Genomic DNA, 121,906 nt, shown 5'->3' on the forward strand with positions numbered 1-121,906 from the left:
CCATTCCCTCTCGACCGTGGTCTCACATCGCCTTAGATTTTGTCACCGGACTGCCTTCGTCAGCGGGGAAGACTGTTATTCTTACGGTTGTCGATAGGTTCTCTAAGGCGGCTCATTTCATTCCCCTTGCTAAGCTTCCTTCTGCTAAAGAGACGGCACAAATCATCATCGAGAATGTTTTCAGAATTCATGGCCTTCCGTCAGACGTCGTTTCGGACAGAGGTCCGCAATTCACGTCTCAATTTTGGAGGGAGTTTTGACGTTTGATTGGGGCTTCCGTCAGTCTCTCTTCCGGCTTTCACCCCCAGTCTAACGGTCAAGCAGAACGGGCCAATCAGACTATTGGTCGCATCTTACGCAGTCTTTCTTTTCGCAACCCTGCGTCTTGGTCAGAACAGCTCCCCTGGGCAGAATACGCCCACAACTCGCTTCCTTCGTCTGCGACCGGGCTATCTCCTTTTCAGAGTAGCCTCGGGTACCAGCCTCCGCTGTTCTCATCTCAGTTCGCCGAGTCCAGCGTCCCCTCCGCTCAGGCTTTTGTCCAACGTTGCGAGCGCACCTGGAAGAGGGTCAGGTCTGCACTTTGCCGTTATAGGACGCAGACTGTGAGGGCTGCTAATAAGCGTAGAACTAAGAGTCCTAGATATTGTCGCGGTCAGAGAGTTTGGCTCTCCACTCAGAACCTTCCCCTTAAGACGGCTTCTCGCAAGTTGACCCCGCGGTTCATTGGTCCGTTCCGTATTTCTCGGGTCATTAATCCTGTCGCAGTTCGACTTCTTCTTCCGCGATACCTTCGTCGCGTCCACCCGGTCTTCCATGTCTCCTGTATCAAGCCCGTTCTTCGCGCCCCCGCTCGTCTTCCCCCCCCCCCCCCCATCCTTGTCGAGGGCGCACCCATCTACAGGGTCCGCAGGATTTTGGACATGCGTCCTCGGGGCCGTGGTCACCAGTACCTCGTAGATTGGGAGGGGTACGGTCCTGAGGAGAGGAGTTGGGTTCCCTCTCGGGACGTGCTGGACCGTGCGCTGATCGAGGATTTCCTCCGTTGCCGCCAGGTTTCCTCCTCGAGTGCGCCAGGAGGCGCTCGGTGAGTGGGGGGGTACTGTCATGTATTGTCATGTTGTGTGTTTCTGTCCTTTCCCTTCACCCTGTCTCCCTCTGCTGGTCGTTGTTAGGTTACCTTTTCTCCCCCTCTTTCCCCCAGCTGTGCCTTGTCTCCTCCTAACTACCCATTCACCCCGTTTCCCACCTGTTCCCTTTTTCCCTCTGATTAGTCCCCTATATCTCTCTCTGTTTTTGTTCCTGTCCTTGTCGGATTCTTGTTTGTTGTGTTTCATGCCTGAACCAGACTATCGTCATGTTTGCTGTAACCTTGTCCTGTCCTGTCGGAATCTGCCTGTCTATCTGAGCCTACCTATGTTTGGTTATTAAAGAAGCTCTGTTTAAGTTAATTCGCTTTTGGGTCCTCATTCACTCACCGTAACAGTAGAGCCTCTAGCCCTGCTCAATATGCCTTAACCTACCATTTAGTTCCACCTCCCACATATACAGTGACATCACCTGGTTTAAACGTCTCTAGAGAATATATCTCTCTCATCATTACTCAATACCTAGGTTTACCTCCAACGTACTCACATCCTACCATAACTTTGTCTGTACATTATGCCTTGAATCTATTCTCTTACGCCCAGAAACCTGCTCCTTTTACTCTCTGCTCTGAATGCACTAAATGACCAGTCCTGATAGCCTTTAGCCATACCCTCATCCTACTCCTCCTCTGTTCCTCTGGTGATGTAGAGGTTAATCCAGGCTCTGCCGTGCCTAGCTCCATTCCTACTCCCCAGGTGCTCTCATTTCTTGACTTCTGTAACCGTCAAAGCCTTGGTTTCATGCATGTTAACATTAGAAGCCTCCTCCCTAAGTTTGTTTTATTCACTGCTTTAGCACACTCTGCCAACCCAGATGTCCTAGTCGTGTCTGAATCCTGGCTTAGGAAGTCCACCAGTAACCCTGAAATTTCCATCCCTAACTATAACATTTTCCGACAAGATAGAACTGCCAAAGGGGGCGAAGTTGCAATCTACTGCAGAGGAAGCCTGCAGAGTTCTGTCTTACTATCCAGGTCTGTACCTGGACTTCTACTATTAAAAATCCATCTTTCCAGAAACGAGTCTCTCACTGTTGCAGCTTGCTATAGACCACCCTCTGCCTCCAGCTGTGCCCTGGACACGATATGTGAATTGATTGCCCCCCATCTTTCCTCCGAGCTTGTGCTGCTAGGTGACCTAAACTGTGACATGCTTAACACCCCAGCCATCCTACAATCTAAGCTTGATGCCCACAATCTCACACAAATTATCAATGAACCCACCAGGTACAACCCCAAATCCGTAAACACGGGCACCCTCAACGATATCATCCTAACCAACTTGTCATCCAAATACACCTCTACTGTTTTCAACCAAGATCTCAGCGATCACTGCCTCATTGCCTGCATCCGTAATGGGTCTGAGTCAAACAACCACCCCTCATCACTGTCAAATGCTCCATAAAACACTTCAGCGAGTAGGCCTTTCAATTCGACCTGGCCCGGGCATCCTGGATGGATATTCACCTCTGGTTATTCTTCAAAAGTTTCTAAAATGATCTGCCGAAATTGTAGCAACCCCTATTACTAGCCTGTTCAACCTCTCTTTCGTATCATCTGAGATTGCAATAGATTGAAAAGCTGCCACTGTCATCCCCCTCTTCAAAGTGGGAGACACTCAAGACCCAAACTGCTATCTGTTCTACCCTGCCTTTCTAAGGTCTTCGGAAGCCAAGTTAACAAACAGATTACCGACCATTTCGAATCCCACCATACCTTCTCCACTATGCAATCTGGTTTCAGAGCCGTAATCATCGACCTGGCCAAGGCTTTTGATTCGGTCAATCACAACATTCTTATTAGCAGACTCAACAGCCTTGGTTTCTCAGATGACTGCCTCGCCTGGTTCTCCAACTACTTCTCTGATAGAGTTCAGTGTGTGAAATCGGAGGGCCTGTTGTCCGAACCTCTGGCAGTCTCTATGGGGGTGCCACAGGGTTCAATTCTCAGGCCGACTCGCTTCTCTATATATACAGTGGGGCAAAAAAGTATTTAGTCAGCCACCAATTGTGCAAGTTCTCCCACTTAAAAAGATGAGAGAGGCCTCTAATTTTCATCATAGGTACACTTCAACTATGACAGACAAAATTAGAAGAAAAAAAATCCAGAAAATCACATTCTAGGATTTTTAATGAACTTATTTTCAAATTATTTGTTTTGTCTTTATTGTACACATCTGGTATTCCCTATTTAACCCTCTGGTTCCCATATGGTTTTGTGTGTGTTTGTTCGTTGTTAAGTGGTTGCTCTTTTGTGTCAAGCTGGAATATTTTCCCTGTATGGAATTAGTGTTTGTGATTTATTCGAGTAAAGTACGTTTTTACTCAGTTCTGTGTCCTGGGCCTGACTCTGTCCTAGACACCTGACACTAATTGAAAATGTCAGGGGGTCTGTAACTCTATTTGGCATATTCTTTAACAAATATGAATCTTTATTTGTAAGATTTAGCTAGCTTGTAAAGAAGCTAACTAAAAGTAGTCTACCTTTTCCTGTTTACAAAAACGTGCTAAAATCCTGAAACAACCTTATCTAGCTAGCCTACAGTTTATTATATGATTATGGCTTCGTAAACGTATTTTAATGACATTTTTAAAATGTATGAACCTTGCTCTTTGCCACTCTAACCTCGGCAACAATCAGCAAAAATACTAATACTATCTACCCCTTGCCATTGAGAGTAAACTGTGTCGGACAAGATAGCTAGCCATTTTTCTGACCATTCAGCAGCATCATTAATATTTATGTAAATGTCAATGCAAAACAGCTAAAACAAATGAAAAGGCAGCTAGTTAGCTGTCATTTCAGAGTTTGCTGTGAATGTGTTAGGTTTTCTCAGCAGTTGTTTGCTAAAATCCACATTACCTTCTGGGATAGGGATAGAAACCTCAAGGTTTTTTGCCTTTACTGGGTTTATATATAGAACCTTCTTTAGTGAACAGTTATTTAATATTGTCAAATCAAATAAAAGTTTATTGGTCGCATACAGAGATTTGCAGATGTTATCACAGGTGCAGCGAAATGCTTGTTCCTAGCTCCAACAGTGCAGTAATATCTTCCAATACAAATACAAAACAATACACAAATAATCAAAAAAGTAAAAAGAAAGAAATATCGCCCAAAGAACCAAGTTTGCCAATCCATAAAACAATCCATAAAACAATGCATAAAACAATGCATAAAACAATCCATAAAACAATCCATAAAACAATCCATAAAACAATCCATAAAACAATCCATAAAACAATCCATAAAACAATCCATAAAACAATGCATAAAACAATCCATAAAACAATGCATAAAACAATCCATAAAACAATGCATAAAACAATCCATAAAACAATCCATAAAACAATCCATAAAACAATGCATAAAACAATGCATAAAACAATCCATAAAACAATCCATAAAACAATCCATAAAACAATCCATAAAACAATCCATAAAACAATCCATAAAACAATCCATAAAACAATGCATAAAACAATCCATAAAACAATCCATAAAACAATCCATAAAACAATCCATAAAACAATCCATAAAACAATCCATAAAACAATCCATAAAACAATCCATAAAACAATGCATAAAACAATCCATAAAACAATCCATAAAACAATCCATAAAACAATCCATAAAACAATGCATAAAACAATCCATAAAACAATCCATAAAACAATCCATAAAACAATCCATAAAACAATCCATAAAACAATCCATAAAACAATCCATAAAACAATCCATAAAACAATCCATAAAACAATCCATAAAACAATCCATAAAACAATCCATAAAACAATGCATAAAACAATGCATAAAACAATCCATAAAACAATCCATAAAACAATCCATAAAACAATCCATAAAACAATCCATAGAACAATCCATTGAACAATCCATAAAACAATGCATAAAACAATCCATAAAACAATCCATAAAACAATCCATAAAACAATCCATAAAACAATGCATAAAACAATCCATAAAACAATCCATAAAACAATCCATAAAACAATCCATAAAACAATCCATAAAACAATCCATAAAACAATCCATAAAACAATCCATAAAACAATCCATAAAACAATGCATAAAACAATCCATAAAACAATCCATAAAACAATCCATAAAACAATCCATAAAACAATGCATAAAACAATCCATAAAACAATCCATAAAACAATCCATAAAACAATCCATAAAACAATCCATAAAACAATGCATAAAACAATCCATAAAACAATCCATAAAACAATCCATAAAACAATCCATAAAACAATCCATAAAACAATCCATAAAACAATCCATAAAACAATGCATAAAACAATCCATAAAACAATCCATAAAACAATCCATAAAACAATCCATAAAACAATGCATAAAACAATCCATAAAACAATCCATAAAACAATCCATAAAACAATCCATAAAACAATGCATAAAACAATCCATAAAACAATCCATAAAACAATCCATAAAACAATGCATAAAACAATCCATAAAACAATCCATAAAACAATGCATAAAACAATCCATAAAACAATCCATAAAACAATCCATAAAACAATCCATAAAACAATCCATAAAACAATCCATAAAACAATCCATAAAACAATGCATAAAACAATCCATAAAACAATCCATAAAACAATCCATAAAACAATCCATAAAACAATCCATAAAACAATGCATAAAACAATCCATAAAACAATCCATAAAACAATCCATAAAACAATCCATAAAACAATCCATAAAACAATGCATAAAACAATCCATAAAACAATCCATAAAACAATCCATAAAACAATCCATAAAACAATCCATAAAACAATCCATAAAACAATCCATAAAACAATCCATAAAACAATCCATAAAACAATCCATAAAACAATGCATAAAACAATCCATAAAACAATCCATAAAACAATCCATAAAACAATCCATAAAACAATCCATAAAACAATCCATAAAACAATGCGTAAAACCCCAAATATCCCATTTTTCTAAGATTGCAAAGTGCATGTATATTGTATAAATTGATAGTTCCGCATTTGATGGATGTTTGTGTGTTATTAATTTAGCTACTTTTCGGGATTTTCTGGAGCAAGATGTCTGATAACTTATATGAGGATCTTGACATCGTCAAGGAAATGAAGAACTATGACAAGTTTACCCCAACAGAGAACGCACCTGGATCTGCTGGAGAAAGTGACCCTTAACATTGCTGTGACAGGGTAGAGCAGGGAGGGAAAGTCCACCTTTGTTAATGCCTTACTTGGACGGGGATGAAGGGGCAGCAGAAACTGGAGTGACCGAGACCACAATGAAGCCCATTAGAAACAGCCATCACACAATGACTAACGTGAACATCTGGGACCTGTTATCGGCAGCCCAAACTTAAAGCAAAAAAGGTACCTGAAAGAGGTCAAGTTTAAAACATACGACTTCTTCATCATCATCAGCACAGTGAGGTTCAAAGAGAATGACATCATGCTGGCCAAAGAGTTCCAGAAGATGAAAACCTTTCAGAGCACAAGAGGTCTGCCTAATCCAGTCTCTGCCGGTTTGCTCAATAGTCATGATTGAGAAGAAGAGGAAATATCTTTTCAAACCGCCTTTGCTGCAGCTGCTGGTGCCTCCACCACAGCAGCCGTACCCATCCCTGGCTTCTCAGTGGGCTGAGAGATTGGTGTTATGCAGGCCTTTTTCCACAAGGCCTTCATAACCTTTGGACTGGTTGAGAAATCTCTCCAGAGACTCTCAGAACGTGTCAACAAGCCAGTGGGTGAACTGAGCTCAGCAATGAAGTCTCGCTTCGCTGGGAGAGTTGATGAGAAGGTGGTGGCTAGAATGATGCATACAGCAGTCATGGTGGCAGCCAAGGCTATTGAAGCTGTGTTGACCACTGTTGTTTTTAGTTTTGCCGCAATATGGACTGCTTTTGCCACTACATTACACCTTCTGCACGGGGGAATAAAAGAGATGGTGGAGGATGCTAAAACAGTGCTAATGGCGGCAGGCCTGGAATTACAAAAAATGGTCAGACTGAAAACACCCTGTTCTTCAAGGTGGATGTGGTTACAATGGATGTACTTTAGATACAGATTTTCACAAGTCAAATGTCCGATTCATGTCTGATCACTTTTGTTACCATGACAATATGAATAGAGCCAGGAAGGTGTGAGTTTGTTTACGTAGTTCTAGTGTTGTATGTAGAGTTAGCATCATTATTCGAATTAGCATTGTTGTTAGCTATACCATCATTATAAGCATTAGCATCGTAATTAGCTATAGCATTGCTATTAGCTATAGTGTTGTTATTAACATTAGTGTTATTAGCTATAGCATCATTATTAGCATTTGCATCATTATCAGCATTAGCAGCGTGTAGTGCAAAACAATGGAGGCCATACATCTGTTAGCATATGTTTGTTAGCATGGTTACTTTTCTATTTAATTTGTCTTTGCCATCTAATTTCCTGCTCTGTACTCTATACCATTGTCACTATTTGATTGTGCTTGAAACTAGTAGGTGGGTGCTTAGGAAATGCCAAAGAGTGTTTGATGTGACTTTAAATATTGTAGTAATCTACCCTGTTATGTAAGTTATTGATTGTATTGTGTATTTTTTTTCAATTGGCACAAAGAATTGTAATAAAAAGACAAACATACAGTAGTGAAGTCAAAGATGCCATTTTATTGATTAGATGTTTCTTTGTATTCCTGCATGTAACAGAATCAGCCTTCCCTCTCTCTCTCTTGCTCTCTATCCCTCTCCTTCTCCCTCTCCCTCTCTCTCTCTCTCTCTCTCTCTCTCTCTCTCTCTCTCTCTTTACTCTGGTGTGGAGGGTACAGGCTAGTAGTTGGTGATGATCTCGTGGATCCAGGGCAGCAGGGCACAGACCTTGGTGTAGACACCAGGATAGTTGGGCTGGGCACAGCCAACACCCCAGGACACGATGCCATGCAGCTCTCCGTTACATACCAGGGGACCGCCGGAGTCACCCTGAGAGAGAAACAGAGGGGGGAGAGAGATAATGAATTAATATATAAATGAATAAACAAACAAATGAAATGTTCTGTTTGTGAGGTTGCAGGGGTATTCTCCATACCTGACAGGCGTCCTTGCCTCCCTCCAGGTATCCGGCACACACCATGGTATCAGTAATCTGGCCAGGGTAGGATTCGTCACAGGCCTTCTTAGACAGGATGGGGATGTCCACACACTGCAGGTTAAATGGGTTGAACACTGACAGAGGGAGAGACCGATGAGAGACAGAGAAAGAGAGAGAGACAGAGTTGGAGAGAGAGAGAGAGAGAAGTAGGAGCTACACTCTCAAGTAAATTGACTTGCTGATTTCACATCAACATGTAGACCTACAATGAGCTACAGTTGAAAGAACATGTATTTTAGTTGATTACATTCAGCATCCCAATCTCATCCTCATTCCACCCCATCCCATACTGCACCACATCTACATAAATACCAGAGTCAGTGTAGATGTTTCCCCATCCAGACACCACACACATGTCCCCGGCCTTGGGGCAGGCTGTGGGCAGGGCGATGGGCTTGACAAACTTGTTGAGAGTGACAGGGTGGGCCAGCTTCAACAGCATAATGTCGTGGTCCAGGGTCTGATAGTCATAGCTCTGGTGCCAGTAGATGGCGTCCACAGACATGTACTGCTCCGTTCCCTCGTGCTCCCAGATGTGGTGGTCACCCAGGATGGCAAGCTGACTCCAAGGACTAGAGAGAGAGAGAGAGAGAGAGAGAGAAATAGAGAGAGAGAGGGGGGGGGGGGTAGTGAGAGAGAGGGAAGGAGAGAGAGGTAGCGAGAGAGAGGACATGATTTATGAGAGGAAGGAGAGCAGAAAGAGATTAAGGTAAAGAAGTGGAGAGAGGAAGGCAGAGAAGACAAGAAGGAGATATAAAATATAAATATAAATATAAATATAAAATATTTGATCTCTTGCTGTGACAGGGTAGAGCAGGGAGGGAAAGTCCACCTTTGTTAATGCCTTACTTGGACGGGGATGAAGGGGCAGCAGAAACTGGAGTGACCGAGACCACAATGAAGCCCATTAGAAACAGCCATCACACAATGACTAACGTGAACATCTGGGACCTGTTATCGGCAGCCCAAACTTAAAGCAAAAAAGGTACCTGAAAGAGGTCAAGTTTAAAACATACGACTTCTTCATCATCATCAGCACAGTGAGGTTCAAAGAGAATGACATCATGCTGGCCAAAGAGTTCCAGAAGATGAAAACCTTTCAGAGCACAAGAGGTCTGCCTAATCCAGTCTCTGCCGGTTTGCTCAATAGTCATGATTGAGAAGAAGAGGAAATATCTTTTCCAAACCGCCTTTGCTGCAGCTGCTGGTGCCTCCACCACAGCAGCCGTACCCATCCCTGGCTTCTCAGTGGGCTGAGAGATTGGTGTTATGCAGGCCTTTTTCCACAAGGCCTTCATAACCTTTGGACTGGTTGAGAAATCTCTCCAGAGACTCTCAGAACGTGTCAACAAGCCAGTGGGTGAACTGAGCTCAGCAATGAAGTCTCGCTTCGCTGGGAGAGTTGATGAGAAGGTGGTGGCTAGAATGATGCATACAGCAGTCATGGTGGCAGCCAAGGCTATTGAAGCTGTGTTGACCACTGTTGTTTTTAGTTTTGCCGCAATATGGACTGCTTTTGCCACTACATTACACCTTCTGCACGGGGGAATAAAAGAGATGGTGGAGGATGCTAAAACAGTGCTAATGGCGGCAGGCCTGGAATTACAAAAAATGGTCAGACTGAAAACACCCTGTTCTTCAAGGTGGATGTGGTTACAATGGATGTACTTTAGATACAGATTTTCACAAGTCAAATGTCCGATTCATGTCTGATCACTTTTGTTACCATGACAATATGAATAGAGCCAGGAAGGTGTGAGTTTGTTTACGTAGTTCTAGTGTTGTATGTAGAGTTAGCATCATTATTCGAATTAGCATTGTTGTTAGCTATACCATCATTATAAGCATTAGCATCGTAATTAGCTATAGCATTGCTATTAGCTATAGTGTTGTTATTAACATTAGTGTTATTAGCTATAGCATCATTATTAGCATTTGCATCATTATCAGCATTAGCAGCGTGTAGTGCAAAACAATGGAGGCCATACATCTGTTAGCATATGTTTGTTAGCATGGTTACTTTTCTATTTAATTTGTCTTTGCCATCTAATTTCCTGCTCTGTACTCTATACCATTGTCACTATTTGATTGTGCTTGAAACTAGTAGGTGGGTGCTTAGGAAATGCCAAAGAGTGTTTGATGTGACTTTAAATATTGTAGTAATCTACCCTGTTATGTAAGTTATTGATTGTATTGTGTATTTTTTTTCAATTGGCACAAAGAATTGTAATAAAAAGACAAACATACAGTAGTGAAGTCAAAGATGCCATTTTATTGATTAGATGTTTCTTTGTATTCCTGCATGTAACAGAATCAGCCTTCCCTCTCTCTCTCTTGCTCTCTATCCCTCTCCTTCTCCCTCTCCCTCTCTCTCTCTCTCTCTCTCTCTCTCTCTCTCTCTCTCTCTCTCTCTCTCTCTCTCTCTCTCTCTTTACTCTGGTGTGGAGGGTACAGGCTAGTAGTTGGTGATGATCTCGTGGATCCAGGGCAGCAGGGCACAGACCTTGGTGTAGACACCAGGATAGTTGGGCTGGGCACAGCCAACACCCCAGGACACGATGCCATGCAGCTCTCCGTTACATACCAGGGGACCGCCGGAGTCACCCTGAGAGAGAAACAGAGGGGGGAGAGAGATAATGAATTAATATATAAATGAATAAACAAACAAATGAAATGTTCTGTTTGTGAGGTTGCAGGGGTATTCTCCATACCTGACAGGCGTCCTTGCCTCCCTCCAGGTATCCGGCACACACCATGGTATCAGTAATCTGGCCAGGGTAGGATTCGTCACAGGCCTTCTTAGACAGGATGGGGATGTCCACACACTGCAGGTTAAATGGGTTGAACACTGACAGAGGGAGAGACCGATGAGAGACAGAGAAAGAGAGAGAGACAGAGTTGGAGAGAGAGAGAGAGAGAAGTAGGAGCTACACTCTCAAGTAAATTGACTTGCTGATTTCACATCAACATGTAGACCTACAATGAGCTACAGTTGAAAGAACATGTATTTTAGTTGATTACATTCAGCATCCCAATCTCATCCTCATTCCACCCCATCCCATACTGCACCACATCTACATAAATACCAGAGTCAGTGTAGATGTTTCCCCATCCAGACACCACACACATGTCCCCGGCCTTGGGGCAGGCTGTGGGCAGGGCGATGGGCTTGACAAACTTGTTGAGAGTGACAGGGTGGGCCAGCTTCAACAGCATAATGTCGTGGTCCAGGGTCTGATAGTCATAGCTCTGGTGCCAGTAGATGGCGTCCACAGACATGTACTGCTCCGTTCCCTCGTGCTCCCAGATGTGGTGGTCACCCAGGATGGCAAGCTGACTCCAAGGACTAGAGAGAGAGAGAGAGAGAGAGAGAGAAATAGAGAGAGAGAGGGGGGGGGGTAGTGAGAGAGAGGGAAGGAGAGAGAGGTAGCGAGAGAGAGGACATGATTTATGAGAGGAAGGAGAGCAGAAAGAGATTAAGGTAAAGAAGTGGAGAGAGGAAGGCAGAGAAGACAAGAAGGAGAGAGGGGTTGACAGAATGTGAAGACAGATGGAAAATTGGAGAAGGGAGAGGAGAAAAAAATAGAAACCTTTAGGGAGGCACAGTAAAGGGAAAAGATGGTTGACAATGACCCTGCAGTACTCACTTCATCCAGCAGTGGGCGGCAGAGATGATCCACTGGTCGTTAATGAGGGCGCCACCACAGAAGTGGTAGCCAATGTTAAGAGAGGCTTGCCAGGGCTGGGAGTGAGCCTCACACTCATAACCCCCCACGATCCTGTCATCCATAGGAGCTGCCGCTGAGGGAGGGAAGGAGTGGAAGGGAGAGGGAGGGTCAGAGGAGAAAGAGAGGAGGATGGAGAGAGGGAGTAGTGTTCAGAAAGCATGACAGGAGGAAGGTGACAGAAGACAGAGAGATGCAGAGGTTAGAGATAATGTTATATTATACAAGATGGGCAAAAGGAGAGCATTAAGCTGATGTCCACATTGTCTGTAAAAGATGTGTTCCTCTCTATCCGTGCCTCTATGTATGTTTGTTACCTGCAACCCCCAGGAGTGTGAGTACAATCAGGCCAATCATCGTGCTGCTGAGACAAGTCTTCATTCACCAGACTGGACATGTGCACTCTGCGATTCTCTACATTTATACCTTTATCTCAACTGATATCCCTCCAACCTGCCCTGCCCCCTTTCCAAGTCTCACGTGCCTGATGCCCCACCCCACCTCAAACTCTCCTGCCCCATCATCTTATCACAAACTCCCCTTCCATTGTACCAGGTACTCAGACCATTTATGTTGAAACAGTGTTGAACAGCTGTTGGCCAGATTGTCAGAGTGGTAGGACCATTGAGACCTCTTGCAACACCTCAAAGAAGCGGGGGGGAAAAGTTGTTGTACTTTTCAGGCACTAGTTCTAACATCACAGGTGGCCATTTCTCTCACAGCTCCTGGCCTATATTCAAGGGCATACTAAGTGTACTAAAGAATAGTTGCAGAGATAAGGAAGGCTCTATGAGTAAAATTGGAATAGAACCAGACAGAATGAGGATTTGCACATTTAAAATGTTATGCAATCAGTACATTCAACAGAATAATTGGTTGTTCTGTAAGATGCAACATTGGAAAGTGAATAGACCTTGTGGGATGAGCACGGGCTGTTAAGTAGCCGTGGTCCTTTTGATGCTGCATATGGCCAGCCATGGGTACATGTCCTTGTGTGCCATATGCCACTTCAAAAGGCTAGATGTCTGTCATATTCAGTTTGCCAGCTACTGGTTAATCATCAGGTGTACAGTCCCCTACGTATTTATTTGGGCAGTGAAGATAAAACCTTTAATTTGGCTCTAGACTCGAACATTTTGGATTTGAGAACAAATGTTTTATGCACTACAAAAGTATGTGGACACCCCTTCAAATTAGTGGATTTGGCAATTTCAGCCACACACGTTGCTGACAGGTGTATAAAATCTAGCACACCGCCATGCAATCTCCATAGACAAACATTGGCAGTAGAATTGCCCGCAATGAAGAACTCAGTGACTTTCAACGTGGCACCGTCACAGGATGCCACCTTTCCAACAAGTCAGTTCATTACATTTCTGCCCTGCTAGAGCTGCCCTTGTCAACGGTAAGTGCTGTTATTGTGAAGTGGAAACGTCTTTGAGCAAAAATGGCTCAGCTGCAAAATGGCAGGACACAAAAGCCGGTGTCCACATACTTTTGGTCATGTAGTGTATGAGGCAACAGTACAGACTTTCACTTTTTATTTTAGCGTGCTTTCATACATATCCGTTTTACCATTTAGAAATGAATGCACTTTTTGTATCTAGTCACCCCATCACTTATAGTGTATTTCATTTAGTCAAAAGTTTCGTATTTGGTCCCATATTCCTAGCACACAATGACTACATCAAGCTTGTGACTGCATTTCCAGTTTGTTTTGGTTGTGTTTCGGATGATGATGTGCAAATGGTAAATATTGTATTGTGTCATTTTGGAGTCACTTCTATTGTAAGTAAGAATATAAGATGTTCCCAAAACACTTCTACATTAACGTGGATGCTACCTTGATTACGGATAATCATGAATGAATAATGATGAGTGGGAAAGTTACAAAGGTGTGGACAAAGGTCATGCCCCCAAAACATGCTAACCTCTCACCATCAAAAATAACAGGGGAGGTTAGGATTTAGGTATGACATTCATGCATCTGTAACTTTATCACTCATCATTATTCAAGATTCATTCATGATTATCATGGGAACATCCACATGAATGTAAAAGTGTTCAGAAACATATTCTATTCTTATTAACAATAAAAGTGAGTCCAAAATGACATTACATTATTTACCATTCATTTCTATTGGGCACAACATAATCTGTAAGACAACCAAAACAAACTGCAAATACATCCAACAAGTTAGTAGAGTCACAAGCTTGATTTAGCAGTGGTGTAAAAAGTGTTCAATTGTCATTCTTGAGTAAAAGTACAAAGTAAAAGTCAACGCTATACATCAAATTCCTTATATTAAGCAAATCAGACGGCACACTACAACACTCTCAATGCTTATGACACCTTCAAATGGGAGGACTAGACACATAAAAAGTACTTTCATATCTAAATGATGAAACAGACATGTATGAAAGCACATTCAAATGTAAGGTGACATTCTGCACTGTTGGCTTATATAAAATATTTGATCTCAAATCCAAAATGCTGAAGTATAGAGCCAAATGAATCGTTTTAGCTTCACTATCCAAATAAATACGTAGGGGAGTGTATATTGAGAAGTGTATGCAGGTGCGTTAAATCAAATATTGTGGCCCTTGTATGCTTAGGGAAAGGGCAGAGGGAGGTGATTGGGGTGGTCAGCAGGGTAGAGTGAACGTTGTGAGCATATGGGAGGGCAGTGCAGGTAGGGTTTGAGGGGTGGGGGAGGGCAGATAGGGTATGCTGGGTAGGGGAGGTAAGGTAGGGTTTGATGGGGGGGGGGGGCTGATAGGGTGTGTATAAATAAAGTCCATGCGCGTGTCCAGGTGTCTTTGATCAACCAGTGTTCACCGGACAGACAGACACCATGAGACTGCTCGCTCTGATACTGCTGGTTGGAGCTGCTGGTAATTAAACACTCACACACATACAGTACTTTAATATACTCTACCAATTATATATCAAAAACTATTCGTAGGGAATATTTATCTAACATATAACAACATCACTTATAACAGCGTTCAACCTTTTTACCCAACAGGCTGTTTCTATGTGATGTAGAACAATTCTGATGAATACTATTCAGAGTGCAACAATGTCCTCATCTCTCCCCTCTTGTGACCACTCTCTCTGTGTGTTTCAGCGGCAGTGCCCCGTGAGGATGGTAAGATCATCGGTGGCCAGGAGTGTGAACCTCACTCCCGACCCTGGATGGCCTCCCTCAACTACGGGTACCACTTCTGCGGAGCCGTGCTCATCAACGAGCAGTGGGTGCTCTCTGTCGCTCACTGCTGGTACAAGTGAGTAAGGGTGGAGGGCAGGGGAGGGAAAGAGGGATACCTAGTAAGTTGTACAATTGAATGCATTCAACTGAAATGTATCTTCCGCATTTAACCCAACCCCTCTGAATCAGAGAGTTGCGGGGGGCTGCCTTAATCGACATCCACGTCTTCGGCATCCCTGGGGAACAGTGGGTTGCCTTACTCAGGGGCAGAACGACAGATTTTGGGCCAAAATGGACCAAAAGGAGGGCTATTCTTTGTCTTCTGCAGTGAGACACTTTGAATCTTATCAAACTGACATGAGGTTTCTCTGTAATCACATTGTCTTTCCTTTTGTCCTCTCCCTCCTCTCCTTCCTCTGCCTTTCCTCTCCTTCGTCTGCCTCTCCTCTCCTTCCTCTGCCTTTCCTCTCCTTCGTCCTCCTCTCTCAGCCCCTACGCAATGCAGATCATGCTTGGAGAGCACAACCTGCGTGTGTTTGAGGGAACTGAACAGCTCATGAAGACTCAAAACATAATCTGGCATCCCAGGCAAGCTACCACCTGCACTTACCCTTTACATATCCCTTTAGGAACGTCATTTTATAACAACTGAACCCAGGCTGAATGGGGTTTTATCACATGCAATACAAATCCCTTGGCCTATCTCTGTTCTTCTCTCTGTAGCTATGACTACCAGACGCTGGACTATGACATGATGCTGATCAAGCTGTTCCACCCTGTGGAGATCACTGATTATGTGAAGCCCATCCCGTTGCCCACAGGCTGCCCATACGCAGGCGTCCCCTGCTCCGTCTCTGGCTGGGGCAACATCGCCACCGGAGAGGAGGGTGAGACGGACCAAATACCCCTGCATTTTACCTTTACAAAACTGTAACCACAGAAATTACAACCAAACACACTATACGAAACCAACTTTACCAACATTAATTATACCCTCAGAGCCTTTATCCACACACACTCTAACAACACACACCTCACCCGGAGAAGAGGTATGACTATGGAAAAATGATTAAATTATTAAATCTCCCTGTATTTTGCTTCCTTCTCAGTAAACATGCCCGCCCGTCTGCAGTGTCTGGATGTGCCCATACTGGAGGATGAGAAGTGTGAGATGGCCTACCCTGGCATGCTCACCCGCAGGATGGTGTGTGCTGGATACATGGACGGAGGCAGAGATGTATGCAACGTACGTACAGTATATGACACATTTTTGATGAGCCCTTTTGCTATCTTTGTTGTGCAGTCATTTAGGAAACACAGTGGTACATATTAGGATCAACCTGAGTTGATTTCTTACCTCTATCTCTCTCTCAGGGGGACTCTGGCAGTGGTCTAGTGTGTTTGGGTGAGGTTCATGGCCTGGTGTCCTGGGGTCAGGGCTGTGCCGTGCCCGGATACCCCGGAGTCTATGTCAAAGTGTGTGAGTTCCTCCCCTGGATCGATGAGACCATGAAGGCCAACATGTAACACCACTAGCTGCTTTCCTCCCTGTCTCTCAGACCTCCACTCCTCCAAACTCTTCCTCCCTGTCTCTCAGACCTCCACTCCTCCAAACCCTTCCTCTCTCTCAGACCTCCACTCCTCCTCACTCTCTCTCTCTCTCTCTCTCTCTCTCTCTCTCTCTCTCTCCTCCTAGTTCAATACTAAAGTGGACTCAGCACAGAGTGTAAGCATGTCAAACACAATAAAGCCTGAAGTTACACTATCTTCCGTCTGTCTGTCTTAGGAACTACACTTTCATTACTATGTGGATTTGTATTGATATGATCAGTGGACAAACTTCTGAGTACATTTTAACAACTTGAGGGACGTGCAAAATATTTATTTGGGTTTCATGTTTGATCATATTACATACATACAACTTCAGTATGTAGGCTATATATCGTACTAGCCATACATCCTGGACAAAGTTCTGAAGGACTCTGCCCCACACTGTAATTTGCAGTCATGAATTAAAGCCTAGGTTTGCAATATGTTTTAAGTATGGGGTAAATTATGAGGTAGCATATTTTCAATGCCCTACATACACACATCAAGCAATGGAAGGATTTGACCTGTTATTGGAACTGTGCAGCAGCTTACTCTGTGTGCTGTGCAGCAGCTTACCCTGTTTGCTGTGCAGCAGCTTACCCTGTTTGCTGTGCAGCAGCTTACCCTGTTTGCTGTGCTGCCGCTTACTCTGTTTGCTGTGCAGCAGAGGGCATCAGTGAGTTGCTCCATCAGTCTGTCCTTCTCCATTCACTTTGATGTCATTATTAGTAGATCAACATGGCATTCTCCCTCCATATTAAGGCATACATAAGATACATATTCATAAGGTACATAAGATTAACAATGGCTGTTTATCAGGAACAGTGGAAATCGACCTTTCTTATTCCAATTATCCATCCATTCTTGAGTCAGTCAGAGATGTTGTGCTTATCTTTTCTCCCAGCGTCAGGAGGACATGGTTCTCTCCCGCTCTCTCTGGCTGTACCCGAGCTCTGACATCCTTTCACTCCTTTATTTGTATCTCTTCTTCTGTTTCACTGAATCTGAGGCCCCTAACCAGGCTGCTCCACCTTCAAGATAAATGTTAGATAGGAATCTATACAGTTGAAGTCGGAAGTTTACATACACTAAGGTTGGAGTTATTAAAACTCGTAGTTCAATCACTCCACAAACTTCTTGTTAACAAACTATTGTTTTGGCAAGTCAGTTAGTCTACTTTGTGCATGACACAAGTAATTTTTCCAACAATTGTTTACATACAGAAAATTGAAATTACAATTCATGGTATCTAAATTCCAGTGGGTCAGAAGTTAACATACACTAAGTTGACTCTGCCTTTAAACAGCTTGGACAATTCCAGAAAAGTATGTCATGGCTTTAGAAGCTTCTGATAGGCTTATTGACATAATTTGAGTCAATAGGAGGTGTATCTGTGGATGTATTTCAAGGCCTACCTTCAAACTCAGAGCCTCTTTGCTTGTCATTGTGGGAAAATCAAAAGAAATCAGCCAAGACCTCAGCAAAAAAATTGTTGAACTCCACAGGTCTGGTTCATCCTTGGGAGCAATTTCCAAACGCCTGAAGGTACCACGTTCATCTGTACAAACAATAGTACGCAAGTATAAACACCATGGGACCACGCAGCCGTCATACCGCTCAGGAAGGAGAAGTGTTCTGTCTCCTAGAGATGAATGTACTTTGGTTTGTACCAAAATACAAAGGTTTGTACTTTTTGGAGAAATATCCTCTGGTCTGATGAAACAAAAATAGAACTGTTTGACCATAATGACCATCCTTGTGTTCGGAGGAAAAAGGGGGAGGCTTGCAAGCCAAAGAACACCATCCCAACCGTGAAGCACGAGAGTGGCAGCATCATGTTGTGGGGTTGCTTTGCTGCAGGAGGGACTGGTGCGCTTCACAAAATAGATGGCATCATGAGGACGGAAAATGATGTGGATATATTGAACCAACATCTCAAGACATCCGTCAGGAAGTTAAAGCTTGGTCGCAAACGGGTCTTCCAAATGGACAACGCATACTTCCAAAGTTGTGGCAAAATGGCTTAAGGACAACAAAGTCAAGTTATTGGAGTGGCCATCACAAGGCCCTGACATCAATCCTATAGACAATTTGTGGGCAGCACTAAAAAAGCGTGTGCAAGCAAGGAGGCCTACAAACCTGACTCAGTTACACCGGTTCTGTCAGGAGGAATGGGCCACCATTCAACCAACATATTGTGGAAAGCTTGTGGAAGGCTACCTGAAATGTTTGACCCAAGTTAAACCATTTGAAGGCAATGCTACCAAATACTAATTGAGTGTATGTAAACTTCTGACCCAATGGAAATGTGATGAAAGAAATAAAAGCTGAAATAAATCATTCTCTTTACTATTATTTTGACATTTCACATTCTTAAAATAAAGTGGAGATCCTAACTGACCCAAGACAGGGAATCTTTACTAGGATTAAATGTCAGGAATTGTGAAAAACTTATTTGTAATAAACTTATTTGTATTTGGCTAAGGTGTATATAAACTTCCGACTTCAACTGTATGAGAGAGAGAGCGAGGGAGGGAGGGAGAGAGAGAGAGAGAGAGAGAGAGAGAGAGAGAGAGAGAGAGAGAGAGAGAGAGAGAGAGAGAGAGAGAGAGAGAGAGAGGGAGAGAGAGAGAGAGAGAGGGAGAGAGAGAGAGAGAGAGAGAGAGAGAGAGAGAGAGAGAGAGAGAGAGAGAGAGAGAGAGAGAGAGAGAGGCAGAGAGAGAGAGAGAGAGAGAGAGAGAGAGAGAGAGAGAGAGAGAGAGGGAGAGAGGGAGAGAGAGAGAGAGAGAGAGAGAGAGAGAGAGAGAGGGAGAGGGAGAAAGAGAGAGATTCGTGAGGGGTCAACCTTGTGTGTGTTACAGTAAGTGGAGAAGCCCCTGTAAAATAGTTGATTATGGTAAAGAACAGACCTCCATTCCCTCCCTCCCCCCTCCTCTCTGATACTCACCCTCTCCACAGGACTGGGAGGAGACGGAACAGGAGGGGAGGTTTGGCTCTGAGACAGAATCCTCACTGTTACACAGAGAACACAACAACAACATTCACCACCGTCATGTTTTAACACTTTGGAAAGCTAATACTGAATGCAAGGTGCTATACAAATAATGTTTACAATTAAAACATGGTATTGTATCATTTACTATTTTATGTACAGCAAGCATATTATTGTGTTACACTAATAATAAACGTCCCATTGGGGACAGGCATGGCTGACCTGTGAGAGATTGGGAGAGTGGGCGGATGTCTGAACCCCCCAGAATTCTCCTCCTCACTACTAGCTAGCTCCTCCCACTGGCATCTTAAGGGTAGGAGACAGAACACAAGAGCTCTCAATCAAATTCAATGAGGAAGTACTGTAACCAAATTAATTATATTCAGTTGTGTAACATTAGGTCACACACAAAGTGGTGAGGTTTCAGGTTATTGCCAAAACCATACAAACCAAAAGTGTTTCTAAAAAATGTATTCAGAAAACTGTATGGCTATGGCCAGTAAACATCAGACCAAGGGAGGAACAAACAGTGAGCTAACATTGCTTACATTGCCCTATTTTATCTCCTGAGCTTCTTTAGGATGTAGGCTACAGTACACAATTCTTCTCTTTTAGAACTCACCTTTTCGTGCTGGCAGTGTGGTGTGTGTGCGCTCTGTCTGAGGGGGTGTCATTGTGAGCCTGTGGTGGAATAAGGACACACCTTTACCTGTCTACCGAAGCCCCAGTTATCAGTGAATATGGGTTAGACTTCTTCTTTCCATTGTGGTACTGTTACTATGAATTCTGTAGAGTGTGTGTATGGGGGAACTTACAGAACGCGAGTTAGAGTGGGAGTATTTGGCCAGTATATCGGAGGGCCGTAAGGGGGCTTGTGGGGAAGGGCAGTGGGAGAAGGTGCTGTGTTTGGGAGGGAGGGGTGGAGCCAGGCGAGAGCTGGGGAACTGGTACTCTTCAGACGACATCTGCATCAGAGAGAGAGAGAGAGAGAGAGAGAGAGAGAGAGAGAGAGAGAGAGAGAGAGGGGGGGGGGGGGGGGGGGAGAAGGATGCAAGAGAAAATAACACTATGAGATGGATACAGTGAAAGAGAACCCCACACCACCCTGCTCACACCACCCTGCCCACACCACCCTGCTCACACCACCCTGCCCACACCACCCTGCTCACACCACCCTGCCCACACCACCCTGCTCACACCACCCTGCTCACACCACCCTGCTCACACCACTCTGCCCACACCACCCTGCTCACACCACCCTGCCCACACCACCCTGCCCACACCACCCTGCTCACACCACCCTGCCCACACCACCCTGCTCACACCACCCTGCTCACACCACCCTGCCCACACCACCCTGCCCGCACCACCCTGCCCACACCACCCTGCTCACACCACCCTGCTTACACCACCCTGCCCACACCACCCTGCCCACACCACCCTGCTCACATCCACACACAAGCAAACACACCCTCTTCATATAGGCCAGTTTTTTCATGACTAGCTCTACATCCTCCAGGTCATCTTCATCTTCCTCTTCCTCGCTGACAGACAGGTAAGGCTCCACCAGGATGGACTCTGTCCCTCTGATGTCACAGCGACAGTATGGGCAGGTGTGTCCATCCGACTTCTGCAACACATGGAATGATCACACTTGGTTAAGCAGAATTAACATTGTCTACACATCTGTACTGTGTGTTAATGTGTAGAAACTCTTGTGTCTGTGTACGTGTGTGTATTGTTCAAATCAAATCACATATTTTATTTGTAGCATACTTCATAAACAACAGGTATAGACTAACAGTGAAATAGTTCCGGGCCCTTCCCAACAACGCAACATTGCTGTATGTCAAAAAGATCCCTGGGATGATGCAGTAATTTGGTTCCGTCAGGAGCATTCCTGAGCCGATGCATTTCCCATGCTGAAAGTACAATACCCATAATAATGTCCGTTCTGTGTGTTATTTGCATGAAGCTACACTTACAGTAAAGCAACTGGTTTAGCATATCAAATTAAGATTGAGCATTCTACTGTAGTTCACTTTGGTAAAAAACTGTAGTATTCTGTTCAAATCTATTCTTGGCCCCTGAAGTGTGACTGTGACAGTGTGTGACAGTGTGTAAGAGTGTGTGACCAGGCGAGGAATGGAAACTCTAAGGGTGAGTCTCCTCAGTGTGAGTGTAGCATGAGGAGGATGTAAGCCTCGGCTCACACAGGAAGTCCTAACCCACATGTTAGGACACGATGGCCCACAATACTGCTCTATGTGCTAATACGCCGGTTTACCTACTGATGTGTAGTGGGCTGGCTCACTACAGACATTAACTGTCTGACCAAAAACCAATTCCATACAGTTAACCCAAATTGGTATGTTGATTACATATATTAATAAAAGAGGATGTGACTGGGTGATGTCAGAGACATTGTGTGAGCGAACAATGTGTGGTTTGGCTTTGAAGGTTTTGTTGGTGACGTCGTCAATCACAGAGCAGGCATACCTGCCATCCTGTGAGGCAGGGTTGGCACAGCAGGTGTCCGCAGGGCTGGATGCGTGTGTCCTTGTCTCTCTCTGTACAGATCTTACACAGCTGGAAGGTACTACCCATCTCACAGTACATCTCATACTCGTCCTCTGTGACTTTGACCCTGCTTCTCTGTGCTGGTTCACACAGACTGGTGAGGTCTGGGTTCACATCACGTCCGTCAGGGTAAAGATAGCTGCAGACAAACACAACACAGAATTACGCACACATTATGTAAAACGATTACAGGCCTATGCAAATGTTGTGTGTTAGTGTTGGTCAGCAGTTTGTTCACCTGCACCCGCCCACAATGTTTAATAACCCATCAGCACTCCTGTTCCCAAGTCAAAATGTAGCTTACATTTGGTGTATCTTTTTACTACAAGAAAAGCTTAGCTCTGCAGGAGTCAATATTAAGGCTATGTGAGAGGCTATATACCTACTGTTAGTGTCCAGATTTTGGTTTCCATTTAACCCATCTGAACAGTAGGCTACAGTTCCTTCGACTTGCCACGGGGCTATTTGAAGTCTCCATCTTGTGACTGGCGGATTTGTATATCACCTCACAGTCATCACACATAAATAACATAACCGATACTGTTTCATCCTCTTTTACCACTTCACCAAATCTTTCCCAAACTTTAAACCCTTCTCTTTATTTTCAACTCTCCATTTCCCGGCTTTTCTCTTATTGAATTAAACTCTGATATTGTCCTTTTTACCTCAGTGTATCGAAGTGAACTTTTTCTGCCAATCCCAAAAGCATTTGGCAATTGGCGTGCACACTATTTAGCGCTCGTACAGTTAGGCCCAGAAGCTTAGGCTTATGCTCTAAAGCCATTGGCCTAATATAATTAAAGGCCTAATATAATTAATTTAAAACCTCAATGTTTGTTTTCTCTTTGTTCAACCCACCCGCCACCCAGCAATCCTTCATCCACACAATATTTAATAACCCTAAACCCACCCCACGGATATAACCGCGGGTACCTTTTTTTATGTGTCAACCCGGACATCACTAGTGTGTGTGTGTCAGTGGAGGCTGCTGACGGGAGAACGGCTCATAAATATGACCAGAATGGCGTAAATGGAATGGCATCAAACACCTGGAAGTCATGTGTTTGGTGTATTTGATACCATTCCACTGATTACACTCCAGTCATGACCACAAGCCTGTCCTCCCCAATTAAGGCTCCACCAATCTCCTGCGGTGTGTCCATGTGTGTGTTTACTTACCAGCCCTCCCTGAAGCCCTGGATGAGGGCCTGGTAGAGAGGTGTATTCTGGGGGATCGTCTGTACGATGCCTCCATCACCAGTCACATGACCAATGGCCCACTGGCCCATTCGAGTGCAGCTCAGACGGAAGATGTAGCTGGACAGAGATACAGAGTTCACATGGAAACGTCTTTACTGAAGTACATACAGATTTGACCATGAAATACAGGTAACCGCCAAAATAAAGGAAACACCAACATAAAGTGTCTTAATAGGGCGTTGGGCCACAAAGAACCAGAACAGCTTCAATGCATCCTTGGAATAGATTTGACAAGTGTCTGGTAATCTATTGGATGGATGCAACACCATTCTTCCACGAGAAATTCAATAATTTGGTGATTTGTTGATGGTGTTTGAAAACGGTGCTCCAGAATCTCCCATAAGCGTTCAATTAGGTTGAGATCTGGTGACTGAGATGGCCATAGCACATGATTTACATTGTTTCCATGCTCATCAAACCATTCAGTGACCTCTCATGCCCTGTGGGCATAGCCATAGTAGCCAAAATAATGGGCAAAATAATGGCCTGCCCAGAATTTTTGTACATGACCCTAAGCATAATGGAATGTTAATTTCTTAATTAACTCAGGAACCACACCTGTGTGGAAGCACCTTCTTTCACTATACTTTGTACCCCTCATTTCGTCAAGTTTTTCCATTATTTTGGCAGTTACCTCTACGTATCTAGGTATTATTCTTTACTATCACTATAATTATTATGTCAGCATTAAAAGTAATCATTGCAGATATTGTTGTATGGTATGGTACATCTCCTCTCTTTTCTCCTGGGCCCTCCTATCCCCCTGTTCCTTCCCTTCATCTACTCTCTCTCGCCACAGTCCCAACCCAGTCACCCGCAAACAATCTCTCCTGTCCTCACCTCCCGGGCCGGTGCAGGTAGTTTTGGAGGCGGGCTTTGACCTGGTCATAGGTGAGGAAGGCCATGTAGCCGGGGTGGGTCACTGCCAACTGGTTCCAGTTCCTCAGAAGAGACCTCCAGGGCTGACAGGAGAGGGGAGGACATATTTACTATCTGTTGAAATATGTGTTATTTCTTTCCACTTTGGAATGTTTTGGCTTTCTTTAGACAGTGGGAGAGAAAGAATGGGATAGATGTCTTGGAAAGTGACAGAATGCATGTTCACTGAACATTATGTGAGGTGTCTAATTAACCATGATGTAGGGCTACTTAGATTAGGGCTAAGATATATGGATCACATGTACCTGGAATAGCCTGGTGAAGATGTCAAACTCGAACACTGAGATGTGGTCATTACAGGTGAGATCTACAGTTGACTTTAGAGCCATGGACTCCATCCCCTCTTCAAAGCCATGGACCCTACGGAGATGCTGCTTAAAACTGCTCCACTGCACAATACACCTAGGAGAGAGAACGAGAGGAGGGGAGGAGAGGGAGAGAGAACGAGAGGAGGGGAGGAGAGGAGGGGAGGAGAGGGAGAGAGAACGAGAGGAGGGGAGGAGAGGGAGAGGAGGGGAGGAGAGGAGGTGAGGAGAGGAGAGGAGGGGAGGGAGAGAGAACGAGAGGAGGGGAGGAGAGGAGGGGAGGAGAGGGAGAGAGAACGAGAGGAGGGGAGGAGAGGGAGAGAGAACGAGAGGAGGGGAGGAGAGGGAGACAGGGGTGGGAGATAAAGGAAGAAGGAAAGTGAGAGGGAGAAAGAGAGTGAAAGTGAGAGGAATGACAACGTGTCAAAAGAAGATCAAAAATTGCAAGTGGAGGAACAGAATACTTTTACTTGATGACAGCTTTGCACACTCTTGGCATTCTCTCAATCAGCTTCATGAGGTAATCACCTGGAATGCATTTCAATTAACAGGAGAGCCTTCTTAAAAGTTAATTTGAGGAATTTATTTCCTTCTTAATGCATTTGAACCAAAAGTTTGTGTTGTGACATGGTAGGGGTGGCATATATAAGATGGCCATATTTGGTAAAAGACCAAGTCCATATTATGGAAAGAACAGCTCAAATAAGCAAAGAGAAATGACAGTCCATCATTACTTCAAGACATGAAGGTCAGTCAATACGGAAAATTTCAAGAACTTTGAAAGTTCGCAAAAACCTTCAAGCGCTATCATTAAAGTGGCTCTCATGAGTTCCGCCACAGGAATGGATGACCCAGAGTTACCTCTGCTGCAGAGGATAAGTTCATTATACCAGAGTTACCAGCCTCAGAAATTGCAGAGGAGACTGTGTGAATCAGGCCTTCATAGTTAAATTGCTGCAAAGAAACCATTACTAAAGTACACCAATAAGAAGAAGAGACTTGCTTGGAGATTTTTGGTTCCAACCTGCTGTGTCTTTGTGAGACGCGGTGGGGTGAACGGAGGATCTTCACATGTGCATTTCCCACTGTAAAGCTTGGAGGAGAAGGTGTTATGGTGTGGGGGTGAAGCATGGAGGAGAAGGTGTTATGGTGTGGGGGTGAAGCATGGAGGAGAAGGTGTTATGGTGTGGGGGTGAAGCATGGAGGAGAAGGTGTTATGGTGTGGGGGTGAAGCATGGAGGAGAAGGTGTTATGGTGTGGGGGTGAAGCATGGAGGAGAAGGTGTTATGGTGTGGGGGTGCTTTGCTGGTGACACCGTCTGTGATTTATTTAGAACTCAAGGCACACTTAACCAGCATAGCTACCACAGCATTCTGCAGCGATACGCCATCCCATCTGGTTTTGGCTTAGTGGGACTATCATTTGTTTTTCAAAAGGACAATGACCCAACACACTTCCAGGCTGTGTAAGGGCTATTATACCAAGAAGGAGAGTGATGGAGTGCTGCATCAGATGACCTGACCTCCACAATCCTCAACCAAATTGAGATGGTTTGGAATGAGTCGGACTGCAGACTGAAGGAAAAGCAGCCAACAAGTGCTCCACATATTTGGGAACTCCTTCAAGACTGTTGGAAAGCATTCCAGGTGAAGCTGGTTGAGAGAATGTCAAAGCTGTCATCAAGCCAAAGGTGGTCATTTGAAGAATCTCAAATATAAAATATATTTAGATTTTTTTTGTTCCTACATGAATCCATGTGTTATTTAATAGTTTTTTTCTTCACTATTATTCTACAATGTAGAAAATATTAAAAAAATAAGAAAAACCCTTGAATGAGTAGGTGTTCTAAAACTTTTGACCGGTAGTGTATATACAAATAGACTGTTCCTATTTGTGGAATGTTCTGTCAAGTCCACGTCCCTTATTCAATTATAGTTTCACTGTTACCCCACCCAACACTCACTTGTTTCCAAATGCTCGCCTCCAGAACTCTCCGGCCTCTGTCTTAGTCAGCCTGTAGGTGTCACCTTGAAAGCTTCCCTCTGGAAACATGGCCCTCAGCTCCCAGAGCATGTGACTGAAGAGCAGGGACAGCTTGGTCAAGTTTCTCCTGTGAATAACAGAAAATAACATGAAGCTATTCTGAGCTTTTTACAATGTATCAACTAGGGTGATAAGGGTAGGCTTTCTCGTCCACAGCTTCAAATGCAACAGTGGCAGCTAGAATGAAAGTAAACTTTAGATCGCATAGACATAATGGGTATTGTACCCTCTAACAAGCAGTAATGTATCCCTCTCTTTCTCTCTCTCTCAATTCAATTCAATTTAAGGGGCTTTATTGGCATAGGAAACATATGTCTACATTGCCAAAGCAAGTGAAATAGATAATAAACAGATAATAAAAATTAACAGTAAACATTACAGTCACAAAAGTTACAAAAGAATAAAGACATTTAAAATGTCATATTATGTCTATATACAGTGTTGTAATGATGTGCAAATAGTTAAAGTACAAAAGCGAAAATAAATATACATAAATATAGGTTTTTATTTACAATGGTGTTTGTTCTTCACTGGTTGCCCTTTTCTTGTAGCAACAATAAATATGAAATATCTTGCCGCTGTGATGGCACACTGTGATTTTTCACCCAATAGATATGGGAGTTTATCAAAATTGGATTTGCTTTCGATTTCTTCCTGGGTCTGTGTAATTTGAGGGAAATATGTGTCTCTAATATGTCATACATTTGGCAGGGGGTTAGAAAGTGCAGCTCAGTTTCCACCTCCTTTTATGGGCAGTGTGCATCTCTTGATAGCCAGGTCTGCCTTCGTTGGACTTTCTCAATAGCAATTCTATGCTCACTGAGTCTGTACATTGTCAAAGATTTCCTTAATTCTGGTTAGGTCACAGTGGTCAGATATTCTGCCACTGTGTAATCTCTGTTTCGGGCCAAACAGCAATATAGTTCACTTCGTTTTTTTGTAAATTCTTTCCAATGTGTCAAGTAATTATCTTTTTGTTTTCTCTTGATTTGATTGCGTCTAATTGTTTTGCTGTCCTGGGGCTCTGTGGCATCTGTTTGTGTTTGTGAACAGAGCCTGCTTAGGTGGCTCTTCCCCAGGTTCATTTCTCTGTAGGTGATGGCTTTGTTATGGAAGGTTTGGGAATCACTTCCTTTAGGTAGTTGTAGAATTTAACGGCTCTTTTCTGGAATTTGATAATTAGCGGGTATCGGCCTAATTCTGCTCTGCATGCATTATTTGGTGTTCTACGTTGTACACTGAGGATATTTTTTGATGAACTCCGCATGCAGAGTCTCAATTTGGTGTTTGTCCCATTTTGTGAATTCTTGGAGGGTGAGCGGACCCCAGAACTCACAAACATAAAGGGCAATGGGTTCTATAACCGATTCAATTATTTTTAGCCAGATCCTAATTGGTATGTCAAATTCTATGTTCCTTTTGATGGCATAGAATGCCCTTCTTGCCTCATCTCTCAGATCGTTCACAGCTTTGTGGAAGTTACCTGATGTTTAGGCCGAGGTATGTATATTTTTTTGTGTGCTGTAGGGCAACGGTGTCCAGATGGAATTTGTATTTGTGGTCCTGACAACTGGATATTTTTTAGAACACCATTACTTTTGTCTTACTTTTACTGTCAGGGCCCAGGTCTGACAGAATCTGTGCAGAAGATCTAGATGCTTCTGTAGGCCCTCCTTGATTAGGGACAGAAGAACCAGATCATCAGCAAACAGTAGACATTTGACTTCAGATTCTAGTAGGGTGAGACCGGTGGCTGCAGACAGTTCTTGTGTCTTCGCCAATTTGCTGATATATATATATTGAAGAGGGTGGGACTAAAGATGTAACCCTGTCTCACCCCCCGACCCTGTGGAAAGAAATGTGTGTTTTTTGCCCATTTGAACTGCACACTTGTTGTTTGTGGATATGGATTTTATAATGTTGTATATTTTCCCCCAACACCACTTTCAATCCATTTGTATAGCAGACCCTCATGCCAAATTGAGTTGAAAGCTTTTTTGAAATTAACAAAACCTGAGAAGACTTTGCCTTTGTTTTGGTTTGTTTGGTTGTTTGTCAATTAGGGTGTGCAGGGTGAATACGTGGTCTGTCGTACGGTAATTTGGTAAATTGCCAATTTGACATTTGCTCAGTATGTTGTTTTTGCTGAGGAAATATATGAGTCTGCTGTTAATGATAATGCAGAGGATTTTCCCAAGGTTGCTGTTGACGCATATCCATCGGTTGTTATTGGGGTCAAATTTGTATCCATTTTTGTGGATTGGGGTGATCAGTCCTTGGTTTCAAATATTGACGAAGACGCCAGACCTGAGGATGACGTTAAAGAGTTTAAGTATAGCCAATTGGAATTTGTGGTCTGTATATTTTATAATTTACTTTAGGACACCATCAACCCCACAGGCCTTTTTGGATTGGAGGGTTTGTATTTTGTCCTGCAGTTCATTCAATGTAATTGGATTCCTGTGGGTTCTGGTAGTTTTTAATAGTTGATTCTAAGATTTGTATTTGATCATGTTGTAACGGCAGATTTCCTCCTCTTCATCTGAAGAGGAGTAAGGATCGGACCAAGATGCGGCGTGGTAAGTGTTCATGATGATTTTAATAAGAAAAGCAATGAACACTATCAAATACAAAAACAATAAACGAATACGTGACATAACCAAACCGAAAAAGTACCGTGTGGCGACAAACACACACACGGAAACAAACACCCACAAACCAACAGTGAAACCCAGGCTACCTAAATATGGTTCTCAATCAGGGACAACGATAAACAGCTGCCTCTGATTGAGAACCATATCAGGCCAAACACAGAAATAGAACCCCCCCCCCCCAAAGGTGCAGGAAAACCTGAACCTATAGGGGAGGGTCTGGGTGGGCTTCTGTCCGCGGTGGCGGTTCTGGTGCGGGACGTGGACCCCACTTCACCATGGTTCTAGTGCGCCTCTTCGCCCGCCTCCGTGGCCTCTTTAAAGCGGCGACCCTCGCCACCGACCTTGGACTGGGGACCCTAGACATGGGTCCCGAATGGACGGGGGATTCCGGCAGCGCCGGACAGGCGAGAGACTCCTGCAGCGCCGGACAGGCGGGAGACTCCGGCAGATCCGGAGTGAAGGACGCCTCTGGCAGCGCTGGAAAGGCGGGACACTCCGGCAGCTCTGGAGTGAAGGGCGACTCTGGCAGCTCCCGGCTGGCTGGCGGCTCTGCCAGCTCCCGGCTGGCTGGCGGCTCTGCCAGCTCCCGGCTGGCTGGCGGCTCTGGCAGCTCCCAGCTAGCTGGTGGCTCTGCCAGCTCCCGGCTGGCTGGCGGCTCTGCCAGCTCCCGGTTGGCTGGCTGGCGGCTCTGGCAGCTCCTGGCTGGATGACGGCTCTGGTAGTTCCCGTCTGGCTGATGACTCTGGCAGCTCCCGGCTGGCTGACGACTCTGGCAGCTCCCGGCTGGCTGACGACTCTGGCAGCTCTTGATAGACGGGAGACTCTAGCAGCTCAGGACAGACGGGAGACTCTAGCAACTCAGGACAGACGGGGAGACTCTGGCAGCGCTGGAGAGGAGGAAGGATCTGGCAGCGCTGGACAGGCGGGAGACCCTGTAGGCAGAAAACGGAGAGACAGCCTGGTGCGGGGAGGTGGCGCTGGATAGACCGGACCATGCAGGTGCACTGGAGCTCTTGAGCACCAAGCCTGCCCAACCTTACCTGGTTGCATGCTCCCGGTAGCCAGGCCAGTGCGGCGAGGTGGAATAGCCCGCACTGGGCTGTGCTGGCGAACCGGGGACACCATGCGTAAGGCTGGTGCCATGTACGCCGGCCCAAGGAGACGCACTGGAGACCAGATGCGTAGAGCCGGCTTCATGGCACCTGGCTCGATGCCCACTCTAACCCGGCCAATACGAGGAGTTGGAATGTACCGCATCGGGCTATGCACCCGCACCGGGGACACCGTGCGCTCTAAAGCATAACACGGTGCCTGCCCGGTCCCTCTCGCTCTCCGGTAAGCACAGAAAGTTGGTGCAGGTCTCCTACCGGGCTTCGCCACACTCCCTGTGTGCCACCCCCAAGACATTTTTGGGGCTGACTCTCGGGCTTCCAGCCGCGCCGCCGTGCTGCCTCCTCATACCAGCGCCTCTCTGCCTTCGCTGCCTCCAGCTCTGCTTTGGGGCGGCGATATTCCCTTGGCTGTGCCAGGGTCCTCTCCCGTCTAGAATTTCCTCCCAAGTCCATGAGTCCTGTGTCGGCCGCTATTGCTACTTCCAATTACCACGCCGCTTGGTCCTCTGTTGGTGGGTGTTTCTGTAACGGCCGATTTCCTCCTCTTCATCTGAAGAGGAGTAAGGATCGGACCAAGATGCGGCGTGGTAAGTGTTCATGACGATTTTAATAAGAAAAATACTGAACACTATCAAATACAAAAACAATAAACGAATATGTGACATAACCAAACCGAAACAGTACCGTGTGGCGACAAACACTCACACGGAAACAAACACCAACAAACCAACAGTGAAACCCAGGCTACCTAAATATGGTTCTCAATCAGGGACAACGATAAACAACTGCCTCTGATTGAGAACCATATCAGGCAAACACAGAAATAGAAAAAACATAGAAACACAAACATAGACTGCCCACCCCAACTCACGCCCTGACCATACTAAATAAAGACAAAACAAAGGAAATAAAGTTCAGAACGTGACACATGTATATATTTTTTCAGTTTGTTCTTTGTTATAGAGCCAAAAAGATTGGAGAAGTGGTTTATCCATCCATCTCCATTTTGGATAGATAACTCTTTGTGTTGTTTTTCAATTTTCCCAGAAGTATTTAGATTCTATGGATTCTTCATGTACATTGAGCTGATTTCTGACGTGCTCTCTCTCTCTCTCTCTCTCTCTCTCTCTCTCTCTCTCTCTCTCTCTCTCTCTCTCTCTCTTGCTATGTCACACACACAGGTACATTCGTGCTTGTACAAACAGGATGTCACAGTCTTGCTCTTCCTGTCCTTGTTCGTGTTGTGCTGCAGAAACAGAATTTTCCGTTAGCAACTTGACCAACAACAAGACACTCAAAAGTTACTGAGTGGTTCTTCCCTTGTGTGTCTCTTATCAGCCTGCCAGGGACAGTAACGATCTGGCCATAAACCTCTTACTGTGTGTTCCAATCACTGTCTCAACCATTCTCTCATCTCTCTGGCTGTACGGGCAGTTGAGAGCAGGACTGAAGTTTCCATCCTTAACTAACCTGGTTGACCATGTTCATTTCTTACTTTCCACCACACTCATTCACTGCATCCTGTCTACAGTTGAGCTCAATGGTGTGTGTAAAGCATAGCAACTTCTTATTGGAAAAAAAGAGCTTACATGGCATCGTTACTGTATCTACAGTATGTGTGACAGTACTATATGCCTGCCTCTCACTGCAGACCAACAAGGCGACAGTGCATGTGGCATAGTTACCGGTAGACTGTTATCACTAATGTAATATGCAATATCTACCTTATAGCTGTTACTTATTGTTGCAACAATCGTGGTTAATTGCAATTGCACCTGCAGGGACTTGCCACTGCTTGTCAAAGCCAAAGCAACACTACATTGACTCAATGGCAATTTCCCTGCCATTGAATGTAGCTTTATGGCCAACTACGGCATTTTACCCAGGCGTGGGTGGTGTGTAAAAACCTATAAGAACAGAGAAACGTCTATATTTGTTTGTGTGTTGCTTTCCATGAACAGAGAAGGGTTTGAAGGAGAGTGTTGGATCGTAGGAAGTGTGAATGGTATGTGAGTGTTATTAATATAAACTAACAATAATCTGCCTCTCTCAGTTGTTTATCTAAGCTTTTGTTATGACATGGCATAATGCAAATTCATGTTATTTCATGATGCACACATTCTGTAGATTCAGAGAGCAAAATACAGACGACAAGGAGCGAAAGGAATAACAGTTATGTTAAGACTTGCCAGTCCTGCTGTACTGCATTGCACTGAACATGCATCTGTAGCCAAGCCCTGCTCTTCTTACCATTAGTGTGATTCAGCATTTTGGAAAAATTACACATAGCTCATAGCTTCTTCTTGATTTCACAGATAATACAGACTTTTCTGTTTTATTGTAAAACTGTTATGTTTAGCATTAGTGGGTCAGAAGTTTACATACACTAAGTTGACTCTGCCTTTAAACAGCTTGGAAAATTCCAGAAAATGATGTCATGGCTTTAGAAGCTTCTGATAGGCTTATTGACATCATTTGAGTCAATTGGAGGTGTACCTGTGGATGTATTTCAAGACCTACCTTCAAACTCAGTGCCTCTGCTTGACATCATGGGAAAATCAAAAGAAATCAGCCAAGACCTCAGGAGAAAAAAATGTAGACCTCCATAAGTCTGGTTCATCCTTGGGAGCAATTTCCAAACGCCTGAAGGTACCACGTTCATCTGTACAAACAACAGTACGCAAGTATAAACACCATGGGACTACGCAGCCGTCATACCGCTCAGGAAGGATACGTGTTCTGTCTCCTAGAGATGAACATACTTTGGTGCGAAAGGTGCAAATCAATCCCAGGACAACAGCAAAGGACCTTGTGAAGATGCTGGAGGAAACACGTGCAAAAGTATCTATGTCCACAGTAAAACGAGTCCTATATCAACATAACCTGAAAGGCCGTTCAGCAAGGAAGAAGCCATTGCTTCGAAACTGCCATAAAAAATCCAGACTACGGTTTGCAACTGCACATGGGGACAAAGATTGTACTTTTTGGAGAAATATCCTCTGGTCTGATGAAACAAAAATAGAACTGTTTGGCCATGATGACCATCGTTATGTTTGGAGGAAAAAGGGAAGGCTTGCAAGCCGAAGAACATCATCCCAACCATGAAGCATGGGGGTGGCAGCATCATCATGTGGGGGTGGCAGCATCATCATGTGGGGGTGCTTTGCATGCAGGAGGGACTGGTGCACTTCACAAAATAGATGGCATCATGAGGACGGAAAATGATGTGGATATATTGAAGCATCATCTCAAGACATCAGTCAGGAAGTTAAAGCTTGCTCACAAGCTTGCATCCAAATGGACAATGACCCCAAGCATACTTCCAAAGTTGTGGCAAAATGGCTTAAGGACAACAAATTCAAGGTAATGGATTGGCCATCACAAAGCCCTGACATCAATCCTGTAGAACATTTGTGGGCAGAACTGAAAAAGCATGTGCGAACAAGGAGGCCTACAAACCTGACTCAGTTACACCGGTTCTGTCAGGAGGAATGGACCAACATTCACCCAACTTATTGTGGGAAGCTTGTGGAAGGCTACCCAAAACATTTGACCCAAGTTAAACAATTTGAAGGCAATGCTACCAAATACTAATTGAATGTATGTAAACTTCTGACCCGCTGGGAATGTGATGAAAGAAATAAAAGCTGAAATAAATAATTCTCTCTACTATTATTCTGACATTTCACCTTCTTAAAATAAAGTGGTCATCCTAACTGACCTAAAACAGGGAATTCTTACTCGGATTAAATGTCAGGAATTGTGAAAAACTGAGTTTAAATGCATTTGGCTAAGGTGTACGTAAACTTCAGACTTCAACTGTATAAGTGAGAAATATTTGTTTAATTTTGTACTTTGAGTAATTAACAAATGTAAGAAAAAATATTAAAACATTTCCAAATTTATAAAGAAGATACAATATTGACATAATTTTGCTCATGATTGTCTTTAAAACACCACCCTGAAACGTCTCAGAGAACCACACTGCCTTTCTCCATGGCCCGTGTATCCCAGAGAGTTGTTGCGATCACCCAGTTTCACCCAGTTCCCATTAGCATGATAAAGCCTCAGGTCCACTCCATTGTCTCTCTGAGACATTAGTAGTCTCAACGGAACAGTCACTCAGATACATTTCTTCCCAAAATACCCACCTTAAAAACTGCACAACTACTAAATAACTAAATGTAGCTGCAGTAGCGCGAACCTAAATGCCATGTTGATTTTGTGTTTATGTTTTAAGACAGCCGACTTGAGGAAACTGGAAATGTTCATTTTTTTCTCACTGGTACTATAAATGGATGTTAATGGGTGCTCAGGTCTATTTGTGTCATTGTGGTTCTGCTCTGTCTCTGGCTGTGCTCCAAAATTCACTTACTGTACATATCAAGTCTAATGCCAATCAAGTCCTTATGAATTGCCAATCTAATACCATGCATTTTAATTTTCCTAGTTGGCCTTAGTTACTTAAGAATTGATTTGAATATTGGGCATTGAGAATATTGGCGGAAAGTCTGTGTCATGGTGCTGGTGGAGTCAGATATCTCGGACACGTGCCCTGCCCTTGACCCCACAGCTGATTTATTTGTCTTAGTAAAGGTCAGCCCTTTTTTGAGTGAAAAGGTCAACATCCTAAAATGTACTCTAAATCAATGGTATCCTCAGGGTTCAATTTCTGGTATGGTATGGTATGGTCTTATAGCCCATAATGTTTTTTGAGTAGTATTTTTTTCACTTTTATGGATATAAAAAAATATTAATGTTTATTCATGCTAGATTAAAAGTGAATGAGGAGAGCAAAAACCATGTCAACCGTGTGCAGTGTAGGGGAGTAGAGAACTCCATGTAGTTCAACTAGTTAATTTAGCAGTAGCTTGGTGGTAGTTGAACTCAATTCAAATATTGATAGTGTTTTTAGTAGTGAATTACTTTGTTGTAATGTTGTGATGTAGCTAACTATTGGGACTAGACACTTTTTATTTGGAAAAGGAAAATAATATATAGGTGTAGTAGGCAATAATTTCCTTCCTTTTTTCGGCATCAGACCTGCCAAATTCTCACTTGAAACATAGCATTGTGTTTAATAAGCTTAATTACACATTCTTTTCACATATGACCCCAAAGTGATCTGTTCTTGCAATTTGTAGTCTATGACATTTCAGAATTAGATTTATTATGGATGTAATGAACTACACTGAGTGTACAAAAGATTTAGCTCTGGCCAGGTGAATCAAGGTGAACGCTATGATCCCTTATTGATGTCACCTGTTAAATCCACTTCAATCAGTGTAGATGAATGGGAGGAAACAGATTAAAGAAGGATTTTTAAGTCTTGAGACAATTGAGACATGGATTGTGTATGTGTGCCATTCCGTGAGTGAATGGGCAAGACAAAATATTTAAGTGCTTTTGAACGGGGTATGGTAGTAGGTGTCAGGCTCACTGCTTTGAGTGTGTCAAGAACTGCAACGCTGCTGAGTTTTCACGCTCAACATTTTCCCGGGTGTATCAAAAATGTTCCACCACCCAAAGGACACCCAGCCAACTTGTCACAACTGTGGGAAGCATTGGGGTCAATATGGGCCAGTATCCCTGTGGAAAACTTTCAACACCCTGTAGAGTCCATGCCCCAAAGAATTGAGGCTGTCTGAGGAACACCTTTCTTCAATATTAGGAAGGTGTTAGGAAGGTGTTCCTAATGTTTTGTACACTGTGTCTATATTGGGAAATATTTCATAGTTTAGAATTGCTAAACAAAGTTCTCTGTACGGACTAAAAGTCTTGTTTTGTCCTGACACAGTATGGTCATCTGGCATTGCCAAAAGAGCTTGGCAGGCTTTATGTAAAGTTATTGTGGAGTGTGTTTAAGATTTTTATTTGGGGTTACAGACTATCCGATATAGTCATTTACTTGTGATTATAACTGACAAATCTAATAAACAATTAGAAAATGAGTTCTCAGGGTTGGCAACAGGTCTGTGCTAGATAACAAAATGACACTATAGACATCGTGATGAGCATCATGTCTCTCAGCATGGACTGAAATCTCCCCCTTGCCCCTCACACGAACGTATACAGCCTGTCTGCTAGACTATGCACTACAGACAGGATATCACTGTAAGCTTGGGCCCGACAAATTGAGGCGTGCAAGTTGATATTTGGAAGCTATTCCTAATTTTTTATACATTCTGTAGTAAACTATATTTTCTTAACGGTAACTTTAGTGTAGCTTCATTTCTTCCAGTGTAGAGTAATCGGTAGCTTGGTAAACTATATTTTTAGAGTAGCTTCCCCAACACTGACAAAGCGTATGATAATTTGATTATGCGCCAAATCCTAACATGAGACACATGCAGGTAACTTTCTGAGCTGTTTGAGTTTTTACAAAGATATTGTTTACGACCCCATATATCAAGTTATGTTCGGCCCTTGTTGCTCTCTCTCACCTGTAGCTGGACATCTCCTCGAACATCTTATCGCGCCCCTCTTTAAACAGCAGCACGGCCCGGTTAGTCTTATCCAGCAGGTGTCTTGCATGGATCCTCAGATACTCCCCCTCGTCCCCCCGGGGGGCCTGCCCCCTTGCTGCAGGCCCCCTGTACGGCTCCCACACCTGGGTGAGCAGCGTGGCTGTCTCTGAGACCACCTCGGGGAGGTACGGGGGGCTGTTCCTCAGGCCCAGCCTGGGGTTGGTACACAGCCGATGCAGCTTCTCCAGCCTCTTCAGGGCCTTGTCCACCTGCCGCCGGTCAGAGGCACTGGGCGGCTGGGAGGTGGATGTCAGGCTCCGGTCAGATCCCAGCCCGTTCCCTCCTGTGGCCATTGTCCTGAGGAGAGATTCCTGGTTGTGGTGTGTTAGTCCGAGTGGGATCTGTTCAGTGCAGCCTGGCGGTTTGTGTCTGGCAGCCCTATCTGTGACAGTTGAATGAGGGAGTGGTCTAGATGTCTGTCATGTCTGGCATGGACAGCTTAGTAAATGATGTCATTGTATCTTTATGGTTGACAGCTTGAGTTGAAAAGAGCACACTTTATCCAATATATCTTCACCAGTGTTCCTCAGTAATCCAAAGAATAATCCAATGAAATCAGGAAATCCAGATAGGGGCAGAGCGCCAGAATATACCATAGTCCAACAGGAATGGAGACAGCTGCTGTGGTTTAGAAAGAGTGGAGGGGAAACGTCTTGTCCAGAAAAGTGCAAACAAATAATCTCTCAAAACTGTTTACAAACAATCTCTCAAAACTGTTTACAAACAATCTCTCAAAACTGTTTACAAACAATCTCTCAAAAATGTTTACAAACAATCTTTCAAAAATGTTGTTTTTTCAAGCCTGCATTCATAAAGTCCTCAATTCATAAATCCTCAATTTCCTTGGTCAGTTCTCCAGAAGTAGCCGATATTTTTTTGTCTCTTTCCCGTTCAGTTTGTAAAGAGAAAGTATAAAGAGAAAACCCTGAAAGAGAGAGAGCAAGGGAGGGCAGAACAAGACAGACAAATAACCACTCACCCTTCCTAAACAATCTCAACCCCTCTCCTCCCCTGTTCTCTCCTCCCCTTCTTACTCAACATTTTACGCTCTTGTGCCCAGGCACTATCTCTCACCCCATGTGGCGTAACGCTCTCTGATTTCATCTACAACATACTCAGATATAGACCCCAGTTTCTCTTTGCAGCACAACGGAAACTTTTTTATGTCTCAGTCTGACTCTGGCTGGCCCCTCTCTCTCTCTCTCTCTCTTTGTTTTGGGTCACTTGTTCATGCTCTCTCTCTCTCTTTGTTTTGTGTCACTTATTCATGCTCTCACACTCTTTCTTTGATGTTCTTCCGGGTTTGCAGCCAGACAAACAGGTTTGTAGTCTTTGTGTGTGAAGGTGGAGTGAGGCTGAGATAGGTTTGGGCTTAGAGGTAAACTATTACTAAGAAAGGAGTGGGGAAGAGGAAACAGGGAATACCCACAAGAAGAGTGTGTCGTGTAGAGAGTGGTAAGAAAGAGAGAGTAGAGAGAGAAGAGAAAAAGAGAGTATAGAAAGAGAGAGAGAGAGAGAGTAGTGGAAACTTATAGTGATTAGATGTCACTAAGATGAAGAGCATTGTGCTACAGCATGTATGTGAAGTCATTGCACTGCAGGTCAAGGCCCAGTGATGTTTAATGTGTAAAGCAGCCCTCAACGTCTGTCTTCCCTTTGTGAGACCGTGGGACCAAGCAGAATTGAACTGTTAGCACCATATTCTTCTCTGTTGTAACATTTCTAAAGGGAAACTATCTAGAGAGAACAGTAAATGCCTTCCTAATGGGATAACGTTGGAGGTGTCTAAAAACCGCCACAGACTCATGAATGCATATTTTCTATTCATTTTTGGTTGACAGGACAAAAAACACAAATCAACAGACATGATACAAATACACACTGTCAAGTGTTGTGGTCCATATTTTAATATTGTCTGATTTTTCACCTTGTCGAGACAATTACAGTTCAAGTTGAGCTCATGAATAAGTTCAATAAGTTCACAGTCCCCAAATCCAGAACAAATTCAAGAAAGCGTACAGTATTATATAGAGCCATTATTGCATGGAACTCCGTTCCCTCTCATATTGCTCAAGTGAACAGCAAGCCTGGTTTAAAAAAAACAGATAAAGCAACACCTCAGGGCTTAACGTCTCTCCCCTATTTGACCTAGATAGTTTGTGTGTATGTACTGATATCTAGGCTACATGTGCCTTTTATAAAAAATAAAAACATTTTGGTAGTACTGTTCTTGAGCTGTTGTCTATTAAAGTCCTGTATTATGTCATGTTTCATGTCCTGTGTGGACCCCAGGAAGAGTAGCTTCTGCTTTTACAAAAGCTAATGGGGATCCTAATAAAACACAAATACCAAAATATCATGAATAAGGAAATCCATTGCAGAGTGTGTGAGGCTTTGCCACCCATCGTAAGGCAACCATTCTCTTGGCAGCTGTTAGGCATGGATGTTAGGTTTAGTGTAGAGTCATCATTATGCAGTAGCACATTGGAAAGACATGGGATGTGTTAAGATAAAATGCTTGATAATGATGAAGCTAAAGTCACTGTTTACCAAATGAAGAAAACCACTATGCACCTTTCCTTTATGATTGGGTCTCTACTGCCGACAAGTGGCAGAGACTGGAACTGCATTGGCCTGGTTGAATTCTTTATAACCATGCTATACTTACAACATCCACATGATGGAGACACTGGCAACAAGCTCACAGTCCGAGGGTGTGAGGCTGCTCACTGCAGCGAAGAGATCTCCAAGTGTATGCTGCAATGTTTACAGAGACTCTGGGTCTTCCCTTCATCATTCTCCAGTGCCCGTCACATTCAGTTTGTTGTCAATTTATTAGGTACACCTAATAACCATGCTATACTTACAACATCCACGAAAATGGTTCACTCCTACAGACAGTGAGTCACTGTGGCTTCTATATAAAGCAGGCAGACAGGCATGGAGGCATTCACTTAATGTTCGATTGAACGTTAGAATTGGCAAAACAATTGACCTAAGAGACTTTGAGCGTGGTATGATTGTTAGTACCAGGAGTGCTATTTCCAGTATCTCAGAAATGGCCGGCTTTTCACGCACAACAGTCAGCGGCAGTCCTTTGGGCAGAGACAGCTTGTTAATGAGTGAGGTCAAAGGAGAAGGGCACGAAACGTGCAAGCTGACAGGCAGGTCACAAACAGGCAAATAACAGAGCAGTACAACAGTGGTGTGCAGAACGGCATCTCGGAACGCACATCCCATTGATCCTTGTCACAGATGGGCTTCTACAGCAGACGACCACCCTGGGATCCACTCCTATCAGTTAAAAACAAGAAGAAGCGGCTCCAGTGGGCACGTGATCAACAACACTGGACAATTGAGGAGCGGAAAAACATTGCCTGGTCCGAGTACGATGAATCCTGGTTCCTGTTGCGTCATGTTGATGGCAGAGTTAGGATTTGGGGTAAGCAGCATGAGTCCATGGCCACATCCTGCCTGGTGTCAACGGTACAAGCTGGTGGCAGTGTGGTAATGGTATGGGGAATGTGTTCCTGGCGCACGTTAGGTCCCTTGATACAATTGAGCAACTTTTGAACGACACAGCATATCTGAACATTGTTGTTGAACATGGCTATAGAGGGGTCCAACCCGGTACAAGATGGGTGAACCTAATAAACTGGCCACTGAGTGTATATCTAATGACACTAGGTGGCCATGGCTCCCTTTTATGGCTGCATAATTAATTGAATTCACATCGAAATTGCAATACTGACCTGTGCAATATCCATATAGCAAGAGATCCATATCGCATGCAATATTTTGAAACACCAATAAGCTGTGTGTTTGTCGTCTCTCTTCCTCTCCTCATGGCTGCTCCTCGCTGTTAGATTCACTATAAGTTTGCATGCTGTTCTTTAAGGTGTAATGCAGTCAACAGATTGTTCCAAACAAGAACAATGTTGTTTTCCACTTTGCTTCTTAATATAAATCATTCTATTTCAAATGGTTCATCCAAGTGTTTTGATCTATATCGCAAGTCAAATTGCAATCGCAATAGTGTTTAAAAAAAATTGCTATTCAATTTTTTGAGCACATTGTGCAGCCCTGCCTCCTTTCACTCTCTCAGGGTGTTCCATCTTGTCTGTCCATTGACTTCTACACCACCACAAAACCATCCTGACAAGGCCCTGTTCTTAACAGAATGCTGCACTTTTCTGCATTTTGACAAGCTTAGTGTAAAGACATAAAATAAGGGCAGAAGTCGCTCATACAGTCATGAAGAGGTGGGTGCTGTATGAGTGTACGGTTGGCCAGGGTAGCTCAAACAGATTAAGATTAGGATCACTTTATTGGTCAATTGCACACAAGGTCCAACCAAAATTTGACATCTGCTTTTAACCCAACCCAACGACACACATACACACACAGGCTTTTCTTGGAGAGGTGCTCGGGGCTGACACACTGGGCGCCCAAGGAACTGTTAATGTGCCTTGCTCAAGGGCACAATAGCAAGTAATGGCATCTGGGATTTGATACGAGCAACCCTCTGGTTTCAGTTCACTTCCCACCAGATTTTTCCCATCGGATCCGGAATTCCAACTGGCAACCCTCCGGATGCTGGTTCACCTCTCTAACCGCTAGGCTACCTGCCTCCAACAGTTCATGGTGATGACCATGACCATCCCACCACATCCCACACAAAGGCACACAGGACACCTTGACTATCTACTGTATCCAGCAGCTGCACAACGTGTCAGCACAGATTCAGCAGGGTGTTTCAGGGACTTTAGACACAAAGCTTGATTTTCCGTTGGCGGTTCCACACTTCGATACATCTGAGGAAAGTCCCAAATTGACCCTGGTAACTGAAGAATCAGCTGGGGGCGGGCACCGACAAGGTTGGCTGAGAAGTGTGTGATTGTATTGCGGGGAGGTGTGGTGTTTGATGGAGTGAGTTGTGCAATAACACAGAGGCCCAGATCAGAAGGCTATTTAAGATTAGGATCCCTTTATTGGTCAATTGTACATAAGGTCACACTGAAATTTGACCTCTGCTTTATCTCAACCCCTCCAAAAGACACACATACATATACAGTTTGGAGGAGGGGGCTGCCACATTGTGCGTCCGTGGAGGAGGAGTTGTGGGGGGTTAAGTGCCTTGCTTAAGGGCACAATGCCTTGGCCATCAGATTTCCCCTGTCTGACCCGGGATTTGAACCGGCAAACCTCCGGGTGGCTCACCGCCCAGAAGGTTATTTTATCCAATGACAAAAGGTCAGATGGTCAGACAGAGAGTCATCCAGTCAATGCTCCATCCAGTTACTGCTACAGGATATGAGTTTATCCCCAATAGGCATATCAACTGTGGGGAGATCCCACTGAATTTGTAAACCCTGGGAAACTACAGTGGAATGACACTGACAACACCATATGATCAACCGATTAGATCACAGGTGTCAAACTCATTCCATGGAGGGCCGAGTGGCTGAGGCTTTTCTCTCTATTGTACTTGATTGATGAATGAAGGACACTATTTAGTAAGGAACTGCTGGTTGTCTATTGCTTAATTGAAAGGAAAAAACTGCAGACACTAGACCCCCCATGAAATGAGTTTGAGACCCCTAGATTAGATCACATGCAAACCATTTTTCCTCACAACTTCCTGGTGCCAAAATGCTCTCTATGCAGAATTCGAGCATTGCGTGCCATTTTGCCATCTCTAGCAGCGTTTGTGCTAGTCCTAAATTAAAATCAGAAAAAACATTTGGCATTGTTTACATACTAGATTAATCCATAGCCTAAACCGGGGTAAAACAGGAATTCTAACATTTAAGTGAATTAAATCAATCATATATGCCTTAATTAACATTGAACACTTCAGTTACGTAGACTACACTAAACCTTTAATATCTTAAAGTTGTTGGTTAAAAAAAAGTAGACCGTCAGAACGCATTGTTTCAGTTTGCAAACAGGAAGGTAAAGAGTTAATTCTTATACGAAAGGGAAAGCCCCAGTTTCGCGGATTTGGTTAAGTGAATGAGAGAGAGAGAGAGAGAGAGAGAGAGCGTTTACGGACTAGTTGATTCGTTGCAATAAAAGAAGGAACATAATATCCTATTGATTTTCTCCAATTGCCTACTACCTGCAGTTATATTGCAGGTGTGTTACCGTCAGTTAGGTTATTTAAAAGATTTATATTTATCATTCTGAACATTGACTATAAGTCAGTTGTGTGATTTTAATTAATTGAAGAAACTTAAATTAGTATCAGTTTACACTAATTTTCTCAAAATGAACATTTGTGGAGTTGGAGAATAGCCTCGAGCCATTCTTGTATTGGCTTGGCAAATTACATTATTAAACTCCCAAATCAAAACAACATTAGGATATTTTCGTGGAGAAGGAGACTGTGCCTAGGCTATAGAAAACATAAATTTAATTGACATTTGAATCACTGCTATGTTTTGAGACGACAAACACCCGAGGCTGATTCCAGGATACTTGATCCGTGTTCATGCCGAGGACCATGACCGGTCACCAGACTCAAACCACAGTGCCGCTGGATCTGAGCACCACAACGAGGGAGCGTGGGAGCAGCGCCGAGAGGACTCCCACCAGCAAAGGTCGCTCCGCCAGTTTAAGAATGCAGTATCCCGCTGCCCCCCTCACGGAGGATGACGGTCCAAACGGAAATCCCAGCCACACTGTGGAGCCGCTGGAGCATCGTTGTGGAGTATCGTTGATAAAACCTCCTGTGAAACCGGGAAACCCGGCTTTTCTGGAGAAAAAACACTCACCAGCTGCAACTTATCACACGCCATTCACTCCGAACCATGGCGAGAGCAGCACAACAGACACACGAACACAGAACATATCTTCCTCGTGGCTTCCTTTTAGGAAACGTCCATTTCCTTCTGAATGGGAGACGCCGGAACAGTCACGTACCCCACCCGGGAGAGATGAGCGCTTATCCCCTTACAAAAACAAAGACTTGTGCTGCAGACCGGGTCCTCCAAAGATGTTATTAAAGAGCTACGACGATGAGAGCATTGGTACCCTGGCATCGGTCTCACACAGACAATTGTCCGCCGCCAGCGGTTTTGACAATGAACACCAAAGCATCGATCCGGTTCGTTCAATGCAGGCACCCCGTCCTTACTGTAAGTTAGTCGCCCTGGCAAAAGACAAGTGAAAAAATATTAAAATGAAAGTGTACAGGCTTTTATTATTCAGAGTGTATCCTATCGCATTTTCATAGTTTTGTTCTCCTAATAGAGCAAAACAACATGCGTAATCCTATGACAGTCGCGTTTTAACTGTATTCATTTGATCATAATCAAAGGTATTGGTTTGAAAGAGAATATACTGCTGAATCAGTTAGTGGTCATTTGCCTTTGAGTCAGAAACGGATTTTCTCTGTGGAATGTTCCTTCATAGATTGTGTGTCATTGTGCAGTGATGGTTAGTCCTGCTTTTGAACCCCAGTCATTGAGAATCTGTTTTGCCAGACATTCCAGCGATTAAATGATTGAGCTGATTAAAAACATATCAATGGGTCACCTGTAATTTCCTTATTTCATGGCATTGTACCAAACAATCTGCCCCCTCCCTCCCTCCCTCTGTCAACCAGATCCCTATCCAGGGCACCCATTCTACTCCTGGCCCAGCAGGTCACCGCTGGTTGTGAACGTGCCTGTCTCTCACCTCCAGTCCTCTCTTTACCCGGGACACGCTGGACACCTGCTGGCAGATGTTGCCCTGGCGACTCGCCAAGACAACGATGGCGACACGTATGTTTGTTTTTGAAAACCCTACATGCATTGAACTTCAGTTAGTCTCATGTAGCAGATGGGGCCTAGAGTAGTACTGTTGTCCTATGAGGGTTCCTTGCTAACCCTGACTTCCTGCTAGGAGCTATGGACTGGGTCGAGTTCAGTAAGTCATTTTTGTTTTCCATTTCAACATATTTTACATATGACCCTGGTCAGTTAGGTAGGTATGTGTTGGAGGGAGAGGAGATGTCACACAGTCTTGTTTGTTTGTTTGTTTTGGTCTATGATTCACCTGGCTGTGAGGGGTGTTGGTGGTGAGAGAGGAGTGTGCTGTGTGTACCCTTATGCCCACCACATTCTTTACCTTAATTTAACTTCCTGTCTCTGTAATGATTAATGGAGTCAATTCTCTGCTCTGCTTCTCAGTGAAAGTGTCACTGGGTGAGGGGGATTCTGGGATGGAACTTGAACTCTGTGATCTGTACTGTGTGTGTGTCATGTTCTGTGTCTGTTTGCATTGTTTGTGAGTATTCATGATACACAGGCTTGCATCTGGGAGGCTGGGATGACTATTAGAGTAAGGTGACCAGATAAAAACACACAACACAAATAACTAAGAAAGAAGATTAAAATATCCCATGGAATTATAATTTTTTGTAAAAAATAAAATCTTTATATATATATACCCCCTTTTCTCCCCAATTGGTAGTTACAGTCCTGCCCCATCGCTGCAACTCCCGTACGGACTCGGGAGAGGCAAAGGTCAAGAGCTAACACAACCCAACCAAGCCCTACTGCTTCTTGACACAATACCCGCTTCACCAGGAAGCCAGCCACACCAATGTGTTGGAAGAAACACCGTACACCTGGCGACCATGTCAGCAGGCATTGCGCCTGGCCCACCACAGAAGTCGCTAGCGCGCGATGGGACAGGAACATCCTTGCCGGCCAAACCCTCCCCTCACCCGGACGATCCTGGGCTAATTGTGCACCGCCCCATCAGTCTCTCGGTCATGGCTGGCTGCGACAGAGCCTGGACTCGAACCAGGTTCCTTAGTGGCACAGCTAGCACCGCAATGCAGTGCCTCAGACCACTGCACCACTCGGGAGGCCGCCCATGGAACGATTTTTAACTATACATTTCCGGTAGTCCTTTCAAATACTTTAATTATTCATAACACAGAAATTGATTAACCACTCAAATGTTTCTTAATTTTAGCCTACCTTGGTCATTTTTAAATCACCCCAGTTTGGTAGCCTATGCTGTTGGAAAGGTTTTCTGGCTATGGGAATGGTTGTTCATGCAGTTGTTACAATGTATCACTGACCAAATGTTCTCATAGAAGGGAGCAAACAAGTTTGATACAAGTGGTGAGACAAATTTGACATTGAAATCCGATTGCATACAGCTTTTGATTACTGAAATATCAGCCTCAATTTAACTTCAGAGTTGCTTTTCTTTCTGGGGGATAATCAAGGACATTTCCGGTACTAGCCGGGGACAGGCCACCAAAGTCGGGGACTGTCCCCGGGATATCGGGGATGTCTGGTCACCTTATGTTATAGGTTAAGGAGTGGGTGGGGTACATTCAATCACATGTTAATAACAACCTCACGCACCGATGCCCTCTCTGACCTTCAACACCTGAGCACTCACCCATTCACTGACAGACATGCGAGGACGATACAAAAACTCTCATGTGACTGAAATCATAAGTCCATCCAAGAATGGCATTGCAAAGTCATGTTCCTGTAGTTTAAGTGCTGTGTGTCACTCATTTGCATCCCATCACAACAAACACATGATCGAGAAAGTGCAGACCTGGCTGTGGGTTTCGAGACACAGCAGTTCCGCTTGGGATGATTTCATGTGATGTAGAGCCCAGGGACCAGCACTGAAATCAATCAGGAAGAAAACACCTTGCCATCTGATCACAAGATGTTTAAGAAAATGTATCCGTATAAAAGTTCATTTGCATTTCAGTGCTCAGTTTTTTTTTGTGGCTTTTAAAAAAAAAATATATATATTTTTTTTAATCAAACCGTACCTTGGTGGTTGCGCTGGGGCTTTTGGGTGCTGTTCTCATGTTTGGGTGCTGTTCTTATGAAGTCAAACTACTTGATGAAGTGGTAGACTGTAAAGAAGTACATTACCCTGGCTGGTACCTACTTGTATTGTGGTCTGTCTGATGAAAAGTTAGATTTCAGCAGAAAGACAGTGCAGCTTCTCAGCCCCCCACCATCCCCAAGTGTGTCTGTGTGTGTGTGTGTGTGTGCTTACGTCAATGGGGTGTTAATCCTCAGTTCTCATCGCCTCTGAGCCCCTCAGTTTCGGGAAAACCTCTGAGCGTGCGCCTCTCAATGTGTGACTGCGGTTTTCTCAGGTCTTTCTGTATCTCTCTGTTTTCATTTCTCTGTGTTTTTAAATGAATGAGCTCAAAAACCCAAACATCCGCTCCTCACTTCCTCATTTACCGCTTTTTCTCTCTCTCTCTCTCTCACTCTCTCTCTCTCTTTATTTCTCTCGCTTTTTCTTTTGATCTCTTCTCTGCTCATCTCTCATTAACATTCTCTCACCCCTCTGTCACACGCTCCCCTGTTTCTCTCACCCCTGTCTCATTCTCCCTTGTTCATTGTCCATCTATCTGCTTGAATGAGAGACAGCTGTGCAGTCAGTGCAGTAACATGGGGACAGTACATCATGTATTTGTGATGGTTATTGTCATGCTTATAGAATACAGGTGGGGATGACGTTTGTTCAGCAGGTTCTTGCAAACCACACGTATAGTACCCAACAAGTTTGGCTCACCGCTGTGCTTGGCCAGGGATATGCTTCCAACCTATGCAGACATGTAGGTAGGGGAGGGGTCAATGAACTGGAGGAAGTAGCTTTAGTGCTGCCATGGCAAAAATCAAATCACACTTTATTTATATACCACATTTCTTAGAGGATACATTTGCATTTCAAAGTGCTTAACAAATAAAATAGTAAAACAATAATAAAATAAGTGGTCATGAGACTAATTGATTAAAATAAATTTAGAATTGTGTACCATTTCTTTTTTTTTAATTGTATTTTTTAAAAGCACCTTAACCTTTTTAGCCTTGCTTTTACTTATGTCTTAAGATTTTTCTTTAAAATGTCTCCAGTTTCTGAGGCCTGCCCTCAGATCCTCCGGCAGTCTGTTCCAAAGGCCAGGACCAAACGTTTTGGTTCTGACCTTTGGAACAACTAAAAGACCAGTGCTTTAAAGCTCAATAAAAAAACTAACAGGCAACCATAAAGGCTATGTCAGGCTCCAGTCTCAGGGTGTCCCATGTGGCTCAGTTGGTAGAGCTTGGTGCTTGCAATGTCAGCATGTCAAAGTTGGTTCAATTCCCACTGGGGTCCAGTTTTCAAAAAGTAAGAAATGTATGCATTCTGGCTACCAACACCTACTAATGACTCAAATGGTTTCTGAAAAGGATGTATTGTAAGTTGGACTGTGGTGTGTTTCTGGTTCCCTTTTGTTTAATACACCTGTCTTAAAGTCATCGCTCTCTCAGGTGGTCTGCTGGCCACAGCAACCCGTATTCCCTCACCTCCCCCCAAACAGGATACCGCATGTCAGTGTGTGTTTGAGTGCGGCCCAGCGCTCCTGCGTCAGTGTGCTTTGGGTTATCTGGGGCTGTGGTCTGCCCCACTTCCAGGAACAGGAGAGAGAGCAGTTTCATCTTGAGAGAAAGAGAGAGAGATTAACCTTGTTCAAGTGTGTGATAATCTCACCATTGCACTGAATGGAGACACCTGTTACTAGGTCAGTTGTGTGTTGATAGCTTTTTGAGGAATGTTAGGAGAGGCACCTCGCATATACTCATCTGGGGACTGTTTTTAATCAGAACTGATGCCATTACTGTTGTCATCCTCATTGTGCTGCAATAATGCATGTTTGTCATCTACTCACATACTCCACAAATACATTATTACTACGTGACGAAAAGACTCTGCTGCAGATTCATTAATTCTGCTTCCTCTCTGCATGGGAGAACCCAGTGGTAATCAGGTACGCTTATTGTATGATGTTTCCACCGGATCAGAGCATGACATTTTTTCCCCCTTTCATGCTGAGTGGTTATCGAAAAATAGGCTACGTTGAGGATGACCTTGGCATTCTCTTTTTTGAATTAAATTTTTTAAATTTTACCCCCTTATTTCTCCCCAATTTCATGGTATCCAATTGTTAGTAGCTACTATCTTGTCTCATCGCTACAACTCCCGTACGGGAGAGACGAAGGTTGAAAGTCATGCGTCCTCCGATACACAACCCAACCAAGCCGCACTGCTTCTTAACACAGCGCGCATCCAACCCGGAAGCCAGCCGCACCAATGTGTCGGAGGAAACACCGTGCACCTGGCAACCTTGGTTAGCGTGCACTGCACCTGGCCCGCCACAGGAGTCGCTGGTGCGTGATGAGACAAGGATTTCCCTACCGGCCAAACCCTCCCTAACCCGGACGACGCTAGGCATATTGTGCATCGCCCCACGGACCTCCCGGTCACGGCAGGTTACGACAGAGCCTGGGTGCGAATCCAGAGTCTCTGGTGGCACAGCTGGCGCTGCAGTGCAGTGCCCTTAACCACTGTGCCACCCGGGAGGCTGACCTTGACATTCTCAATGAATGTAAAAACAGACCTTAGTTTACTCACTGTTTGAGGTCAAGAAAAAATGACTTTGAGAAGTTCCACAGTGGTGGTGAGTTTGACAGAAATACTATCAGATCCCCAAATGGGCACATTTATAGCCTACATTTGTGCTCAGACCAGGTAGCCTAGGCCTACTTCTATGTATAGTCAGGTGCTCGTCCTTACTCAATATTGACAGAAGCGCTACAAATTTCAATGAGGAAATTGACAACTCCTAAATGGAATGAAATAAACCAAAACATGTTCCTCAGAAGTGTAGCCTAGGTTGTGTTGTCCTCAAACAACGTGTCCACTCTGACAATGAGAATGGTAAGACTGTAGTAATAATAATAATATATTGAATGCATTAAACAAAAATAATGTACTACTGGTGATACTAATGAGCAATCCTCCTCAATGGTCCACTGAGACATGTGAATCCGACAAGTCTCTTTTGCCATAACATTTTTTTATATTGCTCAACTAAAAAAATGTTGGTCGACCAACAGCCTATCGACCAAACAATCGACAAGTTGACAAAATGGGGTCAGCCCTACAACGGATACACTTGTGAACGTGGTCAGGGGTGGTTCTCACCTACCAGAAAGGGGAGCTTTTTAGGAAAGAACCGACATATGCGGCCAAACACAAGTTCTGCTTTTCACACTGATCAGACGGCTGAGTGGCTTCACTGTGCTGTATGGCCATTAGTCAGGTCAGATTGCGAGAGAGGGGCGTCAACACTGTCGCACGTTTTACTGTTATGAGACTGTCTTGTGGTCATCTTCAGTTGCATCAGTCACCACAGTGCCGGTTACAACTACACTTGTATGGAGATGGGTTTCATTTACAAAGACAAACTGTCATCCCTATTGTGTCGTTCTCTATGTGAAAGATTTGTTTACTCAAGTTGAACAAGAAAAGCGGAAATGCGGAAAGCAAGGTTGTATTGGCTATGGTTTGTTGACATGTTTTGGTCTGTGTTACACTAGCTACACGGATGAGATGGCTGGTTGTGATTGGCTAGACCTGCCTTCTGCATTGACATCAGTCAAACACCCGCCTCCAAACCTCAGGCTCTGTATAATGTTACCACATATCTCCACACCTGTGCTATGCATTGTACGTGTTGTGTTGTGAAAGATGCATCCACCAGAGATCAGAGATCAGAGATCAGAGATGAACAATGTCTCAATGATCAGTCTGTATTAGTAACATACTGCCCTGTATAACACAATATACTCCTAATGCATAATGTTAGGTTTAATTACTCATAAGTGCAGGTAGGCACGCACCTGTCTTCAAGAGAGGCAGTTATGAGATCCACCCAAGGCCGTATGCTGATAAGTGTTCTGTTAGAACTTGCCTTAAATCAAGCTCCGAAAGAATGTAATGTTTCGGCTTGGCACCCAAATATTACATTAGCTGTCAAGTCCGTCTCTCTCTGCCTGGTAAAACAGAGCTAAGCTGTATGACCTCTCTCTAGCTCACACACGAGCCCTCCAACATAAGTTGTGAAATCTTTTTAATTTGTTGATGCTAAGGGCATTGTTGGCTCATGCTATGGACTAGTACTACAATTTGTACTGAACAAAAACGCAACATGCAACAATTTCAAATATTTGACTAAGTTACAGTTCATATAAGGAAATCAGTCAATTGAAATAAATGTATTAGGCCCTAAATCTATGAATTTCACATGACTGGGAATACAGATACGCATTTGTTGGTCACAGATACCTTAAAGGTAGAAGCGTGGATCAGAACACCAGTCAGTATCTGGTGTGACTACAATTTGCCTCATGCAGCACAACACATCTCCTTCAGAGTTGATCAGGCTGTTGACTGTGGCCTGTGGAATGTTGTCCCACTCCTCTTCAATTCCTGTGCGAAGTTGCTGGATATTGGCGAGAACTGGGACACGATTCAATTTTTTATTTTACCTTTATTTAACCAGGTAGGCTAGTAAATGAGAACTTGTTCTCAACAACTGTGACCTGGCCAAGATAAAGCATAGCAGTGCGACACAAACAACAACACAGAGTAACACATGGAATAAACAAACATACAGTCAATAATACAGTAGAAAAAGTATATATACAGTGTGTGCAAATGAGGTAAGATAAGGGAGGTAAGGCAATAAATAGGCCATGGTGGCGAAGTAATTACAATATAGCAATTAAACACTGGAGTGATGGATGCGCAGAAGATGAGTGTGCAAGTAGAGATACTGGGGTGCAAAGGAGCAAAAATAAATCAAATAACAGTATGGGGATGAGGTAGTTGGATGAGCTATTTACAGTTGGGCTATGTACAGGTGCAGTGATATGTGAACTGCTCTGACAGCTGGTGCTTAAAGTGAATGAGGGAGATATGAGTCTCCAGCTTCAGTGATTTTTGCAGTTCGTTCCAGTCATTGGCAGCAGAGAACTGGAAGGAGAGGCGGCCAAAGGAGGAATTGGCTTTAGGGTTGACCAGTAAAATATACCTGCTGGTGCGCGTGCTACGGGTGGGTGCTGCTATGGTGACCAGTGAGCTGAGATTTACCTAGCAAAGACTTATAGATGACCTGGAGCCAGTGGGTTTGGTGATGAATATGAAGTGAGGGCCAGCCAAGGAGAGCTATCAGATCGCAGTGGTGGGTAGTATATGGGGCTTTGGTGACAAAACAGACGATGTCGTACACATAGATCCAGAGCATCCCAAACATGCTCTATGGGTGACACATCTGGTGAGTATGCAGGCCATGGAAGAACTGGGACATTTTTAGCTTCCAGGAATTGTGTACAGATCTTTGCGACATGGGGCATTATCATGCTGAAACGTGAGGTGATGGTGGCGGATAAATGGCACGACAATGGGACTCACGGTATCTCTGAGTATTCAAATTGCCATTGATAAAAATTCAATTGTGTTTGTTGTCCTTAGCTTATGCCTGTCCATACCGGGGAGGCAGGTAGCCTAGTGGTTAGAGTGTTGGACTAGTAACCGAAAGGTTGCAAGATTGAATCCCCGAGCTGACAAGGTAAAAATGTGTCATTCTGCTTCTGAACAAGGCAGTTAACCCACTGTTCCTAGGCCGTCATTGTAAATACGAATTTGTTCTTAACTGACTTGCCTAGTTAAATAAAGGTTAATAAAAAAAATAAACATATCCCCACTGTCACTCCATTTACAACATTGACATCAGTAAACCACTCGCCCACAGAACACCATACACGTTGTGAGGTTGGTTGGACATACTACCAAATTTTCTAAAATTACGTTGGAGGTGGCTTATGGTAGAGAAATTAACATTCAATTCTCTGGCAAAAGCTCTGGTGAACATTCCTGCAGTCAGCATACCAGTTGCATGCTCCCTCAAAATTTGAGACACCCGTGGCACTGTGTTGTGACAAAACTGCACATTTTAGTCGCCTTATTGTCCCCAGCAAAAGGTGCACATTTCAAATGAAATCTAATTTAATTTATTTGTGAAATGCCCATAACCAACGGTACAGTTCAAGAAAGAGTTAAAATATTTACTAAATCAAAATAAAGTAAAAATAAAGTTACCCAGTTGAATTACATAAAAATAACGAGGCTATATACAGGGGGCTCCGGTACTGAGTAAATATGCGGGGGTAGCAGCAGTGTAAAAACAAAGGGTGGTGTCAATGTAAATTGTCCGGGTGGCCATTTGATAAATTGTTCAGCAGTCTTATAGCTTGGGGGTAGAAGCTGTTAAGGAGCCGCTTGGACCTAGACTTGGCGCTCCAGTACCACTTGCCATGCAGTAGCAGAGAGAACAGTCTACGACTAGTGTGACTTGAGTTTTTGACAATTTTTTGGGCCTTTCTCTGACACCGCCTGGTATATAGGTCCTGGATGGCAGGAAGCTTGGCCCAAGTGATGTCCTGGGCCGTACGTAGTACCCTATGTAGCGCCTTACGGTCAGATACTGATCATCCTGTTTAATCAATCCCACACTTGTCACGTGGATGGATTATCTTGGCAAAGAAGAAATGCTCACTGACAGGGAGGGAAACAAATGTGTAAAACATTAGAGAAATAAGCTTTTGGAACATTTCTGGGATTTCTTTATTTCAGCTCATGGAACACGGGACCAACACTTCACATGTTGTGTTTATATTTCTGTTCAGTGTAGTTATGTGAGTTATGTCATACATTCCTCCACAACTCTCTGAAAGAGGATGACAAATGTTTTGTCTCAGGGCATAACATTTGTATTGTGTAGGCCTGCAGCACCTACCATTTGTGACCAGTGTTAGAAAGCCTACAAGGTAGATGCTGGAGATTTAAAAAGGTTTTCTGCTAAATTTGTTTTGTATAAGAGCTGTCAGAGTTGTCTTTGAGCAATGCATGAAAGATGGTCTCTGTATGTTCTTTATCTTCCATTTCCTCTTTGCAGTATGCAAATATGTTGTTACTCATCTCCTCAGACTTTAGTTGTATGTGCAGTAGGTAGACATGCCAAACACCAATATGTGTTTTAGTCTGTTGTAACTCTGTTTAATGGACAACAGATCAGGAAGTAGACAAAAAAAAAAAAATGACATTACCGTAAATTTGTGCTAACCCCAAATTCTCAGTGAAGGTACTTTTAAATCATTCTCTCAAAATGTCCCTACCCAATTTCCTGTCATAACCTTTCTTCTCTTGTTCTGCATTTATGATTGATATTCATTGGAGGAAGCTGAAAGACATGAAAACACACAGAAAGCCCCTAATAGAGACCGTAGTTCTAATGGTTTAATGGTGATTATCTCCCCCGATACAGAGGGCTGTGCCATTGTCACACAACAGGAAATTACACCAAACCAAACGAGTTTACTGAAATTAACTTCTGATAATATTTTATTTCCCCAAGAACTCCTGTCATTCTTCCTTATTCTTATGTTTGACCTCTGTTCTTTCACTTTACATACTATATAAATATCAGTTTCCTAGTCACCTTGATCAGTTTTCTACAGGCTTTGTAATGAGTCACCCACCACACTGCTCTGCTCTCTCAGCCTAACTGTCAGTTGTGGAGAATCAGGTCATAGGTCAAGTGAAGTTGGCCAGTACTCAGTCATTCAGTAATATATAGGTTATGGGTTAGCCTGAATTTCTCAAAACATATTGTAGGCTTGTGTAAACTTTCTACTGCAATTGTGTAACGGTTTTCCACCCAGCCAGCCATCACATGCCAGTTAGTGTGTCATTCAGTTTGTAGTCCATAGGATTTCTCTGGCTTAAAGGTTAGTCAGGGGGTTTCTGTGTCAGGACGTATCAGCAGCCACTTTACAATCATGCTGGAGTTGTGTGAAAAGGATGTGTGTCAATTTATTTTGTGCATTTATTGGTTTAAAGATCAGAATTTGTGTGGAAGAATGTGTACCTGTTTTATTTTTGTGTGTGTAGTTTTGACTTGGGTGTGTGTGTGTTACAGGGCTCTTCACATAGCAGTGGTGCAGGGGCAGGAAGCTCAGATCCAAAGAATGATCCTTCTCCTGGAACTGGTTCACACAGACCTGGACATCTATAACAACCTGAGACAGGTGAGGTACATGCACGAGCACACACAGCTGTGTTTTCAGAAATGTCAGGAGTTATTGGAGTGTAAAATTCTTATTTTCCTTAACCCCAAAACCCTTAAGCTTAAAATAGCATTTGTTTTCCTACTTTTTCAGGACATTACAGTGAAATATTAGGACATTGGGGTCCTGATAATATAGGAAAACATGTACACACACACACACACCTGCCACTCACTGCAGACTTCAGAGCACAATAAGGAAAGGTGTGAAAGAGGAAGTCCTTGATTTCCTCCTCGCTCAGCCTCTTTACCGTACACAGACAGACACCTCTCGGCTGCCGGTTATCAGAAGAAATGTACAGTTTCTGGTTACCTGTGCTTAATGCAGGCCAAGGTCACACGCACAAGCCTATTGCTTGGAAGGATGTGCTATGATTGGTATCCTTTGTTCAGGGCTGTGTGTTCTGAAGTGATGTTCTCTTTTCTGTTGGGTTCCATCTTCTGCACCTTTCCCAGTCCATCAATGCCCCATGGCCTTTCCCCATCACTTTCAAATGAGTCCACTTCCTCCCTCCAGCGTGCCACCACACCCTGTCAATGCCACATTCCCTCTGCAGCTCTGTTAGTCTGCTTAATCACCCCAGAGAAATCACCCTGAACCCTTCATACGCACAACTGGGGTTTCAGACAACACATTGCTCACTTACCAGAAATAACGTAGGTACCATTTGTTGTGTGTTCTCACCGTTGAGGTGAGACTGAGGCATTTACAGTGATATCCTGTCTGTAGTGCATAGTCTAGCAGACAGGCTGTATACGTTCGTGTGAGGGGCCAGGGGGAGATTTCAGTCCAGGCTGAGAGACATGATGCTCGCCACGATGTGACTACCAGATAGGGTCTTTTTGTTATCTAGCACAGACCAATTGCCTAGCCTGAGAACCCATTTTCTAATTGTTTATTAGATTTGTCCGTTATAATCACAAGTAATTGACTAAATAGGATAGTCTGTAACCCCAAATAAAAATCTTAAACACACTCCACAATAACTTTACATAAAGCCTACCAAGCTCTTTTGGCAATGCCAGATAATCATACTATGTCAGCAAAAAAATAACTTTCTCTAGCAGTTCAACATGTGTTGTGCAGTCCAAACAATACTTCAGTGGTCAATTTTATTCAACGGTTTGACAGAGTTAATATCAGTACTGAGTTGCATGTGCACATTGTGCGATTACCAGATCAGCTGCAGCACTGGTGCTATGAAACAGCTGTTTGATACTCCCACACTGTCACTACTACTAACCAAACACTGTCACTACTACTAACCAAACACTGTCACTACTACTAACCAAACACTGTCACTACTACTAACCAAACACTGACATCTACAAGCTGGTGCACTTCCCAATTCTCTGGCCAATGTTACTCCCATGTTAGGTTATTCAAGTTCCCTGGAAACTGTTCAGATATTGCAAATTAATGACCATGTCCTTAACGCTGCTGTTGCCACTTTGTACATTATGCTTTGTCTGTCTGTGTGGGTGTGCTTGTGGCATGCAGTGTATTGTGTGAGGCTTCTACAGTGCATGTGTATGTGCACTTAGTATCCTCATTCTGAGAAGTCACATGACCCCCCCCCCCCCTGCTCTGCTCTGTTTCTCAACATACCTTGTTGCTGAGGTTTAGAGGGTAGAATCCGGGACTTTCCCTTTCTGCGCTAGTCTCCATCTCTCTGGCTGTCTCTCTCTCTCTCTGATCGTCTCTCTCTCTGATTTTATCTCAGTACATTGTGAGTTGACCCCTCCTATAACTGCATAAATTATACAAATTATTGAAACTTGTAAGGAACTAGTAAAATAAGCTCTTCCATGGTATGGTAAGGGACTTTGTTAGTCTTTCCTGGGAAGTTGCACAACTAGAACATTAACAGGAAGTACACCCTATGCACACCTCTAATTTCTCTTTGTTTTTACCTTCTCCCCCCCCCCCTGTTCTTTGTATCCTTATCTTTGTCTGGCACACACCCACCCATTCAAGGCTTTTCCTCATACCTAGAACTCTCCCCTCCACTCCTCTGTTCTTCTGGTTTATCTGCTCATTTCATTGGAATGTAACTCTGTGGACACACAGCCAGCAGGGGAGAGGGAAGGGATTTTCCCTCTTATCCCGTCTTTCCCCATGCCTATACCGCTTCCAGCTATTCCTCTCCCTGGCTTTCTTACCCTGTGCTCCCCCTTCTCTCCCTCCCCACTCTCTGCCCCTCTTATTTGTGCTGTTTTTGTTTGTCATTCTGGAATGGTTTACAGGAAGCTAGTAACTCAATGAACTTTGGAGTGTTTTTGGACCACCATAAAAGGCTTTATTTGACCTGTGCCTTTGATGAAGTATTGTGACATGTTGCCGGTTACGTCCTTTATGGCTTCATGTTCAGGGACATTCTAGGAAGCACAAGATGACTGAGTCAGACTGTTGGTAGTTCATGGGAGGTCAAACACTAGGGTGTGTGTGATCAGTCATGACTAACTGACGATTCAGGGAAATAGGAGTGTTTTCTCAGGAAGTGAAGGCCACTGGCATTGAGACATTGGAGGCATTTCACCAGTGTTCTCTCCCGCCGGCGCTTTGGTATTTTACTGCTGTTCTTTACTGGAACACACACACACACACACACACTGTAAGTACGTGCTTTTCCTGAATCAAAAGTGAAACTAAATTATCATCCTGACCACTGAGATTGTTCAGTATGATTAATGAGAGATTCCAGATCAAGTGACTTCCCTAAACCCTTTCTGCATGTCTCTGGACATTGGACCACTAACAAAGTTAAAATTTTTCAAATCAGGTTTTATGAATGAATGAATCATTGGCAATCATCTCTGGAAGACCCTGGATTGTTCCAGTGCTTTCAGTAAACCCGTGTTGGAATCTGCAATCTCCTGCATAGTGGCATGTCTCTGGAATTCGACCTGGCTCGAAACAGCATTAGTTCTTTCAAATACTTTAGATGCACCTAATTTTGAAACGAGAAAAAAAATGTATGTGGCTGTATCTTCATCTCCTACTGATGGTGTGTTTACCATCCTGTGTGGCTGTATTTTCATCTCCTACTGATGGTGTGTTTACCATCCTGTGTGGCTGTATCTTCATCTCCTACTGATGGTGTGTTTACCATCCTGTGTGGCTGTATCTTCATCTCCTACTGATGGTGTGTTTACCATCCTGTGTGGCTGTATCTTCATCTCCTACTGATGGTGTGTTTACCATCCTGTGTGGCTGTATCTTCATCTCCTACTGATGGTGTGTTTACCATCCTGTGTGGCTGTATCTTCATCTCCTACTGATGGTGTGTTTACCATCCTGTGTGGCTGTATCTTCATCTCCTACTGATGGTGTGTTTACCATCCTGTGTGGCTGTATCTTCATCTCCTACTGATGGTGTGTTTACCATCCTGTGTGGCGTTTATCTTTGTCTGCCGATGTCCAATGCTGATGAAGCCAGAAAGCCCTCTGTGCCCTGATTGGGCGGCTCTGGTTTGTTTGGGGACTTATCACCGTTTATAAGCTCTTGTGACCTTCCCCCTGCAGAATTGGATGGAGATGAAATGATGCGATTCCATTAACAGGAGTAATACACTATTCTTCCTCATCTCTTCTTCCTCCGCTCTTGGTAAAAAAAAAAAAACATTTATAAACCGTGCGTATGTACAAAATATACCCCCAAACATGCGTTCACGCAAAAGTTGGCATTTATAATTTATGACTCTGCAAAATTTAGACCATGTGTGTACATTTTCTAGTGGTTGAAGTATTGCATTGCAAGCAGGAAGGAGATTAGTAGCAAATAGGGGATATGGACACACTTATTCATAACAATAAACAAGGTAATAACAAGATGCAATCATTTGCCTTTAGTGAGAATCTATTTAATTTATCTTTGTATTTTAAAATAATTAGAAACAGGCATCTAATTCCTGGGCTATTATTTTTCATTTCCATGATCATTACATAAAAAAATGCCTCACTTTTCCTGTGATGGTTTAATACCCACGAGGTAGCATAGGCCTACAAGGAGAAAGAGTAACGGGGCACACAACCGGGAAACATGCGTATGTATGGCGTGCGCCAAGTTTAGAAATCTCAATATGTTTGTGCGTGTGCAGTCTTTTCAGAAATAGTGACCGCAGATATTTAGTGTGAAATGTACAGTTATGTCGCCCCTGCTTTTCATTTGTTCTTGTTTAATGATTGTCTAAAGATACATTTTCTGTCTCCCTCTTTCTCAGACCCCTCTTCATCTGGCTGTGATTACCCATCAGGCCCACATGGTGGGGGCGTTGCTGCGTGCTGGTGCTGACCCGGGGGCTCTGGACCGTAACGGTCAGACAACAGTCCACCTCTGCTGTGAACACGGCCAGCAGGCCTGCCTCTCTGTCGTCCTTTCCCACCCCTCCATCTTGACTTGCCTGGAGGTCAGGAACTATGAGGGTAAGTTACTACTGCTACTAAGTTGCCCTCAATTCTGTTTCAATTGAGACAATGCAGGGGATTAATTTAAATTCAATTCATAAATTCCTCTTAACTTTCCAATGTGACCTAATTGACAGTCCATAGAAGAAACAGCCAGCTCCTTTGTGGTAGTCATGCCAGACATGACTAAAACAATAATAGATCTAGGATGTATGCTACTACCCCAAATAAAGCCAGTAACCCTCCCACAATGTTTACAACATTCATGCCTAATGTACAGGAATTCCCATATTGTGGGAATATTTCTGAGTTGCGACACTACATTATATGTAGCACACATTATCCCCCCTGTTTGACTCGTGCTGTGGGTCCCATGGTGGTGGGCGTATGAGGCAGAGAGGGGAATAGGGCATTTCCTGCTGTTGTGGTCTGTATGCCAGTGTGACAAGTCTGGGCACAGCATGGTTTGCCTTGTACTCAAAACAGCAGAAAACCCCTAGAATACACATGGGCTCTGGAGCGTGTGCGCGTGTGATTCTCTCCCTAATGGCTTATCACCCCCCCCCCCCCCCCCCCCTCCCCTCTCTCTCTCTCTCTCCAGGCCTCACCCCTCTCCACCTAGCTGTACAGGGTGGACACAAGGAGCTGGTCAGAATGCTGCTGGATGCTGGGGCAGACATCAATGCTATGGTCAGTCACCTTCCTCCCCCACCTAACTCTCCATCTCTCCCCTTAATGCTGGGCCATTTCAAATGGGCTTTGAGTTATTCTGGCATACTGAATCATCCAGTTACTCAATACCAGGTAATACTCAATTAATTCCAGTTCCACTTTACAGAGTCCCCATTCTTCTCTCTCTAAGCAGGACATCAAGAGTGGCCACAGTCCTCTCATACACGCAGTAGAGAACCACAATATGGACATGGTGCACTTCCTCATAGAGGTAAGGCTACGTGTGTTGTATGTGACTCCAGCTGTACCAGCTGTTCTACTGAAGTCAGCTCATCTATATTTAAAATGGTCTGTAGATCCTCCCCTGTTCCCCTTTAGGTTTATCTTTCCTTTCTGGGAAGATGATTTACAAGAAATGTTCAGTGATTCTGTTTAGTTACACATCGCCATCCAAGACTAACCGTGTTACTTTTTTTGACATCTTCTCAACAATCTCCCACTTCCTCTCTCCCTGCCCCCTCCTCATCAGAATGACTGTAATGTGAATGGCCAGTCGTACAGTGGGAACACGGCCCTGCACAGTGCCTGTGGGCGAGGCCAGGTAGACACAGCCAGGCTGCTACTGAAGAACAGAGCCGACAGCAGTGTGAAGAACTACCACAATGACACCCCCGCGATGGTGGCCAAGAACAAGAAGGTGAGAGAGAAGAAAATGAATGCACTGGATCTATGGAAGAGGGTCTTTTCCCCCCTCTGTTTCACACCAATCAATAGCTTTACACATGTGTAGGAGAATTAAAAACTGAAGTTAGTGGGTTAAATGAACGATAGTGTGGACATAGGACTGAACTAATCCTTGTGGGTGCTTCCCTCTAGTGGCTGTACCTAATAACAATTTTCTTGTCATCACAACAACAAACTGTACCAACAATAAAACACAAATAATCTAAGGAATGCGATCACTCAGTAGCAGGCCCCACAGATGCAGTGAACTCACTAGTTGTCATTGCAGCACTGTTAATGTGTGTCCTCTCAGGTAACCTAACCCTTTAGATCTCTGTCCTCAGGTAACAGATGTACTACGAGGGAAGGGCTCCAGAAACCAGCAGCCCAAAGCTCAGCAGTGTGTACCAGCCTCACCACACAGGAGCACACCCCAGTCACAGATTAGAGGTAATGGTGAGACGAGCGCGTGTTTCGATGTGCATCATGCATTCAGGCACAGTAAACTCATCACATCCCTCCTCTGTCCCCAGGTTCTCCATCTCCCAGCCTTTCACCATTGGCCACTCCCACAGCTTCGCCTCTTCACCGCAGCTCGTCCTATTCCCCCAAGGCACCTCCCACTCCCTCTCCTCACAGCCAATCAGCAGAGAGCCTATCAGGCCGTCAGTCTCCAATGAAGATCCGGGAGGGCGAGCAGCTGCCGGTGAGGCTTGACTCCGACAGGATGACTGCAGTAGACATCAGCCTGACCCAGAGAAGGACCTACAGCTACCCTCCAGCAATGCACCACCAGTCCCCCATCACTGATGCTCAAATAGGGCATTTACTCGCCTATTACTCCCCTGGAGTTCAGAGACCTCTTTATCCAGAGCCTCCCTTTATCCTCCTCCACACCAATATCCCTTACCCAGCCACTGTCTCTACTGCCTCCCAATCAGATGTCTCCATCATGAGTGTCAGCAGCAGCATGGGCAACAGTTGACAGAGATGCGCTTTCAGTGTCCCTGCTGAGTTAGGTTCCACCACTGTTTGTTTACTGTTGGACTATAGAGCCTATGCCAGTATGATTATGTACCTCTAGATCTCAGCTGGATGCATTAGTCTCCTTACAATTCCACATGCAATGACACCTACACTGGAAGAATGAACGTTACTGCAGTTTCCTGAATAGACTTCATTCAGAACTTATCACCATGTGTGTGATGGGCTGTTTGGAAACTGGTGCTCCACCAGGAGGTCTTGAATGCTGCCACCTTACTTGAAATTCGTGATGCTTTTTCTTCTGGTTTACTTTGAGTAATATTGTATAATTGATAAATATTTTTCTACGCACTGCCATTTCTTCACATTCATAGCACCACACAGACACAGAACCAGTCCTTAATGGTCTTTAACATCAAAAACCAAAGATACAAAAGTTGTTTATGATTCTAAATAATTTCATTATATTGTCACGGTCTGGTGAGAACTTCAACTCCATTTCTGCCCATTTCTATTACATATTGAAAGCTGTAAGTGTACTCTGAACATTTCATGACTCTAGGACCAAGAAAATGTATTCAAAATACTGAAGTTGTATATTCGTTAACAGTAAAATATAGCCCTATTTTCCTTTCCTATAGTTTCTGTATTGTTTGGAAATTGCCAAAAATGTAGATGCAGTTATCAGACAGCGACAATATTAGTCTAATCACATGTTAGACTGCATCACCTGATGCTCTCTATTCGTTGGGTATCACATTATATATATACCAGAAGGAAATAGACTTGTGCTACAATATGTAGGCCTAGCTCCATGGTATAGAGTAACCCCCTCGCTCACTCTGCCCCACAATTCACAGTATAGGAGAGTCTGAATCCAGTAGATACATGACAAGCCCAGGACTGTGTGTTTCTGTGCTGGTCCAAGCATGGCCCAGTGTGTCGAGGCGGCTGGAGGAGGTCTAGCCAACGGTGACATTGAAGCCACACTGGAACTTGTTCTTCTTTTGGTTAAGGAAGGCTCCCAGGGCCAAGGAGAGAGGCAGGGGCAGCAGCTTCTTCTCCAGGACCGCCCCCACCACCCAGTTACTGTCTACCGAACCTGGAGACAGGGATGGAGGGGAGGGACAGATCAGGAAATAATTCAGACCTGGGACAATCATTGACAAATGGCTCAACTCAATTAACCCTAGAGGTCTGACTGAATAGCTGTGCTGTCGAGGGACAGACAGTGGCTTACCTTTAAAGAGCAGGTTGGCTTTAGGGAGGTCCAGCTGATACCCAAACGATACTGCGGTCTCCTGCGTCCGCATGCTGCCCTCAAACTCCACCCCCAGCTGCAGCTGAGTTGGTAGAACAACAACAAGATGGTCTCACAAACAGACCTAGCACTGTGCTGCTACATAGCCTCAAGTATTTCAGTGGGCTAACACCTCCATGTCAGAAAAGGCATGTTCCATTAGCATGGTCACGAGATGGTAGGATACCAGTGGATTCCCAACTATTTTGCACAGTGATCCACACTAAAGTTTGAGGAGTTTTGTGGTCTAGACTGGGGGCTAGGTGATAGGATAGCTTAGTTTGGGTACCTGGTCATTGGCTCTGTGGTAGTATGTTGCATGAGCACCAGCACCTCCTAGAGTCAATGTGGCAACATAATTATTGCCTGGAGTAAAAACAAGAAGAATATTAATCTCAGTGACCTGACCAGTAAAAAGCTCCTGGCTCTAACAGAAGGTGAGGTGGTGTGGGTCAGAGAGGGTCTCACCTGTGTATCTGCCCATTAGGGAGGTGACTGCTCCCTCCTCCCCAGGCCTCCGGTGGTAGACCAGCTCTCCTCCCAACGCCAGGGCTGGACTGATGGACTGAAGGTAGTGAGCCACGATAATACCTGAGGACAGCAACATCGTCATCATAGATATTACAATAGAGCACAAGAATAAAGGACTCATGTCTGAATAATAACCAGCCTGTTCACTCTGTAAACAGAAGCCATCATAACGTGTGATCAAAAGGCTGGGTAACAAGAACATTATTGCTTTAAGTGATGAAGCTTCCACACAAATGTGCTTGTAGGAGAGATGGGTCGTTTTGCAGCATCATGGACCACCAGTGAAGTCTGATGAGAAAACAATCCTACCAGAGCCAAGGAGGACGTCTGGGTTGCCCAGGGTAACAGCAGAGGTGAAGTCATCACCACGATACTCCATGTCACACTGCCAGTTCACAAACTTGTGCTGCTGAGTCTGTTGAAATAAAGGCATTATTGGAAATGGACAGATGAATAAACAGTAAGTTTAATATACAAACTTCCTGATCCTGGTGTTGCGTTCCACTCTTCACAGTGACGTACCTGGATGGCTATTTTAGAGCGCACGGCGCTGGTGAGCTGGTGGATAACCTGGGCGTTCAGACTACCGGTGTTGTCCATGTCTCCCACCATGACTGGGAAGGACTTGGGGGGGTTCAATACGTACATTAACAACTTTATTAGAATATAATAATATTAGGGTAAAGTGGCTGAGAGACATTTTCCAGACCAGTCAAGTGACAGTTTACCTCAGCAGGTCCTGTCTGTTGAGTGCCCACGTAGGTGGCACCAAACCGGTAGCCAGATTCAGCCAAGGTGCTGAGAGTGACTGTATGACTGACCTGTAGAACAGATACAGCAGACGTCCAATAAAGTGGCAAACAATATAGTATTCTGATCCATATGAAATAGGACAATCATCAGCTTGAGCTTTACAGCCTTGAGGGTTAGATAGTTCCTTTTCATTGTATAATAGCTTGCACAGAATGCATACTAACGCTGACTTTAACTTGCAAGTGCCTCAACTTGCATCTAGAATATATATTCCTCTAGCTCCACAACTGACCTGGAAGTGATTACTCAGGCCCTTGTTGACCACCAGTCGCACTCCTTCCATCTGGATGGGGAACACCTCTGAAATGACGTTAGAACCATAGAGATTTGGAATGTTTGCTATGGAATGTTTGCTCACAAGTATAATTCATGGGCTGATCCCTCCTGATGACCTGGAAGGAATTATCTGATCCTTCCTTAACCAATAGCCCCACCCAGTTGATTTCAAAATGGTGAAAGTCAATGGTGCTGCCCTTGCTAAACCTGACCTTTGGACACTAGAGTTGTCCAAGTCTATGGTCAAAACAGAAACTATTTAATGCAAACAATTTTAACATTTAATACAATCTAAAATATGCGACAGAAAACATTGTACGTCAGAGGAAAAACACACCTCTCAAATAAATATGAGCATAAAATCTGCAACGTCATTGCCCAGTCTATTCGAACAGGAAAGATGCACCTGTACACCGCTGATGACGTACCGCATGACATGACTGTGTATGATTCTTACCTTTGCACTTGCGATGACACTCCTCATAGGTACCAGGGTTGGGGAGGGGGCTTCCTATCTCAACCGCTGGCTGTCCCGGGACAGAGGGGGGAGGGACGGGGGGCATGGAGAACCCTGGGGGGACTGACACCAACCCAGGGGCCCCCTGGACAACGCCACTGCCTGGGGGAGGGGGGGAGCTGGCAGCCAACACACTGCCCATGCTGAAGCAGGATGAGAGAGAGACACAAAGAGAGAGAATGGGTGAGATACTTTATGTTATGTTAATAGTTCTAGTGGCTAGCTATCCAACTCTACGCATTAACTGGGACAAAGACTAACACAGCTAGGTCAAGGCCAAAGGGTATTTAAGCCAAACACGTAACGTTAGCAAGGTAGCAAATGCCCACCCATACCAACCACAATCCCCTTTCGTTGTGGCCTTAAGTAACCATCTGTCTCATGCAACCATACCAAACGTAAGATACTGTATCATACATAATGGAGTGTCTCGGATTTACGTACAGAAGAATACGAAATGCTCTGAGACCTGGTCGACTTGACTGACGGTCACTGACTGAGCTAACGTTAGCTTGCTAATGTTGCTAGCGATAACAATTGCAGCACTGTACATGCATCTGACAACAAAACTGTAACACCATCAGCTATCTGTAATAAAGACATCGGTTTTAGAGTTGTCTGTTTCATGCAACTGTCCTTCAAATGTGTTAGCGAGCTACTCACGTTGACTGTTTGTGCGTGTCCGGCGGTAATTCTAGCTACACACCGGTAAAGTTCAACCACAACCTTCCGGTGCACGTTTAGACCCGCCCTCCGTCCCCTATAACCTCATAGATTGGGTAGTGTACCTACAAACTCAACCACCATTGGCCAGCACATCCAACTACTAGGAAAATCCTAAATATTGCGTGTTGTGCTGGGTTCATGACCTAGTCGGGAACTCTGAAATGACTGATCTATATAACTACAGCCAGTAAGCAAGTCCAACATTTACGAGTTTCCTACTTCCGACTAGCACCTGAATACGACATTAATAGGCTTATTTTGCGCCTTCCAATCGGTTGCTTCATTCATTCCCATGAAGCAAGACATTCCCAGGGTAATCTTCCTATACAGTGCTCGTCTTCCTGTGATTCTTTCTACATGTAGAATGTACAGTACCAGTCAAAAGTTAACACACCTACTCATTAAGTTTAAAAATATATATATATTCTACACTAGAATAGTGAAGACATAAAAAATATGAAATAACAAATATGGAATCATGTAGTATCCAAAAAAGGACACCAAGAATAAGACTTGCTTGGGCCAAGAAACAAGCAATGGACAGTGGAAATCCATCCTTTGGTCTGACAAGTCCAAATTTGAGATTTTCAAACCGCTGTGTCTTTGAGACGCGGTTGATCTCTGCATGTGTGGTTCCCACCATGAAGCATGGAGGTGGTGTGATGGTGCTTTGCTGGTGATACTGATTTCAAATTCAAGGCACAGTTAACCAGCATAGCTACCACAGCATTCTGCAGCGATACACCATCCCATCTGGTTTGCGCTTAGTGGGACTATCATTTGTTTTTCAACAGGACAATGACCCAACACATCTCCAGGCTGTGTAAGGGCTATTTGACCAAGGAGGAGAGTGATGATTGCTGCATCAGATAACTAAGGCCTCCACAAAAAAACAGACCTCAACCCTATTGAAATGAGTTGGACCACAGAGTGAAGGGAAAGCTGCCAACAAGTGATCAGCATGTGGAAACCATCTCATTAAGCTGGTTGAGAGAATGCCAAGTGTACAAAGCGGTCAAGGCAAAAGGTGGCTGCTTTGAAGAATCTAAAATATTTAGGTTTGTTTAAACTTCATTGGTTGCTACATGATTGTGTGTGTTTTATTTCATAGTTTGTCTATTCTACAAATGTAGGAATTAGTAAAAAAAAAAAAATCTAGATAAACTCTTGAATGAGTATGTGTACAAACTTTTGACCGGTACTGTATAGTCTCTTGAATGTGTCCGAATTTGTCATTAACGCCACATCTGCCCTAGCAAATTAAAATGTATACATATAGCTAGTTTCATGACAGGCCTATGCCAAATAGGTTATGCATACTTTCCACAATGTTAGCTGACCACTGATAAAATGTGTAACTTGACAAACAACATTCAGTGTGATGAACCAAGACACACAAAAACTTAGTCACAGGGATGGAGAATCAGCAGGCCTTTATTTGATTCCTTCAAAGGTGCTGGCATTGACACAATTGGCACGAGAATAAACTTTGCTTAGCCATCCTCCTACCACTTTAGCTCAGGAGGTGACCTCTGCCAAAAAGACAACAGGAGCATTACTCAAACCAAATGAGATGGATAAGAGAAAAAAAAAAGAAAAAAAAAAAGTAATGAAGTCTACCATAGTCAGCCCTGGAGTACCCCTGGCAAATGTTGCTTCTCTTGCCCATTTTATAGCCTTCTCCCAAAGCTATCGCTTGTTGCTGTGGGCGGCTGGTGTGCTGAGATAAAACGTTATTAATTGGTTAAACACAGACAATTGACAATGCTCAAATCATAAGTCCCATTTCAGTGCTCAAGTGCCTCAATTGAGGATAATTGACAATGGAATAAGTTAAATAAACTCCAGCATTTACAGGGATACTCCAGAGCCAGATGTGGGGAAACAGTGCTCAGTATTGTAGGCTGTTTAAATAATGCATGACAATGGTCCTTGTTTGGTTCTGCTGGTGCTAAACTCAATGCGGAGGCCAGCCATCTGCTCCATCTCTAATGTTGAAGATTGTAGGATCTGTTAGGGTTGTCGCTATAAGATTGTATTTGGCAATATTTTATCCTTTTAAAAGTAGATCTGTACTGTAGCCAATGACAGTACTGCTACAATCTTCCCTCCATTCCTCTGTCAGACTACCCAATATAGCTGTACGAAAGAGGAAAAATATATTGCATAACAATTGTGAGAAAATATGACTGAAATGCTATGATTCCTCAATGACAATTGCCAGTAGTGTAACAAATCCCTTCTTGAGTTAGAGATTAGGGTCCCCCACCCTGTGACCATTTCTGCTCCCTGGTGTCTCTGAAAAGCTACAGATAGATCTAGGGTCAGGTTTTCATCCCCAAAAATCTAATATTAACCACTAGGATAGGGGATGCAAAATTGACCTTAGATCAGTTTCAACAACTCCACATTAAAAACACATAGGAGAGTTCTGGGAAGCTGAGAAAACAAGCACTGACTCAAGGTGAGAGCTAAAGAACACATTACCAGAAGCTCTTTTTAGAACAGAACTTTCAAGCTACTTCCTGGAGCTCTGGTTCACACAGACAGATCCATTCAGACGTACAGTATGAACACTGAGCGGAGGTTAGATTAAGGCACGCAAGTGAGTTAAGAGTGCGAGAGATGAACAGAAGAGTCAGAGAGCGATAGAATAAGATGACTGGCTTCAGCATGTCTACAGAAATAATAAAAAAACATTTTTTTTTTTGGGGGGGGGTCAGTAAGTCAGTGTATCTAAATAAAATGTTTGCCCTGTATCAATGCCCTCTTCGTGTCAGGTTCTATTGCCATCATCTCCTTGTCCAAGGAATTTGTTGCCCAAAAAGTTACGAGTCTGTCTGGTGCCATAGCCCACTAAGGAGGCTGTAAAATATAAACAAACAATAAGTAAACTAATCAATACTCAGTGTGCATCTGCGACAAACTATTCATGTAGGTGCCTTTCATGTATGACTTAAGTCACAGCACGAACACTTAAAAACAAAGAAACTTTTAAAATGTAGTTCTATTCGTATTTCCACCGTATAGCACCATGATAGCATTCCCCAGACAGCTGTTAAAGCAAAGGGGGTCCTTTTGGTTTTTTGAGTAAATCCATTATTCCCTATCAACATGTTCAGCTTTGGTTTCCTCGACAGTCATCTGCTCAGAAATAAGTCTATAGGAAGTGAACCTGACAAGCGAGGAGGGCCTTTTCAACAGGAAATTATGAAATGTGACTGTAGAAGCCACTACAGTGATACACTGACAATACAGAAAGTCAGCAGACTTAGAAAATTGACAGTTGGCAGGTTGGATACATATCATGTTGTTTAAAAAACAGCTGTAAACTGTGACAAAACAAACTGACCACTGCTGTAAACTTTGCCCCTGTGAAAAAGAAAAAGCATCCTGTAGAATTTAAATATTCAGTCAGAAACTAAACTTAATGTCTGTGCGCAGCAGGGGGTGGGTGTGATGAATGCCAGACGCCTCTTGTTCTCCTGGAAAAGAGATAAGGCTCCAGTTACGAACCAATGTTATCAAATTGCAGAAGCAAAGCCTATTCAACAATCCTATTCCCGAGAATCTTTATCAGGCTGAACATGAGAACCGTTTCTCAGTTCAGGCCCTAATGCCCAAAATTATTTTGTTGTATGACCACTGACCAGCAAGGATTCAAAGGACTCAACAGATGAAATAAACAAAAGGTGAAATAACTACCGAGTGCTTTCTATAATGGGAGACTCATCTCTGCATACATGGTCAAACCTTACCATTTATGCTGCGCTTAACTCGCCGTCCTTGCCTCTGATCTCGTCTTCTGCGTCTGGGTCGGCAGAGTGGAACTCCGCCACGTACAGACCCTTGTCGATGCTGCCGGGGATGGGCTTAATGTCGGTCACCAGCTGGTCCTCAATGGACTTCAGGTTGAAGCGGTCCTCAGAGGTGATCAGGTTGATGGCCAGACCCAGGTGACCAAACCTCCCTGGAAAAGGTGTTAAAAATAGACAACAGGCTTATATTTGACACTATTTACCCAGGAGAAAAGCAGATGGTAGCTGGAGAAGACCATGATGTTCCAGTAGGTCTGATTTGACAGCGTGATGAAAATGCAGTGGATGGTCTCACCTGATCTGCCGATGCGATGCAGGTACGTCTCAGCGTTCTTGGGGAAGTCAAAGTTGATCACTACGTTCACCGCTTGAATGTCAATTCCCCTGGTGAACAGATCTAAGCAGGGAGGCAAGAGAATTTAACAATCAGTCTATCAGTTATACAAATAAATTAAATCAAGCAATCATTCAACTCAAGAGTAAAATACGTTACCCGTGCAGACCAAGTTCCTGCAGAGTCCGTTTCTGAAGTCATGGAACACACGGTTTCTATACTCCTGTTTCAAAGGCAAAACCAGTGCAAGGGTTAGCAAAACATGGCTACACAGATCTACACACTGTCTAATGTGAAGGTATTCCATGCGGTCTACATCTAAAGTGCAAGTGGCTGGGCCGGCTGAGCTGACCTGCATCATCTTGGCGTGGATGTAGAAGCAGGAGTAGCCCAGCTGCGTTATCTTCTTGGCCAGCAGCTCAACCCGCTGGGTGGAGTTACAGAAGATAATGGACTGGTTGATCTGGAGCTGTTGGAGAACAAGACACATTGATGAGACAACGTACTCATTATGAATTGATGGATGACCCGAATGAAACATGGCTTCCTGCTCTCCCATTAGTCAATATCTCTAGGACTGAAAGAATGAGCTTTTCTGACTGTGTATGTAAAGGACCAGTTACGGAACACATTTCCAACCCACCTTGAGTTAGTATCTAGCAAAACAAGAGGCAATATCTCTGGGACCTAAGGTTACTCATCAAGCAGTTAGTGCATTCAAAGTATTTAGATATCGTGAATTTCTTCCACACTGTTTTATTACAGCCATATTCTAAAATGGAATAAAATTGACTAGCTCTGGCTGGGCCACTCAAGGACATTCAGAGACTTGTCCCGAAGTCACTCCTGTGTTGTCTTGGCTGTGTTCGCAGGGTCATTGTCCTCTTGGAATGTTGTCCTGAGTGCTCTGGAGCAGGTTGTCAGACTGGGGTGAAGGTTTTTACCAAGGATCTCTTTACTTTGCTCCGTTCATCTTTCCCCTTGATCCTGGCTAGTCTCCCAGTCCCTGCCTCTGGAAAAACATCCCCACAGCATGGTACTGCCACCACCATGCTTATCGGAAGGAAACCTGCCACCATCCGTACAGTTGTGACGCTTGGCATTCAGGCCAAAGTAGTTCAATCTTCGTTTCACCAGACCAGAGAATCTAGTTTCTCAAGGTCTGAGTCTTTAGGTGCATTTTGGCAAACTCCAAGCGGGCTGTCATGTGCCTTTTACAGAGGAGTGGCTTCCGTCTGGCCACTACAGTAAAGGCCTGATTGGTGGAATGCTGCAGAGATGTTCTCCCATCTCCACAGAGGAACTCTGGAGCTCTGTCAGATTGACCATTAGGTTCTTGGTCACCTCTCTGATCAAGGCCCTTCACCCCCGATTGCCGTTTGGCCGTGAGGCCAGCGCTAGGAAGAGTCTACCATTAAGAATGATGGAGGCCACTGTTCTTGGGGACCTTCAATGCTGTAGACATTTTTGGTACCCTTCCCCAGATCTGTGTCTTGACACAATCCAGGCTCCGAGCTCAACGGACAATTCTAGACAGGCGTGTTCCTTTCCAATTCATGTCCAATCAATTTAATTTACAGCAAGTGGACTCCAATCAAGTTTTTTATACATCAAGGATGATCAATGGAAACAGGATGCACCTGAGCTCAATTTTGAGTCTCCCATCAAAGGGTCTGAATACGTATCTGTTTTTTTTGTTTTTTTAATACATTTGCAAAAGTTTATAAAAACCTGTTTCTGCTTTGTCATTATGGGGTAGTGCGTGTAGATTAATGAGGGGGGAAAAAAATAATGTAATCCATTTTAGAATGAGGCTGTAAAGTAACAAAATGTGACAAATGTCAAGGGGTCTGAATACTTTCCGAATGCACTGTATGTAGCTCAACAAACTACCTCCAGATTTCGACACACTCACCCTGGAGAAGAGGGTGTTGAGGCAGTGGACTTTCTGCCTCTCAGTGACATAGGCATAGTACTGGGTGATGCCCTTCAGTGTCAGCTCATCCATCAGGTTGATCTCATAGGGCTTTGAAAGGTGCTTCGCCTGGAGAGGGGGAAAGGGGTAAACATATTGCAATTGAAAGTAAAGACAATTCAGTTGTCAACTTTTAATTCAGACTCATTTATCTCATTGAATCTCCATGCACATCTTCCCCTTGGTCTCCCCCTGTTCTCATACTCTCTAGCCCCCAGTTATCAAGGAAAGTCCTCTCACCATGAACTTCTGCACACTGATGGGGAAGGTGGCAGAGTAGAGTAGGATCTGACGACCCTTAGCCAGGAAGCTAATGATGTCTTCGATCAGGACCACAAAGTCCTGAGACAGCAGCTTGTCTGCCTAGAGAGAGAGTCAGGACACATTTGTTGATGACCCAGTTCAGTGCAGCCTCAGTACATTAACATAACTGAGCAAAAAAAATATGTTCTCTCACTGTCAACTGCGTTTATTTTAAGCAAACTTAACATGTGTAAATATTTGTATGACCATAAGATTCAACAACTGAGACAAACTGAACAAGTTCCACTGTCATGTGACTAACATAAATGGAATAATGTGTCCCTGAACAAAGGGGAGGTCAAAATCAAGTCACAGTCAATGCAGCTGGTGGGCACACCAGATACTAAGTAAAGCAGTGCATCTCCTCATGGACTGCACCAGATTTGCCAGTTCTTCCTGTGATATGTTACCCCACTCTTCCACCAAATGCACTTGCAAGTTCCCAGACGTGCTCAATGGGATTGAGATCCAGACTCTTCGCTGGCCATGGCAGAACACTGACATTCCTGTCTTGCAGGAAATCACGCACAGAAAGAGCAGTATGGCATTGTCATGCTGGAGGGTCATGTCAGGGAGAGCCTGCAGGAAGGGTACCACATGAGGGAGGTCGTCGTCTTTCCTGTAACACATAGCGTTGAGATTGCCTGCAATGACAACCTCATGCTGTGACACACCGCCCCAGACCATGACGGACCCTCCACCTCGACCCCGCTCCAGAGAACACACATTTCTTCCAACGATAAATGCGAATCCGACCATCACCCCTGGTGAGACAAAACCGCAACTCGTCAGTGAAGAGCACTTTTTTCCAGTCCTGTCTATCCCAGTGACAGTGGGTTTGTGCCCATAGGCGCCGTTGTTGCCAGTGATGTCTGGTGAGGACCTGCCTCACTACAGACCTACAAGCCCTCAGTCCAGCCTCTCTCAGCCCATTGCGGACAGTCTGAGCACTGATGAAGGGATTGTGCGTTCCTGGTGTAACTCGGGCAGTTGTTGCCATCCTGTACCTGTCCCGCAGGTGTGATGTTCAGATGTGTAACAATGCCTGCACCGGATCGGTACGTGGTCTGCCACAGAGGACGATCAGCTGTCCGTCCTGTCTCCCTGTAGCGCAGTCTTAGGCGTCTCACAGTACGGACATTGCAATTTATTGCCTTGGCCACATCTGCAGTCCTCATGCCTCCTTGCAGCATGCCTAAGGCATGTTCACACAGATGAGCAGAAACCCTGGGCCACTTTCTTTTGGTGTTTTTCCAGAGTCAGTAGAAAGCCCCCTTTAGTGTCCTAAGTTTTCATAACTGCCTACCGTCTGTAAGCTGTCAGTGTCTTAACCTTTCCACAGGTGCATGTTCATTAATAGTTGTTTATGGTTCATTGAACAAGCATGGGAAACAGTGTTTAAACCCTTCACAATGAAGATCTGTGACGTTCTTTGAAAGACAGGGTCCTGAAAAAGGGACATTTCTTTTTTGCTGAGTTTATGTTCAAAGAGAGTAGGTGGCAAAGTGGGGCTACTTTCAAACTTTCACTTGGCTTATTAAACCAATACTATTCCTGTAGAAAAACTAAACGTGCAACTACGGAGTGTTCCACAAAAAAAAATATATATATACACTTTCCAGATTTCATAACATATGCCGCTTTAATAAAACAACCAGCGACGCTCACCTCATCCATCACCATCATCTGGACTTTATCCACTTTGGCCACTCCCTTCTTTATCAGGTCCAGGATCCTGCCTGGTGTGGCTATCACCACATGCACTGAGACAAGGGACGAGATAAAGAAAAAATAAACATCAAGTACTAGGGATGTGCATCTTTCCCCTTTAAGACGATTTGTTACGCATCCAGACAAATTGTCTCCGATACAGGTACGATAGGTTTTAGTTTGAAACGATTCAGTGTGACTCGGTTTGATTAGAGCAGGGGTGGGCAACTCCAGTCCTCAAGGGCCTGATTGGAGAAAAAGTGTGACACCATCCCTAGAAAACACAGCTGATTAATCAAATTGCATTCTAAACCGAAGATTAGGGTCCGGATTCACAAAACATGAAAAAAACATACGTTTAAGGGAAGAAAAAAAAAATTGTAAGTTCATAAGATAGTTCGTAAATGCAAATCCTCAAAATGTTCTTAGGAACTTTGTAAATATCATGTGGCATTGACAGTGACGAGCTAGAAACAAATAAGCCTATGTGACAGGGATGATCGGATTTGGTTATTTTTCTTCACACGTTATAGCCATCAGACTAGCTATATCAAAATCAAAAACAGATAACCAAGAAAAGAGATGAAATGGAGGAAAGAGCAGCCAGGAAAAGGTTGCTGTTGGGGAGACTTGATAACTGCGGGGTCACTGCAGAGACCAAAAATAAAGTATGGGCTTGAGTGGCCGAGTGTCTGTGCCGTCGGGGGTATGGCAAGGGACATTGACGCCGTAAAAAAAGGGAGCTGAGAGACCATTCATGTGGACCAGCTGGAGGAGAAGGTGTAGGTGGTTGAGGAACTGCGCGACCGGTAAGTTAGCTAGCTAACGTAGCTAACGCGTAAAGACATTATAGCCAGCATGGCTATTGACATTAACATTAGCCATGTTCTTTGCAAATTGACGAGATAGCGCTAGCTATTTAACACTTCTAGATTGTAATATATTGCTAATTACTTCCTAGTTAGCGTGTTTCATTTGTATTAAAAATATCCAGTAGCCAACTGTCTGCGGTGCAAGAAAATGTTAATGGCTACAAAAGTATCCATGTCTCAAGACAAGAGTTTAGCCGTGCTAAAGTTTAGGATTTCTTCTTGGAAATGTACTTAAGCATTATTTTCAAGAATCACATTTAACTTTTTTCTTAGGAAAACCTTAACATTTCCAATAACTTAATTGAGGAATAGCAACTTTGCTTACCGAAAAAATGGCTGTTAAGACATTTAAGGTTTTGTGAATCCGGACCAAGGTGACTATTGGAGTAAGGCGTGTTAACTGGTGTAAAACTGACATCAGGCCCTCGAGGACTGGAATTGCCCACCCCTGGATTAGAGGAACATATCAATGCGATGCACTAACATCTGTTGCATACACACATTCATTTTCCATTCTAAATTAAAATCTGCTGCAGATGGAGCTCATGAGCTTTTTTTTCTTTTATTTAAAACCTCTTAGGGCTAGGGGGCAGTGTTCGGGAGTTCGGATAAATGACTTGCCCAAAGTAAACTGCCTGTTACTCAGGCCCAGAAGCTAAGATATGCATATAATTGGTAGCATTGGATAGAAAACACTGAAGATTATAAAACTTTAAATAATGTCTGTATAACAGAACTGATATTGCAGTTTTATATTGCAGATTTCCCAAGGGAAATCCATCCAGATTAAAAACATTTTAAGTCACTGTCCATTTCAACACTTGTCTACATGATAAACAAATAAATAGCTCCCAGGTTGCAGTTCCTATGCCTTCCACTAGATGTCAGTCTGACTAGTCTTGTGGCACGTGTGGAATAGGGCGCGCACCCCGTTATTTATCTCCGGTATTGAACATACTACATGCCTTCTTAAATGTTATCGTTTATTTACATATTAGCGTACCCGAGGATTGATTAGAAACGTTGTTTGACTTGTTTGGACAAACTTTATTGATACATTTTGGGATTCCATTGTATGCATGTTGAACTTGTGGAACAAGTGGATTACTGAATCAATCGTGCGCTAAGAGGTTAACTGACTTGCCTAGTTAAAGGTTAATAAATTCTTATTTACAATGACGGCCTACCAGGGAAGTGCCATGTTCAGGGGCAGAACGACAGATTGATCATGTTAGCTCGGGGATTCGATCCAGCCAACGCTCTAACCACTAGGCTGTGTGTAAATTATGCTTGTTGGCATCTGATCTGAGCCATTAGGAAAATCACCCACTAATGAATGTCATTTTTGCTGATTAAGTGTTAGAGCTAGTAATGTATAAATATATATTTTAAAAAAAATCTTGCAATGAATATATAACACAACTTTGTATTTCACCCGTCTCATAATTGGCCGGTTTAGATTCCTGAAACGTAACTCTGGACCCCGAAGTCAGTTCCACTGCATTTGATTCATTATTCATTCTAAATCAGGGACTGATTTAGACCTGCGACACCAGGCGTGTGCGATTAATGATCAGGTAGAACAGAAAACCAGCAGGCTCCGGACCTCGTATGGTGAGAGTTGAATACCCCTGGTTTAGACCGTTTGGAGGTTAAGACTGAGTGAGCTTGTATTCTTCTCTAGCTTCGACCATGTAATACGGTTAGAAAAAGTGATTGCTGTCCCCGTTATGAAATTACCAACTTCACCATATACACCTAAAAATGACTACACAGATTGTTTTAAGCAAAACTACTGCTGATAGTGAACTTTAACAATCCAAATCAAATGTATGCCCTGATCAGCATGTAGCCTACCTACCTAAGTGCATTTGACTTTTAAAAAACTAGAAAATTTTATTTGTCACTCAACTAATAAAGGCTAATAGAGCAAGCCATTTTAAACACTTGAATGCTGAGGGTGAGTCGCAGACATACCAGAACAGGAATAGACCTATCCATCGTTGGTCAGCGTGCGAAGCTGAACACAGGACACAGTTTGACAAGGCTACTGATATTTACTGGGGTTGTAGGGCATGCAAAATTACTTCTAGATCAATGACTGTCAACATAATTAAATGCTTAGTTCAACACTGGAGACAACACAGTTGCCATAAAATATTTGGTATTTTCAGAATTAAATATTATTTTCAGAAGTAATTTGAGCAAAAAAAAACAAAAAAGTTGTCCGGCGATTCGTAACGTTTGAATAGATTCTGACAATGCATGCTACATTTGGATCTGTTTGGGGTCCCGCGGATCAATGCACTCATACCTTAAACACTTGAATCAGGGACCTATCGTTACAGCGGACCAAACAACTCACACTATATATACACATAAAAGTATGTAGACCCCTCTTCAAATGAGTGGATTTGGCCATTTCAACCACACACGTTGCAGACCTGTGTATAAAAACAGCCATGCAATCTCCATAGACAAACAGTAACAGTAGAATGGTCTTACTAAAGAGCTCAGTGACTTTCAATGTGGCACCGTCACAGGATGCCATCTTTCCAACAAGTCAGTTCATCAAATGTCTGCCTTGCTAGAGCTGCCCCGGTCAACTGTTTCTGCTGTTATTGTGAAGCGTAAACATCTAGGAGCAATAATGGCTCAGCAATGAAGTGGTAGTGCTGAAGTTGTAACACTCATTGTGGAGTTCCAAACTACCTTGAAGCAACGTCAGCACAAGAACTGTTCATCGGGAGATTCTTTAAATGGGTTTCCATGGCCGAGCAGCCGCACACAACCCTAAAATCACCATGCGCAATGCCAAGCGTCAGCTGGAGTGGCGTTATAAAGCCATTGGATTCTGGAGCAGTGGAAATGCATTCTCTGGAGTGATGAATCAAGCTTCACCATCTGGCAGTCCTAAGGACTAATCTGAGTTTGGCAGATACCAGGAGAATGCCAACTGCCCCAAGGGAGGACTAATATTAATGCCAATGATTTTGGAATGAGATGTTCGACGTGCAGGTGTCCACATCCTTTTGGTCATGTAGTGTATCAAACATTTGAATCAGGGACTGATCATTACAGCCCTAGTAAGTACAGTATATAAAGGCACATAGTGAGGAGCTGCAAAATGTGCTGTTGTGTAACATGGGCAAGTCTCTTGAACAGCCAAACTAGATGTAAAGTTAAAGTAACACAGTTCAGTGTCAGTCACACAAGCAAACAATATCCATAGTATCTGTAGAACTATGATCAGCTGCAGTTCTTCACACATTGGTTATGCCACTACAGCCACTCTATAACCCTTTCGACTGCCTGTCCCCAGTAGCAGTTACCAGTCTCGTCCAGACGCATGATGTCGTCCCTCAGGTTGGTGCCTCCTGTGGTGGCCATGACCTTGACCCCACCCATGTGCTTGCTCACCTGGATGCTGATCTGGCTCACCTGCAGGGCTAACTCTCGAGTAGGAACCATCACCATGGCTGCAGAGAGGAGAGGAAGGGGAGAGAGAGGAAGAAATTTAAGGACAAAGGAGAGAAAAAGGGGTTTGGGGAATGAGGGACAAGAGAAAAACAATCTCCACAAATAAATTGGAATAAATAACCTATAACCGGAGACCATTAAAAAAGCCCAATTTCCCTGACAGGTAATGAGCTCAGGCACTGGCTTAACTGAATGTAATTTATCCAACTCACTAAACTCAAGTGGCCTTGACATTAAGAATCTGTGGCATACTGTTCCCTTGTGTTCAAGCTCTATTACAGCACACTGTGTGTGGGCGTTAGGTTTGTGACAGTGGGTCTGTCCATATGTCAGAGATTCCGTGTCCCACCAGGCGTACTCAGCCGTAGCAATGCCCTCTCCATACACTGAATGTGTGCTTACTTGTGCATCAATCTAGTGAATTGTTCAGGCAACTACATAGCGGTATTCACCAGTGATTACATCACAATAGGCCAAATTAATCATAAAACATTAAGGGCAGATTTCATAGACGGACTTTGTACCAACATTGATTAAAACAAGCAAATGAGATCACATGGATTGATGTTGAAACAGTATTGAGTAGCAGCTGGTGCAGTTCTCACCCTGTATGTGGTCCTTCTTCAGGTCTATCCTCTCCAGGAGAGGAATGAGGTAGGCTCCGCTTTTCCCGGTGCCATTCTTAGCCCGAGCAAGGATGTCCCTTCCTGACAGAGCAATGGGGATGCTCTCCTCCTGGGGACAGGCAGACATAGGTTGGTGAGAGAGACCGTTCCACAAACATGAGCAAACACTAACACACATTCAACAAAGTTCCAAAATAAATCAAATCAAATGTTATTTGTCACATACACATGGTTAGCAGATGTTAATGTGAGTGTAGTGAAATGCTTGTGCTTCTAGTTCCGACAATGCAGTAATAACCAACAAGTAATCTAACTAACAATTCCAAAACTACTGTCTTGTACAGTGTAAGGGGATAAAGAATATGTACATAAGGATATATGAATGAGTGATGGTACAGAGCAGCATAGGCAAGATACAGTAGATGGTATTGAGTACAGTATATACATATGAGATGAGTATGTAAACAAAGTGGCATAGTTAAAGTGGCTAGTGATACATGTATTACATAAGGATACAGTCGATGATATAGAGTACAGTATATACGTATGCATATGAGATGAATAATGTAGGGTAAGTAACATTATATAAGGTAGCATTGTTTAAAGTGGCTAGTGATATATTTACATCATTTCCCATCAATTCCCATTATTAAAGTGGCTGGAGTTGAGTCAGTGTCAGTGTGTTGGCAGCAGCCACTCAATGTTAGTGGTGGCTGTTTAACAGTCTGATGGCCTTGAGATAGAAGCTGTTTTTCAGTCTCTCGGTCCCAGCTTTGATGCACCTGTACTGACCTCGCCTTCTGGATGATAGCGGGGTGAACAGGCAGTGGCTCGGGTGGTTGATGTCCTTAATGATCTTTATGGCCTTCCTGTGACATCGGGTGGTGTAGGTGTCCTGGAGGGCAGGTAGTTTGCCCCCGGTGATGCGTTGTGCAGACCTCACTACCCTCTGGAGAGCCTTACGGTTGAGGGCGGAGCAGTTGCCGTACCAGGCGGGGATACAGCCCGCCAGGATGCTCTCGATCGTGCATCTGTAGAAGTTTGTGAGTGCTTTTGGTGACAAGCCGAATTTCTTCCGCCTCCTGAGGTTGAAGAGGCGCTGCTGCGCCTTCTTCACAATGCTGTCGGTGTGAGTGGACCAATTCAGTTTGTCTGTGATGTGTATGCCGAGGAACTTAAAACTTGCTACCCTCTCCACTACTGTTCCATCGATGTGGATAGGGGGGGTGTTCCCTCTGCTGTTTCCTGAAGTCCACAATCATCTCCTTAGTTTTGTTGACGTTGAGTGTGAGGTTATTTTCCTGACACCACACTCCGAGGGCCCTCACCTCCTCCCTGTAGGCCGTCTCGTCGTTGTTGGTAATCAAGCCTACCACTGTTGTGTCGTCCGCAAACTTGATGATTGAGTTGGAGGCGTGCGTGGCCACGCAGTCGTAGGTGAACAGGGAGTACAGGAGAGGGCTCAGAACGCACCCTTGTGGGGCCCCAGTGTTGAGGATCAGCGGGGAGGAGATGTTGTTGCCTACCCTCACCACCTGGGGGGCGGCCCGTCAGGAAGTCCAGTACCCAGCTGCACAGGGCGGGGTCGAGACCCAGGGTCTCGAGCTTGATGACGAGCTTGGAGGGTACTATGGTGTTGAATGCCGAGCTGTAGTCAATGAACAGCATTCTCACATAGGTATTCCTCTTGTCCAGATGGGTTAGGGCAGTGTGCAGTGTGGTTGAGATTGCATCGTCTGTGGACCTATTTGGGCGGTAAGCAAATTGGAGTGGGTCTAGGGTGTCAGGTAGGGTGGAGGTGATATGGTCCTTGACTAGTCTCTCAATGCACTTCATGATGACGGAAGTGAGTGCTACGGGGCGGTAGTCGTTTAGCTCAGTTACCTTAGCTTTCTTGGGAACAGGAACAATGGTGGCCCTCTTGAAGCATGTGGGAACAGCAGACTGGTATAGGGATTGATTGAATATGTCCGTAAACACACCGGCCAGCTGGTCTGCGCATGCTCTGAGGGCGCGGCTGGGGATGCCGTCTGGGCCTGCAGCCTTGCGAGGGTTAACACGTTTAAATGTCTTACTCACCTCGGCTGCAGTGAAGGAGAGACCGCATGTTTTCGTTGCAGGCCGTGTCAGTGGCACTGTATTGTCCTCAAAGCGGGCAAAAAAGTTATTTAGTCTGCCTGGGAGCAGGACATCCTGGTCCGTGACTGGGCTGGATTTCTTCCTGTAGTCCGTGATTGACTGTAGACCCTGCCACATGCCTCGTGTCTGAGCCGTTGAATTGAGATTCTACTTTGTCTCTGTACTGACGCTTAGCTTGTTTGATAGCCTTGCGGAGGGAATAGCTGCACTGTTTGTATTCGGTCATGTTACCAGACACCTTGCCCTGATTAAAAGCAGTGGTTCGCGCTTTCAGTTTCACGCGAATGCTGCCATCAATCCACGGTTTCTGGTTAGGGAATGTTTTAATCGTTGCTATGGGAACGACATCTTCAACGCACATTCTAATGAACTCGCACACCGAATCAGCGTATTCGTCAATGTTGTTGTCTGACGCAATACGAAACATGTCCCAGTCCACGTGATGGAAGCAGTCTTGGAGTGTGGAGTCAGCTTGGTCGGACCAGCGTTGGACAGACCTCAGCGTGGGAGCCTCTTGTTTTAGTTTCTGTCTGTAGGCAGGGATCAACAAAATGGAGTCGTGGTCAGCTTTTCCGAAAGGGGGGGCGGGGCAGGGCCTTATATGCGTCGCGGAAGTTAGAGTAACAATGATCCAAGGTCTTTCCACCCCTGGTTGCGCAATCGATATGCTGATAAAATTTAGGGAGTCTTGTTTTCAGATTAGCCTTGTTAAAATCCCCAGCTACAATTAATGCAGCCTCCGGATAAATGGTTTCCAGTTTGCAAAGAGTCAAATAAAGTTAATTCAGAGCCATCGATGTGTCTGCTTGGGGGGGGGGGGATATATACGGCTGTGATTATAATCGAAGAGAATTCTCTTGGTAGATAATGCGGTCTAAATTTGATTGTGAAGAATTCTAAATCAGGTGAACAGAAGGATTTGAGTTCCTGTATCTGTATATGTATATGTTTCTTTCATCACACCATGTCACGTTAGTCATAAGGCATACGCACCCCCGCCCCTCGTCTTACCAGAAAGATGTTTGTTTCTGTCTTCGCGATGCGTGGAGAAACCCGTTGGCTGCACCGCCTCGGATAGCGTCTCTCCAGTGAGCCACGTTTCCGTGAAGCAAAGAACGTTACAGTCTCTGATGTCCCTCTGGAATGCTACCCTTGCTCGGATTTCATCAACCTTGTTGTCAAGAGACTGGACATTGGCAAGAAGAATGCTAGGGAGTGGTGCACGGTGTGCCCGTCTCCGGAGTCTGACCAGAAGACCGCCTCGTTTCCCTCTTTTCGGAGTCGTTTTTTTGGGTCGCTGCATGGAATCCGCGCCGTTGTCCTGTTTGTAAGGCAGAACACAGGATCCGCGTTGCGAAAAACATATTCTTGGTCGTACTGATGGTGAGTTGACGCTGATCTTCTATTCAGTAGTTCTTCTCGACTGTATGTAATGAAACCTAAGATGACCTGGGGTACTAATGTAAGAAATAACACGTAAAAAAACAAAAAACTGCATAGTTTCCTAGGAACGCGAAGCGAGGCGGCCATCTCTGTCGGCGCCGGAAGTCGTGGACAGAGAAGCAGAGGCAAGTTACCTGTACAGGAGATGGTTTCTCCCAGCCCATCTCAAAGATCCCCATCAGTAGCTCCCGCTTCAGGCAGTAGTCCTCAAACTCATTCCCCTTGGTCGATGTCACATCCTGGGGAAAGAGTAGATGGTCAAGGTTGAAGCTAGGGTCATTATTGATTGATGGGCTTGCTATGTTAAACTGTGAATGTGTCACTAGGACTTACTGATGTTCTAAATCTGCAGTCTTTCTGTGGAAGCTGCAGGCACTTCTTCCAGTCATCGCCAAACCGGATACCCCCACTGCCCTGGGGAATGTTACCTCCCTTCTGTTGGGCATCTGGTTGTGGGGCAGTTGCCAGGGATCCTGATGTTAGTCCAACTGGTTTGAGTGGTCCTCTAAACTGCCCATTGGGCTTGTTCAGTCCCATGATGGATGTTGGGTTCTCCGTTCTTGCTGTAGACATGGCTTAGAGAGCTTTTCCTTCAGTCTGTCAATTCCTTAGTCACTCAGCTAAACTTTTTTGTTCAATATTTCCTTAGAGATTGTTTTTCCACTCGTGGAACTAATGTCCTTGTTATTTAGCTCACAAAAAAAAAAACTAAAACCTTGTTTTCAGGATTTCTAATTTAAAGAATGTATACACTTATACGTACAGATCTCTTGAAAAGAAGAGTCTGGCATACGAAAATGGTATATTTACAAGACGCTCCCCAAAAAGGGAGAAATTAGCATTTATATGAATAAATTGATCATATATCCGCTCAAAATCAAACCTATGTGAACGTGTTTCAGAATTCAACAGAGTTCAAACATCTAAAGTAAATTATCCTGAAGCAGTCTTATTCCTGGTGAAAAATGCCTTTTCTGAAGTTCTGTGTACAACAACCTGTTAAGTTTTTAATATTGTTTATGTTCAAAGACCTTTTAAGCTTTTTTCCTGGACTGAAGTGGTTGTACGTTTCTTTGTTAGAGTCTCAAGTGCTTTTAGTCTTTTACATTCAAACAGACCTGTACTGTCCTCTGATTCACATGGACTATTCCTATGTTTCTGAGTCTTTCAACTTGGTGTGTTTTTTGGTGTTTTATGAGGCAATTTTGCTATTGGCAACCTCAAAAAATGACATACAAAACACTGAGGGTAATAGTTCCAACCCTTTGTGTTGTTCACTTGGACAGTCACAATGTGTGTTCTGCTGTTGTGCTCTTCTTTTGCTGTGGTAGATGTGGAGCTGACACCCTTAGTTGCATTTGCTTTCAACTCCAGGTAACCTGCACGAAACCAACAAAACAGCACAAGGACAAAAACAATGTTACATGTCTAAATTATTAATGAAACCAAGTCTCAACTTTTAAACAAAAACAACCACTAACTAGGACTGTACTTTAAATGATGGAACATGTTAATTTCCTGATAGACTCGATTAGCGATACACTTGAGCATTTTAGTTTTAACGTGTAACTAGGTAACTGGACAGATTAGCAAGGTGTTTAGCTAGCTAGTTCGGTTACGTGGTAAAAATGGTCGATATAATAAGTGTAGTTAGCTAGTTTCCAAGTGCAGTGGTCTGGGGCAACAGGAAAACTGTTTTAACAAGATCCAAAACCTAAGTTACGAGCACACGTTAGTTACACACAAGTTGGCTGTGATAAAACACTACATTAGCAAACTAGGACTGAGCTCAACAAAATAGTTCAGTTAACGTTAGCTCCGAGTTGGTGCTTAGTGTACTCGTGAGATATTGAATAAATTGAACAGCCATACTAGACCCACATTTGGTTTATTAGCAAACAGGTGGCTAACTAATGATTGTTTGTGTGACCACAGTAACGTTAACGGTAGGTAGGCACACTTTACGTGGATACTAACTAGCTACCTAGTGGCATTAAATGCCCGGTGAAGTAGATTAGCTAAGCTAACGTACCAAGCTATAGCTGTGAAGTTAGCTAGTCAACTACCGTTAGCTAGCTAGCTGTGATAACGTGTTAATCGAAGTTTATGGGCTGAGTTAGTTTAACTGACAACTTTGAGGCTAACAGTAACTTCACGACACAAGTCCGAGTTGAGTCTGGCGATTTAGACAGTCGACAGATTTGATAAAGTAAAAAAATAATAACTAGCTAGCACGTTTGCTTTGCAAACATTGCTGGTTAGTTAGCTAACTATAATAAATAACGTTAAGCGTAGCCTGACTGGTCGATTCACCTTCTTTAAACATACTAGCCTAGGCAGTCGAGTAGCGCCCATGCACTCAGCTACTTCAAACAAATACAATATGTTACCTTAATGTTCATCGGACGTCTTCTCTCGTTAACTTAATTAGAGCAAATGTTCCAAGTATTATGATACGGTTTGTGTTTCGTGAAAACCACCGACTTGTCTCTCTTTTGTCTCTTCTTTAAAAAAAAAAAGACAATTCAACATGGCCGCGCGCTCGCCTTTAGCTTGTTGTCTCTTTCGCTTTCCTACTGTCGTCACTAGTTACGACAGCCACAAAATCATAAACCCCGCCCATTTATACAATTTATCTTCTTAAAATGTGATTTTAACCTGATAACCGTATGCCTAACAATATAAACCTATTTTTATGCATGTTTATGATATAACCCATGTTTACTTTGCGGCTGTGGTAACTAATGGAACCCTTCGTTCGTCTGGCTGCGCAGGTACATTAACTATCCAATCAGCATGTCCTGTTTCGAACTCAAATTGGTTAGCGCTATCTGCTTCCAGTTTCGTGAAACCCACCGACTTGTCTCTCTTTTGTCTCTTCTTTAAAAACAAAATTACAATTCAACATGGCCGCACGCTCGCCTTCAGCTGGTTTTCTCTTTCGCTTTCCTACTGGGTCGTCACTAGTTGCCACAGCCACAAAGTAATAAGCCCCACCCATTTTTCTTCTTCAAATGTGATTTTAACCTGTTAAACCGTATGCCTAACCTTAAAAATATATATTTTTATTTTTTTATAAATGTTTACGATATAACCACGTTTGACTTTGTGGATGTGGTAACTAATGGAACCCTTCGTTCGTCTGGCTGCGCAGGTACATGAACTATCCAATCAACGTGTCCTGTTTCGAACTCAAAATGAATAGCGCTATATGGGTTCCTTGGGACGTCCCTACGGTAAAACACTTGCTTCCCAGACGAAACAGTTCGGTAGAGTTCGTGCACATATTATGACGACATTTGTGTTAGTTTTGGACTTCGGTGAGGGTTTTTTCGGCTGTTCGGGCACATTAAAAAAAATTCTGGAGGAAAGCCGAAGTTCGGTGCCGATGTCTACGCCCCTTCGTCGGTGATTGGTCAACAGTAGAGATTCCTCAATATAGTCTTTGTTGTTATTCAACCAGAGACAACTCGTTTTCATGCTATTTTTTTAATTGACAAATACTGCACACACAATCTTAGTCAGATGTACAATTGTGCGTCTAAGATCTATTCGGTAAAAACGTCAAAATTAATGACATTTATTGGGATATCTTCGGTAAATTCGGACTATTTTGAGGGACTGTAACTGGCTACGGCGTCTCAAAATGGACAAACAGTACTATTGACATTTCCCCCCCTCGTTTCAAGCGTAGGTCGAAGTAGCACACTCGGTTCGGATAGTCGAATTCGGCTAGGGTCAGCATGTTGCCTCATTTAACACCTATAATAACCATAACCCTTTGCTTAACCATTTTACATTTAAACTTCCAATGGGTAGTACGTCCAAGGATTCTGCATAGCACAGACAATTCAACTAATAAAGATCGGTAAGGCAACCACATATCACACTCATTGCAAGTAAAACGTAATAAAAACAAACAAACAGCTACATCAATACTAGTAATACAAGACGCAGGTTAGTGCAAGAATGGTGGGGTTGCTAAGAAAGAGGTTTTATTTTAAGGATGATATGTTCCAGAAATATTAGGATATGATATCAGACAATATGTGAAACTATCAATATAATATCATACAATATGTGAAACCATCCATATCATACAGATGCTATTGTCCAAAGCAACTTCCAGTTGTGTGCATACATTATTAGTATGGGTGGGCCCAGCGGAAACACATTAGATCATCACACATTAGACCTACTGCAAAAAGTTTACAAAAGCATTTTTCACTGCCCACCAACCTTGTCTTCAGTTCTCCAACTATCATCTAACAATATGAGGGTGAGTAACTTCATAAAAGAGGGGAATAGTTGAGTACCTGTTGTCTTCCTCAGTTACTATTGGCAGAGGGAGAGTGGGAGTGTCCTCAATCGTTGGTGGAGGGAGAGTGGCAGTCTCCTCAATCGTTGGCAGAGGGAGAGTGGCAGTCTGCATTTGTTGGCAGAGGGAGAGTGGTGGTGTCCTCAATCATGTTTGCGGAGGGAGAGTGGCAGTGTCCTCAGTCGTTGGCGGAGGGAGAGTGGTAGTTTGTTTATTTATTTGGATCCTCATTAGCTTGAACCCGATCGTACATCTAGGGAGAGGCCTGAAAATAGCTGTGCAGCGATGTTCCCCGTCCAACCTGACAGAGCTTGAGAGGATCTGTAGAAAAGAATAGGAGAAACTCCCCAAATACACAGGTGCCAGGCTTGTAGCGTCATACCCAAGAAGACTCAAGGCTGTAATCGCTGCCAAAGGTGCTTCAACAAAGTACTGAGTAAAGGGTCTGAATATGTATGTAAACATTTATACAAACCTGTTTTTGTGTTGTCATTATGGGGTATTGTGTGTAGATTTCCCTCAATCCATTTTTTAAAATCCATTTTAGAATTCACTGTAAGGGTTAAGGCTTGGGATACAGGACTACCTGGCTCCTTGCTGTCCCCAGTCCACCTGGCCATGCTGCTGCTCCAGTTTCAACTGTTCTGCCTGTGATTATTATTATTTGACCATGCTGGTCATTTATGAACATTTGAACATCTTGGCCATGTTCTGTTATAATCTCTACCCGGCACAGCCAGAAGAGGACTGACCACCCATCATAGCCTGGTTCCTCTCTAGGTTTCTTCCTAGGTTTTGGCCTTTCTAGGGAGTTTTTCCTAGCCACCGTGCTTCTACACCTGCATTGCTTGCTGTTTGGGATTTTAGGCTGGGTTTCTGTACATCACTTTGAGATATCAGCTGATGTACGAAGGGCTATATAAATACATTTGATTTGATTTGTTACACTTAAAACACAAATACAAAAACTTTTTATCGCTGGATTTGAAAATTCAACCTTTGGCACCAGAGGCAGATGCTTACGGCGACAGCATGCTTCAGTTAGGCTGGCGCCTAGCCAAAGACGGTTAGGTGTTAAAAGACCTTCCCTTGAAAAAAAAGAGAAAAATGCATCAATAGTACTGTTTTTACATTTTTAGACACCGTAGCCAGTATATACTTTCTCAAAATAGTCCATCTAAGAAACAATAGTCAGTCTAAGGCGCACAATTTTACATCTATTTAAGACATTTGGTGCAGTATTTGTCAATGAAATGTGTGTGAAAATAAGTCATCTCTCGTTGAATGACAACAAAGACTTTATTGAAGAATCCCTACTGTTGACCAATCACCGACGAAGGGGCGTAGACTTCGGCTACCGACTTCGGCTTGCCGAACAGGTGAAAAACAAAGAAAAATAATTTTAAAAACCTACCGAAGTCCAAAACGAACAAAATGTCATCATAATATATGCACAAACTCTTCCTAACTGTTTTGGCTGGGAAGGATGCGAACGCCTTTACGCCGATCTGCCATCCCCGCCCACAACGCCTTAGCCAACTGAAACCTACTTGAAGGTAACAGCGCTTGCTCTTCCCCTAGTGGCCGGTTTCCACGTCATCTCCTGACGCCCTTAGGCATGTGTGGATGTCGAATGGTGACCTGGCTGGGTTCTCAACCTTGTTTGGTTACTCTACCACAAGTACATTTTTCTCTGCCTGGAGTACCCCTGAAGTACCCCCTCATGTACATTTTTACCAGTAAGGCTATGTCTCATGAGTCTTCTCAAGTAGCCTCTGCGGGTAGGTGCTAGTACGCCTGGTTGAGAACCACTTAGGTCTACCAATTGGTTGTGTTTTTACATGGAGTGTCATTCTGAAAGTACAGGTTTTCAACGTTCTCTGTCACACCACATCTCCATCAGTAGAAAGGGGTTGAGGTTCTCACATGGAAAAATGTACTGCTGCATGTCATCTGTTGGACAACTACATTACTTTGAGGTTTGATTATTGTTGACATGTCTTGAATGAGTTGTTTGTGAGAGCAGTGTGTTCCAAGTGTCAGAAAAAGTACTGAACAGTAAGAGATAATGTTGAGTGACATCTACATCAGCACACAATGATTTGGACGGGGAGACAGGAAAGCATGTCACGTAAATCTCCCTCAAGCCTAATATATTATGATTATTTCCTTCATTTAATTAGATGTTGTGGTTAGCCACATAGCTGATGACTTCCCCAATTGTCACTCATTTTCTGAACAATTTTGCATCAGGCTCATAAAGGCTGTCACATTATAGTGCTTTATTTGGATTTTGTCATATCAGAACCATGTCAACACTCGGGGAGTTACAGTATATTGAATAAAAACAAATAATAATGAATGAATAATGAATAATAATGAATAATGAATTTTTGTTGGAGCTAAAATTCAAAGATAGGATGACACCTGTTCCAATTGATTTCATTGGTTGTAGTCATACCCATACATGTTTGCATCACTTTTTAAAATAAGAACGAAAGCATTGTCATTTGAATGTGTCTTTCATATGTATTCTAAGGTGATCAACTGTATATTGTACTGAATTCAGTTAATTAAGAGTGGTTTTGTAAATCTAGCTTCGGGGTTTCCCCATCAGATCTTCATATCTTTGCTCTCAAACAGAATGTTAATCTCTGCGTCCAGGTGATCACAGAGCCGGTTAGTTCAGTCTTTCTCTGCTGTGTGAGACTAACTTAAATGTCAGAATACATACAGTACTTTACATTCTGTTCTCTAAAATGGTGCAGTGATACATATAATTGTGAAATGAAAAAGGTACTTATAAAAAGGCTAGATTCTCATCTAACTATGGACTCACAATTATCTGCAGCAAGAAAATCAATCACATCAGGTCTTTATAACATTCACGTCTGTATTCTTTTTTTTTAAGTGTCTACTTGATTCAATTCAATCTCGTTTTTCAAGGGCTCTATAAAGCAACATTATTGCTGCACTGTGTGATACACTTCAGGTAAGTTTTGATGATTTGTAATATGGATCTACTTCGTGATGGAGGTGATCAAACAAGTTCAGATTCCACCACTCATCTTAATCTTACATTGTCATGCCAACCTTGGCCTTTTCACTGGAAATCATCCCCATCAAGTCAGAAGACAGGAGATCACTCATGATGATTATACCTGCATGTACAAACACATGACGCAAAGGCGCAGCTGCTTGCGGAATAAACGAGAATCAAAGTTAAACCCGAAGGGTACAAATAAGTCGGAGTCAAATGCATAACATTATGGAAGAATATTTCATAAATCTGTTTATTTGAATATTAAAATATGCAGATAAATGGGACAAACCTATCGTTTTTACTGGACTAATGACCTATACTGAGGATATTATAATTTACACTGTCATAGGGGAACTAAACAAATCACCCAATTTGTAGCTCTTTCAACTCATAAAATATACAACCAGTATTATGCAAAGTGTGTGTTTTAGGACAGAATTACAGTCAGTGGTTCGTTAAGATTATAAATAAACATAGGACATGTTATCACATACTGAAGCAGGATAAGGAGAGTGTGGTCAAAGGTTACTAGATGTAATGCTTGCTATCAATACTGGCCTATCGTCGTAATAAATTATAATAGGCATAATCTGTCTCAGGATGGCATTTAGGTGGGCAAGATGTTTACCATAAATATAGAACATAATACAGTTCAATTAACCTATATAACATAATGACCACGGACATACTGATTTTAAATCAAATAAATACATACAATATTTACCTAAGCACAAATATTGGAATTGATCAAATATATGCTAATCTGTCCTTGATCCAATCTTTCTTACTCTGTGGCGCATGGGCCTTCATCACGGTTGTTTGGGTTTGAAATTAAGTTCTGTGGTGACCATTTGGGACAGGGCAGGGAGTTGGTAAAACGCAGACTTGGAGATATCTGGAGAAAATAAATATGATCAACATTATAAGTGGTGTGTAGGAAAAAACTGAACGGAAACTTAAATAATGTATCTGATTCAACTTAATGAAATTAAATGTTATCTAATGTTGATGAAAAAAAATATTTAAAAAAAATCACATATGGATTTGATGGCTCACCTTGCACGGTGATGAGAAGAAAATGTTACCTCCCTTAAGGAATTCTCTATGCTTCTGCTGCGTCAAGGTTAGGAATTTTAAGTAGCCATCTGCAGGGTTTACGTAGAAGGACTCATCACCCGTTTTCTAGCATTCCGACTTCACAGGGATTGTTCCAGGAATCATGGTCTGCAAAATGGAGGAATACCTAGCGTCATACTGATAATTGAACTTATATGTTTAAGGTAATGATTAGAATATTCCACCCTGAAACCATATAATTGTATGAAATTGATTAGAATCATACAGTTACTAGTAATGAGGTGTGTAGGTTTAGTCAGTAAAAGTATATCTCTGTACAAAATGTCTTTATTGTACATGGAAAATAATGATCTGATTATAGCCAATCAGCAGCAGCAGTATCACAAAAACCATTCCACTACCACTGCATTGGTTGACATGACTGACCAGTGGCTCAATGCTATGGATAATGGCACGTTTGTGGGTGTACTATTTTTAGATTTCAGTGCAGCATTTGATTTAGTGGATCATGAAATAATTTTGACCAAATTAATGCATTATGGTTTTAAGGAGGTAGCATTGAATTGGGTACAGTCATATCTAACTGACAAGAAACAGTCCAGCTATATCAATGGTTAATTTTCTTCCCCTCATGTGTTAAACTGTGGAATACCGCAGGGCAGCTGTCTTGGGCCACTTCTCTATTTAATATATACCAATGATCTTCCCCATGCCTTAGCCGAAGCTCAAGCTACTATATTTGCAGATGATAATTCAATTTATGCAGCAAGACAATCGGTTCAACAGGTACAGCAAGCTTTACAAGGAGATTTGGAGAATATTAGGGAGTGGGTTTGCCAAAACAAACTTGTTTTAAACACCAAGAAAACCAAAGTTATGTTGGTCTGTTCCACTAGGAAAAGGCCAAAACAGCATGGGATACAATTAAGTATGGATGGAGAAGAAGATAATTTCAGAAAATTATTAAAACAGCATGCGTAATCAGAAGGATAGCTAAATATTTACCAGTAAAAATTATTCAGCAAATAACACAAGCATTAATTGAGAGTCAGGTGAACTACTGTTCTGTGGTCTGGGGAAATGCATCATCAATTGAAGTTAGGAGGGTGCAGAATACACAGAACAAAGCAGCAAGGATTGTTTTAAGGTGGAGATATGGTTCTTCTGTTGCAGTCATGCGCAATGTTCTTGTTTGGTCATCAATCGACAAGATAATTGAAAAAAACATGCTTATTTTATTTCATAATATACATCATTTAAAACGGCCAAGTTCTATTCACAACGGTATTCAGTTGGTAAGAGACAGACATTCCGTAAATACTAGGAATAGATTGTCCACCACCTATGCGTTGTCTAGACAGAAAAGAGAAGTAGGCAAAATAACATTTTGATTTAGAGCAATAAAGAAATTGAATAAATTGACTGAGAAAACTAGAAACCTTTCAATATATATAAAATATAAAATATAATACATAGAAAAATATAATACATAGAAATGTTGTGGGACTATAGTAGATGAAGAATTAATATTTTCTAGATTGAGTATTTATTGGGTCATTATGTTAGTATATTATGTATGTTTGTAATAGTGTGTTATATGTGAAAGTGTGTTTGTATTATAAATTGTATTTTAATGTTTAGGGACTCTTCGAAGATTAGTCCAAATGGGGACTAAAAGAGATCAAAATAAAATAAATAAATAAATAGTATCTTAAACACAGACTGTCTGAGCAAAATTCAGTGCCGACCTTGCTAGGGGCCTCTGAGAGATTTAAGGGAGGACAGGGAGTGCTTCTCCCTAATCTTTGCTGGCTGGGTAGTGATACAGTATGTGCGTAGGATACCTTCTGTTTGTGTGTGAAAGTATGTGCGTAAGGAGTCTGTTTGTGTTTGAAAGTATGTGCATAAGGAGCCAGTATAAAATTAATGGTTTTGTACAACGAACTAGCGCTCTCGTGAATAAACATTTTGACTATCATAGCTGGGCCTCCGTCTGTTTCATTCAACCAGTATCTTACAAATTCTGGGTTGCAGACCGAGTAGTTTAATTGAATTGGGTTATGAACATTGAGAACATAATTCTCATACACATGCAAGGAGATGGTGGCTGTCTCATAATACACCCAAGAGGGCGGCGCAGTAAGACATGTTTGTTTTCATCCCATGTAAATATTGTCTTTTGGGGTGGGTTTTGTGTACATTTCATTATATTTCAACGTCTTTTTTTCCATTTTCGGATTAAATATACGTGCCTGCAATCCGCCTCACCCAATGTGGTACGTATCTGCAATTTTTGGGGGGACCTTATTACTGGAACCTCCATCAGAAGCTAGCCAGCTATTTAGCTAGTAACTTTTTAGTCATTGTTAGCCACTGCTAGCGGTCTTCACCTTTAGCTCGGACTCCAGTCGCTTTAGCCCGGGTAATACCTGCCAGTCTGCATAGCACGATATCAGCCCTGAGCATATTGGACTGCTTTTTCCAGACTCCTGCTGCAAGCTCTGGACCATTACACCGGATCTTCACAGCTAGCTAGTTGCTACCGAGTAGCTATTGTGGCTAACACCCTTTCCCAGGAGCATGCACCAGCTAGCTTCAAGCTAGGCAAATTTCCCAACTAGCAAACAAAGTACACCAACTACAATACCTCTCTTACCAATTGGCCTGGACCCTTTGTCGACACAGAGCCCCGCCGATCCATCACGACTGGTCTGCTAACGTAATTCCGCCAATGTGCTCTCAACCGGCCTCTGCGCCGTGGATGTCGGTGTTGATCCATCTACTAGCCCTGTACTGCTAGCTTCCTGAACGCTGTGTCTCCTGCTTCCCTTGCGTAGTAATCGACTACCGAACGGCTCCCTGTTTCGTCTTTGCTGCTCATTGGACCCTATGATCACTCGGCTACACAGCTGATGCCTGCTGGACTGTTCATTAACACAGTACTTCATTTTGTTTATATGTCAGCCCCAGCCTCGTACTCAGGCCCTGTGTGTAGCTAACTGACCCTTTCTGCCCATTCATCGCCATTTACATGTTGTTGTCCTAGCTGTTTACCCGTTGTTGTCTTAGCTCACCCAATCAACACCTGTGTTTGCTTTATGTCTTTCTCTATTGTCAATATGCCGTGTATACTGTTGTTTAGGGCAGCTCTCATTGGTTTATTTTACTGCGGAGACCCTAGTCCTGCTCAACATGCCTCAGATAGCCCCCTTGTCCCACCCCCCACACATGCAGAGACCACACCTAGCTTAACTAGCATCTCCAGATATGAATCCTCTCTCATCGTCACTCCGTTTACCCCCACTGCACTCACACCCTACCATGCCCTTGTCTGTACACCATGCCATAAATCTATTCTACCACGCCCAGAAATCTGCTCCTTTTATTCTCTGTTCCCAAAGCACTAGACCACCAGCTCTTATAGCCTTTAGCCGTACCCTCATCCTACTACTCCTCTGTTCCTCTGGTGATGTAGAGGTTAACCCAGGCCCTGTGTGTCCCCAGGTGCTCTGATTTGTTGACCTCTGCAACCGTAAAAGCCTTGGGTTCATGCATGTAAACATCAGAAGCCTCCTCCCTAAGTTTGCTTTATTCACTGCTTCAGCACACTCCGCCAACCCTGATACACTAGCCGTGTCTGAATCCTGGCTTAGGAAGGCCACCAAAATTCTGACATTTTCATCCCCGATTACAACATTGTCTGTCAAAACAGAACTGCTAAAGGGGGCGGAATTGCAATTGAATGTAGAGAGAGCCTGCATAGTTCTGTCATACTATCCAGGCATATGCCCAAACATTTTGAGCTTCTACTTTTAAAGATCCATCTCTCCAGAAATAAGTCCCTCACTGTTGCCGCTTGTTATACACCCGCCTCAGCTCCCAGCTGTGCCCTGGACACCATATGTGAATTGATTGCCCTCCATCTATCGTCAGAGTTCGTACTGCTAGGTGACCTAAATTGGGATATGCTTAACACCCCGGCCGTCCTACAATCTAAGCTAGATGCCCTCAATCTCACACAAATTATCAAGGAACCCACCAGGTACAATCCCAAATCCGTAAACATGGGCAAAGTCTAGCTTTTTCAAACAGAAATTTGCATCCTACAGCACTAATTCCAAAACTTTTGGGACACTGTAAAGTCCATGCAGAATAAGAGTACCTCCTTCCAGCTGCCCACTGCACTGAGACTAGGAAACACTGTCACCACTGATAATCGATAATTTCAATAAGCATTTCTCTACGGCTGGCCATGCTTTCCACCTGGCAACCCCAACCCCGGCCAACAGCTCTGCAGACCCCGCAGCAACTGGCCCAAGCCCCCGCCCCCCACTTCTCCTTCACCCAAATCCAGACAGCTGATGTTCTGAAAGAGCTGCAAAATCTGGATCCCTACAAATCAGCTGGGCTAGACAATCTGGACCCTCTCTTCCTAAAATTTTCCGCCGCCATTGTTGCAACCTCTATTACTAGTCTGTTCAACCTCTCTTTTGTATCGTCTGAGATTCCTAAAGTTTGGAAAGCGGCCGCGGTCATACCCCTCTTCAAAGGGGGAGACACTCTAGACCCAAACTGTTACAGACCTATATCCATCCTGCCCTGCCTTTCTAAAGTCTTTGAAAGCCTAGTGAACAAACAGATCACCAACCATTTTGAATCCCACCGTACCTTCTCCGCTATGCAATCTGATTTCCGAGCTGGTCACGAGTGCCCCTTAGCCACACTAATGGTCCTAAACGATATCATAACCACCATCGATAAAAGACAGTACTGTGCAGCCGTCTTCATCGATCTGGCCAAGGCCTTCGTCTCTATCAATCATCGTATTCTTATCGGCAGACTCAACAGCCTTGGTTTCTGTAATGACTGCCTTGCGTGGTTCACTAACTACTTCTCAGACAGAGTTCAGTGTGTCAAATCGGAGGGCCTGTTCTCCGGACCTCTGGCAGTCTCTATGGGGGTGCCCAGGGTTCAATTCTCAGGCCGACTCTTTTCTCTGTATATATCAATGATGTCGCTCTTGCTGCGGGTGATTCTTTGATCCACCTCTACGCAAACAACACCATTCTGTATACATCTGGCCCTTCTTTGGACATTGTATTAACAAACCTCCAAACGAGCTTCAACGCCATACAACACTCCTTCCGTGGCCTCCAACTGCTCTTAAATGCTAAAAAAACTAAATGCATGCTCTTCAACTGATCGCTGCCCGCACCCGCCTGCCCGACTAGCATCACTGCTCTGGACAGTTCTGAATATGTGGACAACTATAAATACCTAGGTGTCTGGCTAGACTGTAATCTCTCCTTCCAGACACACATTAAGCATCTCCAATCCAAAGTTAAATCTAGAATTTGCTTCCTATTTCGCAACAAAGCCACCTTCACTCATGCTGCCAAACATATCCTCGTAAAATTGACTTAACCTACCGATCCTTGACTTTGGCGATGTCATTTACAAAACAGCCTCCAACACTCTACTCAGCAAATTGGATGCAGTCTATCACCGTGCCGTCCATTTTGTCACCAAAGCCCTATATACAGTGGGGCAAAAAAGTATTTAGTCAGCCACCAATTGTGCAAGTTCTCCTACTTAAAAAGATGAGAGAGGCCTGTAATTTTCATCATAGGTACACTTCAACTATGACAGACAAAATGAGAAAACAAAATCCAGAAAATCACATTGTAGGATTTTTAATTAATTTATTTGCAAATTATGGTGGAAAATAAGTATTTGGTCAATAACAAAAGTTTGTCTCAATACTTTGTTATATACACTTTGTTGGCAATGACAGCGGTCAAACGTTTTCTGTAAGTCTTCACAAGGTTTTCACACACTGTTGCTGGTATTTTGGGGCTGTTGCTGGGCAACACGGACTTTCAACTCCCTCCAAAGATTTTCTATGGGGTTGAGATCTGGAGACTGGCTAGGCCACTCCAGGACCTTGAAATGCTTCTTACGAAGCCACTCCTTCGTTGCCCGGGCGGTGTGTTTGGGATCATTGTCATGCAGAAAGACCCAGCCACGTTTCATCTTCAATGCCCTTGCTGATGGAAGGAGGTTTTCACTCAAAATCTCACGATACATGGCCCCATTCATTCTTTCCTTTACACGGATCAGTCGTCCTGGTCCCTTTGCAGAAAAACAGCCCCAAAGCATGATGTTTCCACCACCATGCTTCACAGTAGGTATGGTGTTCTTTGGATGCAACTCAGCATTCTTTGTCCTCCAAACACGACGAGTTGAGTTTTTACCAAAAAGTTCTATTTTGGTTTCATCTGACCATATGACATTCTCCCAATCTTCTTCTGGATCATCCAAATGCTCTCTAGCAAACTTCAGACGGGCCTGGACATGTACTGGCTTTGTTTCTGGTGTCCTTTGACAGCTCTTTGGTCTTGGCCATAGTGGAGTTTCGAGTGTGACTGTTTGAGGTTGTGGACAGATGTCTTTTATACTGATAACAAGTTCAAACAGGTGCCATTAATACAGGTAACGAGTGGAGGACAGAAGCGCCTCTTAAAGAAGAAGTTACAGGTCTGTGAGAGCCAGAAATCTTGCTTGTTTGTAGGTGACCAAATACTTATTTTCCACCATAATTTGCAAATAAATGCATTAAAAATCCTACAATGTGATTTTCTGGATTTTTTTTGTCTGTAATAGTTGAAGTGTACCTATGATGAAAATTACAGGCCTCTCTCGTCTTTTTAAGTGGGAGAACTTGCACAATTGGTGGCTGACTAAATACTTTTTTGCCCCACTGTATCACATACAAACACATATACGGTCATAATATATACATATTGTTTTAGATGCCATTCCCTCAGGCGTTGCTTTATTATTCAGGAATGTGTCAAGACCTGACCCTCAGAACCTACCTTCCATTAAACCTGTTGACTCATCAGTAGGAAAGATTTCTTTATCTTTTGGTCCATACAACAACAGAGCGATACGAACCTTATGTCATGCCTTATTGGAACGGATTTATTGATAATATCTGTTGGAAAAAAGTTTGGATGTTGCCACAAACATACCTATTTGTTTAACAAAATTAAGGAAGTGTCCTTTAAAATTGTTCATAAATATTATCTTGCCAACCGCCATATGAAGAAGTTTAAGGAAAACATAATTACAAAAGGAACAATTTGAGCTGACCACCCAGAAACACTGTTGCATCTTTTTTGGCATTGTATTTATGTAAGGAAACTGTGACAAGACATCAGTAGATTTATAATTTAACACATTTATGAAGATTTTACACTATTGTGGAGAGATGAACTGCTTGGATTCTTTACCTACGATAGAAATAAGCTGAAACAATTTTATGTAATTAATTTCGTTATTCTTTTGGCCAAATTTCATGTTCACAAATGTAAATTTACAAACAAAACCCCACTTTCTTACCTTACAAAAAGAAATTGAACTATATTTTAAGACAATTAAATACTCTTCTAACAAAAAAGCCGTTAGAATTATAAGTGTGTGTTTGTCCCTTCAGGTCCTTGTGTAATGTGATGTTGTAACCCCTAGCCCAATTATCCATTGTATATTATTCATATATACTTGTGTTCCCACATTTACATTCTGTATTGATTTGTTGTTAATAAAAACATGTATAAAAAATAAATAAATGTATGGAATCCTTTGTGCTGTGGGAACAGTATAACGATAGCTAGTTGGCACGAGATGCAACAACTAACAAAGGAATAGCAGCCATTTTGTTTTCCTGTATCACTGCTAAACTCTGTCTTGGGCGATGGAAGAGTTCCGCATTGCACTTCCCTTCGAGTTCAACATTGTGCAATCAGTGACCCCTGGTGGTGAAGAATCGTCCATACGAGTTCTTTAAAAATAATTTGTTAGATGACACCCAAAAGTGGATCACGTTTAACACGTAGTTACTTATGATATCCAAGCTTAAGGTCCTAAACGATATCATAACCGCCATCGATAAAAGACAATACTGTGCAGCCGTATTCATTGACTTGGCCAAGGCTTTCGACTCTGTTGTGTCTTTGGCTATGCTGGATTAAGTGATATGACATGCTATTCTATAAAATAATTTATCTGTAATTAATATGACCTGATTAAGCTAATCAGGTGAATGTAATTAACTAGAAAGTCAGCGCACCACAAAATAATGTTTATAGAGCTGTTATCTTCCGAATAAACTCTTAAAGACCTAGTCATTTTTTGCATCAATAGCAGTCAATATTTAATCTGAACTTTATTCAGTCTCCTCTGAAAGTTGTAAATCTTCACGAACCCTGGCTAACAAGTTGAATCAACAATTCAAAATTTGGTTTAATTATTTATTTACTAAATACCTAAATAATCACACAGAATGGATCATACATTGATTACAAATTATGTCATAAAGAAAACGTTCCTGGTAGACGGAACGGATACGACGGCTGGTTACACAAAGTGAGGGGGTTGGGTTTGAGTGACAGAACGGGAAGACTGAGTAACAAAGGGAGAAGTTATGCTATCGTAAATACAGAATCTTATGCATTCTAAATAACCGGCCATTTGAAAAAGGACAATGCAATAAATATTTACTCTGAGCTGCGCTTCAGTAGATTGGTTGTCAATGGAAGGCCGGTTTGTCTTTTATGGATCTCTGGCCCTCTGAAGAATGTCTAGTGGTGAACTGGAGCGTGGTAGAATGGATACTCTGTCCGTCCTCTCCAAGCCCATGTTTAGCGACTGCTGCTAACTCAACGGCTAGGAGGTATCACTTCTGGAGTGAATAAGAGTTCAAAGTGAACTATGAACTCTAAAAAAAAATGTTTTTTAAATCCTGACGTTTTGCACAATTCGTGCTTCTTCAGAGAAAAGTTGCCATACTTTTAAGCTCATGCTATATTCTGGCTGGTATAGTCAAAATTCATCCTTCCGGGGTGTAGGTTGTCACATTCACATTGAAATTCAATGCTAATTTCGTTAGGTTCTCTAAGGTTGGCTTAGTTCGGTAGGTGGTCTTTGTCCTTTCAACGTGGGGACCTCAAGTCCACACGTCCTTGGAACAGCTTATTATCTGAGCCCTTTTAACGTAGGACTGTCGCCCTAACATCCTCGGAACAGAAAGTTACATTTTCGTCAAGGGCTTTATATAGGAGGGGAGAGAAGGGCGTGTTTCATAGTTTATAACCAATGTCTGTTCACATGGGCAGGGCCACTGAGTTGAGCATAGTTCACTCATGAAACCCCAATTCTCTAATTTGGAAGCTAAAATTACATTTCATCTTTTCACAAATAGTTTCATATTTAAACATTTAAATTGCACAACAATTCCATGTGAATCTGATAACTAGAATGTGTAGACTTTCCAAGATACAGTTTATGTCGTCCTATGATCAGTAATAATGTCTCAGACGCCAACATATTCATTTAGTACCAACGCATATTTTCAGCTGGTTCAAAATATGATTAATACTGATTACTCCTTTACCGGGCTGGACTCTTTTTAGAGGTACAGGACATTTCTGGAGGAACCAGAACTCATTGTGTTATATTATATGTGTGTGTAATCCTTTATGTTGGTAATACAACCCACGCAAAAGAATATAGTTGTTTTTGAAGTTCTTTCCAATGTTTTAAGGGTTTATGAAAAGTGTAGCGTAAACCCAGTATTAATCATACAATCAATATAACAATTATTTTACCACACAACTATAAAGCCTATAAACTTTTACTAAGTCCTCAACTACAACTAACTACACAAATCATCAGAGTATACATCACATCAAAACATATGAAATACCATATACAAAAAGGTTGTAGTCAGTCAGACAATCCAATCCGCCAACAGATCTCCAGCCGGAGAAAGGGCACGAAGAACAGAGAGGTGTAGTCCACGGACGCAAAGAGTGGATCCGATCCTGGGTAAACTCTATTAGGCTACAAAACACATGTTTAACGGCAACAAAACAAAACGGAATAGAGAAGCTTCGGAAATGAGGGTTGAACACATCCTCATTCACGTCTCCATCACAACCCCACTTTTGCGCAGCTGATGCTGGCTATTTAATTGGGAATTAAAGGGGAAGCGCCCTATTGGAAGGAGAAGCACTGAGACGGTTCAGAAAAATTCAGGGCCATCACAATATGCTTCTGTTTCACTACTACTACACTTTACACCTCTGTCACTGTGGTTGAGCCCAGAAGGGCAATTGGCTGCACTTCAGTCAGGTATACTTTTGATAAAGTTGATTTGTGACAAACCCACTGACTGGGTAAATAACAATAGTGTTCAGCCTGGTCTCATTAGCTAGGTCGCTATGTTAGGGATTGGGATTAAGGTTAGGGTTAGGAGTTAGGTTAAAGGGTTGAGGTTAGTGCTAGGAGAAGGTTTAGCTAACATGCTAAGTAGTTGCAAAGTAACTAAAATGTAGTAAGTAGTTGCAAAGTAGCTAAAATTATAAAGTTGTCCGTGATGAGATCCGAACATGCAGCCTTTGGGTTGCTAGACGGTCATGTTCTACATCTACTCACCCTCCTTGACAAACATACATTCTTTTTTTTGCCTTAAGTAACCTTCTGTTTTATGTAAGTAACCATACCAAACGTAACATACTAATTTCACTCTCCCAGGTTTCAATTTATTATGTTACGTCTAGTCTAAGCTAACAGCCACAACAAGTCGTAATAACGTATCATGAGATTTGAAAATTTGCAAACATATTGTACAAATTGCAGTTCGTAAAATATCATACAAATTGCAATTCGGAATCTACTTTATCATCAGTGGTGGAAAAAGTACTAAATTCTCATAAACATACCTTTAATAGAAAATGACTCAAGTAAAAGTGAGTCACCAAGTAAAATACTACTTGAGTAAAAGTCTAAAAGTATTTGGTTTTAAATATACTTAAGTATCAAAAGTAAATGTAGTTGCTAAATATATACTTAAGTATCAATAGTAAAAGTATGATTAGTAAATGTATGAATAATTAAAAATTCCTGAAACCAGATGGCACGCATTTTAATTTAATTGATTTAATTTACGGATAGCCAGGGTCACACTCTAACACTCAGACATCATTTAAAAACAAAGCGTTTGTGTTTGGGTGAGTCCGCCAAATCAGAGGCAGTAGGGATGACCAGGGATGTGATCTTGATAAGTGTGTGAATTGGACAATTTTCTGTCCTGCTAAGCATTCAAAATGTAACGAGTACTTCTGGGTTTCAGGGAAAATGTATGGAGTAAAAAGTAAATTTTTTTTTTTTTAGGAATGTAGTGAAGTAAAAGTAAAAGTTGTCAAAAAATATAAATAGTAAAGTACAGATACCCCAAAAAACTCCTTAAGTAGTACTTTAAAGTATTTTTACTTAAGTACTTAACACCACTGTGTATCATACGAAATGGATGATGGACATTCACAAATTAATACATGTCTCGGATTTACCTTTACTATGTTATGTCTACCCCTGAGTCCAGGTTGATAGTTAAGTGCATGGGGACTGCTGTTTTATGGGGTCTGTGTGTATGGGGTCTGTGTATTCTGTGCATAGTTGACATCAGTTCAGTTCATACAGGTAATAATTATTTAAGCACACAGAAAGGAAAACACACTGTGTGCTCAAGAGGCAATGTTACAGACGTTTCACTTCCTGATCTGTCTGTCTCTTTTCCATGTCCTCTTACTCTCCTGTATCTCTCCCAAGTTCTCTACCTCTGATCCAAACACACATCCATGCATACTGTACATCTTTCCTTGTCACTCTCTCTACACTCTCAACTATCTTCCCTTTCCAACATATTGTCTTATCTCGCTTTCTCTTTCTCTCTTTCTCGCTCGCTCTCTCTCCCTCAATTCAATTCAAAGGGCTTTATTGGCATGGGAAACATATGTTTACATTGCCAAAGCAAGTGAAATAAATAATAAACAAAAGTGAAATAAACAATACAAAATGAACAGTAAACATTGCACTTTTCAAAAGTTCCAAAGGAATAGAGACATTTCAAATGTCATGTCATGGCTGTATATAGAGTTGTAATGATGTGGATCTCTCTCTCTCGCTCCATCTCTCTTGCAGTATCACAGCTTTGCCAACAGGTGGCAGGAAAGTCTAACTTACTGTTGCTCTTGGCACTTCCACTCATTTTTTATTTTACCTTTATTTAACTAGGCAAGTCAGTTAAGAACAAATTATTATTATTATTAAAGAAGCAGTGCGGCTTGGTTGGGTTGTGTATCGGAGGATGCATGACTTTCAACCTTCGCCTCTCCCGAGCCCGTACGGGAATTGTAGCGATGAGACTAAAACAATTGGATACCACGAAATTGGGGAGAAAAAGGGGTACAATTAAAAAATAGATTTAAAAAATATATATATTATTTTCAATGACGGCCTAGGAACAGTGGGTTAACTGCCTTGTTCAGGGGCAGAACGCCAGATGTTTACCTTGTCAGCTCGGGGATTCAATTTTGCAACCTTTCGGTTACTAGTCCAACGCTCTAACCACTAGGAGGACCACTAGAAGGAAATCCCAGATAGCCCTGAAAGTTGAAGTCAGACTGCAGAGTTTAATCAGATAAAAAATGGTTTGTATTGCCCTCATATCACAACAGCTGGTTAGCACACACATTTATGAAGAGGGAAATGCCTCACAAACAGCACCCATATAAATGGAGGGATTAAAAAAGACACCAGCTATGTGGATGTTGTTGTACAGGGCCCTTGTATTACAAACAATCTGGTCTGATCCAAGTCATATCAAAGGGCATGCTGGGGTAAAACAACACAATGAAACACTGCCTTCAGGGTTGGATATTTACAATGACTCATCTACATGTGCTTGTTATCCACAGTATCTCCTCATCTCCACTTCTTCTGATGCCAGAACCACACCATCACTGACTACAGCCATTCTGTCTGGAACAACCTCTTATCTGCATCAAAACAATGTCTAATCTCCTTCTGTGCGTCACCACCATAGTGGGATAATCTGCAAGATGCAGCTTGTTCAAAGAGACTCCCGTCCTGTGTCTTTCCACTGATTGACTACCTCTCGATGTCTTCTCAGTTCCCATCATATGGTTCAATAGGCCATCATGTCTTCCTCAATAGACAGTCAAGGAGATGAGGGAGATGCTGTATATTACTCTAAACTATGCTCCTCTGTTGGGATGAGGAAGGCCATTTGATCAGGGTTTAATGATGCCTTTTGGCTCTGTGGTGGTGTGTTCTCCTGAGTGATGGGCATGTTTAAACAGACAGATCCCCCACCCCCTCGGTGCCCATATTGGCATCAATATGGAGGAGACAGATGGGCTCAAGAGAGGGTGTCATCTGAAATCATTTGTTTCCCTGCCGGACCCTCGTCCTGAATCAGGTTGCTTTGACTTGCCAGAGATCATGTGGGATCATATATTCAAGGAAATGTTGCCTCTTTGCTTAGCAAAGAAATTGGGTAGTTTAAAAAAAATAGATTACAAAAAAATGAAGACAGGCACTAAGCAGGTTTGTCTAAGATGGCTTCATATTAGCAGAGTACACTGTCCGAACCTGATATGACTCATTATAATTGTCACTGCTGTGATTTCTCCTCCATATGTGCCCCTCACATGTCTGTTTGTCCTCCACAGTGTGTTTGTGTACTGTCTGCTTGATGTTTGAGTGAGTTGTTTCTCAGTATCGGGGGAATGACTGTGAAGCCCACGTGTCCTGTTGTCATTGGACTCTGTCCCTCCACGTTGGATGGAGAAGAGGAGGTGAACATGGAGGTGTGACGTGTGTGTGTGTGTGTGTGTACATTAGCGTGTGTGTGTGTGTGTGTACATGAGCGTGTGTCCTCAGACAGACACTCATAAACAGTGGAGACCCAGCGAGAGGGAGGAGTAATACACACCTGTCTGTAGCCTGTGGCACATTCCAAAGTGGAACACTGAACATCTTACCCAGCCAAAATGCCCACATTGGCTAAAATATTGGCCCCGTGTAGGCTGCCCACATTGGCTAAAATATTGGCCCTGTGTAGGCTGCCCACATTGGCTAAAATATTAGCCCCGTGTAGGCTGCCCACATTGGCTAAAATATTGGCCCCGTGTAGGCTGCCCACATTGGCTAAAATATTGGCCCCGTGTAGGCTGCCCACATTGGCTAAAATATTGGCCCCGTGTAGGCTGCCCACATTGGCTAAAATATTGGCCCTGTGTAGGCTGCCCACATTGGCTAAAATATTGGCCCCGTGTAGGCTGCCCACATTGGCTAAAATATTGGCCCCTTGTAGGCTGCCCACATTGGCTAAAATATTGGCCCCGTGTAGGCTGCCCACATTGGCTAAAATATTGGCCCCGTGTAGGCTGCCCACATTGGCTAAAATATTGTCCCCGTGTAGGCTACCCACATTGGCTAAAATATTGGCCCCGTGTAGGCTGCCCACATTGGCTAAAATATTGGCCCCGTGTAGGCTGCCCACATTGGCTAAAATATTGGCCCCGTGTAGGCTGCCCACATTGGCTAAAATATTGGCCCTGTGTAAGCTGCCCACATTGGCTAAAATATTGGCCCCGTGTAGGCTGCCCACATTGGCTAAAATATTGGCCCCGTGTAGGCTGCCCACATTGGCTAAAATATTGGCCCCGTGTAGGCTGCCCACATTGGCTAAAATATTGGCCCCGTGTAGGCTGCCCACATTGGCTAAAATATTGGCCCTGTGTAAGCTGCCCACATTGGCTAAAATATTGGCCCCGTGTAGGCTGCCCACATTGGCTAAAATATTGGCCCCAAGTAGGCTGCCCACATTGACTAAAGTATTGGCCCCAAGTAGGCTGCCCACATTGGCTGATGTGCCTTCGCTCATCGTCTCCACGTTGGCCCCCAGGGCATTTGCCCAGTGCTGAATTTGGTGTCGGCTAGCCTGTGCTGGGCTTGTTGAGGGCTAGCCTTAGCTGGGCTTGGTGTGGGCTAGCCCGTGCTGGACTTGGTGAGGGCTAGCCTTAGCTGGGTTTGGTGAGGGCTAGACTTAGCTGGGCTTGGTGTGGGCTAGCCCGTGCTGGGCTTGGTATGGGCTAGCTCACGCTGAGCTTGGTAAGGAATGGCCCCTGTTGGGCTTGGTTTTGGATGGGCCGTGTTGGGCTTGTGTGGGCTAGCCCGTGCCCACCTTGCCCACCAAATATTTTCATGTTTTCTGGGTATGAATGTTACATTGGCATTTTACCAGCATTGACATGCAAAAGGACAGAGACTTGGATAAACATGTTGCTGACACATGAGCTAGAGATACAAATGTCAGCAGGGCCAGTCTGGACCCAGGAGGCCCAGGAAATAACCGTCTCTAATTAAGCAAAGGGATTTCACACACTCAACATAAGTATTTGTGTTGCTAAAAGAGAGAGAGCGAAACACAGAGAGAGACAGAGTGACACATAGAGACACACAGAGAGAGACACACACAGAGAGAGAGAGAGAAAGAGAGAGAGAGAGATACACACAGAGAGAGGCACACAGAGACAGACACACAGAGAGAGACACACAGAGACAGGGAAAAGACGGGGACAGCCATAGTTGTGACTTATCCTGTGTCCTTAAGTGACATATTGCACGTGTAATTGGAGTGTAATGAATGAGGGAACAATCTTGCATTATGTTCATAATTTCAATATCTTTATTTTTCTTAAAAAAATGTATGAAATTATAAAAGGTTGACATTATTCAACAAGGTAAAACAAACACATATAAATATTTGAGTGTGAATGTTTGGTTTACATTTTTCTAAATAATAATAAATATGATGCTCTGGGTATATGCCCAGTTTAATTTCCATGTTTTACAGTGCAGTTCAGGTTATGACAGAATCACTCAAAACGTTTCAGAGGATCAAGAAGTGGTGTAGCTTTGGGCCATTTAGTTGGTGTTGGTGAAGGCCTGGTAGAGGGTGGTGAGCTGGGCCTTCAGGTCCTGGGCGTAGGGGTCCAGCTTGTCCTTCAGGTCCTCAGCATAGGGGGCCAGGCTCTGCTGCACCATCTGAGCTCTGGTGGTCAGCTCGCTCTGGAGGTTCTCGGTCAGGGGGGCCACTCTCTTCTGGAAGTCCTGCAGGTGCAGGTCCACTTTCTGCTTCAGCTCATCTGTGTAGGGACCCAGCTGGGACTGTAGCTCCTTCACACTCTGCTCCAGACTCCCCTTCAGCTCCTCACTCTTCTGGAGCAGGGTGGCCCTCAGGGTCTCGGAGTCCAGGGACTCTGCATAGGGAGCCAGATCCTGTTTCAGCTGCTCCACTCTCTGCTGGACTTGGGTCTTCATCTCCTCTGCGTAGGGCTCCAGTTTCCCCTTGACACTGCCCAGGTCCTGCTCCAGACGCTCTCTCAGCACCTCAGCCTCCTGGGTAATCTTGGTCATCAGGTCCTTGGCTGCAGGAGGAAGCTGCTCCTGAAGGGAGACTGCGTATTGGCTGGCCACGTCAGCGCTCTCTGTGATGCGGTCACTGCAGGAGAGGAGAGGGGTCTGGTCAGGTCAGGATTCTAGTTTTATTTATAGATTTTATTTTACTTACTGTAACTAGGCAAGTCAGTTAAGAACAAATTCGTATTTACAATGACGGCCTACCCCGGACAAACCCTCTCCTAACCCAGACGACGTGGGCCAATTGTGCACCCCCCTATGCAACTCCCAATCACAGCCGGTTGGGATACAGCCCGGGATTGTCTGTAGTGATGCCTCTAGCACTGGAATGCAGTGCCTTAGACCGCTGCACCACTCAGGTGACTAGTACTCTGAGAGGGCTTCCACTACAGACATTACACACATGTTATGACAACTAGATCACAGGTCAAATGACTTACTTGACATCCTGTCCCAACTGAGACTTCCTGATCATCTGGACCGTGTCATCGGCAGTTTTTGTTGCCTTGGCGACGTAGTCCCAGAAGGCATCTGTCAGCTGCTCCAGCTGTGGCTTGGGCTCATCGGCATAGAATAGGTTAGCATGGCAACCTGTTGGGGCATGGAAATAGAGTTAGTTCCTGTGAAACTGCTAGTTTAACCTGACCTGCTTTATGACCTTACACTGTTCAAGGAGCTTGAAGTAGGCCAGGTTTAAAATAATAATCATTCTAATAATCTTGTTGCATTCAAAAGGTTTCAATAAAACATTTTTACAGAGTAGTTATGGTTGTGGTAACATTAGATGTTACTTACCAGAGAGTATAGCAATTGCAAGCACCGCCAACACCTTCATATTTGCGTTTGTCACTGAAACAGAAACATCATTAGTCAATTACACTTCAATTACATTTGCATCTTAGAACCCTAAAATCACATTTTCCCAACACCTTGTTTTGAATCTCAGCATTGGCCTCACCTGTTTTTTTCCTGGTGTATCTCTGTGTATTCAGTCTGTCTGTGTGTCTATCAGGCCAGTGCCATGCTGTATATATAGTCGAAACCAGAGCTGTAGATGTAAGCCCAAAGTCCAGGAGTCACTGCCATGTCACCTCTCTTCCTGCTTCTGCTACAACTCCTTGCTGGCTGTCATCACATGACCGTGCGGTTACTATATTGACATGCACACACACACACGCACAAACAATACACAATGACAATATATTATTTTGTTACGTTCATATTCATTCTCTGAGCCTGACAGACAGAACCTAGACAGACCAGACTTGATTAACCTGGCTTTGATTGAACTTCAATATGTTTCCTTTGGGAATCTCCCCCACCAACACCATGGTCCTTTTTATTGGTTATATTCTAATTAGACAACTGTGCATGGTCCTTTTTATTGGTTATATTCTAATTAGACAACTGTGCATGGTCCTTTTTATTGGTTATATTCTAATTAGACAACTGTGCATGGTCCTTTTTATTGGTTATATTCTAATTAGACAACTGTGCATGGACCTGGACCCTTCTACTGAAAGCCTCATTCTAGAGAAGACTTACAGTCGGGGATGCAACTTTCACTGGGGACAGGGGACGGGGACGGGGACATGTCCCCCACACATTTTGACATGTTATTTTTGTCGCCCACAGTTTTATCATTGGAATGTGATACAAAACAGCCAACTGTGTGCTTTAGGACCATGCGGACATCTCAGAGCGGTTGGGTAGTCTGTTTGTAATCAGGTCAAGCAATAAGACCACAACCACATATATAATACTAACTAGATTATACGGATGCTGGCATTAGTACATTTCACTTTTCAATTTGGTGCTTTTCGACAAGGACATGATTTCATTCTAGACATCCTGGCGTTTGTTTAGCCATCAACGGTAACATCCCAACGGTTGTGTCACCTCAATTGCCAACGCAAACCTATAGCGCAGTGTCAACCTTCACACATTTTAGTCATCACTGGGGTCAGAGGTTATTTGAGGTGTTGAACGTTGCACTGTAGTGCATTTACATAAGGAATAGTAGATTCCAGGCAACACCCTCTCCTTATTCTACTCTCTATAGAGTGGCACTGTGATGGTTTGTAATAAGGCACAGTGGGCAGATAGGAGGTTTAGAACTCAACTCCTGACTTCAAAACTCCAGATTACCAGGATGTGACATCATGAATAACCCAAGTGATGTAGAATGAGTGCTGTGAAGATTCTCAATCTGGCCATTCTCTGGGTAGATTGATCCACCTTTTTGACATGGTAATGTCGTTCCCAGACACTTCTTTGCGCAATAACCCAGGGGCGAGGTTATGACAAGGTCAATTACCAGTATAGCACAGTAACCCACTATCCATTTAAACAGAATAATTACAGTATGACAAATGAAAAATGAAAGTCTACTGTAACATTGAATTGATTCCAAATAAGTTCCTAGACACCATACATTACCACCATCTACTAGCTATTGTGAAATCACATCTAATGAATAGACTGGGCCCATGTGGCCCCTAACATTAGACCCTATCACAGTGTGTATGGGCCAGGGTCAAATGAACTTTGATCAGACAACTGACACATGGAAGTGCTTGAACACATGACCTCACAGTTAAACTGAAAACTATATCATAGAATATATTCTGGGAGTCAATGCCAGCTGGCTGGACATCAAACTTAAACTGACTATAAATCAATACCATATCTGATCAGACTGTGATACTTCATGAAGGTTGGGAGGAAGGTGTTGTCTGGACAAAGTGCTATTTATGTCTGAGAAATGGCTGTGATTGGCTCAGAGAATGGCTGATTCGATCTGAGACTTTCTGTGCCATCAAGGAAAAATCCATGAAACTGACCTGGTGTGAACCAGTTACTCACTATCAGCATTGTAGAGTTGTAGCATCATATATAAAGACCAAGATACATTATGCCTGAGAGAAAGGAACAGGCTAGTGTATGTAAAAGTACATAAGCCTCAATACAACACATCTACCCTCAGATGATATTAACAGTAACAGACCTGTATAGCTGCAAGGCAACAAGTGTCCTGCTGCACATGTATCACTACTGCATATCATTGAAAAACTATAGACAAGGGGATTGAATGGAGATGTGTTTATCAGCATGCAGTCCCAGGAGATTGGTCTTCACTGAGTATCTCTGATCACTACTTTTTGTTCCAAACTCTGTTTGTGACACTTTACCCAGAGGTGATGATAACGCAGTGCTCTCCTGTGCATTCTGGGTCCAGGGGTTCATTGGGACAGGTCCAGGGTGAGTTGTCAGGACAGAACTGGGCTGGGTCAGGTAGACAGGTGCTGAGTGGTGCACTGCGGTCTGAGGGTTTATGATTTGGAGCACTGCTGACAGCGAGGCACTGGCTCCTGGACTTTGTGTTCCTTACTGTCCTGCTCACTATATATACAGGCCAGGACACGGCTGAAACTACAGTCACTGCAGACTGGACTCAGAGATACACCAACACACTCATACACAAAGACGGTAAGCTGGATTCTACAAGTCCATGGTATTATTTGATAGTATTCCATTATGTTTTTTTTCTGGTGGATTACAACGCTTTAAGTGATTGTTGCTTTATTTCACAGAATCTGATTGAGAGTCATGAAGGTTCTTGTGGTGCTCGCACTGGCTGTATTCACTGGTGAGTGGGATACAAGAATATTTCAGATTATAAGGGAAATTTATAGAGCTGAAGTACAACAACCTTCCATCAATCTACCAAATTCATGTTAAGTCAATAGTCAATAATAACCACGGCAGAGGGAGTATACTTTTCTAGTTACCTTAATGCCGCCAACAGGTTGCCATGTCTAACCAGTAATGACCCTGAAATATACAATTTCACAACAACTAACTCTTCTGCTACGCCCCAACAGGCTGCCATGCCTAACCAGTAATGACCCTGAAATATACAATTTCACAACAACTAACTCTTCTGCTACGCCCCAACAGGTTGCCATGCCTAACTAGTAATGACCCTGAAATATACAATTTCACAACAACTAACTCTTCTGCTACGCCCCAACAGGCTGCCATGCCTAACCAGTAATGACCCTGAAATATACAATTTCACAACAACTAACTCTTCTGCTACGCCCCAACAGGCTGCCATGCCTAACCAGTAATGACCCTGAAATATACAATTTCACAACAACTAACTCTTCTGCTACGCCCTAACAGGCTGCCATGCTAACCTGTTCTACGCTGATGAGCCTAAGCCACAGCTGGAGCAGCTGACAGATGCCTTCTGGGACTACGTTGCCAAGGCAACGCACACGGCCGAAGACACCGTCCAGATGATCAGGAAGTCTCAGCTGGGACAGGATGTCAAGTAAGTAATATGATCTGTGATGTAGTTGTCATAACGTGTGGAATGTCTGTAGTCGAATCGCTCAGATTACTAGGATGGGGACCTGAACTGACCCTCCTCTCCTCTCCTCTCCTCTCCTCTCCTCTCCTCTCCTCTCCTCTCCTCTCCTCTCCTCTCCTCTCCTCTCCTGCAGTGACCGCATCACAGAGAGCGCTGACGTGGCCAGCCAATACGCCATCTCCCTGCAGGAGCAGCTCCCTTCTGCAGCCAAGGACCTGATGACCAAGATTACCCAGGAGGCTGAGGTGCTGAGAGAGCGTCTGGAGCAAGACCTGGGCAGTGTCAAGGGGAAACTGGAACCCTACGCAGAGGAGATGAAGACCCAAGTCCAGCAGAGAGTGGAGCAGCTGAAACAGGATCTGGCTCCCTATGCAGAGTCCCTGGACTCCGAGACCCTGAGGTCCACCCTGCTCCAGAAGAGTGAGGAGCTGAAGGGGAGTCTGGAGCAGAGTGTGAAGGAGCTGCAGTCCCAGCTGGGCCCCTACACTGATGAGCTGAAGCAGAAAGTAGACCTGCACCTGCAGGACTTCCAGAAGAGAGTGGCCCCCCTGACCAAGAACCTCCAGAGCGAGCTGACCACCAGAGCTCAGATGGTGCAGCAGAGCCTGGCCCCCTATGCTGAGGACCTGAAGGACAAGCTGGACCCCTACGCCCAGGACCTGAAGGCCCAGCTCACCGCCCTCTACCAGGCCTTCACCAACACCAACTAAATCACAAACACTTTCCTCCATCTGACTACTCTTGCCCTTTTGATGACTGTATTCTCCCTTCAAAGTCTTAGAACATACCACCGTTGTCAATAGAATGAGGGAGAGTTTACAAAGATGAACTTGGTAATGCAGAACAGGCCCATTCTGTATTTTGTATGAACTGAATTGGCTCTGATGAGTCAATGACATCTTTGTATTTTGTTTGTTTGTTATCTGAAGGTTGGTCTGTGACTGTGCCATGTTGATGTTGTTAATTTATGGAAATAAAAAGCATCCTGTGAGGCCAGAGGCACAATGTATGAATTAACATTTGGATCCAAATCCCTATCTCCATCCATGGCTAATTTAAGAGAAGGCCACCAGAGGACAACAACACAACGAGATGCAACAATCCAAGTTTTTTTTCTTTTGATGTGGTGTGAATCCAAATCCAAACTGGATTCCCTAAACACTTTTTATTGGTGCGCCAGGACCAATCACAGTTGAGTTCACTCAGTTTAGCTCGAAATATATAAATGATTGTATATGTTTTATTATTGGTACATTTTGGGGGGGGAAGGCTGGCTTCCCTTGGCATCCATGAATACACACCACTGGCAATAGCTTGCTTGCTCCTTCAACACAGTTTTAGAATGAATGCCATCTAGTGGCAGTTCATTGTCAATTCAGGGAATTATAAAGCCCTGTACAATGATGGTGATTTACTGACCTCTTCACAGAAATCAGAAAATAACCATATATACAATGACCTGACAAACAGTCATGTACAGCTCTCTCTACCCCCCCCCCCCCCCCTCCTCTCCCTCTCTCTCTGAATTACTTGTAAAAACAGCACAGTCCTGTAACACTATCTGAAATCCTATCACACCCCACAATCCCAAACCCCCTCCAGAGGTGGGTATGGAGCATGTTCAGAGCTGTCTCTGCATGTTTGATGATGTACCTGTATCACCCACCCTCCCCCTCTGGCTCTGCCAGGGCTTTCCCATGCCGCCTCACCCAGAGGAAAACAAAATTCCTTGGCTCTGCCCCAAACTGCCACTGGCACCAGTAACCGTTAACCCTGCTGGGTTAGCCATGAACTTCCTCTGTTCAACATCATTACATTATCAACCTAATATAAATGGCCTGTCAAACGCTTTCTACTGGCCATACTGTTAACCCTCCAAACACTGTTAGACAAGCATATTAATTGTTTACTGTTACCTGCATTGGGTAGCAGAACGTATGTCCATAAAACAACTCTGTGATAACAGGGAACGTGAATACTCAGCATAAACCAAAAGTGGATGTTGATTTAGATCTTTGCCTGGTAGTAAGACTGTAAAACAAATCTATGAGATCTGCCTTATTGTCACAGGGGTTCTGTGATGATAGACTGAATAAAGGGCCCACATCTAAGCCTATAATGAACTGGCAAAAGGCTAATAGATAAGAACGACAAGAGACAAGTACGGAAATGGTCCTTACAGTGTTCCTTATGTTCATTGGAGCAGCATTTTTACATAGTGAACTGTGTTTGATTTATGGTCCTTGTGTTTGCTAGTGAACGGACACTGTATTTCTATGTAAAAAAAGGGCATTGGAGGTGAGGTCAACCTATTGTTCGGTGCAAGTTGCCACCTGTCAGCTACAAAAGCAAAATCAGTGAGTCAGAAGCAGATGACTGACCACACACACACGGAGAATGGAATCAATCCTTCAAAACAGGACCCAGCTGAGTGCCCTTTGGCCCAGACACAGCCAGTTGTGGTGACATCATAGACTCATGTGAAGTTAGAGGTGAGAGGTCTCACTCTGACCAGAGGTGACCAACTAACCACAGACCACAGTCCTCCAGCTCCCGTCACACCACTCCTGACTCCAAGATGAGCTGGCTGGGGTTATGAGAGTTCACTGCTAACCGACAACCTCTCACACACTGCCCTGGTAGACGCATATTACCACATCACCCATCCTTACAATGAGAGGGAACAAAGAAGTATATATTTTTAGGACAAGAGGAAGTGTCTTCTGTTACAGAACTCTGTAGAAGTCGGTCGGTCTGTCTGTTTACAGCTAGTTATGCCGTACCATCATTCTTCTTATTCTCTCTTTCACTTCCCTCTCATTCTCTCTCCCTGTTTCTATGACCTCAATGTTCATGCCTTGAAAGCCATTACAAAAGCTCTACTGCACTACTCTTCATAACAGCTGTGCTGCTATCCCTGTCCCTCGTGGTCCCAGTTTTAATAGGACATGTCTGTCTGTCCCAGCAGGGAGAGCAGCAGTGGGTATTGAGTTCAGCTCAGGCTGAGACATTTAAATACAAAGAGGGAACCAAACCACTATCAAATCAAATTGTATTTGTCACATGCTTCATAAACAACAGGTGTTGTCTAACAGTGAAATGTGTATGGGCCTTTCCCAACAATGCAGAGAGAAAAAAAATTGAAAACATTATGGAAAAATAATAAACACGAGGAATAAACACACAATGAGTAACAATGTGCAAGGGTAGCAGGTAATTAAGGTAGATACAGTGCCTTGCGAAAGTATTCGGCCCCCTTGAACTTTGCGACCTTTTGCCACATTTCAGGCTTCAAACATAAAGATATAAAACTGTATTTTTTTGTGAAGAATCAACAACAAGTGGGACACAATCATGAAGTGGAACGACATTTATTGGATATTTCAAACTTTTTTAACAAATCAAAAACTGAACAATTGGGCGTGCAAAATTATTCAGCCCCCTTAAGTTAATACTTTGTAGCGCCACCTTTTGCTGTGATTACAGCTGTAAGTCGCTTGGGGTATGTCTATCAGTTTTGCACATCGAGAGACTGAAATTTTTTCCCATTCCTCCTCGCAAAACAGCTTGAGCTCAGTGAGGTTGGATGGAGAGCATTTGTGAACAGCAGTTTTCAGTTCTTTCCACAGATTCTCGATTGGATTCAGGTCTGGACTTTGACTTGGCCATTCTAACACCTGGATATGTTTATTTTTGAACCATTCCATTGTAGATGTTGCTTTATGTTTTGGATCATTGTCTTGTTGGAAGACAAATCTCCGTCCCAGTCTCAGGTCTTTTGCAGACTCCATCAGGTTTTCTTCCAGAATGGTCCTGTATTTGGCTCCATCCATCTTCCCATCAATTTTAACCATCTTCCCTGTCCCTGCTGAAGAAAAGCAGGCCCTAACCATGATGCTGCCACTACCATGTTTGACAGTGGGGATGGTGTGTTCAGCTGTGTTGCTTTTACGCCAAACATAACGTTTTGCATTGATGCCAAAAAGTTCAATTTTGGTTTCATCTGACCAGAGCACCTTCTTCCACATGTTTGGTGTGTCTCCCAGGTGGCTTGTGGCAAACTTTAAACAACACTTTTTATGGATTTCTTCTTGCCACTCTTCCATAAAGGCCAGATTTGACTGATTGTTGTCCTATGGACAGAGTCTCCCACCTCAGCTGTAGATCTCTGCAGTTCATCCAGAGTGATCATGGGCCTCTTGGCTGCATCTCTGATCAGTCTTCTCCTTGTATGAGCTGAAAGTTTAGAGGGACGGCCAGGTCTTGGTAGATTTGCAGTGGTCTGATACTCCTTCCATTTCAATATTATCGCTTGCACAGTGCTCCTTGGAATGTTTAAAGCTTGGGAAATCTTTTTGTATCCAAATCCGGCTTTAAACTTCTTCACAACAGTATCTCGGACCTGCCTGGTGTGTTCCTTGTTCTTCATGATGCTCTCTGCGCTTTTGACGGACCTCTGAGACTATCACAGTGCAGGTGCATTTATACGGAGACTTGATTACACACAGGTGGATTGTATTTATCATCATTAGTCATTTAGGTCAACATTGGATCATTCAGAGATCCTCACTGAACTTCTGGAGAGAGTTTGCTGCACTGAAAGTAAAGGGGCTGAATAATTTTGCACGCCCAATTTTTCAGTTTTTGATTTGTTAAAAAAGTTTGAAATATCCAATAAATGTCGTTCCACTTCATGATAGTGTCTCACTTGTTGTTGATTCTTCACAAAAAAATACAGTTTTATATCTTTATGTTTGAAGCCTGAAATGTGGCAAAAGGTCGCAAAGTTCAAGGGGGCCGAATACTTTCGCAAGGCACTGTATGTACATATACAATACCAGTCAAAAGTTTTAGGACACCTACTCATTCAAGGCTTATTCTTTATTTTTTACTATTTTCTACATTGTAGAAATAACACATATGGAATAATGTTGTAACCAAAAAAGTGTTAAACAAATCAAAATATATTTGAGATTTGAAATTCTTCAAATAGCCACCCTTTGCCTTGATGTCGCAAACTCTTGCCATTCTCTCAACCTGCTTCACCTGGAATTCTTTTCCAACAGTCTGGAAGAAGTTCCCACATATGCTGAGCACTTGTTGGCTGCTTTTCCTTCACTCTGTGGTCCAACTCATCACAAACCATCTGAATTTGGTTGAGGTCAGGGGATTGTGGAAGCTAGGTCATCTGATGCAGTACTCCAACATTCTCCTTCTCTGTAAAATAGCCCTTACACAGACTGGAAGTGTGTTGGGTCATTGTCCTGTTGAAAAACAAATTATAGCCCCACTAAGCCCGAACCAGATGGGATGGCATATTGCTGCAGAATGCTGTGGTAGCCATGCTGGTTAAGTGTGCCTTGAATTCTGAATAAATCATAGACAGTGTCACCAGCAAAGTACCCCCACACCACAACACCTCCTTTGTGCTTTATGGTGGGAAAAACACATGCGGAGATCATCCGTTCACCCACACACGGCAGTTGCAACCAAAAATCTCCAATTTGGACTCCAGACCCAAGGACAAATTTCCACAGGTCTAATGTCCATTGCTCGTCTTTTCTTGGCCCAAGCAAGTCTCTTCTTATTATTGATGTCCTTTAGTAGTTGTTTCTTTGCAGCAATTCGACCATGAAGGCCTGATTCACACAGTCTCTGAACAGTTGATGTTGAGATGTGTCTGTTACTTGAACTCTGTGAAGCATTTATTTGGGCTGCAATTTCTGATGCTGGTAACTCTAATGAATTTATCCTCTGCAGCAGAGGCAACTCTGGGTCTTCCATTCTGGTGGGGGTCCTTATCCCCGGATTCCTACCGCAAACTAAACATTTTCATCTGGATCTTCACAACTAGCTAACCGCAATCCCGGATGACTACTCCTGGCTAGCGTTTCCATCCCAGAGCAAGCACCAATTTAGCTTGAAGCTAGCCCGGCCAGGGCTCCTGTGCTACCACCGAAGCATACTCCTGGGCTACAATATCGGCCTGCTAGTTACCAAGAGCTACCTGGAACCCTACTAATTCCACTACTGGTCTATCGACGTCACCGCACGTAGATGCAAAAACAGACTTACCCCCATCGCGACGTCCCCCCCCAAAGGCTAACTTTCTAGCCCCTGCTATCTACTAACTGCTAGCCCATGCTAATTGCTTGCTTGCTAACCCGGCCTGCTAACTGCTAGCTTGCCCTGGTCTACTAGCTGCTAGCTTGTTTAGCTTCGGCCTACTACCTATTAGCATGTTAGCCTGCGAACTGTCTGAATCACTGTGTCCCCAGCCAGCCCAACCACTCACTGGACCCATATGTTCTCTTGGCTACCCATGCCTCTCTCTAATATCAATATGCCTTGTCCATTACTGTCCTGGTTAGTGATTACTGTCTTATTTCACTGTAGAGCCTCTAGCCCTGCTCAATATGCCTTAACCAACCATGTTGTTCCACCTCCTACATATGTGATGACATCACCTGGTTTAAACATCTCTAGAGACTATATCTCTCTCTTCATTACTCAATGCCTAGGTTTACCTCCAATGTACTCACATCCTACCTTACCTTTGTACACTATGCCTTGAATCTATGCTATCGTGCCCAGAAACCTGCTCCTTTTACTCTCTGTTCTAAACGTGCTAGACGGCAAGTTCGTATAGTCTTTAGCCGTACCCTTATCCTACTTCTCCTTTGTTCCTCTGGTGATGTGGGGGTTAATCCAAGTCCTGCAGTGCCTAGCTCCACTCCCACCCCCCAGGTGCTCTCATTTGTTGACTTCTGTAAACGTAAAAGCCTTGGTTTCATGCATGTTAACATTAGAAGCCTACTCCCCAAGTTTGTTTTACTCACTGCTTTAGCATACTCTGCCAACCCAGATGTCTTAGCCGTGTCTGAATCCTGGCTTAGGAAAACCATCAAAAACCCTGAAATCTCCATTGCTAACTATAACGTTTTCCGCCAAGATAGAACTGCCAAAGGGGGTGGTGTTGCAATCTACTGCAAAGATAGAAAGTAATACTGAACTCTGCAGGCTAAGTCTGTACCCAAACAATTTGAGCTTCTACTTCTAAAAATGCACCTTTCCAGAAACAAGTCTCTCACTGTTGCCGCTTGCTATAAGAACTTCCTCTGCCCCCAGCTGTGCCCTCGATACTATATGTGAACTGATTGCCCCCCATCTATCTTCTGAGCTCTAGGTGACCTAAACTGGGACATGCTTAACACCCCGGCCATCCTACAAACTAAGCTTGATGCCCTCAATCTCACACAAATTATCAATGAACCTACCAGGTACAACCCCAAATCAGTAAACACGGGCACCCTCATAGATGTCATCCTAACTAATTCGCCCTCCAAATACACCTCTGCTGTTTTCAATCAAGATCTCAGCGATCACTGCCTCATTGCCTTTATCCGTAATAGTTCTGCGACCAAACGACCACCCCTCATCACTGTCAAACGCTCCCTGAAACACTTCTGCGAGCAGGCCTTTCTAATCGACCTGGCCGGGGTATCCTGGAATGACATTGACCTCATCCCGTCAGTAGATGCCTGGCTATTCTTTAAAAGTGCCTTCCTCACCATGTTAAATAAGCATGCCCCTCTCAGAACTAGGAATAGATATAGTCCTTGGTTCATGCCAGACCTGTCTGCCCTTGACCAGCACAAAAACATCCTGTGGCGTTCTGCATAAGCATCGAATAGCCCCCGTGTTATGCAACTTTTTAGGGAAGTTAGGAACAAATATACAAAGGCAGTTAGAAAAGCTAAGGCAAGCTTTTTCAAACAGAAATTTGCATTCTGTAGTACTAACTCAAAAAAAGTTCTGGGACACTGTAAAGTCCATGGAGAATAAGAGCACCTCCTCCCAGCTGCCCATTGCTCTGAGGCTAGGAAACATTGTCACCACCGATAAATCCGCTATAATTGAGAATTTCAATAAGCATTTCTATACGACTGGCCATGCTTTCCACATGGCTACCCCAACCCCGGTCAACTGCCCGGCACCCTCCACAGCTGCAGTTTATCACAGTGCCATCCGTTTTGTCACTAAAGCACCTTATACCACCCACCACTGCGACTTGTATGCTCTAGTCGGCTGGCCCTCGCTACATATTCGTCGCCAGACCCACTGGCTCTAGGTCATCTACAAGTCCATGCTAGGTAAAGCTCCACCTTATCTCAGTTCACTGGTTACGATGGCAACACCCATCCGTAGCACGCGCTCCAGCAGGTGTATCTCACTGATCATCCCTAAAGCCAACACCTCATTTGGCCGCCTTTCGTTCCAGTTCTCTGCTGCCTGTGACTGGAACGAATTGCAAAAATCGCTGAAGTTGGAGACTTTTATCTCCCTCACCAACTTCAAACATCTGCTATCTGAGCAGCTAACCGATCGCTGCAGCTGTACATAGTCTATTGGTAAATAGCCCACCCATTTTCACCTACCTCATCCCCATACTGTTTTTATTTATTTATTTTTCTGCTCTTTTGCACACCAATATCTCTACCTGTACATAACCATCTGATCATTTATCACTCCAGTGTTAATCTGCATAATTGTAATTATTCGCCTACCTTCTCATGCCTTTTCCACACAATGTATATAGACTCCCCTTTTTTCTACTGTGTTATTGACTTGTTAATTGTTTACTCCATGTGTAACTCTGTGTTGTCTGTTCACACTGCTATGCCTTATCTTGGCCAGGTCGCAGTTGCAAATGAGAACTTGTTCTCAACTAGCCTACCTGGTTAAATAAAGGTGAAATAAAATAAAAATAAAAACCCTCCACAGCAACCCGCCAAAGCCCCCACCATTTCTCCTTTACCCAAATCCAGATAGCCGATGTTCTGAAAGAGCTGCAAAATCTGGACCCCTACAAATCAGCTGGGCTAGACAATCTGGACCCTCTCTTTCTAAAATTATCTGCCGAAATTGTTGCAACCCCTATTACTAGCCTGTTCAACCTCTCTTTCGTATCGTCTGAGATTCCCAAAGATTGGAAAGCTGCCGCGGTCATCCCCCTCTTCAAAGGGGGTGACACTCTAGACCCAAACTACAGACCTATATCTATCCTACCCTGTCTTTCTAAGGTCTTCGAAAGCCTAGTTAACAAACAGATTACTGACCATTTCGAATCCCACCATACCTTCTCCGCTATGCAATCTGGTTTCAGAGCTGGTCATGGGTGCACCTCAGCCACGCTCAAGGTTCTAAACGACATCATAACCGCCATCGATAAGAGACATTACTGTGCAGCCGTATTCATCGACCTGGCCAAGGCTTTCGACTCTGTCAATCACAACATTCTTATTGGCACACTCGACAGCCTTGGTTTCTCAAATGATTGCCTCGCCTGGTTTACCAACTACTTCTCTGATAGAGTTCAGTGTGTCAAATCGGAGGGCCTGTTGTCTGGACCTCTGACAGTCTCTATGGGTGTGCCACAGGGTTCAATTCTCAGGCCGACTCTCTTTTCTGTATACATCAATGATGTTGCTCTTGCTGCTGGTGATTCTCTGATCCACCTCTACGCAGACGACACCATTCTGTATACTTCTGGCCCCTCCTTGGACACTGTGTTAACTAACCTCCAGACGAGCTTCAATTCCATACAACTCTCCTTCCGTGGCCTCCAACTGCTCTTAAACGCAAGTAAAACTAAATGCATGCTTTTCAATCGATCGCTGCCCGCACCTGCTTGCCCGTCCAGCATCACTACTCTGGACGGCTCTGACTTAGAATACGTGGACAACTACAAATACCTGGGTTAGACTGTAAACTCTCCTTCCAGACTCACATTAAGCATCTCCAATCCAAAAGTAAATCTAGAATCGGCTTCCTATA

The 121,906-nt window shown here is 43.4% G+C and overlaps 9 protein-coding genes, 1 long non-coding RNA gene and 1 pseudogene across 17 annotated transcripts; 4 read left to right on the plus strand and 7 right to left on the minus strand.

Moving 5' to 3' along the window:
- The first annotated feature begins 6,196 nt into the window (after positions 1 to 6,196).
- LOC149984470 (interferon-inducible GTPase 5-like) lies at positions 6,197 to 10,147 on the plus strand (annotated as a pseudogene).
- Positions 7,822 to 9,007, minus strand: LOC149984471 (anionic trypsin-2-like). The gene is made up of 3 exons (XM_090226162.1): positions 8,632 to 9,007; positions 8,257 to 8,393; positions 7,822 to 8,150 (listed from the first exon to the last, which is right to left on the minus strand). Exons 1-3 carry the CDS (start codon positions 8,990 to 8,992, stop codon positions 8,001 to 8,003), a joined length of 648 nt encoding a protein of 215 aa, XP_090082288.1. The 5' UTR covers positions 8,993 to 9,007; the 3' UTR covers positions 7,822 to 8,000.
- Positions 10,148 to 10,571: 424 nt separating the features above from the next.
- On the minus strand, positions 10,572 to 12,546 carry LOC110510120 (trypsin-2). Its single transcript, XM_021591465.3, has 5 exons — positions 12,362 to 12,546; positions 11,967 to 12,120; positions 11,406 to 11,665; positions 11,031 to 11,167; positions 10,572 to 10,924 (listed from the first exon to the last, which is right to left on the minus strand). Exons 1-5 carry the CDS (start codon positions 12,423 to 12,425, stop codon positions 10,775 to 10,777), a joined length of 765 nt encoding a protein of 254 aa, XP_021447140.1. The 5' UTR covers positions 12,426 to 12,546; the 3' UTR covers positions 10,572 to 10,774.
- A 2,290-nt stretch (positions 12,547 to 14,836) lies between these two features.
- LOC110510128 (trypsin) lies at positions 14,837 to 17,021 on the plus strand. Its single transcript, XM_021591477.3, has 6 exons — positions 14,837 to 14,939; positions 15,176 to 15,332; positions 15,746 to 15,844; positions 15,980 to 16,143; positions 16,366 to 16,502; positions 16,631 to 17,021. Exons 1-6 carry the CDS (start codon positions 14,900 to 14,902, stop codon positions 16,781 to 16,783), a joined length of 750 nt encoding a protein of 249 aa, XP_021447152.2. The 5' UTR covers positions 14,837 to 14,899; the 3' UTR covers positions 16,784 to 17,021.
- Positions 17,022 to 17,122: 101 nt separating this feature from the next.
- LOC110510106 (E3 ubiquitin-protein ligase CBL) lies at positions 17,123 to 38,563 on the minus strand. 2 transcript variants are annotated; one of them, XM_021591447.3, is made up of 12 exons: positions 37,175 to 38,563; positions 26,886 to 27,032; positions 24,863 to 25,019; positions 24,519 to 24,640; positions 23,598 to 23,735; positions 22,338 to 22,557; positions 21,310 to 21,468; positions 20,654 to 20,803; positions 20,461 to 20,519; positions 20,061 to 20,144; positions 19,794 to 19,858; positions 17,123 to 17,877 (listed from the first exon to the last, which is right to left on the minus strand). In XM_021591447.3, the coding sequence occupies exons 1-12, from the start codon at positions 37,549 to 37,551 to the stop codon at positions 17,819 to 17,821; spliced, it is 1,737 nt and encodes a 578-aa protein (XP_021447122.1). In that variant the 5' UTR covers positions 37,552 to 38,563; the 3' UTR covers positions 17,123 to 17,818. The 2 variants fall into 2 exon arrangements, with proteins under 2 accessions (XP_021447122.1, XP_036825490.1); XM_036969595.2 differs by having other exon boundaries at positions 17,123 to 19,355.
- A 592-nt stretch (positions 38,564 to 39,155) lies between these two features.
- Positions 39,156 to 62,391, plus strand: LOC110510160 (uncharacterized). 2 transcript variants are annotated; one of them, XM_090226158.1, is made up of 9 exons: positions 39,156 to 44,397; positions 44,868 to 45,027; positions 55,107 to 55,215; positions 59,478 to 59,679; positions 60,263 to 60,351; positions 60,524 to 60,604; positions 60,863 to 61,030; positions 61,401 to 61,506; positions 61,590 to 62,391. In XM_090226158.1, exons 1-9 carry the CDS (start codon positions 43,752 to 43,754, stop codon positions 62,039 to 62,041), a joined length of 2,013 nt encoding a protein of 670 aa, XP_090082284.1. In that variant the 5' UTR covers positions 39,156 to 43,751; the 3' UTR covers positions 62,042 to 62,391. The 2 variants fall into 2 exon arrangements, with proteins under 2 accessions (XP_090082284.1, XP_021447196.3); XM_021591521.3 differs by having other exon boundaries at positions 60,527 to 60,604.
- Positions 62,392 to 62,433: 42 nt separating this feature from the next.
- On the minus strand, positions 62,434 to 66,316 carry LOC110510167 (mitochondrial import receptor subunit TOM40 homolog). Of its 4 annotated transcripts, none has more exons than XM_021591533.3 (10): positions 66,141 to 66,316; positions 65,418 to 65,620; positions 64,917 to 64,984; positions 64,600 to 64,692; positions 64,394 to 64,495; positions 64,181 to 64,286; positions 63,809 to 63,931; positions 63,630 to 63,706; positions 63,281 to 63,383; positions 62,434 to 63,142 (listed from the first exon to the last, which is right to left on the minus strand). In XM_021591533.3, the coding sequence occupies exons 2-10, from the start codon at positions 65,617 to 65,619 to the stop codon at positions 63,003 to 63,005; spliced, it is 1,014 nt and encodes a 337-aa protein (XP_021447208.2). In that variant the 5' UTR covers position 65,620; positions 66,141 to 66,316; the 3' UTR covers positions 62,434 to 63,002. The 4 variants fall into 4 exon arrangements, with proteins under 4 accessions (XP_021447208.2, XP_036825615.1, XP_090082286.1 ...); XM_036969720.2 differs by having other exon boundaries at positions 63,630 to 63,676; positions 66,141 to 66,256; XM_090226160.1 differs by having other exon boundaries at positions 65,922 to 66,245.
- Positions 66,317 to 67,619: 1,303 nt separating this feature from the next.
- On the minus strand, positions 67,620 to 85,888 carry LOC110510175 (putative ATP-dependent RNA helicase ddx6). 3 transcript variants are annotated; one of them, XM_021591547.3, is made up of 13 exons: positions 85,294 to 85,888; positions 83,237 to 84,282; positions 83,038 to 83,142; positions 79,301 to 79,430; positions 78,548 to 78,694; positions 74,302 to 74,396; positions 72,571 to 72,693; positions 72,271 to 72,399; positions 70,708 to 70,824; positions 70,515 to 70,578; positions 70,317 to 70,418; positions 69,962 to 70,173; positions 67,620 to 69,688 (listed from the first exon to the last, which is right to left on the minus strand). In XM_021591547.3, the coding sequence occupies exons 2-12, from the start codon at positions 83,474 to 83,476 to the stop codon at positions 69,965 to 69,967; spliced, it is 1,461 nt and encodes a 486-aa protein (XP_021447222.1). In that variant the 5' UTR covers positions 83,477 to 84,282; positions 85,294 to 85,888; the 3' UTR covers positions 67,620 to 69,688; positions 69,962 to 69,964. The 3 variants fall into 3 exon arrangements, with proteins under 3 accessions (XP_021447222.1, XP_021447229.1, XP_090082285.1); XM_021591554.3 differs by having other exon boundaries at positions 85,760 to 85,877; XM_090226159.1 differs by having other exon boundaries at positions 85,384 to 85,482.
- Positions 85,889 to 90,487: 4,599 nt separating this feature from the next.
- LOC110505114 (uncharacterized) lies at positions 90,488 to 91,488 on the minus strand. The gene is made up of 2 exons (XR_002470685.3): positions 91,321 to 91,488; positions 90,488 to 91,159 (listed from the first exon to the last, which is right to left on the minus strand). It is a non-coding gene; the product is annotated as an uncharacterized LOC110505114 (long non-coding RNA).
- Positions 91,489 to 106,934: 15,446 nt separating this feature from the next.
- Positions 106,935 to 109,014, minus strand: LOC110510190 (uncharacterized). Its single transcript, XM_021591565.3, has 4 exons — positions 108,650 to 109,014; positions 108,487 to 108,540; positions 108,132 to 108,282; positions 106,935 to 107,773 (listed from the first exon to the last, which is right to left on the minus strand). Exons 2-4 carry the CDS (start codon positions 108,524 to 108,526, stop codon positions 107,197 to 107,199), a joined length of 768 nt encoding a protein of 255 aa, XP_021447240.2. The 5' UTR covers positions 108,527 to 108,540; positions 108,650 to 109,014; the 3' UTR covers positions 106,935 to 107,196.
- A 1,599-nt stretch (positions 109,015 to 110,613) lies between these two features.
- LOC110510198 (uncharacterized) lies at positions 110,614 to 113,065 on the plus strand. Its single transcript, XM_021591577.3, has 4 exons — positions 110,614 to 111,180; positions 111,285 to 111,340; positions 111,880 to 112,030; positions 112,203 to 113,065. The coding sequence occupies exons 2-4, from the start codon at positions 111,301 to 111,303 to the stop codon at positions 112,777 to 112,779; spliced, it is 768 nt and encodes a 255-aa protein (XP_021447252.2). The 5' UTR covers positions 110,614 to 111,180; positions 111,285 to 111,300; the 3' UTR covers positions 112,780 to 113,065.
- The last annotated feature ends 8,841 nt before the right edge of the window (positions 113,066 to 121,906 follow it).

This window comes from Oncorhynchus mykiss, chromosome 3 (assembly GCF_057628025.1).
Source record: "Oncorhynchus mykiss isolate SJ-2025 chromosome 3, ASM5762802v1, whole genome shotgun sequence".
Classification (NCBI taxonomy): domain Eukaryota; kingdom Metazoa; phylum Chordata; class Actinopteri; order Salmoniformes; family Salmonidae; genus Oncorhynchus; species Oncorhynchus mykiss.

What these genes read in the sequence shown, in the direction of transcription:
- LOC149984471 (XM_090226162.1), bottom strand. Translation starts at nt 8,992, where the DNA reads ATGTCCTCTCTCTCGCTACCTCTCTCTCCTTCCCTCTCTCTCACTACC. An exon ending in AAACATCTACACTGACTCTG is followed by an intron (nt 8,394 to 8,631) that starts GTATTTATGTAG and finishes TCCCTCTGTCAG; the next exon opens with TGTTCAACCCATTTAACCTG. An exon ending in GAGGCAAGGACGCCTGTCAG is followed by an intron (nt 8,151 to 8,256) that starts GTATGGAGAATA and finishes TTTCTCTCTCAG; the next exon opens with GGTGACTCCGGCGGTCCCCT.
- LOC110510120 (XM_021591465.3), bottom strand. Translation starts at nt 12,425, where the DNA reads ATGAAGACTTGTCTCAGCAGCACGATGATTGGCCTGATTGTACTCACA. An exon ending in CACACTCCTGGGGGTTGCAG is followed by an intron (nt 12,121 to 12,361) that starts GTAACAAACATA and finishes TCCCTCCCTCAG; the next exon opens with CGGCAGCTCCTATGGATGAC. An exon ending in GCCGCCCACTGCTGGATGAA is followed by an intron (nt 11,666 to 11,966) that starts GTGAGTACTGCA and finishes CTCTCTCTCTAG; the next exon opens with TCCTTGGAGTCAGCTTGCCA.
- LOC110510128 (XM_021591477.3), top strand. Translation starts at nt 14,900, where the DNA reads ATGAGACTGCTCGCTCTGATACTGCTGGTTGGAGCTGCTG. An exon ending in AACATAATCTGGCATCCCAG is followed by an intron (nt 15,845 to 15,979) that starts GCAAGCTACCAC and finishes TTCTCTCTGTAG; the next exon opens with CTATGACTACCAGACGCTGG. An exon ending in GAGGCAGAGATGTATGCAAC is followed by an intron (nt 16,503 to 16,630) that starts GTACGTACAGTA and finishes TCTCTCTCTCAG; the next exon opens with GGGGACTCTGGCAGTGGTCT.
- LOC110510106 (XM_021591447.3), bottom strand. Translation starts at nt 37,551, where the DNA reads ATGGCCACAGGAGGGAACGGGCTGGGATCTGACCGGAGCCTGACATCC. An exon ending in CCTGCCTCACAGGATGGCAG is followed by an intron (nt 21,469 to 22,337) that starts GTATGCCTGCTC and finishes CATGTGTTGCAG; the next exon opens with AAGTCGGATGGACACACCTG. An exon ending in ACTCTCCCAATCTCTCACAG is followed by an intron (nt 19,859 to 20,060) that starts GTCAGCCATGCC and finishes TCTGTGTAACAG; the next exon opens with TGAGGATTCTGTCTCAGAGC.
- LOC110510160 (XM_090226158.1), top strand. Translation starts at nt 43,752, where the DNA reads ATGCCGAGGACCATGACCGGTCACCAGACTCAAACCACAGTGCCGCTG. An exon ending in CAAGACAACGATGGCGACAC is followed by an intron (nt 45,028 to 55,106) that starts GTATGTTTGTTT and finishes TGTGTGTTACAG; the next exon opens with GGCTCTTCACATAGCAGTGG. An exon ending in TCTATAACAACCTGAGACAG is followed by an intron (nt 55,216 to 59,477) that starts GTGAGGTACATG and finishes CCTCTTTCTCAG; the next exon opens with ACCCCTCTTCATCTGGCTGT.
- LOC110510167 (XM_021591533.3), bottom strand. Translation starts at nt 65,619, where the DNA reads ATGGGCAGTGTGTTGGCTGCCAGCTCCCCCCCTCCCCCAGGCAGTGGC. An exon ending in GTGTCATCGCAAGTGCAAAG is followed by an intron (nt 64,985 to 65,417) that starts GTAAGAATCATA and finishes ACGTCATTTCAG; the next exon opens with AGGTGTTCCCCATCCAGATG. An exon ending in ACCACAGAGCCAATGACCAG is followed by an intron (nt 63,384 to 63,629) that starts GTACCCAAACTA and finishes CTACCAACTCAG; the next exon opens with CTGCAGCTGGGGGTGGAGTT.
- LOC110510175 (XM_021591547.3), bottom strand. Translation starts at nt 83,476, where the DNA reads ATGTCTACAGCAAGAACGGAGAACCCAACATCCATCATGGGACTGAAC. An exon ending in TCAACACCCTCTTCTCCAGG is followed by an intron (nt 70,825 to 72,270) that starts GTGAGTGTGTCG and finishes GTTCTCCAACAG; the next exon opens with CTCCAGATCAACCAGTCCAT. An exon ending in CAGGAACTTGGTCTGCACGG is followed by an intron (nt 70,419 to 70,514) that starts GTAACGTATTTT and finishes CTCCCTGCTTAG; the next exon opens with ATCTGTTCACCAGGGGAATT.
- LOC110510190 (XM_021591565.3), bottom strand. Translation starts at nt 108,526, where the DNA reads ATGAAGGTGTTGGCGGTGCTTGCAATTGCTATACTCTCTG. An exon ending in TGCAATTGCTATACTCTCTG is followed by an intron (nt 108,283 to 108,486) that starts GTAAGTAACATC and finishes ATGCCCCAACAG; the next exon opens with GTTGCCATGCTAACCTATTC. An exon ending in CAGTTGGGACAGGATGTCAA is followed by an intron (nt 107,774 to 108,131) that starts GTAAGTCATTTG and finishes CCTCTCCTGCAG; the next exon opens with TGACCGCATCACAGAGAGCG.
- LOC110510198 (XM_021591577.3), top strand. Translation starts at nt 111,301, where the DNA reads ATGAAGGTTCTTGTGGTGCTCGCACTGGCTGTATTCACTG. An exon ending in CGCACTGGCTGTATTCACTG is followed by an intron (nt 111,341 to 111,879) that starts GTGAGTGGGATA and finishes ACGCCCTAACAG; the next exon opens with GCTGCCATGCTAACCTGTTC. An exon ending in CAGCTGGGACAGGATGTCAA is followed by an intron (nt 112,031 to 112,202) that starts GTAAGTAATATG and finishes CCTCTCCTGCAG; the next exon opens with TGACCGCATCACAGAGAGCG.